Genomic DNA, 138,455 nt, shown 5'->3' with positions numbered 1-138,455 from the left:
GAAAGACTTAGCTCTGCTTCCTTGTTTATAGATGTATCCATTGGAACACACGTGTCTACCTGAATATAATACTGCCACCGCTGTAGCATTAAATGCACATGTTGTTTGTGTGTTCCAGTGGTGAGAGATTTGAGGATGTTTTTGCTGTTTTGCCCAAGAGTGAAATAGCAATGCTAGCTGTCTTCAGATATCAGATGGCTGGTCATTCAGAGAACGAATCCTCTGTTGCTTCAGAGGGCAGGAGTAGAAGTGGGGGGATGGCAGGGGAACAGAATTTTATTTCATGATAGAATGTATACATCATCAAATGCTATAAATAAATAAAAATACAAAAACATTGCAATAAGAACAGGAACATCAATAAAACACTCTGGAAACGCATGTCTGGAAAGAAAAGATTTCAGTCTGTAGTAAAAGTGAATCTTGCTAAGCATTACATGTGCCATCCTATGGATGGTCAAGCAGAAAGAAGTTCTACAACTTTTCCTGCTGCATTGCCCAGCAACATGGGACATTGTTGTCTTAATGGTAAAAGCCATCTCATGTTTAAACCCGGGTGTATTTTTTATCCTTGGGCTGATGCACTTGTCCCTTGTTCCTTTCCTTGTTCCTCTTCCACTTCCCATGCACAGCAGGTTAAACACTGACATCCTGTGGCTGCTGTTTGCCCTGCATGTTCAAGCTCCACACAGAAAGCAGGTTTTGCCAGGGTGGCATCCAGCAGACAGAAGAGGCTGGTGACTCCTATGTACGTTAACAGGCTCCTGATCCATTGCAGCTTTTATTCTGAGGTTTGCAGGAGAGATCTGTGGTGCTTCATGTGGTGAACCTATTTTGAGGGTGCAGTTCAGCACCACAGATAGCTTTATAGAACTCGGGACTGAAACTGCACCAGATAAGGAGCCTCAGTGACAGCGGAGTCACCGGCCTCCCATGCCTGCAGGAGAGAAACAGTTTGCATGGACTGCCACCTTCAACAGAGCGGAATGCCTCTGGCTACCAGTGGCTTGAAAGCGAGCAGTGAAGAAAGGCTTCTACACTGGTGAGTGCTCAGCTGGCCACTGTGGGAAGCAGGATAGTAGACCAAAGAGGAAGGCAATCGTTGGTCATCGCCTAGGGTGCCCGGACACTCAGACAGGCGGCAGCGGTACTGGCAAGGAACATCTTGCCGATGCAGTACTTACACACTGAGTAGACCAAGCTGAAGCTGTGAGTCATGTTGAATGGCAGTGTTTTCCCCAGTGTGTGAACCAGTCAGCACACTAACCTTTGCAGAGGCACAGCCAATGAGGGCACTGGAGCAGAGAGAGGCCCTGGGAACGCATTTTCTGGATGCCTGGGAACAAGCAACGGTAGGATTGGTGTGTGCGTGTGTGGTAAGCTTGCTCTTTGCCAGAGCCACTATGAGACGAGACCTGTGTGAGGACCTGGCAGGGCTCTCCTTTCTTCATTTCTTCCTTGTGAAGCTGGCAGGGGCAGCCCCGTGGGTGAAATAGCAAAGGCAGCTCCTCCCGTCAAGTATCTGTCGGCCTGCCACTCAGAGAAGGAAGTGGACCCATTCTCTGGTACTCCAGAGGGTATGAGTAGAACCCAGGGGTGGAAATGGCAAGGAAACAGATGCTTATTTATGCTATTTGTGATAAAATACATAAGAAAACAGAGTAGCTTTAACACATTGAAATAGACAAACAAAAATTGTCTACACCAATAAAACTGAGGCTGGAATTTGCTCATTAGTTGAGAAATGCTTGCCTGGCAAGAAGTCTTCAAGCAATGCTAAAATCAAAGCTCACTAAACATTAAGTGTACAGTCCTGTGCATCCTTACACAGAGAAAAGCCCTACAATTCCCAGTATTCCTCTGCCAGCATGAGGAATTCATGTCCCGAGGGGAAGAGCCATTTGCAGAAGAATAGATTTCTTGGGACATAGCAGGCCTTTTCTTGGAAGACTGTTACTAAATGACAGTGGTTGGGTGGCCATCTAGATGCTGGAGTTGCATTCTGCATTGTAGATCCTGCTCTGAGAAGAGGTTGGATTTAATCTGAGTGGGTTGAAAGTAGATCTGTATCTGCAGATATGTCTCTAATTGATTTTCGGTAAATCTGCCTGGAGTGTTGACTCCCAACTAGCAACAGAACAGAAATCAAATCATGAGGGATAGAGACAGATGGAATAATGCTGTCTAACTTTCTAGAGTTTCTTGAAAGGATTACTTAGAACCAGAACCTTGCGTGCAAAGGCTTTTGCACACTTGAAAGCAATAGTCCAGCCTTCTCCAGCATTGGGTTCCCACATGAAATTGGACTAGAACTCTCATTAAATCTCAACCATTTCTCTTGCTTGCTGTGGATGATATGATTGTCCAGAACAACTGGGGACCCCAGGTTGGAAAAGGCTGGACTGTGCAAGTTGCTGATGTCATCAATGTCCTTAGCAACCAGTTGTCCACCCAACATTCAGCAGAACCCCAAGGGTTGACCCCATTCACATGGTCATGAATTTTTAAATGCTACAGCAGGATGACCCAGTGGAAAGGTGTCTCACATGCCACTGTTCTACCATGTAAGCCTGGTACATGATAGCACAAACACACTCCTGTCAGGACAGCGATAATCTGGTGTCAGTAGTTTATGTGCTGGTAGCTTCCAGGGTGGAATACTGCAGTGTGGGGCTGCCCTTGAAGACTGGAATTTGCAGCCTGGGAAAAATGCAGACAGCCTAATAAATAGGGCTAGATGGTCCAAACATATAATCGCAATTCTGGCTGGCTTGCATTGGCTGTCTGTTGTTTTCAAGCCCAATTAAAAGTGGTTTTCACTTATGAAGCCTTACATATGCCGAGGCATGAGGGGATGGCATATAAAAGTTTTAAATAGATAGATAGATAGATAGATAGATAGATAGATAGATAGATAGATAGATAGCTTTGGATGCCAATAGCAGATGGCTGGCTTCCCCAAGCCTGAATCTGTCAGTCACTATGATCAACATATGAGCCCTTCCTCTGCCAATTTCCACTGCCAAGTCTTGGACGGTGGCAGCGAGGGAGGAGGTCTTCTTACTGGTTGTCCCCTGCTTATGGAAGTAACTCCTCACTGCCTGGCACCAACAGGGTCATCTTTATGGCATCAGATTAGAATGCCCCTGTATTCCCAGGGCACTGAATGGGGCATTCTTAGTTCTCTTTCTAAAATGGCCAGTGTCTTTATTGCAATTGATTTAAGCCATTTAGACTGTTTTTAAATCTGAATTATATGTGTTTTATTATCTGCATTTAAGTTTTGTTATGAATTTTTGTTAACCAGCCAGAGATGTTTAACCATATAGAGAGGAGGGAGTTCACTTGCTTCTATCAGGTCTTAGGAGTACATTGTGGAAACATGTAACATTTCCATGTTTCTTTCATGCTTGTTCTTTAATAAGCAAAATAGGCACTCCATGGCTGATCAAGTGAGCCTGCTCTTGTATTAAGATAATTATCCTCCCTCCCCCATCAAACTAGGCAGAAGGAAATGCAGCCAGGGCCTCCTTTGCAGCAGCATCACTGGTGGAACACGCGCCTCACCTGGCCTCCCTTCTGTATTTACTCAAGCTTCTAACATCCAGCAAATTTTATGCTGCCCCATTCAAAGGTAAGATTTTCTTTCTAGTTTATTGCTGGTCTGGAATCTTTAAGAAATGTCACATTTTCATGATTGTATATTATTAACTTTTTAAAAACTGCCTTTAATTTCTTCCTTTTAAAAAAATTATAAAGCAAGGCATTTTAAAAAATGAAAGAAACCAAATCTTTCCGCCTTTTTCTTGCACAGAGTTGAGCTACACTGGCTACACTTTTGCACTAAGCTTTGCAGCATTATAAGAAAATCAGGTTGCTCGTATACGAGACAGAAAGCATTGATTTGCAAACACTACCATTCATGTACAGCTTTCTAAATTTTCAAAAATCTTTGTAACTAGCATAAAGGGCAAAGACTCCCAATGCTACCTTTACTACTAGAGTTAGGCTATTGTAAACAGACAAAGCCTACAGACAGCAACACAGAAAGTGGAAATCATATCACATTCTTCACATTTCTGAGACTCCTCCAAGCTTTGGCTGAAATGGCTCGCTTTGCACCTACCCCCTTCCTCTAGTGGCGGGTTAGCTGGGGACAAAGCCATGTGGGAAGACTAGCACACCGCATTGCTGTTCAAGGTTGTGGCTTCCTTTATGGATTCAATCCATCTCGTATGTGGCCTTCGAATTTCTATTTCTTCATTATTAACAGTAAAGTTCCGAAATTCTGGACATGTTTATTTTCTTAATATTCAGCTGGAATCCTGCTTTTGAGCTTTCTTTCACTTTATCAGGAGTCATTTCTGCTTTCTACCAGTAGATGGTATCATCTGCATATCTTAAATTAGTGATGTTTCTTCTGCCAATTTTCACTCCTTCCTCTGATTCTAATCCAGTTTTCCTTATATGTTCTGCATACAGATTGAACAGATAGGGAGATAAAATACATCCATGTCTGACAGCTTTGCATATGGGAAACCATTCTGTTTCTTCATATTCTGTCCCAACTGTAGCTTCTTGCCAGATACAGATTACACCTTAGGACAATCCAGTGCTGAGGCACACACATTTCAGGATCCACACAGTCAAAGGTTCTGCCGTAGTCTATAAAGAATAGACTGATCTTTTTCTGAAGTTCTTTGGGGTGCTCCAGTAGCCAACACATATTTGAAATATTAATTTATATCCTTTCTTCTTTCAAAGAACTCAACAGTGGCTTACATAATTCTTCTGCTCTCAATCTTATCCCCACAACAACCACCCTGTTAAGTAGTTTGGGCTGAGGCCTGTGGCTGGCCCAGTCACCCAACTGGCTCCATGCTGAGCAAGGACGTGAACCCAGAGTGCCTGAGTCCCAGTTCTGGTTCTTAGCCATGATACCACGCTGGCCCTAATATGATCTCTAGCGCCAATTAGGGGCTGAAAATAAGCCACTGCAGCATGGTTTCTCTCCCTGATCATGTGAACTTGCCCAGTGTTGTAACTGTGCTTGGGTTTACCCTCTTCTTTTAATGTATTTTTATTCTTATTCTGTTCTTGCTTGTCATCTTAAGAAGCCTCAGGACTGGATAGCGGGTTCAACAAAGACACACACCCAACTGAAGGAAGGCCACAAATCTTGCCCTGCAGGGCTGGACTCACTCCTAGTACAGCTTGTTCAAGACCAGCCACTCTTTTAAAAAAATCACAATTTCTAAATGAAGTGGTCGACTTGGTTTAGCATTTAATAGCCATTTATTCACGAGACACATCCACTATGAATACTGTACCAACTTTAATTTCACTGTCATTGGAATCATGCACAACACTAATCAGAAATCAGTCAAATGGAATTCATAACACATTTTGTTCTATACCTTTATTCCCAAAGACACATTTACTGTCAGGTTAGAAAAGCAGAGAGGTTTGGAAAATATTTAAGTATAAACATTTAACAATATTTGTTTTTCATCTCCATGAACAAGAACAACAGCACCAGTCTCCCCTTTCTAACATTTTAACTTAATATAGCCAGCATAAAAATACTAAAGTTTAAAAAGGTTAACAGAGTCACATACAAATACATATCTTACTCACTGAAGGAGGCACATTAGCACTATTGCTAAATAAGTTGAAGACCGAGTGATTTCTGAATTTTAAACTGTTACTCTGTATTACAGAGCACTCTCCAGGTGAGAACCCGTTTTGCTCAGCAAGAGAATGGATCCAAAGAGAAAAGTCTTTAGTGCAAACTCAACTGAAATCAGTTACCCAACTTGTGTGTCACATCTTCCCCTCCCTACCTTTGTTATACTAGATATTTTACAATTCAACAAGGTTTATTTCTATCCCAACCAGCACATTAAGAGCGGTGCTATGAGCAGCACCAAAATAAACTGGCATTGGCTAATATTACTACCTTTATGAGATATTCCATGTTTCTTCTACATATACTCAGAGAGTACTACACAAATGTGACAGCCCTGCCCAGGGTGTTTACTTAGAGAAAAGACCAGAGAAAGACAAAAAAGCAGAACACGAGGTGGGGAAAAGTTGACGTGAACATAGAAAAGCAACCAAGGTGGGGTGAGAGTGAGCATCTGTGGTCAAGCACATGTGCATAGCCCCAGGCTCAATCCCCAGCATCACACCAACGAAAGCAAATCTTAATTAGCAGGGCCCATGATCCCAGGAAGCCACTATCCGAGCAGGTAATACCGGCAAGCGGGGCCAGAGGCTTTTTTATGTGGTAAATCCTTTGTTAAACCAAGTTATGAGGCTAGCTCAACCTCAGGGACACCAGTTGTGTGAAAAGGTGAGATCTTGCTTTACATTGTTAACTGGTGATAGTGGGGGAAGAGGTCACAGAAACAGGAGCAAAAGACAGGGGTTTGGCTGCAGAGGAGCTGTTGCAGAACAGGAGGGGGAAGACAGTCTGCTAGGAATGCTGGAGGACAGATAGCAGCCACAGCTGCTATGGGCAACTCTCTCAAGAGTTCACAGAAACACATTGGGAGGGATAGGAGACTCCCAGGAATGGAAGGAGCCTCAACAGGAAGCAAAATCACCAGGTTATCTTGCACATCACAGGTAAGAAACTAGAGGAAGGAATGAAGATCTCAGCTGTCAGCCTGGACCATCCATCCCACAAAGAAGAGAAGATAGTGAAGGGCAGGCCTGGAGCACAGAGAAAAGCTGTTACTCAACTTCCATTACTCGGCTGTTGCTCAGCCTTGCAGAACAGAAGTGGCTTACCATGTACATGAAAGTCAATGAACTGCATCACTGCTCTTACAGAGATGCGCAACCAACAGTATTACCTGCATATCTGTAAACACTTTATACAGAACACTGTCATTCTCTGAATTAAATCAAGAATAAAACTCTTTGTGAGGTGTGCTGGCCGCACTTTCACAGTAAAAAGAGAGTGATATTTAAAACAGTAATTACAAGTACATTTAACACGATCAGTAACATTTTTACATCCACCTGTTGCTCTTAATGACACAAACCTTTTCTATGAAAGACGACAAAAATGTCTCCCACTCACTACTTCATTAGGTACTATGGATAATGTCAGAAGAAAGCCCACTTTTCAGGAAGAGGCATTACAGACTGTACTTAAAACAACCAGAAGTGTTCTATTATTTTAAATATTTGTACTGAATTTTCCATTTTTAACTGTTTGTATGGTAGGTTAGTATCTTAACTGTTTGTAATAAGATAATGTTGGTGACTGGGTTGATAGAAAATATAAATAATCTCATCTATTAAGAGCAGCAATTATTTGGCCTGATAATACTTAGAAACAACCCTAATAAAATCAGCACCCAGATGCTATTTCACTCCCATCAATATTTTGTTTGCAGTCCAATTTGTATTGAAAACTATGCATAGAACTTTTGTTTGATTTTAAAGTGCTGACAGTAAGGCAAACCTTATTTACGTTTAGAAATTGTTTCCAGTATCTGACGGAACTTTAAGGACTCAATAGATGTTGCAAAAACCTATTTACACTTTCTTTTATTTCCCTTCTGTATAATTACTCTTCTTAGGGAGCCATCTTAGGGGCCCTAGGTGGCATCTGAGGATCCACATGATTGCTTGGAGTACACGCTCCCCCCATCCCCATGCCAACTTCAGGGATTGTGCTCTCGCTTTGGAAAATGGAGTCAGAGATCCAAAACTCCTCACCTCCCTCAAGCCTCAAAGTCTGGAGATGGGAAACTGGAAAGGCCAGGTTGAGCTACCATGAGCTCCCCTACAAAATACCTTTGCTAGACTGGCTAAAAGCCCAACCAACAAAAAATGCAGGGTTGCATGACTGAGAGCTGAAAACTGACTTCATCTCCCACCTTGGACATGACGATCGTAAGTCTGAAAGCTCACAAGCACTGATGGCACAGTAACTAGGTCTGAGTCCTCAACTATTTTATTGCACTGTCAAGTAAGGCATGCTTGCAACCCCCTCAAGTTATATCATCCGCGGAACCAAAGGAATGAGATGAATAAGATAGGCCAGAACTGCTCATTCAGTGCAGCTTCACGCCTCCCTCTAGCCCACTTTCACTTCTTTGTGCAGAGAATGACATTTAAGAAGTTAATTCCCCTGGTTTTTCTACTGAAACTTACACTTTTATGTATCACCATCAAACAGGCCCTATTCTTTTACTCAAAGAATGGGAAATTCCATCTGCATGAGCAGGAATTGCCCAGTACAAAGCTGCTGTATTCCCTGTGCAATAGCCATGTTTTTAAGTCATTTCAGTCTTTATGCGATGGCTTTGAATTAATGATGAAACTTTTATTCAACTAAAAACTCAGTAGAAATGAAGTGCATGGCTACGCTTCTCTGAAATCAGGATTCGGACTATAAGCAATTTTTATATTACACGCTAAGTGATTTGATATTGTTCAACATAATTTTAAGGAATATAAACAAGGTTCAGTCATAAACTAGCAATGTATGTACACTCAAGACTATTTACATTTAGCCTAGATACAAAACTTCGTATTTGTTAAACAATGACAAACTTTGCCATTGTTAAACAATGACAAACAATGACACAAATATTATTTGAAGTCAGGATCTGCCTCCTGTAATAGGAAGGAACTTCTACAGGAGAGACCACTCTGCTCGTGGAAGACCCCTCTGCCTGACTTTTGGGGATCCCTCTCAATCCGAACTTCAGCTCACACCTTTCAGCAGGGCCTTCTGACTGTCTATGTATCATTTTCAGCGGGTTGCCTGAGAATGAGAGACCACTAAAGTCTACTTCCATCAGCACAGTAACTCCATTGTAAATTTTGGATTTAACCCACCACATTTATGCAAATTAAAAGCACTGTATTTATACATTCCCAGTGACCAGATAGCTAATAATTTATTTCCAAAAATAAGTTGTACTCATAACAGATACATGTAATGTCCATACTTGCTAAAAATACATGTTAAAATTGGTATTTTCTCTGTATTACAGCCACTTTGCCAAGTGGCTGCAACACAGCTAAGAAAAAAGTTGGTGCTTTCAGGGCTTTTTAGTTTACTTTTAAGGTGTTGCAGTTTAAATATGTAACTGGACAAGAGAATTTAGGAAGCTAACTTGGAAACAAATCTTCCTGAGATATTGTGCTCTAGGGGCAGAATTCCCTGGGTGGCTTCTCCAAAAGGAGGTACTTCTGACTAGTCCCTGTATGTTTCACTCCAACGTATGTCAGGGTAATGCCTGGCAGATTCTTTCACCTCAGTTTGCTTAGGTGTACACCTGAAATGAAATGTTTCCCCCCAACACCCAACACACACACAGGGCAAACCTTGTCCTTCTGGTTATGCTGAAACTTGTGCTCAAATGACAAGTACTGTTTGCCATTTCAGATTTTAAATCTTGGGCCAAACAAGCATGGTTCAGAGAAATGCGTAACCAGCTCCAAGGGGAATGAAATTTGGCCAAACATAGGACAAATTGCCTCCATTGCGCCTCGGCTTGGAATGGCACTGGATACACAGAAGCCTTCTTGATCAGAGACTTCTGTCTCAGGATTGTGTCCTAAAATAACCACTTTTTACTAATCAACTGAAAGAAGCATTATATTAACAAGGTTAAGTTATTTCACGTTTACTCCCATTTCTCGGTTAAGAATAGGCAAGATCAGGCTGCTGACAACAGGCGGGCCTGGGGGTGTCTGCACCATAGCTTGCCTAGAAATGTAACTGGCAGCCAAAAGAAGGGCTGACGGTCCCCAGAACCAACATCAACAAGCCCCGCTCCTTACTCATTCTCTCTGTAGTGACCTTCAACTACATCTGAATTGAAGTAAACCACGGTAACAGTGATATCATCCCGATACATGCGTGCCAAATCATCTGGAAGAGTCAGCATTGCCATGAGCTTCTCCGGATCGATCTCTCCATTTTCATTACTGCCAACCGCATGTCGGATGAGGTGAGTTGCCACATTTCGGTCGTATGAATGGCCCTGCCTCACTTTTCTCCGAAGCAGCAAGTTCTGCATGCAACCCAGGTTGGCTGGTTTCTTAAAAGTGAACCCTGTTTTCCGGACATCAGCTTCCAGCAGATGGTCTGCAACAAGCCGGACTACTTCTTCATTGCTCAACATGTCCCACAGGCCATCAGAAGCGATAACTAAAAATTTATCCTGCTTTCTTATTTTGTGGTAGGTAACTTCCGGCTCTGCAGTTAGATAGGGCGGCGTATGGTAGTTTGGAGGTACGAACTCATAAATGTTTAAAGCCTCCGTGTTGCAACAGTTGCCCAGCACACTGTTCTGCAGTTCCCGGCTCCACTTGAAACTGACATCTCCAAAGGCTCTCGAGGGCATGAGGACTCCGAGCAACCTGTTGTTCACAATGAGGGTGCCCTCTTCCGTGTCTGGGTGCTCCTCTTTTAACCTTAAGGCCTCCATTTTGTTGAAAGCATTGTGATCTTGAGTAAGAGGGAGGGCTGACCACATCCCATCTTCATTCTGAACCCCTAAAATTGCTCTGCAGTCCCCCGTGTTTGCAACATGCAAATGAACACTGTCGATGTGAGCCACACATGCTGTTGTGCCTGAGAAAGCTACCTGAAGAGCTATGTTTCTGGTCAATTCATTTTCTGAGGGAGCCTGAACCTCCAGGGATATGTCCGAATCCAGTCTTTTAAATGCATGGATCAAAGCATCTTTTAGATCCAACCTGAGCTCTGTGTCCATGTTGAGCAAGTCCTGCCAATAAACCCGGAGCTGCTCCAAATACAGTGGTGCTACTTCTTGAAAGAATCTGTCATTGGGATGCTTGTGCCACTGTAGAATAGGCAGAACTGGTTTCATAGACTCCATGGCAGCCTCAATTTCTTCCAGCGTGTGCGGAGCCAGAAGAGAAACAGCAATGTAAAAAAACAGCCTCTCGCTGACTGACTGGGCACAGGCATAACCTGCGTGACCATCAAAGACCCCAAACATCATCCCTCGGGTTTGCAAACAGGTAGCTGCGCTTCTGCGGTCTTCAATTGGGGTGTTGGCAGCCAAGTGGTTACTCTCAAACTTCAGCACAGAGCTTGGGTTTTTCCCATCAAATTCGGGGACCGTATGGGACAAGTCATTTGCCCGTAAGATGTCATTGATCTGTGATGGTGTCAGATGGAAAGAGAAATCTTCTTCTTCTGTTGAGGTATGTCTGAAAGCTTTTCTCACAGCGAGAGCTTTGTTCATCTTGCAACTGCAGCTTGCCAGGAGGGAAGAAAAATGGCCTTTGGTAAACACATTCCTCCATGGTACTTTGTATTGACTTGAAATGCACCTGGAATATAAACATCCTTTTCCAGGCAGAGTGGAGATGGTGCTTCGCACAGAGATTGTAATCCAAGAGGACATCGTATTAAACTTCCTAAGAATTCTTCAGCTTTAAATCAGGATGTTTGAAAAACCTACAGGTAAGAATTAAGTGGCTGTTAGATTAGGTAATGTGCAAATGCATCCTGTAATCTCTACATGGATGGTACAGATGAATGTTTGACAATAGGTTATTCAAGAAACATAAGCAAGCACGGAGCAGGGGATTGGACCATCTGACCCCTCCCAACTCTACTATTCTATGCTTCTACAAATTGACTTTTGTTATTTAGAGTGCAAAGAGAACCTGCAATCATAATCTCAATACCACTCACATAGAAGGATTTGGTATCAGGTCTGTGGACTAGTAATGTGTTAAATAGATTTTTAAAATGCAAATGGAAGATGCAAACTGAAGATGGTACCGATTTCACTGGACACCTTTACGATAAAACACATTAAGGATGCAATCCCAGCATGCTGGGAATTGTAAGCCTCTTTCTGTTTAAATATGCAAAAAGACTGCACCTTTACTTAGAATTAGTCTGGTCATTTCAGTGGCTCTAGAGTCAAATGCCAAAGGACTTAACATTTGTTGTATGAGTGTATTTCTTCAGGAAAGGCTCCCTGCCAAAGAGATAGTTTGCATCATCCAGCCCTTTGCAGAGCTATCTCCCATCATAATTCTTCTAACTCGATCGCACTCTTCATGGTATGAAAGACCCGAATGAAGTTGAGCCAAGTTAAACAACCATGTGCCTACATAATCCCCAGACGTAAGAGATGTGCTTTGTAATACCTTCTGGAATAATTCTATAAAGGATCAGCAGTTGTTTAATCTGTACAACTACCATGAAATATTTACTTATTTAAATTAATTACTTTAAAATTAGCAAATTTAAAAACCACTCCATATTTCAGTATGGAGATTTTTGGAACAGTGTACAATAAAAAATAAACTAGTGAAAGAATAAAGCAGTGTTAAAAGCAGAATCAATAAAGTGGCACCTGGTTAGTTCAAGAAGGCCTCCCGAAATACCCGATTTCAGGAAACCTTGCAAGCAGCACAATGTGGTGCCTGCCTGACTTCCAAAGGGAAGGAGTTCCGAAGAAATGGAGCTGCTACACTGAAGCACCTTTTCCAGGTGGACTCCAGTTGAAGCACAGGTCCTTATGGAACCACCTCAGTGACTCTGCAGGTTGAGAAGAGAGGAGTCTCTCTCTCTCAGGTCTCTGATCCTCAAATGGTTGATATGTAAATCAACTGAGTAGGGTAATTTTATATGGCACCCTCTTCTTTGGCTATAACCTATACCATAAGTACAAGTCCCAGTGAAATCAGTAGGACTTGTTTCAGAGTAAATGTTTTTGGAATCATGCTCTTAGCGTAAGAGAGTATGCACATTTTGGAAACATTCCTGCCCAGATAAAAATTAGCCCAATAAAGGTTCATGCTTATTCTGTTCCTTATGTACAATTATGAAAAAAGCATTCCATTGATTAATTTTTAAGCCTCTGCTTACAAATCCCTCTCATAAGTGTATCTCAAGCTCTTTCAAATCAAAATCAGTGACTGTGCTTGCACTGGCATTTTTGAAGCTCTGATTTTTATTTATTTACTTACTTATTTTACAAAATGTGTTCTACTGGGATATTGGCTGGAGGACTGAAAAGGAAAGCATTGGAGGAAGGTAAGCCCAATATTTTGCTGGTGAAAAGTGAACTGTTTGCAGAAGAATAATGCAAAAGCTACACAAGCATATTGTGTTTTTTATCTGCATGGTGGCTTAACATGTCATGCAAATTTACCTCTTATCTCATTGCCCAAGGGTATTAAATCCACTGATGTTACATCTGGGTCAGGTGATAAAAGACAGGTGAGTTTCATGAGTAATGAAGTGGAGCTAGTATCTCCTATCTCTTTTCAAACCATTTAACTTTCACTGCTTGAGAAGTTAAACTTCTGCACACGGAAAAAAACTTATCTTTCACTAATATCAAATAGGTTTTCCTTTTAAGAAAGGAAAAGTTGTGAATTTTCCATTTTACAACAACAGCTACTGCTCTTGACATTCTTTGTATGGGTCTTCCATCTGCCTATTTTATTTTTTATAGAAAAGCCATCAAGTTTTTCCAGAGGCATCTGTTGTTCTTTTACCTTCCTCCCTTTTACTGCTTCCTTATCTCCCTCTATTACTCTTCCTTCTGCCCACCTACAATCAATTTTGTTTCCTTCTGTAGATAGAAACAAAAAGAACAAAGTAGCAGGAGATACGAAACAACCTGTCCTGTATTTACCTTGCTAGTCATTCAGGATTCCATGACCTTTCTCCGAATGAGCAATGTGGGTGTCCTTCTTGCAAACCTGTTAAAAACTAAAACAAGAGGGTTAATAAGAAGGTTGCTGACATGATACTTACAAATGCTGTCAGTAAAGAAGATCGCAGTACAAAAGGTTGCAAACTCAGTTACCCATGCCAATCAGTAGTTCAGAAAATGTGATTGTCTAAGTGACCCATGAACAAAGTTTCTTACAAATTCAAGGAAACCACCTAGATGTGCAGAAGAACATTGTTCTATTTATGAGAGAGAGAGACAGGGTGCTTTCAGATGGAGAGCCGCTAAGCACCGCTAATCAAAATGCCTATTCTGTTTTGCTTTATAGCCATTTTTTTCTAGTAAGAAAACAGAAAGCAGTGGTGAGAAAGACAAAAGGATTTTAAACTGGAGGGTGACATCATCTGGACCCCCTCCCCATAAACTTCTGTGTTTGGAGCAGGGTGACTACAGGACAATGCCTGACCTAGAAATGTGCGCGCATGCACACCGAGCAAGCTTGAACAACATTTTCTTCCTTCAGGAGGGCTGTCAGAAGGATTAACTATTAAAAACTTCGACAGGGAAAAGTGAGAAGAGGCAGCCACTGGCACCATAGTGACCAATTCTCCTACCCTTTAAGAAAGACAACAATGATTCCTGTTCCATCCCGAACAAGAAAAAAGGGACCTTCCCAAACAGCATTGTCAGGAGAAGGGGAAACTCCCTCCTCTCCCCCCCCCCCCCAGTAAAACTTTCCCCCTCTATAATGCTATAGTGCTCAGGTTCAGGGCCACTGATCCAGTATAGGGAGGATGGTGTGTATACACACACACACACACACACACACACACACACACAGCAATACTGTACCCCCACAATTAGGGGCCACTCTCCTACATTCCACTCCCCCCTCCCCACAACAATTACTTGAAGGGAGGTTAAGTCCACCCTAGAAATACCCAACAAATTATCTAACTACCACAATAGCTTAGTACTGCAAAAATAAACACCTTTTAATCTTTTGTATTAGAAGAGATGCATGCTAAATTAGTATTGCATTTCAACAGTATGCTACTGTGCCTATATCAACAGAAGCTGTGCATCATTGCATAACGGGTCAGTCAAGGTAATGTTGTTTTAGAACTTGATAAAAGCAACTCTCTCTTTGGCTGTAGTAGAGCTGTGGTAAGGGCTGTTTGCTTTTGCTTCAGGCTACAGAGTTACAAACAAGTTTGACAAAGTCAAAAAGCCAGCATAATCTCAGCAAAGAAAATAGGGGAGAGAAAGCATGAACTGATCAGATTACATAAGAAAATTTAACATTTACAGCACAGAATACACAGCTTTCCAGTCAAAATATACATATTCTTGAATATCCACCTATATACAGATCTGTGCAAATGTAACAAGGAAGTTAAGATTAAGGCCTACACACACAAAGAACATTTCTTAAATTCATAGACAAGAAAAACACCTACCTCTTTTAAATTTCTAAACACTGGAAGATCACTTAGATGCCTAGGCACCTGATACTGTTATCACTGCACCCCTCAGAATGGAATTGTGCCTTAAAAAATATCAATACCAACTATCAAAGAATGCAATTTGAGAATCCACAACTGGAAACAGTTTGGCATCAGGTTACCAAATTTCAAACTGGTTTCTTCAGCATTTCTTTTTACAGAAGCTGTGCACTGCTACACTTCATAGGTAATGAATATTAGGAAGTGAGAGAGTGTGTGTACAGTGAAACAGAACAGGCAGCTACCATAAATGAACCATAATATGTATTTCTAGGCCATGAAAAGGCCACCTGCTTACTTTTTAGACCATTAGCCTCTGTCTTTAAATATGGCTGGGGCTATTTCCCTTGCTCTTCTTAGTCAGCAGGTAATCTCTTTCTGCCGCACAGAGAAGCTCAGTCAAAAATCATCCCGTAATTGACAGAGCACAGCAGCTGAGATGGGAGGGGCAGCAGCTCAGCTCCTCCCTCAGCGCGCACAGCCATTGGCTCTGGCGAGGGGCGTAAGGTGGCCACACTGCTGGGTGTGGGCGGAGCTGCAGGCGCGCCCAAGGGCCATGCGGGGCTGTCTGGGGAGAATTCCGGGGAAGGCAGGAAGGAAGCCGAGCAAGGCATGGCGCGTGGCCGCAGCTCGATTAGTACAGTCGCCTCCCCCACCTGGCGCTATTCAGGTGTTTTGAACTACAACTCCCATCAGCCCTTGCTGTGGTGGCTGATGGGAGTTGTAGTCAGAAATCTCTGAGGGGTGCCTGGTTGGAGAAAGTTGCATTACAAGGCTTCGTTTGAACCAGGGGCTTAAAATGTGTAGAGCACACACACACCAACCATAGTTGGGGCAAGAGACTCGGCTCTTTTCAGAGAGGGCAGGCATCGAATTAGCTGCTTCCTGGGGAGTAAAGCTCCTACTTGTTCAACAACTGGCTGGCTGGTTGCCTTGCCGCTGAAATCTTATAACACAATCCTGGTTTTGTTTTTCCCCAGAATGAATCCCCACTGAGCTCAAGGGGTGCGAAGAGAGGCTTGGTCCCCCGTGGACGCGTTTAGGATTGCCCGCTATTCATGTCATTCATGCCATTTCTATAGAACCCAATAGCTGAAGCTTACAAAGATCAGAACTTAAAAAAACAAACGCTTATAACGGCATGCAGCAATTGACACCAAGTCTGGGTCCTCAGATGCTCTTGAGCCAAAACACCTATCATCCGTGATCACTGGCCATGCCGACAGGCTATGCTGGGGGCTGTGGTCCAGCAACATCTAGGGGATTCAAGGCTCGCAAAGGCTCGCCTAGACCAGACAGCTTCGACTGTAGGGCGGTATAGGAACGGGAATGAAAAGAATAACAATTCCTTAAGTAGAGATCCTAGGGAAGTTTGGACAGAGAGGAAGTCCTACAATTCCTGGCACGCCCCGCCCAGCCAGTGCTGGCTGGGGCACGCTGGAAATTACGGACTTGTCATTTTTCTGTCCAAGCCCACCTGGGATCGCGCCCTGCAGCCGGGAAGGGCCGCCTCACGCCCAAGCAAATGCCGTCCCTCGTGGTACAGGCACCTCCGCCGACCCGACCCGCCTCGCCTTTCCTCCCCGCGGCCCGGCCAGGCGCGCCCGACTCCTCCCTCCCTCTCCCGCTGCGCATGTGGCCGCCGCGCGTCCCCGTCTCCGGAGGAGCGAGCAGCGCCCGCTCGCGCGGCCCTTACCCGTCCAGCTCGAGCGAGGAGCCGGCGCCGGCCGCCGCCCCGTCACCCTGCCGCGCTGCCGCCTTCCGCCAGCCCCGCGCTCCGCTCGGAATCCGCCGGGGGCGGCGGCGACTCCGCCTGCTCGTACATGGCCGCTTCCCGCCTCCGCCCCCGGGGCTCGCCCGCCCGCCTGCCCGCGGCTCCGCCTCGGGCTGGCGCCGCCCGAGCCGCCACCTCCCGCTCTGGGAACGCGCCCGCCTCGCTGCTTGCTGCTGCAAGTGTGCCGAGTCCGGCCAGCCTGGGGGTTTCTATGGAGAGCAATATGGTTGTCCTCCTGCCGAAGGAAAGGGCGCCTTCCTGCTTGTCGCCTGAAATAAGGAGAGGACGAAGGCCAGGGAAGAGGAGCTTGTGGAGGTGCCTGCTTCACAGTCACTTGGGGGCAGTGCTGGATCCCGGATTCAGGCCCACTGGACCTTTGCACATGCTACTTTGTATTTTGTTTCATGCTCTGTGTGTGTCTTAGTTTAAAGGATCTTGTCACCGAAGCCCCCCCCCCCCCATTTGTAAAAAACGGTGCTGGTGAGGGCTCATAGAAGTTGCTGGGCAATCAGGTGCTGGGCCACAAGCTGCCCGCCAGTGCATTAAGACTTGAGAAAACCAGTGTGATGAGTTTTAAACCAAGGTAGGGCAGGAGAGGACCAAGTCTGAAATTCCCACTAAACCACTCTGCCTAACCTCTCTCACAGGGTTGTTGTGAAGATACAATGGCTGGGGGAGGAGTGGGGGAGGAGAGGACCAGGAAGACCCATGCATGCCACCTGGAGCTCCTTGGAGGAAGGGTGGATAAAAATGAAAAAAATAAAAGGCAACCATATTATGGCATCTGCCTTTATGAACTAACGTCTGCTTTGTTAGATGCATAATAAAATGTTATGCTCAGTTGGCAAGTCCAGTTGAACATATATCTAGAGGAATTGAAAGACAGATAACAGTGGAGTCAATTAGACATGAAGTGCAACAGGGCATTCTTTAAAAAAAAGAAAGAGGAAGAGAAGAGAAGGGTAATAGTTGGTGTGATGGAAAATCCCAGGCTGAGATTAGTCACCAATTGCTGTTGCAAAATCTTACTGGGGGTTTTCCATCACAAGCAATATGCTTTTTTCTTCTCCTTCCTCATATTTTTAAACTCTAATTTATATTCAGGGTATTATTACTTAACCGCTTACGTAAGAAAAATTCTGAGGAATCCAAAAGCTTGATTAGTACTTTCTGACGTTTTACCTGACCATAAAGTATTATGCTTCTTTTGCTTTTGGATTTTTTTCTCATGGAAAATTAGATGTTCACCTGAAACTTCTTAGTTTTTGTAAACCAGTACTATATTTTTGCCTTTCATATAGTCAAGGCTATGGTTTTCCCAGTTGCAATGTATGGCTATGAAAGCTGGACCATAAGGAAGGCTGAGCGCAAAAGGATTGAGGCCTTTGAATTGTGCTGGAGGAGACTCCTGCGAGTCCCTTGAACCGCAAGGCGATCAAACTGGTCAGTCCTAGAGGAGATCAACCCTGGCTGCTCTTTAGAAGGCCAGATACTGAAGATGAAACTCAAATACTTTGGCCACCTAATGAGAAGGAAGGACTCACTGGAGAAGAGCCTAAAGCTGGGAACAATTGAAGGCAAAAAAGAAGGAGGGGACAGCAGAGGATGAGGTGGCTAGATGGAGTCACTGAAGCAGTTGGTGTGAGCTTAAGTGGACTCCGGGGGATGGTGGAGGACAGGAAGGCTTGGAAGAATATTGTCCATGGGGTCGCAATTGGTCGGACATGACTTTGCAACTAACAACTGTATTTTACTTAGCCAAGGAAAATTGAGCTCAAATAATGTACTATAAATGATAACATTAAAAAATGAAAAAAACTCCTATGCACAGCTTAATGGAAAAGAACAATCTCCCATCCTAACCCATCAAATTGTAAGAATAAGATTGTCTAAGCACCATACATGAACACTTGTTCACAAAAAAATTGGCAAACCAATATGGACAAATTTAGTTTGAAAACAAGACATGTTGTCCTTTCAAAAGTCTGTAATATTTTGCCATCAAAATTTTAAAAAAACCTGTTTCCCCCCCCCCCCCCCCCCGCCCCGTTTTGGCTTCTGCAGCTCATCTACCAAATTTAGCATCATAGTGTGAGGGGTAAGAGAACTGTATGGACCTCATGGGCTACATGTTGCCTTCCCCTGCTGCAAAATAACACTTCTGGGAAAACCAGAAATTGATATTTTACCTTAGTGTCCCTCTACCTGCTTCATTCACAGTGTTGGACTTGGTGGACCAGTGTTTGAACTGAAACCACCTGAAGTCTACCCACCATCTTGTACTGATAGCTTGTGGGCTGATAATTGAATTGCTGATTGTGTGTTGTTAATATTTACAGTTATTATTATTAACAGTAGGTACCTTTAAAAAAAGAAATAAAAGAAACTAGAATTCCAACACTAATCTATTTCCCACATATTCTTGGTCCCCTGTAGGTATATTTGTCACATTGGAGCTACTTGAAAGCTGATAATGTGGTGGAAGTAGGTGGAGAGGTGTTTTTCAGAATCAGATTGTACACAGTCTGGTCATAACCACAGTACTACTATCCACAAAGAGGAACCAGGTAGGCCCAGGGTCCTAATCTGACCCCTAAAACAGTGCAGCTAACAGCAGCTACCATGCCTAACCTCTATTCCTGAACTAGAGCTGGTCTACAAGTTAGCTACTTAGCTAGTACCGAAGGTTAGCAGTTGCACTTAGCTAGTACTGATTATCATATATTGTGAGCAATTAGAAGCAAATATATGATTGAGTTAATAAGTAATTGCATTTTTGCATAAATAAGTATTTTATTGGTAAGGTCAATGACATGTTCAGCTCTTTCCTCAAGGACAAGAACTCTTCCTGTACAAACACATTTATGGTTTATTATCAAAGATAAGGTTTAATATTATCAATGTGAACACTATTTACATTTTATAATAACATCATATAACCACCTAAACGTAACTGGTAAAATAGCACTGATGCTGTATTATGGTCCTGTATGCTTTCTTAACCTTCTCCTTACATTTCAATACTCTTTCCAACCTGGAGCTCTCCAGATGTGTTGAACGACAACTCCTATCACTCCCAGTTAATTTGGCCAAAGGTGACTAGGAATGATGGGAGTTGCAGTCTAATACAGTTGGGGAACACCAGGTAGGGCAAGGTATCACTATAATAGGGAACTACCTCAACAGGATAATAGAGGCCCACTAGTGATTTTGAAAGAAGAAATGCCTGGAGAAGACCTCACCAGCTAACAGAAAAACCCTTTGCCGTATGTCTCAGAGGAATAACTATACTGGGGGTGGGGGGAATGAAACGGGGGGGGGGGGAGTGGGTGTGTTTGGAGTGGCCATGTCTGCTTTTGCTTTGGCCAGGGCCAGCCCTGACATGCAGTGTAATGAGGTAGCTGCCAAAGACAGCAGCCGTTCAGACAGGTATGGTGGGGCACTGGCTGTTGGAGGACAAAGTAATGTTTGTCATGAGAACCCCATGACACAACTGGAACACCATTGCCCTGCACCTCCTTCAGCTAGTCTGCTGCTTACAGGCATGGGGGAAGGTGTTGTCTCATCACTTGCTTTTTCGTAAATTCACCTACCAGTTTGGCTAGTTTCAGTATATGGACTGGAGTAAGTAATTCTTTGCCAGAAGCAGCAAAAAAGCTTGGGTTGGCTCTGGCTCTGGCCTTGCATACCAATGGGATCCCCCACCTCTCATCTGCCCAGGTGAGGCATGGAGAAATGTGCTTTATCAGGACAAAGTAACTTCTCCTCACACAAGGAAAAAAAATGCTCGAGAGAGGAAAACAAGTTAAATAGTAATATCCTTTGCATTCAGATTTTCACAAATGTGATCCACCCTATGTCATATTTAATATTTATCACCAAACTCTTAAAAATATTATCTGTTGTCTGAGGAGAAAATGTAAAATGAGACGCTTGCAATATATATATTCTACAGATGTACCTAGCATGTTCATATATTTATAATCAAGACCTCAAATGTGTACTTCATGCGCTTTGAGATTATCACACAAAGCCACAACACGGAGAGGTGGGGGACAGGACACCTGTCAGAATCTTAGAAACAACAGCCTTGACTGTCTTTTAAAAGTGCGTGGCTGAAACAAAAAACAGCAGGCAGAAAAGCAGCCAAGTATCACAGCACAGCCTCTTGCAGCAATCGAAGTTAACCACTTACTGACTGACCAATATAATCCAAGCAGACAATAGATGTATGAACAAGATGCACCATGTGAACATCGCCTGAAAAACAGACAGATCTAAATGTCATAAAGGTGGGGATTGTTTTTCTCACAAGTTGATCTCAGATACTGCTAAATATCAAGAAGAGCATGAGTAAACTTTTGTCTAAGGATTGCATGCTAGTAACAAAGATTATGACAGCTGCCTCATGGGTTCAGAAGCTGTACTGCTGATTCATGCACTGCTCAAAGAGAAATTTCAGAAATACCCTAACCAAAAGAGTTCTCTTGAAAAGGTCCATCTAGTGCCACGCCCTACTCCTCACAGTGACTAGCAAGATATGTGCAGAGTGCTCCCAGGAGGGCAACAGAATTCCCCACAGTTGCCCTCATCCTGCAACATCTGCTATTTGGAGAGATAATGTCTGACAGAAGAAGTGATGCTGCCAGATTTGATAAGTCATTAGCACATTGGTCAAAACCTGTCCATTTGTAATGCTCAGCTTTGTGGTGAGGCTCAACTGATGTATTATGATTTCCGTATTACACTTAGAATTGATTGCAAGCTTTGGAATATGTACAGTCTTACTATAAACAAGATCATGTCTGCACACGCACTGAGCTGGTAGAACCCTTGAATAATCTGGTGTATCCACAACTGCTTCACCTGTCATCACGCTGGTGCAGCTCTTGTTCATTGAGGAGGAGGAGGAAGACAATGACAACTTCACCGGTCCATCTTCCTACGGAAGCATCACGTGACATTACCACACAGGCAAGCCACGTGACAACAACCGATCACAAAGGGAGCGCATAGCATGGCATTGTATGACAGCACACTGCACTATGCAGTTCCAAACTGCAGAGCCTAATGTTGCATTTGTGCAGAAACTTGCATGCACAAAATGAGAATTTATATTACATGGACCCTGAAGTGGGGAGTCCATGCTCTGACCACAAAGAGCAGGGTGAGATTGTCCTGTGTCCTCTGTAGTCTTCCCTCTCACTCATTAGCTCAGGCCTTGGCTAGAATGCAGAGCAGGAAGACAAAGATCACCTCCACATTGGATGCAAACATCCACGTTTGGGGCTTTACAAGCATTAAGTGCACAACTCATGACACTGGCCCTGCACCCTTGTTATTCTTGATTGCACTGATTTCCCAGGCTCTCTTTGGGGAATTGCAGTGCTCATTTCTGAGCAAGTATGTTTGGAATTACAAGCAGGATGGTCTGGTGTTTCATTTACAAGGAAGGTGGTTGGTCAAGGCGAAGTTGCATATGCAGTAGAGCAATGTTCAGGTCATACTGCACTCCAGTCCAGTGTGACCTGAAATGCCCTCAGAAGCGAGAGAAAGGTGTAACTGAAAACTTTGCAAGCCCTGTATGATAAGGGACTTATCTTATGACCTTATCATTCAGCCATTGTTGCTTTTTCTGCTACATTCCATTCGCTCTCTCTTCAATGTCTGTGCCAGTTGCTTTGCTGTTCTTCGATATAAATCATGTCCTGCTCATTCATGCCAGGCATGTGTCTAGCAACATCTTGCAACTCTTGACCCTTTGTGGTCTGGAATCTGAAAGGATCCAAAATCCACTTTTTATTTAATCTCAGGTGTTACGCATATGCAGCTGTAGTTATAGCCATGTTGCCAACTGAAAACATTTTTGTCAATAAAAGCAAACTGAAGTTGAGATTGATGTTAAGCAGTAAATTGTAACATGGGAGTTAATGTCTATGGTTCCCACAGTCCAGGCTGGTATCCACCTAGAGATTAGCAAGTGATCAGGGCAGCAGAAACAAACTCTGTTTCATTCCTGCTGTTACAATGACACTGCAATTTACATTTAGTCTAAAATGCAAAACTGCAGATTCACAGAGTGGTTTTCCTCCATCTCTCTCTCTCTCTCTGGCTTGATTTATACATAAGGACAAGCAATGCTGAGCAGTTGCTAAGGTCCATCTTTTTGGCCTGAATATGTCTGACATATTATCAAGTGGTTTCCATGCTAGCATGGTTACTACTCTCCCTTTTTAGTTCTCCTACAGTCAGCATGTATCCTATCAGCTACTGTACCTGAAATTCAGTCCTACAAAAGATGGCTAGAGCCCCTCCTGCAGCGGCCACTCTTTCTAGGGGACTTTATGGTAGCTGCTTAGCAGGACCATGGAAATTACCACACCAGGTTTAGACAACTGGAGAAACCATTGTGAAGCATGAAACCATAGAACAGACCATTGTTTCTTATTATGGTTTCCAAAAATCAAATGTACCTTACTGAAATACGACAACACATCATCTCGTGCAAGAAACCCCCATGTCTTGTCATGTTGTGCAAACCTGGCTCTGTTTAGAGCAGGGCTGGAAAACAGTTTTGTTGCTATTATTTTAATGTATTGTGAATGTAGAGGTAGTTGTAAATCAAGAACTGGAGTATGGAAAGAAATGTTAATGGTGTGTTTCAGGATAAGACATGGCTACCCAAAGGGGTGTACCATAACACCATTATCTGGGTCTGAAATTTCCTATCTGCACCATTGTCCTCAGGGCATGGTATATCCAGGTAAGTTCTGATCACTTGTTTAGAGATGAAGGTGGATCAATAAAAGCATATGAAACTGTGCAATCCTGTGCGTGTTTACCTGGAAAGTAATCCCATGGAGTTCCAAAGGACCTACTCTCAACATATACATAAAATTGAAACCTTATCATTTATACATGGCCATGCAGAAGTAAGTTGAATGTGACTTATTCTCAGGTGTGAGTAGGATTATAGCCTAAGTTAAGCAAGGCCATTAGGTGGCATTTGCAGTCTGGTTATCCATTTATCGAAATCCCAAACTTGCTACTAGAATAGGGCCATGACTTATGGCAGTAACTGCCAGTGGTTTTCCACCATAAGGAAATGAGGTGGTGGGCCTGCAGAAACTTGACAGCTTAATGATACAGAAGATGTTACTACACACAGAAGGTTCAAGGTTCAGTTTACAGCAGATAAGGCTGGAAAAGACCCTTCCTCTTAGACACAGACGTGCACCTCTCTTCCTCTCCTTGCTGAGCAGGGGACAAAACATGAGTCATGTATTCCCATCATGCACATGGTAGCCATGTTATGGGTGGAGTCAGCTAGAGCTGGGGGTAAGACTAGATGGCCTGGGAGGTCCCTTCTGACTTGCTCTGTTTCTATCACTTATTGTCACAATCTGCAAGCTGCTGGAGCTCCTCCTGGTGGCCTGATAGAGAAGGCAGCCTGGCTCACCTTGCAAGTACATGCAGGATTATCACTGAACCTATAAGTGCATTCTGGATTAGTGTCAGTGCATTTGTGAAGACTAGCTGGGAGCTACAGGAGGCCTACAAAAGGCCTCTCAGTCCTGCTTGGCTTTGTCACAACAATGTGACTCTTCATGGTTCTTAATCCTACAATGCCTTCACTCATGTCTTGACTCTTGCCTGTCCCTGATTCCACTTTTTCCTCTAGTCCTGCCATGTCTTTGTTAATATTTGGCTCTCATCTGTTCCTGACTTTGCCTTGTCTTTGGTCTTGCCCTGCTTTTGGTGGTACCTGGCCATTCCCTTCACCTGAATCTGCTTTTTCCTGTGGTCCTACTATGTCCACCAAGTGTCTAACCCTTGGCTGAACAGGTCTTGGTTCTCCTCCTAACCCCATCAGCCCTGGCTGCAGTGTTGAGGACCCTTGCTGCTTACATCCCTGTGGAAACTTATTGACTGGGTTCAGCCATCTCGCACTCAAAAGTTGAGTTTGGGGTGTCAGTGAACTATGGGTTGTTGTGGGAATGTGGGTTATTGTGTTGGCTGAACCCAGTCAAGAAAACAAACCATGGTGAATAGTCCAAAGTTTAGAACTCAACAAGAAAACATGGGTACTTTCCATAGGTCATCCATGGTTAACAAGCCATGGCTTGTTGGTGCAGCTGGGTTCAAATAGTATTTTGAAGCATGGGTTAACCATGTAACCTTTGAGTATGGGTTATCATGTTATCTTTTTGGGCCATCCAAACTTCCAATGAAACGCATTAGCACAATGTTACTAGTTGTCAACTGTCCTTTAAGACAGTTTGCCTCAAGGCACCCGCACTAATAGCTCTACTTAAAAGGACTGCATAGTTGGAAGGCAGCCTCTTAGTAATCAGAGGCACTGAAAGTCATTCAGATGAACCCAAAACCCATAACTTTCACTGATGAGGTGGCAGGAGTGGGTCAGTCTTACAGAACAGGAGGAAAACTAGCAAGTGGAAATTATCATTAGACTGAACCTTTACGAGAGAGAGAGAGAGAGAGAGAGAGAGAGAGAGAGAGAGAGAGAGAGAGACTGACTGACTTGTATGAAGTCAAATTTATAGTACATTTAAACAATTGAGATGGGACTTGATAAAAGATTGGCTGAAATGAAAATGGTGTACCACAAAGGGCAATGCAGTTCAACCAAAAGCAACGAAATAGCCCTTGACTTTAATCAAGCAAAACGTTTTTCTTTTTATAGGCTTTGCTACAATAAGAACACTTCAGAGTACAACTATTCAAGGTCAATTATCTATCACTCAGTGTTCTGTTAATTTTAGTCAAAAATACTGCAAGACTTTTTCTTCTGGTTTGCCAAGTCCTCCTGCTTTCTTGTGGTATATAACAAGTGATTGATTACATAATAAAAGTGATTTCGGTTATCATGGGGCCAAAATGGCACCACCCACACACAAGAGGGTGGCAGCAGCAGGTCATGGGGAACCCAAGGTTTGCAGAAATGCAAAAAAAAAAAAAAAATGCTTTAGGGAACCACCCCTCCACCAGAAATACCACAGCTTAATGAGGACTGGGTATGCTTAGTGGTCAAGGAGGATTAGAGTGTTTTTGGAAACCCTGCTGAAGTCCCAAGCAGGAGGACTCTGTGGGTGGGAGAAATATGAAAGGGAAAGTGATCTCTGCACTTGTTATCCTGCCAATGTCTTGGAATTTTGCCCATCTAAGTCTTTGCCTTGGCCCATGAGGAGGGCAGGCTAAGGCACTGCTAGGATATATAATGCCGAAGAATTGAGGCCTTTGAATTGTGGTGCTGGAGAAGACTCCTGCGAGTCCCTTGGACCACAAGGCAATCAAACTGGTCAGTCCTAGGGGAGATCAACCCTGACTGCTCTTTAGAAGGCCAGATACTGAAGATGAAACTCAAATAGTTTGACCACCTAATGAGAAGGAAGGACTCCCTGGAGAAGAGCCTAATGCTGGGAACAATAGATGGCAAAAGAAGAAGGGGACGGCAGAGAATGAGGTGGCTAGATGGAGACACGGAAACAGTCGGTGTGAGTTTGAGTGGATTCTGGGGGATGGTGGAGGACAGGAAGGACTGGAGGAATGTTGTCTATGGGGTTGCGATGCGTCCGACACGACTTCGCAACTAACAACAACAACAGGTTATATCATAGCCTGATGCAGCCTCATGCCTCCCCTCCTTGGCCTCCTCCCCACTCACCAAGCACTTGCTGTGAGGCTGGGTCTTCTGTCCTTGCAACTGCAGCCAGCACAGAAAGAGTGTATTACTTTCCTACACCCATCTAAACAGTGGGTTGGTTTACTTGACAGAAAAAACCAAGCCACAGTGGTTTCTTTTGCAGGATGGTATGTGTGCCACCTGAACCTTGGCATGGTATTTCAGCATGGCACATTTGGTTTACGGGAAGCCATTATGGGAAACAACGGTCAGTTCTATGGGTTCCATACTTCACTATGGTTCATCCAGATCCAGCATCATTATTTCCATTGTCCTCCCTGGAAAAAGTGGCAGGTACAAGAGCTGCTCCAGCTGTTCAGCATGGGATTGAACTTCAGGCATGATGCTAGTGAGATGTGTGCCAACGGCAGGAGGACTGAACAAGGAGGGCAACAGCCACGCTAGCACAGCAACTGCTGGATTATCTGTCAGGCACATCCAGTCAAAACGCTGCACACCATGAAAACCATGCAGGGTTGCTTGCTGTGACCTGTGAACCCACCCAAGTTTTTGGAAGCCATTATGCCCTAATCATCTACATTTATCAATTCATTCATCTGTAGCCTTTTATCATAGAAGTCAGGACTAGGAGCAGGTCTCCAGTCCTTCAGTCTGTTTGTAATAGAGTAAGCAGAATGTTTAGGCTAAGCAGCTATTTGGAGACTAGAACACGTTGTGACACCAGCGTATCTACTGAAGGCACCTGTTGCTTTCGGAGTCCTTGCATTATGCCACTATGTTTTTGAACTATGCCCTACAGTCTTGGGAGTCATGCAAGTTTCTAGCCCCCAACAAATGAAAATTGGAACATTCATGTAAAGTCTTACTCTCACGCTAACCATGTTTCTTAGCCAAGGACAAGTTATACTCTCAGCATTTCTTCTGACAAAGCGGAGATGTAGTGCTTTCCAAGCAATGTGGCCACAGAATAAAGACTTTCTCTTGTCAACAGCAGTCTGGTGGGGACAGGTCTTTCAAGGGCACAAGAGTGGCCCTTTTTCTTCAGCAAGGATGCTGAAGTCATTTGTCACTCTGCTGGGCTTGCTAGTTCCTTCTGAGCATAGCTGCAATTCTCAGAGTAGCTGAGGGGAAATGAATTCTCCCAGCAACACTATGTTGCTTCTTGTTGCAGTGCAAATTACTGAGGATGGCTTGGTCTTGAATGGGCAATTACGACTCACGAGCTTTACAAAGAACATGGTACTACCAGAGGAGAAATCCTAGAACTGTTTCGTTGATCTGGATCAGCACAGCTGCCTGTCTTTTTGGACTCTCCCTAGGAGACCATCATGATGACTGTCTGCCTGTTCAAATATATTCTAGCCACTGCTTGTCAGTAGGGAGACACGATGTGGATGGATTTGCTTCTGCAAAGAAAAGAAAGAATGCCGAGATTCTGAGCATCTTTCTCAAAGAAGCCCAGATGAGCATGAGCAGTCTACAGGCTATTTTCTTTCCTCCATGCTTGCATGTCAGTTCCCCTCGGCTGTTCCCACTGTCTCTTGATCTGGCTTTTTAAAGCTGAAGAATGTTGATTATCTGTCAAAAGTTTTCTGTTTGCTGATATTGAAGCAGTTCGAATGTTTTGAAGTTTCTGTCACATTTTGCCATCACTGCCACCTCTTCTGCTCCTCATGCCTTGAACGATGCACGTACTACCCTGCCCTTCAGAGGCTGAGGGGGACGGAAGTTGTTCACCATCTGGACCCTTTCGTCTTCTTCTGTAGTAAACAGGAGAGTTCGGAATTTCTCCATCTGTAAATCCAAGTGGAATAGTATTAGTACTCAGAAAATTCGTTAGTGCCCCAGCTTGGGAACAAGGACACAGGAACACTTTTCACCATTTATTAATTCATTCCATCATTGTATTTATCAATCATCTCAATAAATGGGTAGCATGCAAACATCAATTTAAAAAACATTTAAAAGCCCTAAATCTGCATAAAATTCTTTAAAGCAGCCCTCACACTAACCAGCAATCATTTTAAAACAAGGAAGTTTTGTTTAAATCCCATCAAGCAGTGATCTCTTGAACTACTTTTGAATAATTTTGTGCTTTATTACCAGGAAGAACATTCCTGTACCCTTAGGCTCTGTCTACATGGCCACAGGATCATTTGGACCCCCAGCTTTGTGGTCGCCACCACTCCTCCCTGCTCCTTGCATCCAGGATGAGAAGACTTGTGCCAGATGCTTCCCTGGTGTCCTAGCAGTGACTGTGGCCAAGGGGGCTGGGGATGGGGTGGGGCAGGGCAGGAGAAGCCTGGCGTTCCCATGATATGATGTATCCTAAAGGCACCTTCACCTCACTCCCAAGTTGCACAGTTACATGCCAAAATCAGCTTTCTAGCTCTTTGCAGGGCAGAAGGATCGTGGAGGTGACCCTTGCTTCTGCTCTCTTGCTCTGCACAGGATGCCCTGAGTTGGGGGCTCATTGGATTATGTCCTTGGTCAAGGCAATGTTGCTTATTATCCTAGTCCCTGCCATGTGATAATGTATGCCACAGAGTCAAATAACCGCATTTAAATATGGCATAATTCTAGAGATCATGGCGTTTAGGAAGCCTGTGAGAAGACAAGACAAAACAGAGGGTGAACTATTTTTCAATCTTCCCTCAGACGTGCCTTTGATAGAATAAACCAGCATGTGAAGCTATGCTGGTTTATTTACATGCAAAGTGATGCATGTTAGGGCAATATATATATATATATATATATAGCCCTAACACACACACACACACACAGCACCCTGATATATATCAATCAGCCATGGTGGGTTAATTCATCCCTGCAACAACCCATGAGTAACTGGGGAACAACAGTGTTGGGTGGAGATGGCACATTATCCTGCTGTGGCTCAATGTCAAGCCCAGCTACAGGATCCTGGAAGAAAGCCTGGCTGGCTTGCGAGAGACCAGAGCTGAAGCGCTTCTGCAGAGTGGTGAGACTGGACTAGGGCATATTGTTATAGATTGTATTTGCCACTTTGTTATAAGTAATGAAACGTTTTGGGGTCAGGGATTGACAGTTTTCAAGAGCAGACTGCATAGCACCTCTTGCAAAAAAAAGCTGTCCACCCTTCAAGAATTTACCTGTTTATCAGATATTCTGATAGGGTCCTTGAGCACCATCCATGTCACACTCTCATGAAGGGGAGGGGTCGTCAAGGATCCAGGATACGTCCAATAATCCAGGCAGGGGGGCAGAAGGCGACTTGGACTGAAGTGCTTGAACTGGGTTTTGGTTCCCTAAGAAAAGCATTGGCACAAATTAGATTTTTTAAATTGTTGCTTTTGTGATTTAAAAGCAGAAACTAAAGTTATAAATTAAGTTGCACTACCAAAAAAAAAAGTTCTTACCCAGACCTAGAAAGCTGCCTTGATGCTATGAACAGCAAGTAGGTGAGATCATGTGCTGGATGGACTTTTTATTTTATTACATTTAGAGCCTGCCTTTCTTCTCCTTGCAAGGAAGTCAAGGTGGCTCTTTCCATTTTTGACTTACAACCATCACCCGGGGAGGTAGGTTAGACTGGGAGATCATGCGTGGCTCAGAGTTGCCTGGTGCGCTTCCTGTCTGAGTTTGGACTACAACCCAGACCTCCTGAATCCCAGCAAACATTCTAACCGTCCATGCTACATGGGCTCTCCATAAAAAGACTGAATAGACAAAATATATAGGCAAAATGTATGCTGTAATATTAAGTGATTTTAAGAGGAAAATAGACTAAATTCATTTCTTACTGGAACAGCCATCATAACTGCATCAAACTGGGTGTTTTTCTTCTTTTCCTTTGGTAGAGTCAGCTTTTGAAAATTATAGCCCTTCACTTGAGTCATGGATAATGAGAAATAACCCCAAACACACAAAAATGGCATTTCAATTTAAAGGTGTGAATTTTGCAGAAATGAGCACCATGTTAATATTGGCTCTACACAGGACGTTTATGTGGAAATACCTTCACTATGACAATCAATGTAAAGTAACATCTCCATAAAGGTCCTGCCTTACAAGTCTCCATTAGAATTCACCACCGTGGAAATGCCATTTCCCTCAGAAGTGCTAACAGTATACCAGGGCAACATAGCCAAGACACATTTTAATAGTTTCTCAGTAGAATTTGTTAATAGAAAAACACTAATCCTGCAACCGTTCGCTGAGACGTAATTCCTGTTGTGCAAGGTGTAGGAGTGCAGATGTGCAACACAATTCTGAACATATTTACTCAAGTAAGCACCATTTGCCAGTCTGTTTTGTAACATCACCCATAATGGTAAGCCAGGAATCCTGGCTTAATAAACTATGATCTGAACAAGCTGAATGCTTCACATTAACAGTAAAGAGACTATGAAAGGATCTTTTTGTGTGACTCCCGCCTGAGATGTATGGTTAAGGGTACCCAATAAGCCAGTATCAAAAGCCAATTTTAAATTGAGTTTTGTTCACTTGCAACCTTGGTTCAGATAGTGAACACCCTCAGAGCTATGAGAACTTGAATGGGTGCATGGCCCTACTTCCTCTGTAGACATAGTGGTTTAGGATATTTGAAACTATATATTCCATATTCCCTGACTAGTGGCCATGCTGGCTGGGGCTTATGGGAGTTGTTGCCCAAAACATTTGGAGGGCTCGAGGTTGCCTAATCTTGCCTCAGAGCTTTTTACAGGAAACATTTATTGTATATTTATCTTTCCTTACTCATGATTGTTTACAAGTGCTTAAGACATGATAACCCTCCAGGTTTGCTTCTGTTTTAAGACTTTCCTGGGTGTCTTAGAGCAGGGAAATTGAGTTTTATGACCAAAAGCAAAAGAACATGTATTTTCCTACTAGTGTGATTGTGTTCCTCTGCTATAGCACAGCACCATCTAATGGTTATATAGTGGAAAAGCAGGAAACAAAGTTTTAGTGAAGCTTGCATCTCAGTTCTGTGACAAAACTGGAAGTAGTTACAACCAGGGCTTTTTTGTCATGGAATGCACCGGAACGGTGTTCTGGCACCTTTTTTTCAATGGATTTTACGAAGTGATTTTGAATCATAGCAGATCAGCAGCAAACATCATTAACATAGTGCCTGCAGGCTGCTATTGTGTCTGCTATCTGATAGTGCGAGATATCGCTGCCTGGCTTGGGATTGGTGTGTGTGCTTACTGCTGGCGGGGACGTGAGTTCCGGCACTTTTTTTTTTTTTACAAAAAAGCACTGGTTACAACTTATTAAGAGCCTCCTGTAGAGAAGCTTTAGAGACACTGCAACAGACAGCACTGTTTGAAATGGGCATGCGGCTAGTCCTCGCCACCTGGTTCTGTGCAGAGCACTGTGCTGGAAAAGAAAGCAACAGAGCACAGAGCTTAGTGGCTGATGGGCCTGCTATGGGGGGGGGGGGTGGAGTCCCTGCCCAAGAATACCAACGTGTTTCCACAGGCAAAATGCAACCACATTCAAGTCAGATTGCATACGGTACCCAGTTCAACAAAATTCCCAACCAGCGGTATTTCCATCTTGCCTCAATTAAGTTTCAGCTTGTTCCAAAGAGCTCCAAAACAAAGGCTCATTGTTTTTATTTACCATGGATGAGAACATTATACACACGTAGCCTGTTTTGCATTTTTAAATTGATCATCCTTTATTAAGTTTTTAAAATACAAAAAACAAAAACAATTTATGATCACCTTAGCTACTCTGCAGTTTGAGTTAATACTTACTTTAAACTTGACCATATACAAGGCATCTGTCAATCTGTTCATATAAGCATGTTCTTCTCCAATCTAAAAGTTTGAAAGGATAGAGTTGTATAGGTATGTGTGGAACTTGTCAGGTACAAAGATAGTAAGCTTAACTTATGTTCCAGATTTGCTTCTATTATTGGTCAGATGCTAGGCATCTAATTCCCTCCAGCACCACTTCTTAAACATATTGGATTAAAAAGGGTGGAATTCTTTAAGGTCTCCTGGTCCTTCAGGCAACTCTGCCCTTTCTTCCATCCACCCCCATTCCTGGAACTGCCTCCCGGGACACCTGCACAATGCCTCTTCTCTTCATTCCTTCAGATCCCTTCTCACCCTCCTTCGTATTTATTAGATTTATATCCCACCTGTTTTCTTTTAAAGAACTCGAAGCAGCTTACATCATTCTCTTCCTCCTGCTCTTAATCTTATCCCTGCAACAACTGTCAGATAGGTTGGGCTGAGAGCCTGTGACTGGCCCAAAGTCACCAACGTGACTGAGTCCAAGTCCCAGTCCTGTACTCTGCTCTTAACTGCTACACCACACTGACTCTGTGGTAGAACCCTTTGGGCTGCATCCCTTTCTGCAAGGCAAGTGCTGAGAGTGAAATCCTATGCTGTATATGCCTACTCAGAAACTGCCTCGTTTGGTTCAGGAAGAATAATTTCCCTGCATGTATATATAGGATTGCAGCTTGCATATATGTAATTAGCTGAGCATGTGTCCTTCTCCCGTTGGACTCATTTCTCTCCCCCACCCCCAGTTTCCTCTTGTGTTGAATTTTGGATTGTAAGTTCTTTAGGACAGGAACTGGTCTTGTTATCCTGTAACACGAACCTTGAGCACTATCCATATAATAAATAAAACAGCAATGACTTCTGTGTTTCTCACCTCTAAGAAAACACCAACCACTGCTAAGCCATCTGGGGCTGCCATGGCCTCTCCAAATGACATATATTTCTTGGCATTCCAGTGAACTAAATGGAGCTGTGGAGGAGAATTATCCATCATTATTATATAAAGGTTAAGCAATGAGGTCGTATTCTCTCTTCAGCTGATTATGCTGAACAAGCAATTACAGAACTTAATGTATGGCTTTGCTCAGAAAAGCCCATGGGAAGAGCCCATCAGGTTCTTTTCTGCCCCACTGATTCACTTCTGTCATGCTAATTGTATTCTGCTCAGGCAATGACGATTTAGCATTTCCCTGGCAGTCCAGAATGAAAGGGAACACTCATTTCTAGAAGGAGGCCTGTTGGTGGAGCCCGGAAACAAGGACAGTATATCTCCCTTGCATAAGCAGTGGGCACTGCCTGAGCAATACTGCTTGTAGAGTGGAAGCAAACTGGCATAAGTTGACCCTGTTGGTTTCCGTGTGGAGTTTCTTTGTAAACAATGACAGGATGTCATAAAGGTATGGCTCACCTCACAAGGAAAAGATTTGCCATCAATGGTATGTTCTGACCCAGAATCTTGGCTTGCCCCCCCAATGGAAATGGAACTGCTTCAGCCTGTAAGAATCTTCCAGTGGCCCCCCACTGACAGCTGCAAACCAAAAAAATTAATTGGAAAGAAATGAGGTTTCAGTGAAACTAACAATTGTTATACACCTTCTCTCTTTCATCAGAAGGCACAGCCAAGCCCAGAAACATGCAGACAGGATAAAGATATTACAGTGAAATGTTCCAGGCCAGTGACACATGATCAGGCTTCCTTTCCATAAAACAGTAGCAAAAAAGATTTACGAGGTGTGTCCAGAAAGTAATGAGAAAAGTCCCTACGCTCGAGAAGGGCTCTGTGAAGGGAGAAGCTGCCCAAGGTCACTTGGGGTGGGTGCCAAGTATACATTAGAACACTGATCAGGTTCATTCCAGCCCTGTCAGAGTTGAGACCTGCTTTTTTGTGACACCCTGTTCAAGTTCCTCATATTAGGAAAAATGCATGTGAGTTTGGAACAGCGGTACGTGTGAAATTGGTTAAAAGTACATCAGAAACTTTGGAAATGATGAGGAAAGCTCATGGAGAAGCTGCACTATCACCTGCACAAGTGCCCCGATGGCACAAGTAGAGATCAGCTCAACTTGGATCCTTCATCACGACAACACACCAAGTCACACTGTTTTGGCTGTCAAAGTGTTTTTGGCTGAAAAACACATCACAGTGCTTTCCCTACAGCTCCAACTTGACTCCTTGCGACTTTTTCATCTTCCCAGAGATGAAGAATGGTTTGAAAGGACACCATTTTGGCAGTGTGGATAATGTCCAAAGAGCCACTATGCAGGCTCTGAATGCCATCCCACATGAATTCCAGGGATGCTTTGAAGAATGGAAAAATTACTGGGAGTGTTGTGTACACTCACAAGGTGCATACTTTGAAGGAGAGAATGTTCAATTGTAAATTTTTTCAATAAAAGAACGTTAAAATATTACTTTCTGAACACACCTCGTATATTTCAAATATGGAAAGCTAAACACCACCTCTCATTCCATGAAAATCTTACTCTTTTATTGCACTGGAAAATATGTCCTACATCCATCAACTTTACATACTTTCTTATCTCACTTTTGCCTTGTACTGTGATTCTTGGGCAAATGGCATTACTTCAAGTCTCACCAGCTGGCCTTCTGGGAAATGACTCTTTTGAGCCCGCCATGGCAGTTACCTTATAAATGAGCAAGCCCCCATGACAGTCATTTTGTGAGAGCACGCACAACACTCACAATTCCAGATGTGTCCACCAGCCCAAACAGTTCAGAGGCCTCTGTATTCCAGACTTGGTAACATCCAAGCGCTTGATGCACCAACTGCATACTAAGCCCGCCATGCTGGGACTTGCAACATCCCATGCACTGTGGAAGCAGAGGTCCATTCAAGGGCAGAGGTTCCCTTTTGCACAGAGATCCAGGGCCGCATCCAGCAGGGCAGCCTGCTGACTTCTTTTAAATTCAATTAAGTAATATACACGAACTGCTACAGAGAAGGGTCCGTGTCAGATCATTAAACTGAAAAAACAGATTAATCATGCTACTGTTTGGAAGCACCATTCCTACATTTTGGTAAGAACAGATTTGCTGAAGTTCCTTCAAGGGCATTAACTACAGCTAGAAACTATGTATTCACTGAATTGCATCTTGCACTTACAGCTCTCACAAGGTAAGTTTTAAGTTCTCTAATGGCTGCAACTTAATACTGTGCTTGATAACGCTGCAGCAGCAGCATCTTAAGTGGCCTCGTGACTGTTCTTCACCTGTCACTGGAGACCTGATTGCCCTGTAACAATAGTATTTTAGATGTCTTTCGGTCTTATACTCCTCCAGAGAAAACCCAGGAATTGTAGGGACAAGTGGAACATTCAGACCATGTCCATTTTCAACTAACAACCCAGGAAAACCTCATTCCCTGGTTGTTGTTTTTTGATGTCAGAACTTGAGCTATGGGCAATCTTTGGGTTCCTGATTTTCCCCTTGGAAGACATCAAGCACAGAAACAAGAAAACTGCTGTTCTAAGACACGCAGTGTCTCTGCCACGCACCACGTACCTGTTTTGTCATCAACATCCTTAAAGTCTACCATGACTGAGTGCCCGTTGTTGGAGATGTCAAGGGATGAACACGACTCATATAAAATGCTAAGGGGCTTCAGACAGGGGTCATAAATTGCTTTTGTGGGGATGATGTCAACAGGGGACTGATAACTTCCTTGGGCAATAGGGTAGGATTTGTACCACTCAGAAGGTCCTTTGGGGAGAAAAAGAGAAATGTTACTCATGTCTTTCGAGCCAGAGATTATAGTGCCTCTTCCCTGCCTCCCCAGTACTGCCTTCCTTATAAGAGGGACAGCCAAAGCTTGCTGCAACAAGGATTATCTGGGGAACAAAATGGACTCATCAGACTTGCAGATAATTACTGTGAAGAAGTTAGCAACTATGGCAAGCTAGAAGTGGAAGATGGCAGGTGGCATCTCTAAGTGAAAAGGCTTGGATAGCATGCAATGGGAAATGCCTGTGCAGTGACCTTGGAGGCTTCTTTAAGGACGGGGAATCATGATGATAGGACAAGATGAATGCTGCATACTTTTCTGGATCATTTTTACATCTGCTTATTTAGGAGACAGTCCAATAGATTGCACCACTAATGTTCATGAATCTTTGGGTTTGGAGGTTTATGAACATCCTTTGCAGTGTAAAGGAAGTCAGTTCCACCTTGCTGGTCCTCCCACTCTGTGGTGCTTCACAGGGGAAAGGGAGAAGACTGGAGTACCACCAGGATACCTCCTGTCCTGGCAGGCCTGGTCTCCTTTGCTCCCCACTCTCTGGAACACCTGCTTTACTGCCTCTCCAAAGTCATTTGTCCCAGCCTCTGAGAAGCAGCCAGCATGACACTTCCTGTGAGCTCCAAGCTCAATTTTCAATCTCACGTTTGGGATCTGAGGAATCCTGTGGCTGCCTAGATGTCATCAAGGGATCACAGAATCACGTTCCCCATGGGCTAATGATAAAATAGTGAAGAGTGATCATATCCAGTGTTGTTGAAATGAGCTTCTAAGAATAAAATATACACTTGAATAATAATAATAATAATAATAATAATAATAATAATAATAATAATACCAGAGTACTTGGTGGAGGACAGGAAGGCCTGGAGGAATGTTATCCATGGGGTGGGTTGCGATGGGTCGGACACGACTTCATGACTAACAACAACAACTTGTCAAAGTAAAAATGATAGAACAAACATCAGACTGGATCTGGGTTTTTTGTTTTTGCCTCATCTTTCCCTTTTGCCTCCTACTTCCAAGGTCCACACATCTCTGCCTGAGACCCTAGACAACAAATGATACTGGAAAACAATCATCTCTGGTTGAATGCCACTTCAACTCCCTCTCTCAGTACTTCTGACATTATCTCACTGGGGTTTTTTTATATACATAGCCCTTACTACATGCTCATCACCTCCCTCGTCATGGTTGTTTACACATTTTAGATTACATCATGACCCTCCAGTGTCATTTCTGTGTCTAAACAGTACTTTTGGTGAGTTATTTTTAGAGCAAGGAGAATGTAGTAGTATTCATACAACTGAAAGAAAACACTCTTTCTGCTTGTGTAAGTGGGATTCTGCTACACCACAGGTCTTGAAGCAGACTTCATGCTGTGGTCAGACCTCGCTTCTGCAACAAAACAGAAAGCAGATACAGCAGATTAGCAGCCTCCGGTAGAAAAATTCTTGATGCGTATGAGTGGGGCATCTTTCATTGTGTTGTGCCTCTGGCAGCAAAGCCTTTTGGCTCAAGTTTGCTGCCTGATGCATGTACATCAGCTTGTATAATAGTAGGGCTGTCCCTGGTGGGCACATTTGGAAGATAACATTATGGGTGCACTCAGAAAATTGTGCACATATCTGACATTCTAGACATCACCGGTTGCAAAACAGTCATTTCTAGAAGGCGGATTGGTGATATAAAAGGAAAAATGCTTTTCCCAAGTGCTTTACCCATGGGGCAAATGTGATAAATAAGAACCCAATTACAGCTCAGAGGCAGGGGCTGAGCAACAAAACACAGTGTTTTTGAACTCAGAGGGCACATCTTGCAGGTTGTGCATTGGCAAGTGTGTGCAAGTAGGAGATTGCCGTATTTAGATCTAGCACATTGATCATTCTGACTATAATTGTACTCCTTTGACTAAGATCAGGTCTTAAAGAAGAGGTTTTCATCCAGAGGTGGGCCAAGGTACCATAAAGATCTAGGGCTTAGGTCCACAGGACAAAAAAGGGGGGAGGGAGGGAAGAGAGAAAGAGTCTCTAAATTCTTTCTGTGTTTGCATCTCTTTAAAGGACCCTGTCTCCTGAGGCATGTATGGACAGGTAGGGCATTTGATTTCAGAAAAATAAAATCTTAGGCAGAAAGCGCCCCCCCCCCCCAAGAAGGATGGATCAACCTGGCATCCTGCACTGAGTAGGGGAGTGGACCTGGTGGCCCTCTGGCCCCTTCCAACATCTGACATGATTGTATGAGATTCAGCTTGAGAGAACAGGAGAACGTGAGTGAATTCAGGAGGACCATCTGGCACAGAGCCTTCTTCTATCCACTTATTTGGTCTATTCAGCAAGCGCCCATGGCCAACAGGCAGATGCCTCCCAGAGATCCAGCACTCTAAAGGAAAGATGATGGGCTACAGCCCTCGTGTGCCACTTGCTAACATTATCTCTGTCTTTCTCAGCGCAGGTACTTTTAACTAGAGATCCTCTGAACTGAACATGGGATCTTGCCTGTGTTCGGTGATCAGATTTATTTAGCTCAGTGCTGGGGTCTCCAAAGTGGCACCAGTATGTCTACAATATATCTTTCTGGGTGCCTGTAATTTCCCATTAAATTACCCAAAGTGTTTTTAATATTTTTTTAAAAGATTGGTAACCTGCAAAGTGATGGGATGTCCTCTGGCACCTTTTTAATAGGTTTTTTTTTTTTTTTTAATTTTGTTTCTTTAGTTTTGGAGCCCAGACCCCACCTCTGCTTCATGTTTGGGTTTTGGGCTAATTTCTCTTCTTTTAGTCTTGCCAGTTTCCATACCAGAAATTGGGTGTTTTGTGATCAGCCATGCCCACCATGACAGCCATTTTGCGAGAGTGCCTGTGACAAATGCTAAATATACTTGCCAACCCAAAAACCTCAGGGACACTGGCAGCTCTGACTGGTAAGCGCTCCCCAAGGTCTCTCCTGGGCTTCCCAGCTAGGAGCCATTTCCTGGCAGAAGGAAGGCTTGGACCAGGCACCTTTCGCGCAAACAAATCTAGCAAGCTCTGCTGCTGACCTGCGACTGTGCCAGTTTTTGCGATCTTTGAACAGACTCCTTTCGTGCTACTTGATCACAAGAGTGTTCATGTAGCCTGCAAAAATAGGAAAGAAAAGGTGAACTCTCTTTCCCTGCCATATATCTTTTCAGACCATCTATTCCTCTGTTTGCCTGCTTCTGATGGGGCAGTACAAGCTGGAGCTTGCATGTCCTCTGTGGGGCATGGTTTACAGCCCCATTTGGCATTGCATGCTAATTGACACTAATGAAAACATTTTATGGATTCTTATATTTGGAAAGACCAAAGAAACAGATAGAAGGAGGCACAGGACAGGAACAGAATTCAGTGGAACTATGCACCAGAGGTTTTCCCACTTTTATAATGATGATCATGATGATAATGACTTTGTAAGGGGATGCTGGAAATAAAAGTTAAAATGTGAACAGGTCATGCTTTTGACTGAGCACACAGAAAGACAGAGAAGTTGGTTTCTCCTGCAAGCAATATTTAAGAGATTCTTTGTTAACTATTTAAGTGCCTGTTGCACTCTGCTGGAAACAGTGGCATGCTATCAGCGGCTGCACAGACTGCACACAAGTATATAGAGCAGAAGAGAGGAGGAAGGGGAAAGGATGCAAATACTTTACCTGCTTTCTGCCCATAGCCCCAGCTGTGGCCTGTCATGATGTAGACTGCTTCCTTCTCTGCTGCCAGCTCTTTTAATGCAAGTGCTGCAGCTTACCTGCCTTTATACTAGCTCACCTGTGGGACAGTATTGGTCTCTTAAAGAGGCAGCAGCAATTTTTGCTCCTAAGCCAATTTTGCCATGCAAACTGGAAAAGCTTGAAAGAGTATCCCAGGAAAGTCAACAACCTATTACACTGTGTTTTGCTTTTGCAAAACTCCTTGTGTAGTTTAGTTGTGCAACTTCCACTACGTCTTCACGACAGTCCATAAGGACCACTGGGACATTGACAAGAACAATATGGAAGATGAATTGATCTGGTACATCTGATTGCTGTGTCTTAAATTTTAAGGAATCCATTTGAATATATGCTGGAGTCCCTGCAAAATGCAGCAGTCAGATTAATAACTGGGACCTGTAGGTTTGAATATATGAGACCAGTTCTGGCCAGCTTGCAACTGGCTAGCTGTATGCTTCCAAGCCCAATGCAAGGTGCTGGTCTTAACTTATAAAGTCTTGCATGGATTGGGGCCACAGTACTTGACAGAATACCTCCCCCAACCACTATGCTCAATATCAGGAGCCTTCTACTGTGCCAACTTTGAGGGAGGTTTGGAAGGCAGCAACCAGAAAGAGGGTTTGCTTTGTGGTTGTCCCCCACCTATGGAAGCCCCCCCCCCCCCCCGCCCCGTGCAGCCTGCCTTGTGTCAACTTTGCCATCTTTTCAGCACCAGGTAAAGAGAGCCCTTTATGCTGAGGCTTTTAAAGTTATACTTGTAGATCCAAGTGCTTGAAGGGATCATGCGCCCAGGGTGTTTTTATACAGGGCTACTCTTTACTATATTTTGTTTTCGCTGTTTCTAATGTTTTGCTTTAGAAGGTTTGTATGTTGATAAGGATTTATGTTATTTTATTGTATTGTTTTTATTAACTGTTGTAAACTGGCCAGAATGCTTTGGTTATCGGGCAGTATAGAAATAAATATATAAATAACGGCAAAAAGAAGGGAGGTCTTAACCTGAAGAAAGGGCTTGGGAGCAGAGTTACCTTTTCCAAAAAACATATATTGATAGACACATATGGGTTGGTTATCCGAAAATCCTTTAGTGACCCTGCAAAACTCATAGGTGATTAAAGAGGGGTGAAAGTATGGAGCCTCCCGCTTTCCATACCTGTTCATAAACATAGTGGAAATTCTAATTAATTTTGCTGATTTTTATGTATGGAATGGCTGATGCATTGATTAGCACAGGATATAAGGATGCTTGTTTGGAATCTGTCATAACAAAGATACTTTTTTGTTTTTATAGTAAGGCTAAGGCATGGTTCCAAAACATTTGTATGAAGTACAGAGGCCTCAAAAGTGGACTTCTGGTCTTGTTCATGGCCTAATTATTGGGTTCCAACTCATGGCCCAAACATGGAAGTCCAAGAGCTAACACAGGGGTCAGCACTACCATTAGGAAGAGTGAGGAACTTGCCTCGGATGGCAAATACTAGATGAAATGGCACTAGAAGACCTTCATCAGCTGTTCCTCTGGAGTATGTCCCTTGCAACAAGGATAGGATTAGCTGCATATGTGATTTCTCATGGTTAAATGCAGCAAACGTCAGGGTGGCGGAACCTTGTAGAAACCCTTAGGATACACTGTACCGTGCAGCCAATATTTATTTCTGGCTTCAGCCCAGTTCTTTGGGTTTGGATCTCCATACTGTCTTCCCTGTGGAAAAAACAAGCATGCAGATTGGCTGTGTGGGTTATATTTGCCCTTTTTAGCACGCAGTCTTATGGGGATGCTGGTAAGCCCCCAGTCTTGGAGAATTATAGGCATTGCATGCAGGGCAGGAAGAGAATGAAGATGAAGCTTGTCTTTGCCCTGTCCCACAAAGCAGCCAGCCAGCTGATTTTGCTTGCAACTGTGGTACTTTGGAAGTGGGAGAAGGAGGTTGAGGCATCCTGATGCTGTCCAGGGGTCACAGGATCACTGTGTTATTGATGTGAAAAAAATGGCTCTTTAAAGCCAATTCTGGCTTTCTGCACAAAGCTGGAGAAAGGTTGTACGATTCTCATGTCCTGCTCATGGTCTTTATCGTGACCTTCCAGGTTTGCATCTGTTTTTAAACAGCATGTTCAGTCATTCTTTTGAGAGCAGGAAAGATAAGAATTCTGAAATTCCTCAGGCAGATATTCCTGGTGACAATTAAAACAACAACTACTACTACTACAATGGAGAATCAGGAAAGATTTTACATCAGAAGAATTAAGGTATCTTTTGGATGGTGTTAAGAAAATGGAACATCATTGGAATCCAATTTTATGGGCCTATCCATTTCTGAAGAGACTGACAAATGTAGATCTTGCCAAGAAATACGTCAATTACGGTATTGTTATTTCAGATTTATTTTGTAGTAGTCTACTATATGTTCAAGCTTGGATAAAATAAATAAATAAATATTGGACTTGCTGTGAATATTCTTTAGTGGGTGTGGTTAGGGGTTATGAAAATGATTATGCTTGCCCCCATTCAGTGGTAAGATATTCTCATAGTTTCACAATATAATACAACTGAGGACAAAAAAATCCACACATTTTTAATCCAAGAAACCACGAACATCTATTACATTAAATTATAAAAGTATAGGAATAGTAAGACTAAAGAACATATAAAGGAGATGAGACTGAAGGTCATTTCCAGGACTCAAATTATTTTGAATTGTTGATTCAGAGCATCAGAGACGTTTTCTGTTGTGTAGGCTGCAGTTGCACAACCTTTCAGTATGTCTGAATAACCTCCATTCATTGAAGATAATGAACATTTATAATAAGCCCAATGCTCCTTTCTCCTTTGGTAGTGGAAGAAGGAGGAAGTAAAACAACCCAATATACTCATTAAGTGTGGAGGAACCTTGCGATGAGAAGTTTTTTGGGAAATGGCTATTGTCATCTGATAGAGGCATTGCAGCTAAAAGGATCTTCCTATCTCAGAATTATTCTGGAAGTGCCTTCAATCCTTGGTAGCCAGCTTTGGTTTTTATCCTCTAAGGAAGAGTGTTTAGAAAGGTGGGAAAAGCTTGCTTTTTTTTGCTTTGGAGCCTCACTTCTCCTTGAACAGTTAATTTAAATAAGTAAAGTTTTAATTCCTTCTGTGTTTGTTATCTCTTATTGAAGAGTGGCATATCATAAAATAACTTGTTCTGAGTAGGTTAATGAGAAATACTATTCATCCTGCCACATCTGTAGTATACAGATACTTAGGTGATGACCTATAAGGCCCTAAACAGCTTGGGTCCTGGTTACCCGAAGGAGTGCTTACGTCCATATATACCCGTCCGCCCCCTGAGGTCTGTGGGAGAGGCCCTTCTCTGGGAACCCTCCGTGAAGGAAATTAGGAGGGTGAGTACTCGGAGGAGGGCTTTCTCTGCGGTGGCGCCCAATCTATGGAATGCGCTCCCCAGAGAGGTCCGCCTGGCGCCGTCGTTATTTGTTTTTCGGCGCCAGGCGAAGACCTTTTTATTCAAATGTCATTTTAACTGTTAATAGTATTTATTTTATTCTTTGGCCAGGGCGACTTAATTTATACTGTTAATTTATATTATTTTAACAAAGTTTATTTATGTCTGTGAGCCGCCCTGAGGCTTCGGCGAATGGGGCGGCATAGAAGTTTACTAAATAAATAAATAAATAAATAAATAAAATAATAAATACATGGAAACAACCATGGAGTGTAATGCATCGGGAACATTTTCTTGTGTGCAAGTCCTGTTCATTTAAATGTGGGCAAACATCCCATTGGATCATGTCCCCTATGAATCTATCCATTTGCTTCAAAAATTCTCCCCCCCCCCCTTTTGCACTCTGCTTCCCTAGCACTTCAGTACTCTTGCAGATCTTCCATTCATTTCATGGGGTATGAGCAAAAGAACACCCATTGCTCTCTGCAAACAGTCTACACTCAAGAATTCATGCCACTCACATTTCTGAAATAGTATCTTGTCCTTGTACAGTGGCTTGCCTTAGGTTACACTGGAATTACTGATACTCTGCACCTAGCTACAATATTTGTTCACACTATGCACTAAAGTAAGGTGTAAGTAACCAATCAATTTCTTTATTGTGAGGATATATCACACAGAAACATCATCTCCAAAAATGGATGCAGTGGATTCAGAGACTAGTAATATTTCTTCTTTAAAAATTTATAAACTTATAACTTTCATCATCAGTTCTCATCTGACAACTTATTATGTACATTTGTAGTCTGCCTTTGTTCTTCCATGGAACTCAAAAAGGCAGAGGTGAGATGCCCACTGAGGTATTGTCAGAATCCAGACCTGCTTAATTTTGGCAAGGTAGTCAGATCATGTACTCTCAGAGCACAAGTAAAATCATGAAGTAGTGACTATTTGCAGACAATTTAAGTGAAAATAAAAAACCCTACAAACAACCCACCACTATCTGCAAAAAGATATATCATGGAGATCATAACTTGCAAAATGTTGTTCCATAAATGGAATATCAAATATTTAACAGTTTCTAAACGTCCCAGAATGGGGAATGGTGTTCTGGCATGGGAAATATAAAGCCTGAGAAAAACATGACATGAGATAAGAAGGCTGGGAAAGGAGGAATACTTCCACATGATAAATCATCTCTTTATTATAAGGCATTAAGCCCCATCCTGTGCAGCCTGACCGTGGAATAAAACCCTGTTAAATTCTGTGGGAATTGGGTCTGCATAAACATACACAGGACCCAGGTACAAATCATCTAAACGTTTATTCTGTCTTCCACACACGCTGGCTGGGTTTACTCGTCATGACAAGCAATGCTGCATGGTTACCACATTCCGTGTTTTTTTAATCTCCTCTCTTCAATAGCCATAACTGAGAGCTAAGCTGGGCTCACTGGGGCTGTCAGGGAGTCTCCACTGTGCAAACAGTCCCACACCCTGAAGCGCAGCAGCACGGACAGGGAGCTAGCGAGGCCTCTCTGCCTCCTGTTCCAGAGGGGACCCCTGGAGTGTGTGGGGAGCCCGATCCACGTTCAGACAAAAGGGGCCAGGCTCAGGATGGCTGCCTGGCAAGCGGGAGTGAGAAATGGGCCACTGCGTGCCGCCCCCCCCCCCCCGCATGCACGATGCTTCGCCACCCCCTCTAGTGCACCCATGACCCCCCATGTATAAGACCAGCTGAGTGCTGCAATGATTTTCACCCCCCACACACACACACTTCTGGGGCAAAGGGCTTCACTCTGGCACACTTGGGGGGCAGTAGGGAATCAGCTGAGCAGCACTGCTTCTCTCCCAGCGCTGGCCAGCTGATTGTCTGCTCCCGAAGCGGTTGGCCTGTCTTTTGCTCTTTGCAGACTGTGCAGATACATTTGTCTGATTCTGCAGAGGAGGAGAGGCCTTTGAAGTTTCAAGGTTACCTAGCAAAGTTTCTCAGGCAGAGCATGAGAAATGGCCTGCTTTGGAGGGAGTGGAAGGGGTTTTGGGAGGGGAAGGGAGCAGATGCTAATCCCAATCAGGAGGCAACAGGAAAAATGAGTTCCTCAGTTGTGCTGTAGTCTGCTAAATTTCAATAAGGATTGTCTTGTGTTTGATAACCAGAAAGAAGGAAGGGACCATCTCATGCTAGCTCCTGCCCAAAGATCTTTAGGGCAGGATGCGGGCAGAGCAAGGACACCTCTGACAGCTGTCAGTGGTGCTCTCTGGCTAGCTGCTTGGCAAGAGTGGCAACAGGCTGTCATGTGGCTCTCTGGATCTGTCCTTCATTGTGAGTTGTTTTCCATATTTGGACATCGCAACAAGACATTGTAGAACAGACTGTTGTTTCTGCTCATGGTTTCTAAGGAATCAAACATATCACACTAAACAGGGTTCAGATGACATGACCGACCAACAGTAGGAAGTAACCTCTGTGACTTGTCATGATATGTGAACCCAGCCAGGTTCAGACAACATGCTGACTCACACTCGGGACCTGAGGGTAGGTTGAGTGTGGATTGTTGTTGAACTATGGTTTGTAGTTGAAAAATGACAGCCCATTGTTGCCTGGGCCTGGTTGTGCTACTGTATTTCATTTCTAAACCACACCATAGCCCAAGCTGTCTGAGTGGTTTACAAAAGTACAATATGTTCACCATGAACAACCTAGGAACCCATGGTTTATTACGGGGTTGTGAACTATGACTTGTTCACTATAGTTTGCGTTCTTGTCTGGATACAGACAACACAACCACCCTGGTTCTACAACAGCCCACGTGCAGCATTTGAGTGCAGATTATTGTCTTGTCTGACCTTGATCTTGAACGATGCTAAAAGCGGTTATTCTTGAACAAAGTAATTTCAGAGAGAGATACCAACTGAAGTAGAATGGGAAAAGAATTTCAACTTCATTTCCTAGGGCTCAAATTCCTAGGGTTCAGATATGGTCACGTTTTGATGGCAGAGGATGAGGTGGCTGGATGGAGTCACTGAAGCAGTCGGTGTGAGCTTAGGTGGACTCTGGGGGATGGTGGAAGATAGGAGAGCCTGGAGGAATGTGGTCCATGGGGTCGCGATGGGTCGGACACGACTTTGCAACTAGCATAGCATAGCATAGCATAGCATAGCATAACATACTGTATTTTTCTGTCTATAAGATGCTCCCATGTATAGGACGCCCCCCACTTTTCCTATCTCCGGCGAGCAAGCTGCTGCCACCCCCCGGCAATGCTTCGCCGCCCCCTGCGTGCCGCCCCCCATGCGTGCTCGCTCACTGCCCCCAGCGCACCTCCCCCCACCCCCGCATGCGCCACGCTTTGCCGCCCCCCTCCAGTGCGCCTGTGGCCTCCCATGTATAAGACACACCTCCACTTTTAAGTAAATGTTTTTAAGAAAAAGTAGCATCTTATACACGGAGAAATACAGTATATATGAATGACAACCATTAAGATAATTAGCAGTGTGTACTTTATTACATTTCAATTCTCCTTGAAAACACTGTTTATATCTCCCCTCCAGGTATATACAGGTCACCTGATTTGAACCGACACGGTTGTTTGGTGAAGTGGATATTCCATATGAGGCATTTATTTTGCATCCATGGAAGTTCGCTGGCACTCTTGGTGATGCTGTTCTTCTCAATGGACTCTCCTGTATTTTCCAAAGATTTTTGCAGGGGTATTTTTAGAGTGAGGATAATCAAAATTCAAGCTGGACTGAATTTTTATCACAATCCGCTATACGGCCACTACCCCACAGCACCATCATGTGCTTGGTCAACAGAATACTGAAAAAAGCAGAGAAATACGGGCATGCCTAAAAGTGAGTTAAAAAAGGCACCTTCTGTATTCACTGGTCAAGATACTCTATGGCCGTCCTGGGAGACGGGGACTAGCTTTGCTCAACTAAGGATCAGGCACTGGAGGCGGCAGGCATCTGCACCACCTCCCTCTCTTCCCAGTTCCGTCCTCCAGCCGGCATTCCAGGGGACAGCATTCCATGGTGAAGCACCGAACAGAGCCGGATGACAACTGTCCAAGGGGGGCACTTTGGACAGCTGTTATCCACTCTGGTGCTCTTGGCAATGCTCTCTCAAGCAGCATGTGGCAGGATGCCTGGAATGAGGGTGGGGGCAGGAAATAAGCTGCTACCCTGCCTGCCTGCTGCCTCCCTCCCTCCCTCCCTCCCTCCCTCCCAGGCAGCTCACCTGAGCCTGAATACTGGGAGGGAGGACAACCTCAAGTTGTTTCCAAGCCCACCACAAGGTAGCTCTTGCCTCCCCCTCTGCTGATCAGCCATAATGCTCAGCTGAGCAGTCCCTGCAGGTGCAGTCAGGCAGAATCACACCCCACTCTTGACTTGGGAGAGCTTTGCAAGTTGGGCTGAGGAGAGCGGGCAGGAAGCTTTGCTTTGCTTCCCTGCCTCTTCTTTCTCCAGCAAGTTTTACAGGTGAGGTGCAAGATGGACAGACTAGCAACCCTGTTTTACCACTCTCAGCAAATGACATTTATTTATTGGCTTGACTATGGTTTAGGGTGTTTTCTAGGCTTGGATGACACTCCGTGTCACATTCCAACCCGAAAAATAAGGCATGGGAAGCTGGGGGGGGGGGGGGGACGGGCGGTGTCCCATGGCACCTTATTCCTCCTCCCATGGCTTTGGCTGTCATGCAAAGCCAGTCACTGAAGGGAAAGGTGCATCATGTAAACAGGGGCTAAATATTTCTTATAAAGTGCAGGGAAAATAAAGGAAGACCTTTCTCTCCACGAAGCGGAAGCTGCTTTAACATCCGCATGCAGAGAAGCCAAGTGCCCTTGGAAACATGCCAGAAGAAATAAGGATGCGACCCTGCACATGCCTAGATCACAGCAACAAAAATGAGTCCTACAACTCCCAGCATTCCCCAGCAAACCACGCTGTGCGGTAGATGGTGAGACTTGCAGAAGAGAAAGTCTAAACTCACTCAGCACCGCACCGCACCGCACCGCAAAGTTGTCACGTCCCTAAGGAGCTGCAGGCTCCGTGCCGTGTTCGCGTTTTCCCCGGGGCTCCTGTTCTCCCGCGGCTCGCCGGGCGCAGATGCATCTTCTCGCCGCTGCCGCATCCCTGCAGCGCGGCAACTGGCCCTTTTGCATGCGCCGGCCGCGCTGCGCCAACGAGCGCTCGTAGGAAGCGCGACGCCGGCGCCTGCCGAGCCCGGGCCGGCGGGATCCGGGGGAGCGCCCGCCGCGGCGGCACGTGGTTGGGCAGGGAGCCGCGCCGGGCTGGCGTCACCTCGGCGCGGAGGCGGCGCGTCCCGGGTTCCCTGAGCCGAGGGCCTGGGCCCAGCGAGAGGCGCCCGTAGCATCATGGCGGCGGCGGCGGCGCCGCACCTCCCGCCGGGCGCAGTCAGCCTGAAGGAGCAGCGCTACGACCGGCAGCTCAGGTCGGCCTGGAGGGCGCGCTGCGGCCGCGTCGCCCGGCGCCCCGCGCTACGGGGGGGCCGGGGGCGGCGGGGGGCGGCGGGGAGGCTGCTCCGGGCCCCGAGGCGGGCGGCGCCCTTCCTTGGACCGGAGCCTAGTGGCGCCCCTCGGCTAGGGCAACTGGGGCCAGTCCAGGATTCCTCTCTTCTCGCTACGAACTAGGCCTCCCTGGGTACAGCTGAGAAACCCGAGTCGAAATCCGAACAAGCCACCCCGTTGGTCAAGCTGCTTTGCAAGGGAGTGTGGTCTGTTGCCGACAGGGCTTTATTAGCGCTGGGGAGACGGGGGCTCCGCGTTAAAATACGGTTCTCCTTTGGTGACGCATACGCTCGCCCTCGCTCCCGCTCTCAGGCTTGATGTCGAGACACAGTGGGAAGGGGGAGAGCACCCACAGTCTCTTGAATGTCCACGGATTTCTTTAATAGATTTGTATACTGCTTACCAGAAGCTGTGGTAATTCTCTTTATCAAATATTATTATCAATGCTTCAAAAGCAAGCAAACTGACCACTAATAGCATATCCACTTCATTCATTTTATAGTTTGAAAAAATAATTATAAAATGCATACATTTTGAAAATTTCAAAGATTAAGAAGATTTAAAAGAAATGTGTAGGTTATCCAAGTGCCTTTGAAGATGGTATGGGCACTTCAGCTAATTCAAAATAGAACAGCATGGTTATCAGAAAGGACCAGTTCTGGAGGACATATCATGTTGGTCCTCCTCCAACTGCACTGGCTGCCTGTTACTTCCCCGGGCCCAATTCAAAGTGCTTATGAGAACATAGAAAGCCTTAAATGGCTTGGGACTGGGATATCCAGAGGAATGCCTGTTGAATTTTGGGTTGTGTCATGTGAATTTAGCTGTGCTATCGAAGTGTAACAGTTCACAACTTGACAACAAACCATAGTTTGTTAGTCCCATTGATTTCACACAACCCTGGGTACAGAAACAACTAACTTTCAATCCCTACGCTGGTGAAGGACTGACCCGAGATTTCCCTGGATGTGCCCATAGCTGGTGGAAGGAGGTGGTTCTGTGACCCTGAAAGACAAGACTGTGCTAACACCTCTTTATATTCCTGTAAAATGTGAGGAAAAGGGAAGTTATTTTTTCCTTAGTACTTTGCCTATTCTATGCACAGGAATTTTTTTTCTGCAGAATAAAGCTTTTTCCACCTCACTGCCCTGGACTGCCTGCTTGAATGGCTATTTCGCATGCCAGGACTGAATGTCATGTTTGTGGATAACACTGTCTTGTCATGTTTGGTGAACGTAGCCAATGAGTGGTAAAGGGTTGTGGTAGGAATTGCGGCTTTGACTTCTCAGTCAAGTCAGTACTTTAATCATTAAACCACACTTGCTCTTCGGTACCATTTAGTCCATTTCCTTTTTCAGGGGTGATTACTTCTGCTCATTTATTTCTTTTCTGTTCTAAGGCCTTCAGCTAGAAATGTTTGCATATTTATCAAATGAAGTGGTCATAATTTGAATCATAGATTAGTAAAGCATCAACTTCACCTATACTCCCTGCCTAGAGCTGAATTTGGAATATGTTATTCATGTCATCATTTTTGTGTTGCAGACTGTGGGGTGATCATGGACAAGAAGCTTTGGAATCTGCTCATGTTTGCATGATAAATGCAACTGCCACAGGAACAGAGATACTCAAAAACTTAGTTCTGCCAGGTATAAATAAAGACAAAGCTTTAACTTGAGTTTAAGAACTGTTCTTTGGTATAAGCTTCATATTGGTTTTTTTCTTCAAGGTGTTGGATCATTTACAATCGTAGATGGGAATGAAGTGACTGGTGAAGATGTTGGAAATAGGTAATGTGCATTCTACAAAACTTTGGTTTATTTTCATCAACATGAAAACTGAATTACGAAACCATATAGAAACACAAATTAGCTGCATTATTACAAATATAAAATGCATAGAATCAGAAAACAACCATAGATTTAATTCTGAGTAAAAGCACTGAAATTAGTTTTTTCCCAAATCTTACAGTGCAATCTAGTACATGTTCTATGGAGTTCAGTGGATTGCAGCCTTAAAATACTTGTCTACTGCTGTAGAGAAATTTGCAACAGACAGTATGACATCAACCTTCCTGCTCCTTAAGAAAGTTCTTGTACATTATACATCACAGTTGTGAATGAGCCAACATTCTGGTGCTAAGTCTAAAATCTGCTGGGTTTGCACGTACATAAGGGTGCGAATGTGCTCATCCACATCCCCACTCGATTTTAGTCCTCTGTGTGTAGGTAAATGCCTGCCAATGTTTCATGTTCAGCTCCAAATTATGGTTTATAACCATGATGAAAAGTGGGTTTGTAAACTGAATAGGTGTTAACCATGGTTTGGGAAAATATAAGTGCAGATATGATGCTGCTTAACTCTGAAAAACAAGTGTTCATGGGAACTGCACACAAAAGGGGAGGAGCTCACATGCCTGTAGGGTGTTCCCTGAGCTATAGTTAGAAGGTTGGACAATTTTATATCTCTATCAGGTTTATTTCAAAATTACTCGTAAGAGAGATTGCAAATATTCAGTGGCACTCTCTAGAACAGTGGTTTTCAGCCTTTTTACTGTTGGGGACTGGCAAAAATAGGATTTTTTTGGCGGGGCGGGGGGGGGACTGCTGAGGCAGAAATAAGCGTTATATACATAATATAGTATTTTGTGTATTAGTTTTAAAATATAATACCAAAAATGATACTTCTCTAAAATAACCAGTAACTGACCTGTAAAAATGCTAATAAAAGAATAAAATATTGAAATTAAATGTAATCAAATACAACTTAAATTTTTAGAGAGCAATATGTAGATAAGGCTAGTGCAAAATCTGCTGTTCCTTTTTTCAAGAATACTTGATCAAAAATTTACAATAGCAAAATACAAAATCCATATAAATGCAGTACTATACTCATAGCAAATATAAATGCAATAGTAACAGCAGAGCAATACAAAATCAAAGTTGCTTAGTACAGTAATATTCATGACGTTAAATAATGAAATAAAACAAACCCCACCCACTCAAACCCCCATACAGATCAGCACGGATTGGCCAAGAAAACACAGTTGACACAACCCTGCCTTAACATTTCCTTACCAAGAGAAAACATAGCAGAAAAGGCCTGGTCTTCAGGGCCCACCCAGAGGGTGGACCAGCAGCGCGGCTCCCAGCTGGCTCCCATGAAGCTGTCTCTCCAACCAAAATCCAGCCCGCGCTCCGGCTCTCTGAATCACCCTGCCCCTTCCGTGGAGCTGTGCAGGCTCTTTCCCACCTCCTCCTCCAATCAGCTCAGTTCCCCTAGTGATGCAGCAGCGCTGAGTGAGCAGGAAGAGCAGGCTGAGTGCAAATTGCTGCTCTTATATTTAGCCACCCTTCTGCAGCTCCTCTCCACTCTGCCCCCCCCCCCCCCGGGGCTTCTTCATCAGGGCTTTTATGGGGACCAGCAGGAAATCTGCAGACCAGCAGTTGAAAACCACTGCTCTAGAACACCACCACCCTACAACCAAGTAGAAAATTGTTATTTATTTTATATTGTTATTTATTTTATATTGTTACTATTGTATTTTTCTTCTTGTTGTGAGCCGCCCCGAGGCTTCGGCGAATGGGGCGGCATATAAATGTTTTAATAAATAAATAAATAAATAAATAGTGGGAAGCCTGTATTTTTGGCTACGCAAAGAACTACATCTGTGACTTTGTTGAAGAAGGAATAGCATATTCCAGCTCTTTTGTCAATATGGTTTGAATTGATACTTGGTACTTGTCACATGCTGGCGTCAGTTAATTCACCACACGTATAACTTGCAGCTCAGCCCACATTAGCCATGTCAGTGTTAAACTCACTCTTGGCACCTTGTTAATGGCATAAATGTTTAGTGTGGGTGGACCTGGGAGATGTATATGTCTGAAATTATTAGGTAACTACCTCAGGTTGAGCTTAATGATGCACAGACCTACATAACCTCTTTGAAACACATCAGTTGTACGAATGACATACAGGATCCTCCTGATTGCAGAGGAAATGCAGAGGGTGACAGCCAGATATTATTTTTGTGCTCTTTGTATGTGGTCTTAGTGATCACTAGTAAGGCTTTGTTTAAAATGCTTTATGAGAATCGTAAAGTATTGATATCAAACACATCTTTGTTATCTAGAAAACATTATTGGAGAGGGAAAACAAGATGAAATTTTGTGGGGGGTATATTTCATACAGAAAAGCAGCCTTCCACAATCTGGTCCCTTTCCAGATGCTTTAGTGTTCCCATTGGCCCCTGCTACTACCATTATCAGGAATGCTGAGAATTGCCTAAAACACCTGGTGGTTACCACCTTGGACAAAGCTGGAGAATAGTAACACCTTTGATTTCCAGAAATGTTTCATCACAGTAAAACTCTAAAAGAATGTTTTTCTGCTTTTTAGTTTCTTCCTGCAAAGAAGCAATATTGGCCAGGTAAGAAAAAAAATAAATGTGTTTTGCTAAAAAGTAACTATTTATCAAAATGCGCAGAAAGGCATTCTGAGTGAAAGAAACATACAACCCGGTTCTGTACACGTTTACTTAGAAGAAAGTCTCACTGTAATCAGTGGAGTTTACTTTCAAGTAAACGTGCCACAACAATCTAGGACTTATCATTGTTATTATTTTTGAACAGAATCGAGCCCAGTGTGCTACAGAACTGTTACAAGAATTGAATAATGATGTCTCGGGAAATTTCGTGGAAGAGGTTTGTCCCAAGCACTTTTTATGCAGCAGTGATAGCATATTACAAAGGTATAGAAGACTAGATTGCATGGCTGTATTATCTGTACTATCTACAGGGGACTGCAGGTGGCGCAGTGGTTTAAACTGCTGTGCTGCTGGGCTGGTTGATCGAAAGGTCGCCAGTTCGAATGTGCACAACGGGGTGAGTTCCCGTTGCTCCGTCCCAGCTCCTGCTAACCTTGCAGTTCGAAAGCATGCAAATGCAAGTAGATAAAAAGGTACCACTTTGGTGGGCCCATAACAGTGTTCTGTGCACTTTGGTGTTTAGTCATGCTGGCCACATGACCACGGAGACTGTCTGCGGATAAATGCTGGCTCCCTCGGCTAGGAAACGGAGATGAGCACCGCCCCCTAGAGTCAGGCATGACTGGACTTAACGTCAAGGGGAAACCTTTACCTTCACCTTTTACTATCTACAGACATATGATTACAGAAGTGCTAGTTTGCAAAAAAATTAGCATTTCTAGCATTTCTTAGGAATTCTAGCATTGCTTCCCCCAATACGTATTATCCAGTGTAACTGCACCGTAATTCAGGATAAGGCTGTGTCAGAAGGCATCATCATCCTTTCTTTGGGCAGCAAGTCCTCTTCATGTTTTCTGTACTGATATTACAGAGCAGCAGATGTACTCTAAACGTAGGATAGCTTCTGAAATTCATACTGCTTTACGAAGATACAAGCGCCAGGATTTTATGTGGCAGCAAATGCTGACCGATAAGCATGACATGACGATTTCAGTTTAGGGTAGCATGAATGATACAAGTTCTGGGCCTGCACATCATGCCAAATAACCCAAGAATGGGGAGTTCCTGCATTGTTTTAGAAACCAGGTGAAAAGTGAAAATGGTGAATGGGCAGTGCAGTTGCTTCACTGTGTTCCTGGCACCTCCTTCATTGTCATTTTCTGCCAGCTGGGTCAATAGCTAGGCTGGTACAGTATACTCTGTGTTGAAGAGGCTTCTCCTTCACCTTGCAGGTGCAGTATGCCTGTGGAGATAAGGAATATATAGTTTCAGGGTTGTTTTGCCTGTTTTGGTGGCTTTTAGGGAAAAGAAAGTTTTAATTTTGATTACGTGTACATGTATGTACATATAAAAATATATTTGCAATTCAGGAAAGGTGCACCTAGTCAGATAAGTGAAAACACTGGTTTTGCTTCCTTTTGCCTTTTATTACATTATCCAGTATACATGTGTATCTTTTATGTTTTGTTAAGAATCCAGATAAACTTCTAGACAATGATCCTTCATTTTTCTGTCGGTTTAATGTAGTGATTGCAACTCAACTCCCAGAGAGGTAAGTAGAGAGACATACATTTTGTTTTGAAGATGGAAATACAGATTAATGGAAAATCAAGTGTTTCATTCTTGTTTTTCCATTTTAAATCTCAGAACAAAGAGTTTTCCTTATCCTAGACCACGATTCCATTTATGGAGATCATGCTTCACTCCAGCTCTTACCCTTTCAGTGAAACCAAAAAGAATGTACCACCAGCTTTGGAATCGATAGATACAGGCTATATTAGGTGTTCCAGGAACTTGAGTTACCAGGTCACTCCCCTTCCCCCTCCAGGTGACGCATGTCTGGCAAGAAAGTGGTAGGGATTGCTGGAGAAAGTTGAAGGCATGGAAGAGACCTTTTAGCAGCTGCTTCTCCATCCCCAGTACTTTATATCAGAGGAAACACAGCCTGGGGTTGCAGCCCTGCATCTGTTACTATAAGCTTAAAAGTGGGCTTGTTGGAAGCCTTGTTTCTCTGTATGTACCATCTCCCATTTTAACCTGTATTAATTGTTGACATACCATTTCCCCATAAAGGAATACTCTGTGAGAAATGTGGTTTGTATTTGGATCACAGAATAATATGAGTCACATGAGTGTGGTGACATACTGTTATCTATTTTATTTTTATTTTGAGATCCTTTCCCATTATTTAAGATACTTTGGAGCTTCCTAGAGTGTGTCTTTGTGTGTGTGGGAGGGCTTACCTAGGCTCTTTGTTGATGATCATCTACAATCAGGCAAGGAACTTCTCTTAACTTAAACAAGGACTTGTCTTTCAGAACTTGTTTTTCTCTTGTGCTCTGTGTTTTAGACCTTAGTTGAATGAAGCTTTAACTATCCTTTTATAGACTTTTCTCTGATTTTTGGGTTGGTTCCATTGCTTATTTGTTGCCTTTAATGGAAAGGCAGGGTACAAATATAACAGATAAGGAGTATCTTGAGGTTCTGCTTAAAATCTTTGTAATGGTTATATAAGTTAATAAAATTGTATTCAAAAGAAATATATGTGATGTACTACTATTAGTTGGGGGAGGGGGTGGGAATCTATTTTGCCATTTGAATTACTAATTGTGTGTAGCAGTCCTAAGCATATTTACCAAAAAGTAAATCCCATTGGCTTCAGTGGAATTGCACACTAAAAATAGTTAGGACTGTAAACATCAGAACTAATGAGTTGTGGATCTACAAGTGGAAAGCATTGTTCTAAATCTTGCACTGCAGCATTAAATGCAGAAAGGGAAACTCAGCGCAAACATATTCTTTTACTTGCACAATACCTCTGCTGCTATGATCACTCCTTATGTAACTATATATTCCAGCATTTGTGAAATAGCGTAATAGCTATATTCCTTCCACTCGTTCTTTTGATCTCACCTCTTACTTTATGTTTTTCAGTACACTGCTACGGCTAGCTGAAGTTCTTTGGAATTACAGCATCCCACTGTTAGTTTGTAGGACTTACGGATTAATAGGATACATGAGAATCATTATTAAAGAACACCCAGGTAAAAGATTTTTAAAGTTCACCTTTACCTATTGCTGTTCCCCTCATAAAAAGTTAGTGTTATGAGACATTTTTACATGTTTGTTTATGACTGTATATACCAGAAACATATGTCAAGAAGTGGCTATGACCTGCTGAGAACCAAATAACAGTCAGGAATTAACATGATAGGTTATGAAGTAAGATACATAATCCAGTTCCAAGCAGTAAATCTGACAGAGTGTCTCTAACTATGCACCATTTTCCAGTGTTTTTAATGCATGCTACCAGTTCAGGATGATGCTAAATTGTCATACAAGTTTGTAAAACTTACATATTGAGATACAATCAGTTATTTAGTGTTTGTTTCAACCTAAAATATTGTTTAATTTTTCAATAGTTGTAGAATCTCATCCTGATAATGCGTTGGATGATCTGAGACTAGACAATCCTTTTCCAGAACTGAGAGAGCATGTTCAGTCTTACGATTTGGAACATATGGAAAAAAAGGTTGGTTTGAGTGTACTCTCCTGCTTAGCAGTATGCATTCAAGCTTTAGAAACAATTTATAAATTGATTCTAGAAGGACTGGATTGCAGGCTATAGCCATTGCCTTAAAAAGACTTTTAAAAATGGTGGAGGGGATTGACATGGAGATGATTTAGGTGGGTTTATGTGTAGCCTGTTTTTATTCTGTTGAAGGTTTTAATAAGTTAGAAATTCATTATGAAATGTGAGGCCCGTTTTATTCTAGGAAAAATGTACTAAGCATGCTTTTTGAACAAAATCCTTTGTCGCAGGCTTGCCTTCTCCACACATTTCCTCCTTAATCTCATTGCAAAGCCATGGTATTCAGCCCAACAAGGATCCATCGATTCCAAAATAAAAATTGTTAGGGTGCTCTTGAATGTTGCACTTTTGCAGCTTCAGATACAGAGTCAAACTGATTTTTCAGCACTAACTGTGGGGATTTGCAAAGTTATGTGAACTCTTAGAAGTAGGTTCTTCAGATTAATCACGTGAAATAATTCTGCTGTAAATACCTTATGGCAACTGTTACTGAAGGCAATTCTGTTCACCTGCTTATTTTTGTTGAACTCTGAATTTCTGTGGTGAATTGATTTTGTACAGCAATACCCCTTCCCAACTTTTTTTTTTTTTTTGGCTATACTTGCTTTAATTTTGCATTTACAGGAACACAGCCACATTCCTTGGATTGTGATTGTATCCAAATATCTAGAAAAATGGTATAATGAGGTATGTAGATACCATGGTAGTAGTCTAACATACATGATCTGTCCTTTGTACTGCAGAAGTATAGCAATTATTCCACTCTCCAAAGAATATGTATTACTATGGTTCAGGACCAAGTTTGTAATCTTGCTTAAATCCTGTTGAATTTAATGTAAAAATTAGCCAAACTTTGTGTAGGATAGCTGCTAAAAAACAAATGGTCTAATACTATACAGAAACTCCTGTGGTACACACACTCTGTGTGTACCTCCCAGCTTTCTGTATCATGTAAGTTACTTAGGCTCTGGGTATGCTGTGTATTGGGGTGGAGCAATAAGCACAGCCAGACTTTACTGAGGATTCTTCTGTGTGTGCGCACTTTGTGCTTTTGTATTAAATATACTTTCTTAAAGGTGCATTCTATGCAATCCTAGGCTTAAAGGCCTTTATTTCCCTGCATGTCTCAGCCAGCTATGCTGCTTGTTTAGCTTGATACTGGTAATTGCTGTGTTGTCAAAAAGTACTATTGTAAGCTCCTTTGTAATCCACTTTGATTGCTCTGTTTAAAGCAACTGTAGTAAAACTAAAAACTGACATGGATGTCATCTTTGTTATGTGTAAAGCAGGTGCAAGAAAATCAGTGGAACAAGTTGATGATGATTTCAGTTCACTTGGTTTCATTAGGTCTTTTCTGGGCATTGCTATGTCTAGAAAAGACCTGGAAGTGATTGACCAAATTCAGTGTTTGGTATGTCCTGGAATATAGATGCACACTCAGTACTCCCTTAGTTTTGCTGGGGTTTTCTCTCTATAAAACATTGAATGTTTTGCTTTTCTATAATTGAAATATATATATTCCATTTAGAACAGTGGTCAGATTCCTAAGAGCTACAAAGAAAAGCAAGCTTTCCGAGAGATGATTCGGCAAGGTAATGTCAAGTGAAAGCTTCTGACAGTATACTAAATGCAACTGTTATGTGTATATTTTTTGCCGATGTTATTTTTTTATCTTGAGTACTATTCTATATTAAGAATGCACATAAAAGTTAATGCGTGTAAGATTAGTTTAATGTGTTCTATTATTAAATTAGTATGCCAGAAACTCAATGTGTATGTAAACTTACGCATTAACATGAATTTTGTGAAACTGAAGAAGCATAAAGAACATCTGTGTTTAAGTCTTACTCTTTACGGTGATAATTTATTCACAATTAGGAATCTTAAAAAATGAAAATGGAGGGCTAGAAGATGAAGAAAACTTTGAAGAAGCTATTAAAAATGTAAACACAGCTGTGATTGCTACTAAGGTAAGATAAGATCCCTCTCAAAATATTTGATCTGCATAAACACTCCTTCATTGGAAAAGTTGATGAAATGCATATACTCTTTTTTTCTGAATAGATACCAGGTTGTATTGAAGACATTTTCAATGATGATCGTTGTATCAATCTTTCACAGCAGGTAATAAATATAGCTTAAGCTGATGTCCAGTATTCTGCTTCTCTAAATAGAAGATATCAGTGTCTTTTTTTGTTTACTTTTAGACGCCTTCCTTTTGGATTTTGGCTCGAGCCGTTAAGGAATTTGTGGCAAAAGAGGGTCAAGGAAATTTACCTGTCCGGGGCACAATTCCAGATATGATTGCAGATTCTGGAAAATTTATTAAATTGCAAAATATGTAAGTATTATTTATTTTCATCTTTATATCATGCCCATATTGAATTATACTTCCATGAGAAATATCTATGTTGTAAGCCGCCCCGAGGCTTCAGCGAATGGGGCGGCATAAAAATGTTTTAATAAATAAATAAATAAATAAATATAAATGTTTTCTGCAGTTTCAAGACAGCTGCCTCTTAACTGTCACTTTGCAATGACTATTTCTGTAAACTGGTTCCAAAGTTGTAGATTCCAGTATCACTGAAAGTATAGGAAACAGTTTTTAAAAGTTAGGGTATAAGTCCTAGTCAAAGCAGGAAACAGATATCTCCCCTCTCCCTAGTTATACTTGCTTGTTCGGGAAAATTTGAGCAGACTGAAACAAAAATGCTTCTTGCATTATCCAATAGTGTGTGTAAAACTAAAGCTTTGATACTGTTACTCATCATAACATTAATTCTCTACTTCATATTGGAATAACCAAGAGCTAATATGCTTAGTTAGCTGCACATTTCAGTATTCTTTCATGTAGCAGGATTTGTTCTGGGGTTTGTCTGAATGACACCAGAACAATGATCTAGTTGAACCTGCAGGATCAGGCATGAGTGGGAGAACCATTGGAGATGGGATGTGCAGCTGTCTTGAACAGGGGAGCAGAATTTCAGGCTGACAGGCCAAATCTGGACAACTTGAAGTCTTCAGGCCTCTATTTATTTGGGGTTTACTGGCTTTTGTGAAGTTTGTTCTCCATTCCAAAAGATTGAAATGCCTCTGTACAACTTAATTGCTGACAGTAAGAGCTTTAAACTAAATGTGCTGATTTTTTTGTCACATCTACCACTGGAATAGGCCTTCTCTGAAATGGAATTCAGCTCTCTGGAACACCCTTGGTTTAGAAGCATGTTTAAAATTCATAAAAGTTGTGCATGTCTGATTTTTCTTTCACTAGCATTCTCTCTTTCAGGAATATAAGAAAGCCAATTGTTTCTTTTAATCCAATTGGATCACAGTGCAAACTAAGCACCATATACATGTAGAGCATTTACAGTGTAATAATGCTCAGAAATTCCATTTTTCCATGGCACATACTCCAAACTAGTGTGTCTAGGTTGGCAGGCTTAGAAAATTACATTCGGGCTGTTCATTCCACTAACTACTTAGCCAGAAAGTTATTTGTTCCTTTATTTATGTTCATGTTGCTAATAATAAATATCCAAACAGATTATAGTTTCTTTAATTTTCAGTGGCTTGGATTCAAACTTAAGCTTAGTGGAATTTCAATTACAAAGGGACAAGTCTGGATCCAGCCCAATTACAATTTCTGTCATTTCTGTTTTGTACAGGGATCTCTTTGTGTATATAAGAAGTATGTATGAAGTAATAATAACCATGTAAATAGACATTTAAATATAAAGAGAATCCAGGAGGAAGCCAGTGGTTTTAATGTCTTTCATTCCATTTATAACTGCTAATTTATGAGTGTAAACATCCATGGAAAATAAACCTACATACTCTAAGAAACAGTCTTAATTAATGCTTACTTTTTAGCATTTTTCCTTTCTAAGATATCGTGATAAAGCCAAGAAAGATGCTGAAGCTGTGGCTAACTATGCTGCTAAGCTGCTACAGTCGATAGGCAAGGTGAGCTTAATGAAAATGTAGTTTTGAATCTCTGTTGTTCCTTGACATGGAAGGAGATGGAAACAAATAATTTGTATTAAAGGTTAAACCCAAAGAGCCCCTTACATGTGCTTTTAAATTTGTATTTGATCAACAGGCCTGTTGACATTGAAAATGTTTTTTTCAGACTTGGAAGATAGAAATAAAGGTCTTGTTAGGGGCATCAAGTAAGACAAGGGTGGGGGGAAATGTTTCAATTTAGGAAAAAAAAGTGTCCTAAAAGACACTACTGTTTGTGTGGCTTTCCCAGTATCTACATTAATATAATTGTATCTAGTGTAGGCAAATGAATTAACTTTTCATGTAGACAGAGGGATAATGAGGAATTAGATTTAGGAAGGGACAAGTGGGAACTTAATATAGGGAAGGAAACGTCATCTCTTTAGCTGGCAAGAGTGAATGCCTACATGCTGCTTTCTTCCTCTGGTGGCACATGTACCATGCGTGACTTTTGGGCTTTTTGAAGGGCTGGAGGTTTCTGCTGCAGCTACCTACCATCAACAACCGTTCCCTCTATCCCAGGGGTCTCAAATTCAACTTACCTGGGGGCCGCTGGAAGTAGAGTCTGGGTGAGGCTGGGCTGCATCAAGTATTCCACCACCGTGGTGGTGGTGGGCCGCTCATCCCGCGGCTGGCCCGGGCGCCGCCGGCGCTTTGAATGCCGCAGGGCCCCTCCCCTGTGCCCCGCCTGGCCCGGCAATTGGCCCGTGGGCCACAAGTTTGAGACCCCTGCTCTATCCCCATGTTACATGTGGACTTAGGTAACCAACATCCCAGTACTGCTGGAATATATTTGACCTCCACTTCCTGGTAGAGGGTTAAATTGGCATTTAATTTTTTAATTTAACAATGATTTAAAAGCAGAATATTAGAGGAAAAGAATGTTAACTGGAAAAAACACCTTTTATTTTTTAGGCACCAGAATCCATTTCTCAGAGAGACTTAAAACTACTCTGTAAGTATATTTTTATTATTTTACATTGCAATTTTTATTACTATGAGATCATAAAGGGCAGTGTCTTTCACTGCTGGTCCACGAACTGGTACTGGCCCCCCAGCATTTCCTGGCAATCCATGAAAGAGCCGCTGCCCTCCGCATGCGCAACAGCGGCATCTCGCTCTCCAGGACCAGCACAGTGCTCTCGCTGCTCAATCCCCACCTCTGCCGAGGAGGCTGGGGAAGGGAGAGGCAGCTCAATAGGAGCTCAGCCAGGAGCTGTGCCGTGCCTGGTCTGCCCTCTTGGTGGAGACCCAAAGATGGGTCTTTTTCCTTTCTCTGCTGTGTTTTCTGCCAGGAAGGAAATGCTGAGGTGGGACTGTGCTGAGTGTGTTTTCTCAGCCAGTCTGTGCTGGTGTGTATGGGGTTTGACTGGGTGGGGTTCGTTCTATTTCATTGTTTAACATGATGAATATTACTATATTAAGTAACTTTGTTTGATTTTGTATCGCTCTGCTATTGATATTGTATTTGAATGACCATAGTAATGAATTTATATTGATTTTGTACTTTTTTATCTTTCCCTTTTCCCCTGCCTGCTCACCTTTCTGTTTAGGCAGTAACTCAGCTTTTCTTCGAGTGGTGCGCTGCAGATCTCTTTCTGATGAGCATGGGTTGAGCACGGCAAACAAAGAAGAGATAAGTAAGAAGATCATAACATTTTCTGTAGAAGTCTTTGTGTTTTTATGTGTGTGTTAGCAAGGCAAAAGACCTATTCAAACCCGGAAGAAAGTGAGATATAATAGAATAGTACAGTTGGGTGAGAAGGCCATTGGGTCCAGCCCCTGCTAGTGCAGGACACTAAGTTACACCATCCTATTCAAATTACTGTCCTGATGCTTTATGAATGTGTCTGGTGCAGGAGAGCCCACAGCTTCCCCAGGTAATAGGTTCTACTGTCATACTGCTCTGACTGTGAAGAAATTCTTCTTTGTGTCTAGTCTAAATCTGGTTTCTTGAAATTTAAGTCCATTATTCCATGTCTTGCTCTCTGGAATGAATGAGAAAAGATTTTGTTCTTCCTCTTTGTGACAGCCTTTGAGATACTTGTATAGTGCTATCATATCTTCCCTGAGCCTTCTCTTCTTGAGGCTGAATGTGCAAAAAGTTAAGTTTGACATTACAAAGTACTTTGACTGTACAAAAATCTCACATAGAAAAAAACTTGGGGTAATTATTCAGTTGATGTGAAAATAGTATTTTAATTTTTTAAAGCGGAGTAGTTACATGTCTTCATTGCCTAACCATACAGTGTGAGCTCTCCCTTAAGTCTCTGTTGAAACAGCACGTAAGTTAGTCATGGATTCTCCTGCCCAATCTCTCTGTTGTCCACTCCTTCCCCTTACCTGTTTCACCCAACTGGAAACCCATTGTTTCCGCAGGATCTTTCTGTGAGTCTTTGCATCCTATCACAGTCAAAGAACAATTATTAGTTGTTTTTATTTTCAGCATTTATACTGCCTTTCAGGTATACACCTTCTCAAGATTGTTGGAAAGTACGAGTAATCTGAGTGCAGAAAGTACTGTGGGTTGGTGTTGATCTCCTGTATTAATCTTATGCTTAATCAAAACCTATGAAAATATATGCAATTCATAATAGTTGGGAAAGTAATCAGAAAACATGACTCTGGAAGGAATAGATGGGAAGAGCTGTGGCTGCTTTATTCTTTAGTTCAACAGGAAAGGTAAAGGGCAGCAGCTGGACTAAAAGGTGGCTGTTCAGAAGAGAAAGAGGTGGATTTGATGTAGGTATCTGAACTAATTTTCATGTTTATCCATATACAGAATATTCAAAAAGTCATAGTGGATGTCTGCTATAGGTTGGGCCACAGTAAAAATGTATTAAGAATAGGTGATCGTCAGTTTTATTTTTTAATTAATGGAACCCTCTCCTCCAATTCTTGTTACGCAACTAAAGTTTTTGTTGTTTTTTCCTTAAAGTTTCACATATGGATAATCCAGATAGTGAGATGGTGCTCTATTTAATGTTACGAGCTGTGGATAGATTCTTTAAACACCATGGTAGATACCCAGGTAAACTTATTTTTAACATTGCCCAGTTGCGACACAGTAGTATAAATAAAAGCTTAATAGTATTCAGTGTTCAATTCAAGGTTCCTGAACAATTAACTGTATATCACACTGATGCTTCTGCATTTATTATCAAACTTCTATATATTTGGAAAATTAAATTGCAAAGGTTTACTAAAGGTGCCATCCTGTGGCCTCCTGAGAATGTCTGGTGAGCCCTAAGATTACTGGGTGCCTCAACTCTGAGGTCATGTGACCTGGAAGGTGGTACTGCTGCTCCTGCTCTGCCTGCCCCCCACACAATCGGCATGGAAATAACAGTGCCAGCTGCTTCTCTGAGACCCAACTGGGTCTCAAGGGACAAAGGGGCGGGGAGGAGAGGAATCTGGGGCTAATGTCTAGATAAACTATGCAGAGCAAGGTGCAGCAGCAGAGAGAACTGCCTCCTTGCCCCGCTTCCTGCCCCGGATAATGCAGAAACCTCTGAATTTGGAGGCTTGCATGCAGCTGATGCAGGGGTCATTGGGTGCTCAGCTGTTAGAATTGGGAGGCAGAACTTCCGTGTTCTCTTTCTGCACAAAATTATATCTTGTTTCCAGTGAAATGTTAGTACTACATATAATATTTAAACATTATTTTCAGGGGTTTATAACTACCAAGTGGAGGATGATATAGGAAAACTGAAATCATGCCTCAATAGTTTTCTTCAAGAATATGGATTACCAGTAACAGTGAAGGATGATTATGTCCATGAATTGTAAGTGTAGTAATAATATGTATGCATGTATAAAAGCTTTCTTAATCTTATGCAAGATCTTATATAAAATAATGCTGCTGTTTTTCCTGTTGTAGTTGCCGTTATGGAGCTGCTGAGCCACATACTATTGCTGCATTTTTGGGAGGTAAGAGTAGTATTATCCTCACATGCCCAAGCTGAACTATAAAATTTACAGCATGTGAAAAGATTATTGCTACATGAAAAGCCTTTTCTCATCTCTCTGGGTAGTGGGAAATCCAAAAGATCACCAGTGCAAATTACAGTCAGGCTCATACAGGAGAAAATGACCTTTCAGATTACCTGGCCCCCCAAAGTTTAGGCCTTTGTAGTCTGTCAAATTCAGTATTACTGGCAGCAGCTCCCCAAGGTCTCTTAGGAGGTTTTCTAGCGCTCAGTAGCCATTTAGCCCTACTAGAGACCTTTGCACTCAACCAGTGAACTAAGCCACCTATGGGAATTCTCAGTCCAACAGCATAAGATGGTCAGAGTTGAAGGAAAGATGAAACTAACAGACTTATTTTTAGGTTTGCATTAATTAGCTGTTTAATGTTGGTTATCAAGTTCTATTTTTTTTTCTTTGTTACTTTCTCCTATTTTACAGGAGCTGCAGCTCAGGAGATTGTGAAAATAATTACAAAACAATTTGTAATTTTTAATAACACCTACATCTACAATGGCATGTCACAGACCTCAACAACATACAAGCTATAGGCTAAGCACCAGCTTATTGTTTGAATTTATAATTGCCTTTTGTTTGCATTTTGTTCTGTAAAGTATTGTTGGCGGAATATTTGCTTTTCTTTATAATTTTTCATCATTCAAATGTAATGAGTTTATTTTACATGTTAATAAAAAGCACTACAACATTGAAGATAATGTAGTTTAAAAATGAGTATACTACCACCACCATTTCTTTTTATTTCTTTAGGTTGTAAGTGCTTTTTTTCTGTACTGTTGGGGGCAGGATTTAGTCTTTAAATAAATATTTATTCCAAGAAATTTACAGCAAGTGATATGTTTTGCTTTCTGAATAAACTCTTGTTACTTGATTTTGAAAGAAAAAAGTGTTCTTGCCGCATACATGCACAGGGTTGGATCCAGAGTGTTTTTTCATAGAAAAATCAAGATCCATTGGAGGCTTCTGGCTAGAGAAAGCAAATAAGCAGCCATTTTTAACTTCTTCCCCCTCCCAGCTGTAGCTTCTACTCTGATGCTGCTCTGAAGGGTCTGTTGCTCTGACTTTGCCATAGCATAAACAGAACTTGGGGGCAAGTTTGCGTCCATAATAATACATGATATACCTTGTACTATTAGTTCTTAAACAATGAACAAGTTTTAAAGCATTTTGGAATAGAATGGGGATAAGTACAGTAGGACCGCCATATCTATGGCCTCAGTTACTGTGGTTTCACTTAACCAAGGTTGACCATCAGCTGTCACATTTGTGAGGATTAGGGGTACAGGACCTCCACAAAAGTAGAGAAACTGCAAATATCTCTAGGGCAGGGGTGGGCAATTAATTTTCCTATGGGGCCACATGAGAAACTTTGACAGTTGTTAAGGGCTGGACCAATACACTTACAGCTCTGCTCAATATATATCTCTATAAAAACAGTAAATGAAACATTACAATGGTACAATGAAAATACGGTGCACAGAACAACACTATTTAATGAATATTCACAAGAACATTAACATTACATGAAAGGCAATAAATTCAATTTAGCAGATCCTTCAAAATTAAAGCACTGCATTTGTATTGCTTGCATCTATATTATGACGATATATATTTGCATTGACTTTTAATTTGCCAGTGACCTCATGCGGGCCAGTCAGGGTCAGCCATTGGGCCGGATGTGGCCTGTGGGCTGTACAATGCCCACGTCTGCTCTAGGGGAAAACTGAATATCTCTAGGGAACTATGCACTATTTGGGGACAGCATTTTCTTTGTCTTGGTACCAGCCAGCCTCTCTTGTGTTTTGCGTCTCGGTGGGTGTGAAGACTCTAGAGATACTTGCATCTTTTCTTTAGAGAGATCCACAATTTTCTGCTAGAGATATTTGCAGTTTTTCCACTTTTGTGGGGGTCCTGTGCACCTGACCCCCACAAATGCAGTGTTCCCTACTATCTGTGGTTTCAAGCATCCATTGGGGGGCTTGGAGCTGATCCCATGGGGATATGGGGCTCCTGCTGTATTTCATAATACATTAAAACCTTGGATTGCGAGCATAATTCATTCTGGAAACATGCTTGTAATCCAAAGCACTTGTATATCAAAGCGAATTTCCCCATAAGGTTCAATGTAAATAAGGTTAATCCATTCTGTAAATTTTTTTTAATCACAAAAATTTGAAGCAGGCATGCTGGTGGGGAGGAGATGATGCTGTACTCACACCCGCAGCGAGAGAGAGAAGAACCGGCGCTCAGTTGTGACGTGACGCAGGCAAAGCGCGTGTAATACTCATACTGCAAGACATCGCTCGTTTATCAAGTTAAAATTTAGGGGAAAAAATTTGCTTGTCTTGCAAGACATCACAGACCAAGTTACTTGCAATCCAAGGTTTTACTGTACCTGGTAAATTGCTTCAGCTTAGATGTAACAGTGCAAGAAAATGTATTTCTAGATCTTAAAATTACACTTGTATGGACCATTTAAGAATTACTTCTCCTTTATTAGAATTGTTCACAAACAGAAAAACTGCCGTTCTAACACTGCTGATAAAAGTAATTAAATGTTTGGGAGACTAGTAGAAAGACTTGTACTCAATGTTTTCCCTATACAAGATGTTACCATTTGTAGCAGGAGACTTGGCTCCAGAGCTGGAATAAACACAGTACTTAACATGTAAATCTTATGTGTCTAAGATTTTTGTGAACTGTCTTGTAAGGGATCCATGAGATCAAATGGCAGGTTAGGATTGATATACATTTGATATACATTTCTGGTCTTGATATAAATTCCTTGGTCTTGATATACATTTCTATACCTTGGTCTTGATATACATTTCTGATTCCCTGTGCTTGAACTCTGTAACATTGCTGAGGCCCCAATCCAAAGCTGTGCCTCTCCTGTTGTACAGAAATTCAAAATTTTTTTGCGTGTGAATGCAACAGTAGTGAAACAGAAACCGTTCAGCTGAGAAGACAGTGGCTGGCATGCCACTTCCTGCTTAACGGCCCACTGCTAAGGTAGGTGTGAATGTGGCCTGCCTTCTCTAGCCAAGAGTGTGCAGGAGAATCAATGTACGGATGGGGACAGGCCGGCATGACAGTGACTGAGTTTGCTCTTAAAGCTATGAAACTTTGGATCGAATGGCTGGGGCTGATCTGGAAGGAAGGAAGGAGCAGGCTGCCCGTATTGCTGGGTGCACCCTTCAATCAAGAGCTTTTGGTTTTCTGACTCTTGCTGGTGGTTTGCATTCTCCTGCGGTTAGGGCAGTCGGGATTAGAGTCCCTGACACTCTTAAAAAGCAGCAAGACTGTTGCTTTTCTGTGGCAGAAGCTACCCCTCTGAAAATGTCCGTCATAAGGTGCCACAAGATTCATCCTTGTTTTGGCTAACACAACAGTCCTCTGGAAAAGTTTAAGTAATGTCAGACTCTGCAGCAAACGGGCCAAACAGATTTGAAAAAGCAGTATTTATTAATACAGCATGCAAAGCAAAACTGTTTATACACATGTGTAATAGGCTGAATTCCAGGGGACAGCCCCAATCAATAGAACAATGCTTTTATGGTTTACATTATTCTAGAGATATTTTTCATGCGTTATTGGTTATTCAACATATATTTTAGCATACCATCCCTGTATTCATACTTTATTTCTAGATTGCTCTTGAAAGAATCGAGCTTGAAGCCTCATCTTTAGCCTATTTGAATTCCTAGTTACTTATTACATTGTATTACAATACCCAATAATATATGTGTTGTTAGGATCTAGCTCAGTTCTGATTCTGCATGTTCCTACCCCGTCTATTTTGATGTGTCAGCTTTTTTGCTAAGGATGAGAAGCTAGGAAAGGAGCATTTATTAATTTCCTCTCACAATAATTCGAATCTGAGCCTCATCCTAAGGATTCACCAATAATGTGTGTGTTAGAAGTTTATTTCCCTTCACTCTAGGGATCCAGCACTTGAAGAAAGAATTCGCAAACTCAGCCCCGGGTAGGCCATGCCCTGGCAGTGGTAGATTCCTTACAGAAAGCAAGAGTTTGAAAAGCAGCCGAGTTCTGTATGGACAATAACCCCATATTATTGGGGTTATTGGTTCCAAAGGGCCCAAGCACTCTCGTAGGCCTCTTCAGACGGGGGTGGGGAGTAGGGCTACTCCGGCCTAGACATGCACAGGGCTGAGCCCTCAGTCGAGCGCCATCGCGCCCGCCCATGCCGCTGACGGGCACCGAGCACACGGCAGCGCGGCCGGTGCTCGCCCATCCCCCCTGCTCCGCGCGCACGGCGGTTGGGCGGGAAAGCGCGGGCCGCGCTCCGAGAGCGAAACCAGGTCACGTGCCCGTCGCTCTCGACCGAGAGAGCCTCTGTGCCGGTCCGCCCGGAGTGAGGTTACGTTACCCAGAGGAGGAGGAGGAGGAGGCGGCGTCCCTCACGGCAGTCCCCCGAACCTGGTATACGGTTCTAGAGTACTGCTTGCCCCGCGGCCTCCTGTCAAAAGGCCACACAAAACAGTAGAGCCCACGTTGCTCCCGATGATTGAGGCAGCAGAAGGTACCTTCCATTTCATTCCTGTAGTGCTACGATTTAAGTGAGTTTAAAATGCAAAACTGTACATGCTCAGTGTTCGGGTCTCCCCCTCACCCTCCACCCCGATGCAGGGTTAGCAAAGCCGTTGTTGTAATTCTAACAATCCAGAATGTTGTCGCTTCTACGCAGAAGTAGAAGCATTTGTTTATTGATACTCCACTTTTCCCCCTTGTGGAACTACAAGCGGTTCCCAACTGGTCTATTACTTCAGTTGTGAAACATCCCAGTAATACTGTTCTCCGCTGTGACACCCTCCTCACTTCCCGAAAGTAGAGCCTTTACTGCACAGATACGTCTCACTGGTCCAAAAAGCTGCCCCTCTCCACCCGCGCTGCTATTAGATTCCCTGCATCAGAAAATACTACAATGCAAAAGTGGAATCCCTTTCCACTTTTTTCCCATCTCTTCCACCACTCTATTGTTATAAAAAGATGGCTACAGGCACTGCAGATGTATTCATCCTAGGTGATCTTAATCATGCACCGCTATTGAAGAAATCAGCAAAAAGAAGGATACACTTTTATACACTGAACATGCTTTCTTTAAATTTCTTTTTACCCTCCCTTCCCAAAGGGTGATAATCGGAATAGTGCTTGTGCTCTCTCCCCTCCTCTTCTTGTTACAATTAAGAGTAAGATAAGGAATGCAATCAAAATGCAAAATGTGAATAATCAGAAAAGACAATGTGGTAAGTTTGCCAAAATTATTTTACATCTCTACTTTTCTATATCTTAGCAGTCTGTTATGCTAATCTTCAAATATGATTTGAAGGTGTGCTCTTTTGAATATATTACTTGGAACATTATGTTTGGTAATCATAACTGGTTTTTTTTTCTGAGGGAACCTTTGTAGAATATAGGTGGTTTACTGGACAGGGAATTTTCTGCATGTGGATTTTTCCTTTAAGATAATATATGCCAAGAGAAATATAATTCCCACTAATTGTCAACTCCAAAATCTTTTGCAAATATTTGGCAAGCACATTTTAAAACAGGATTTTCATATGAATGGATGACTTCAGTGGAACTGTCAAAGGCAGTGAAGTTGTGGCCATCATTTCTCAGTTTTTGTAAATACAAAATATTTTGTAAAATAATTCTGAAATCTGTTTGTTTTGTCTTTGATAGAGATGAAAACTGATTTGAATTTACTACTTGAATGCCTTAAATATCAAATGGACCGCCCCTCTTCTCAAAAGGAAGCCTTAGTTGCTATTTATTCAGTTTGTCAACAAAACAGTAAGATGTTGAGTTTTGTATTTTACTCATTTTGCTTTGTGTTTTGTTCCCCTGGCTCAGTGAATTGTAAATAATATATCCTGTTAAAAGGAAAACTTTGTTTATTGTTTCTGTTTTTTTACAGGTTTTGCAAGTGATTATTTTCAAGAAATAGGTGGTCTGATGTTTGTATATAACCTTGCAAAGTCAAGTGTGAACAGTATGGTCAAGGAAGGTGCTTTATTTACATTAGGAGGTTTGGCTGAGAATAATGGTAATACACAGTTTTACCCCAGGCCTAACATATCATCATGTTCTTTGTCATCGTGTTTTGATTGTTTTTGTCCATATCTGCAGGTTACATTGTTTTAAAATACATTCAACAATTTCCAAACACTACTTTAAATCTGTCACATGAGGATTTCTCCCTGCTGTGCGAATTTTCATATATTATCTGAATTATTATCTCTGACTTTTAACAACCTTCACTTACTATAGGGAGCAATCCTTTGCATGTTTTGACAGTTAAAAATCCTACATTTTTCTGTCTAATATGCATAAGATTGCATCCTTACAGGTGGTGACTTTAGAAGGAAAACAAAAGGAAAAAAATTCTCAATAAGTGCAAGGAAAAAAGTTTTTTTGGAAAGTCATGCTAGAATTTCCATTATAATCAAAATAATTCAGTAGGGAACTTGGTACTTGGAGTAAAAGATCTTTTTAAACTATTGGAATTACAAGTCTCAGAACAGGGCATGTTTAATAATTGTAGTTTTAATGTTGCATTTCAAAATTTTATATTATGTAAGCTGTCCTGCGTACTTCCGTGGAAGGACAGGATATAAATGCTTGTAATAAATGAAATACATAAATAAATAAATACCCATTAAACTATTAGGATGAAAGAATCTTCAGCATTGGTTGATTTAACAATAAATACGTTTTGTCATTTTATGCACATGATTTTTGATATGATGCTACATATATTTTTAATAAAAATGGATCAAAAGATTTCTCCCTTCCTAATACTTGTTAGAATAAAACAACATTTCTTGGTTTATAATTGATTTATCAGTTTAAACCAATAATAGTGGTTTATCAACCTAAAACAATTTTGTATGTTTAGTTTAATGTATATTGATCCACTATGGTATTAGCTTGAATACATTCAGCAAAGGCCAAATCTGGAACTAGGATCTATGCAAAAGAATGAATGGACACAAATCTGATATTAAAAATGGCAACATTAAGGAATTAAAAAGGAAAAAAATCTCAGATTGCCAGGGTTACTATTACTGTTCAGTCCTATGTACGTCTACACAGAAGCAAGTCCAGTGAAGTTCAGTACTGCTTATTCCCAGTTAAGTATATATAGGGATTGCAGCATTAGTTTTTGTTTTATATCATTAATGGAGTAAACTAGACACGTATTATCTAGTATTGTATTGTATAAAGTATTGTAGAATTTATCATTGTTTCATCATATTTACTGATTTAAGTTTGTTAATGAAGGGTTGTGAATTTTATATTGATGTGTTATACATCTATCAAAGGAATATTGATTTTGTTTTTGTTTTGTTTTGCTTTGTTTCAGTGTTCTGCCAACAAATGTTATGCACTTGTGGACTATTTGAAGACCTCCATATATTTTTAACTGATACGGATTCCAGCGTGAATTTGAAAAGAATGTCTGTTTATATCTTACTAGTTCTGGTTTCAAATAACAGTAAGATTTTTCTTTCTTCCGCATATAAAAGAAATTATAATTATAATTGAGCACACAAGCAATTTTTCTTCCAACTTTATTTTGAACCACAGAAAATTCATTAAGACAGAGTTGCTACAGAATGTCTTCTCATTGTTGGCCTTAGGAACAATTTCAGGAAGCACCCTAAATCACAACAGGTGGTTTCCAGATACATGTAAATAGAATTAGCTGAAGTAGTCTGAAGATTTCACTGAATTATTGTTGCTTAATATTTTAAGTCCAGTGTTTCTTTTATTTTTAAATGTTCATTATATACCAATATGTGGTCATTTTATAGAGAGTGGACAGATATATGTGAGAGAATATGGTTGCCTTGATGTTCTGCTGCAGTTATTCAGGTAAATACGCAAAGTTGTAACTAACAAAGTTACAACGTTTTATAAAGTTAAATTGCTATTCCCCTTCCCAATAGAACAATTATTTCCCCTCCCCAACAGAACAATTCCTTCTACATCCAAGGTAGACCTTTTGGATCAAAATGATAATCAGTATCATCTGTGGTCTTCAGTTTGCAGTGCTCTCTGTGCATGTGTCAATAATCCACAGAATGGTAAGATTATTGACTTTAAGTATTTGCTTTATCGGTTTTAAGCATGTGTTTCATTATTTGTTTTCTTGCAAATAAGAGGTAAAAACACCATTATTTTTCAATATACTTTTGAATGATTATTTTGTTGTCTACAGAGGATAATCAGAAAACATGCAGTTTGGTTTTTCCACATGCAAAAGTCTTGCTACAAAGTTGTATAAAACCTGAGATAGTTCGCCCAATATGTTCATTCATTGGACTCACTGTTGCAAATAATTGTAAGTAATTAACATTGTATAAATATATTCGTTTTTATGGGACAAAACGTCATTCAACTGTAGTGAAAAGCTTTATGGGATGTCTGTTGCTCTTTCTAATGTATTTGACCATATGTATCTTCTGCACTGAAGAGTGAAGGAGAGGCGCAGTGGGTTGTGTCTTTGTGAAATGGAAGCAGCAAAACTTGTAGAATTCCAAGTGTCTAATGCTGGGAACAATAGATGGCAAAAGAAGAAGGGGATGGCAGAGGATGAGGTGGCTAGATGGAGTCACTGAAGCAGTCGGTGTGAGTTTAGGTGGACTCCAGGGGATGGTGGAGGACAGGAAGGCCTGGAGGAGTGTTGTCCATGGGGTCACGATGGATCGGACACGACTTGGCGACTAACAACAACAACAAGTGTCCTGTTGGGCTTATGCTGGCAGGGTGGAAAAGCCATGGTTGATTTTTGCTTGTCCATCCTCCTGCTGCTTTGTTTTCCTCTAGTCACATCTTGAGCCTATCAAGAGGTGCACTTTGGGGCTGGGTCTTAAGAGACCATACAATTCTCTGTAATCTGATCTCTCCAGTCCACATCCACTGAAATCCTCACTTACATACTTCTCTGAAGTCTTCTAAGCCTGTGTTTGTGATCTTGGAAAGTAGGCACCATGCTTTTTTTTCCCTTAGTGGCTGAAAATCAAATTTTGTAGTCCCTTTCTTAGAGTTGTAGCACTTCTAAGGGGACACTGAAAATTCCTATAGTCCTATATATCCTGTATAAAAATCCTATAGTCTCACCAATGACCATAAGATGGCTATCTTATACTGTGGTACAATTGCCTTCACATTCTAGAAATTGCAGTGGATCTAGGTATTTCTGTAAAGAGAGGGTAGATGTTTTCTATGCCAGACTGAGTTGGCATCTCCCTTTTCTGGGTATCATCATACATTTATTATTACAGTGAAGATGGGACACATGCTTTCATTTGCAAGGTAAAACAGGTGGAATGGTGCTGCCTTCTTAAATAGTGAACAGCTGCTACCACCTATGTTATCATAACCTTAGTCTGAACACCAGGGAATTCAGGTTTATGGTATTTTTGAGGAATAAAAACAGACCTGAGTTATGGTTGCAGAATTATTCACCTTCTTACCTGTGACTTTTCCACATTTTGTTGTGTTACAACCTGGATTTAATTGGCAATGTGACTGCTTGATGTAAACAAGATAGTTAGCATGGTAGAAATGCAAGATATTTTTATTGTGGCAGAAAAGTTAAGTCAACAAAAACAAACTAGCACTGAGTAGCTCTTCACTTTGACATGCCTGAATGAGCTTTGGTGCAACCCATTGCCTCAAGAAGTCATGTACTGTGAGTAGTCGAATGGAGTCCAACTGTGTACAGTTCTAGTCCCATGTGATGTCAAATTAATTACTTATTTATTACACTTGTGTAAAAGCCACCCATTAGCATAATGCTCTCTGGATGGCCATGATAATGAAATGTTGATAATAACATTAATAAAATAATGCAATTAAAATACTATAATAAATAGACAAAATAAAACTATATATATATATATAATATTATATATTATACATAATAACTATAATTATAACTATAATTTTAACTATATATATATATATATATATATAGTTAAAATTAATTAAATGAAAACTATTGCTGCCATATAAATAGTTTAAGTAGAGCCATGGGTGCATTGAAAAAGAAAAGATTTCATCGGGCACCTGAACTTCCCAATTGGACTACTGTAACATGCTCTACATGTGGCTCCCCTTGAAGAAGGTCCAGATACTTCAGTTGGTCCAGTTAGATATGCACACATAACACGGGTCGTTTACCATCTACACTGGCTAAAAATAGAAGTCTGGGCCCAATTTAAGGTGTTGGTAATCATGGCTAGCTTCATTTTAATAACTACAGAAGGGGGGGTTTGTTTTTGTTTTTGTTTTTTTTTGCTGCAAAAGATTTCCCCCCAAAAATCAATTGACTAAGCCCGGAGATATTTGGCTTAAAGCAAAGGAGTATGGGTGGCATTCTTACGATTTTTCTTTGTTTCTTCAAGCAAGTATACAGCATTTTTTTTATTCCATTGGTGGATTGGCTGTTTTGGATGAGCTTCTTGTTAAATTGATAGACAATTCATCTGGAAATTTTTCAAGCACAAAACTTGCAGTTGTGGTGACAAAAACCTTGGATGCCTGTATTGCTGATAACTGTGAGTGGACAGAGTCAAATACCTTTTAATAACTTGATAGCTACAATTTGTGTTCTGCAAGCATATCTTCCTGTCTAACTATCATCTATTTTTCTAGGCACAAGTCAGGCTTATACATCCCTACAGAATGAGATGTTCTTAGACTAATATTTAGTCATATTGCCAGGATCTGCCCTTGTTTATTAACTTTTTATTATACTGTAAACTGCATTAAAATAATTTAAGATAGATTAAGATTCTGCAAAGAATATGAGAGGCAGCACATTTTAATCTGTTCAGTTGTGTTTCTGTTCCACACACACTTCATATTTCCTATGCTTAGAGCCTGAAGTTAGGTGAATATGTGAGATGGTTAGAAGAAAAGATGTAGCAGGTACCCTAAAAAGAACTATTTTATATTATATTGTATTTCATGCTTAATGAACATTTTTCTATTCTATACCAATAGCTGCAATTGCAGTTAGCTTGTCCAAATATAATATTGTACCAAATCTACTGAGACTGCTTTCCTGTAACATTTTGGATACAGAAGAACAGTTTAGCATTATACTTACGCTTGGACATTGTACAGAAGGATGTGGTAGGATTCTTTTTCTGTCATTTTAAAATTAAACATATTAAATGCTTTAGGTATAGATTGCATAGGAATACCAATGCACTATTATTCTATCTGATAATTAGCCATGAATTACCAAAACTGATGTTGCTGAAGTCATCTGTGATTGATTTTAACAGCCATGCTTTGACTTTCACTCAAATGAGATAGTGAAACATAAAGCAAAGTAAATGTGCTCTTGTTAGATGCCCAGTAAAACATGTGTATCGCCTCTTCCCTATTAAAACTTTGTGTAGTTCTATATTACTTTTAAGCAGTGCTTTTTTTTGTAAGAAAAAAGGTGCCAGAACTCACATCATGTTAATCTTTTATTTAAAACATTATATATTCAGTTCTTAACATTAATTTATTGTATTTAAGGCAAATGTTCATAGTGAATTCCAGAGTTTTGTCCAATTCTCGTCCGACAGATCTTCTTGACTTCTCTCCCTGCTGTTCATATCTATGTGTTCTGTTGTTGTGTCTGTTAATATTCTGGCCTTTTTATTAGCAGGACTGGTGGTTGAGAAGTAATTAGTAATTTTTTTCATTTTTAAATTTGGGGTCACACTTTTACAGTAAAAATTTAAAAAAGATTTTCAATTCACCGTTTTTTTAAAATAAAGAAATTATTTACCTTTCGCACGTAGTCAATCATGGTACACACACAACACGTCAGTTGTGTAACGAACCATAATGGTTGCTGCCCTCAGTAAGCACTCAGTGCACGACCACACGACCAATCACAAGCCGAGCAGCGCCATCACAACCAGTGCGAACGAAGTATGCATGCATCGGACTTGACACACAAGCAGCCCACATGCACTGTGTTAATGATTTTGCCACCAACTTGCTATGCTCGACAGGGCGATTCAAATCCACATGGACCAAACATCAAATTTTCAAGTTACTTTTAAAACTTGGGAAATCCATTGAAAAAAGGTGCCGGAACTCTGTTCCAGTGCGTTCTAGACCAAAAAAAAAAAAAAAAAAGCACTGCTTTTAAGTATACACTATTTAGGCTGTAATCTATTTTATCTGAGAATAAGTCCTGCTAAATTAATTGGGTCTTCCTTATGACTCATCATTTAACTATAAATATGAATTGCAGTTGGGCATTGATTTGCTCAGATTGTAGAACCATACTGATACATTGGTGAAACAGATGACATGTGAGACGTGTGAGTTTTATCTTGGTTCCAGTAGCACATTTTTGTCTGTTGCACATCTGTTTGAAGACTCACTTGTATATGCACAGTTCTTGGAGTGAATTATTAACTGCCTACTGGGGATTATGTTGCCTCCCTATTTCATGGTTGGCCCTGCTATTAGATAGAGTGAGGGGTCATCTCGGCCAGCTGATTGTCATGGAAAGGCAAACATTGGTTAATGATTTAATTTATCATTGTTACTGATTTATTGTCAAGGAGGGAGAAAGGCATTCAGTAGGATTTTTAACCACAGATATGAAAATAACTTGCACTGCTATTTCATTGCAAATCTATTGCTTTTACTTCCAAAGACCTTGTGAAATAGTATTAATGAACCCTACAGTTTGGACAAATATATTTTATTGGGATTAATGCTTCTTTTTAGAGGAAAATCAGTATACTCTGGTTAAGGACAAGGGCCTTCCAATTATGATCCAAGCACTAACAGAATCACAGGATGAAGAACTTCACAAGGCTGTTACCTTTGTGCTGCAAAACTGTAAACAGATTATCAGTAAGATTATGATTACATTATCAGTAAGATTATCATTACATTGACTTCTGCTTTTAATGCTTTATAAGGCAGACTTGTATTTAGGCTCTTGTTTAATCACTGTCATAAGCTAGAGTTCTTCCCTTCACAGATTCAAAGCCAGAAACCTTTCCTGCAAAATGTTCTTATTGACCAAAGCATTTTCCAGATGCACAAACACCAATAATGAATCTCTGAGGATACACAGAGCAGTTTGTTGAGTCCATTCTAGTATTCATTTCTAGGAACTCCCCTTATGAGCATGACTGGCCCTGATCCCTTTTGGAAAGGGCTTTCTGAAAATGGGTATATGTCCTCCCTGCATAAAAATGGACATAATTCCTCCCTGCATCCTCTAATTGGATACCCTCTTCTGCTGATGATGCCTTATGGGATCAAGAGCTGTGCCCCCTGCATCTGTGTCTGAGAAACTTCCCTGCTGCAAGGGCCCTCGCACCGACTACATCTTGATTATTCCCAGGGACTGCCTACCTATCTTGGGAGACTGGTTTTGAGATAAGCATTTCTGCTTCTCTCATCGCAGTGTCTGGGATGGCCCTTGTTCTCAGGTCCCCTCCTGCACCTCTCATTCTTCTGTTTCTGAGTCTTCTGGAGACCAGCCAGCAGCCCTTGAGAAGGTGCAGCCAAAGCAGCCATTTTCCTCACTCCCAACAGTCACATGGTGACTGAGGTTTGGGTTTAGGTGATTAGTCTGGGAAACCTATGTAAATTAGAAGTGGGCTGGCAGTCTGTAAATTTTATCCCAATTATCATGATGTCATAATAAAGGAAATCAAGTAAAATATAACTACATTTATTTAAGAATAGTTGCCTTTTCACTAACCTAGGTCAGTCATAACATTTGGAGGTACTTGGGAAATTTTAAGAAACTTAGTATTATTATTATAACATTTCTATGCCGCCCCTTGCCGAAACCTCGGGGCGGCTTACAACATGATAAAATACATTGAAATACAATAGTACATAATAAATTACCATTAAATATAAAAATACAAAAAATACATTGATTTACAAATATAACATTAAAATTATCAGTATAAAATAAAAATATAGGAGGAGAAAGAGAAGGAAGAAGAAGTTGCCCTGGCCAGATCATATGTTTTAACAATTGAAATGATGTTTAAATAAAAAGGTCTTTACCTGCCGCCGAAAAACCAGTCACGACGGTGCCAGGCGGACCTCTTTGGGGAGTGAATTCCATAGGTTGGGCGCCACCGCAGAGAAAGCCCTCCTCCGGGTTCTTACTCTCCTAATTTCTTTCATGGAGGGTTCCCGGAGAAGGGACTCTCCCGCAGATCTCAAAGGGTGGTCGGGCATATACGGACGTAAGCGCTCGTTCAGGTAGCCAGGACCCAAGCCGTTTAGGGCTTTATAGGTCATAATCAACACCTTGAATTGGGCCCGGGCTTCAATGGGAAGCCAATGAAGCTGACGGAGGACTGGAGTCATGTGAGCATAACGCCCCATCCCCGTCAGCAACCTGGCAGCTCTATTTTGCACCAATTGAAGTGTTCGGACTGTCTTCAGGGGAAGCCCCACGTAAAGCGCGTTACAGAAGTCTAGGCGGGAAGTCACCAGCGCGTGTGTCACCGTCGCCAGGCAGTCGTACTCCAGGTAGGGGCGCAGCTGATTAATCAGCCGAAGCAGAAGGAAGGTGTTCCTCGCTACCGCTGTCACCTGAGCTTCCAAAGAAAGCTCCGGGTCGAGGAGTATTCCTAAGCTGCAGACCTTATCCCTAAGAGGGATTGTTGCACCATTCAGGACCAGGTCAAATCCACCCTCTCCGAAACCCGATCCGCCAACCAACAGGACCTCCGTCTTGTCTGGGTTGAGTTTCAGTTTATTGGCCCTCATCCATTCCCTTACCTCGGCCAAGCACCGGTTCAGCACAGCCACTGCCTCACCTGGATTAGTGGAGAACGAGAGGTAAAGCTGGGTATCATCAGCGTATTGATGATTCCGCAGCCCACACCTCCTGATGACCTCTCCCAGCGGTTTCATATAGATGTTAAATAGCAGAGGGGATAGAATGGAGCCCTGTGGTACCCCATGGCATAGCTGCCATGACGTAGAGACATGGAACTGGTGTATAACAATTTCACTGGAAGCAGTATTTCACTTAATTCTGCTATTGACAGCCTAAAGAGCAAAACCAAATGCAATTTTTGGTGCAGAATTTACAGAAGAGTAGAAAAGAACATAAGAGCCATGTTAGATTAGAACAGTAGTCCATGTAGTCCAGCATTCTGTTCACACAGTGCCCACTTAGCTTCCTACAAGATCCCACAAACAGGATATGAGTGCAAAAGTGCCATTCTTACCAAATTCCCCAGCAACTGCTATACACAGGCATATTGCCTCTGATACCAGAGGCAGCACACATAGCCATAAGGACTAATAGCCATTGATAGCTTTCTCTTCCATGAATTTGTCCAATCCTACAGCATCGTCCTCTTTAGCATACTACTAATATTACTTGCATAATGTCCCTGAAATTCAACCACACACTGTTTAAGAATTTATTTGCTGGAAAGAAAGAAACAAACAAAAAACATTTAGGGCAAAAAAGTGATTTACATTTGAAGTGTTCTTTGTCGTGGCCTCTGTGCATCACACATATGGGTGTTGCGCCTGCGCAGTGCCTTTGGCCGGAAGATTGCCAGCTAACAGTTTTTGGCGGGAAGCATCGCTCCCCCTCCCCCCGTGGTCTATAAAGAGCGGAGCATCCGCCATTTTGTTCAGTCTTTGCGACCGCCATTCGCTGTGCCTCGTGCCGCTTTCGACTTTCGCTCTGACTGTTACTCGTTAGCCTTTTCTTCTCGATTGTTCCAGTTCTATAGTCCCGTTTTTTTCTCCTTATTCCTGTTAGTTAACTATCTCTGCTTCATATAGTTCCTGTACTTTTTTCTCTATCATTCTACCTTCTTTCGATCTATCTAAAAAAAACAAAAACAAAAATATATACTTATCCTCTGCACTCTCTCTCTCTTCTTCCTTTTTCTGCAATGGCACAGCGAGCGGCTTTCTGCAAATGCGCGGAGTGCAGGTCAAAAATGTCACCAACTGACCCGCATGACCTATGCCTCCTCTGGGCGAGGGGCATAGTACCGATAAATGTGCCCACTGCCTGGCCTTCTCCAAGCAGGCCAGGAAGAATTGTGAAAACCGCCTCTGGAGGCTCCTTTGGGATCGGGCTCTCATGCAGTCCAACCCGTTGCTTTCTGCTCCAAAGCCTGGCTCTGCTTCAGTAGCCCCACCTTCACGCCCTTCGGACGAAGGTGTGTCTGCTACGGTGGCTTCCTCTGCTTCCCCCAAAAAGAAGCATGAGAAGCGGAAGCATGCCGAACCCGATAAGTCAGCAGGCCATAAGAAGGCCAGGAAGGAGAAAGTCACCAAGCCTTCCAAAAAACCGAGGGACTCGGAGCGTCCTCGTCACCAGGATTCGGATTTGATGACACCCTCGGTACTGGCGGTGCTCACGGTACCGACTCCACCCGACCTGGTTCTTCAGGAGGCTATGCGGGTTACCCCTCAAGGGTCCCCGCGCCGCGTGGCTGACCTCCCATCTGCGGCCCTTCCAACTCTGCAGAGGGGCTCGATTTCTGATGGGGAAATTCAGGACTCTCCCCCTAGGGCTAGGTCGCCTACACCCATGCCCACGGCCACTGTGAAGGTGGATGTAGGGATGTCCCCGCCTGGGAGCCGGAGGAGCCGCTCCGTGGAGCAACGTTCGGAGGGATGGCGTCGCCTCTACTATCATACCAGGTGTGATCCACTCTGCGTAGGATATTACCCCGCTCCTTGGCGTTGGTCCTCTCCACCATCTTGCGACCGACCACATCCCTCGGACCCGAGACATGTATCTCCACGATCCCCTTGGGATGGAAGCAGCCGCTCTTTTTCTCCAGCGGAGACTTTGTCATCGGCTCCACCATACTACAGTGCCGATTCTGATGATTTGGAGGTCAACTCAACCTCCCCAGACATCGCCGTGACATCCCAGGGTCCTGTGTCACTGGACGAATCTCATGTCTCCTTCGCGGAGCTGATGTCCAGACTTGTCCAGTCCCTCGACATCAATGCCGTCCAGCGTCCAGGACCGACAACGGACAAGTTCTACGACGTCGTCCGCGGAGAGCAGTTGACATTGATCGTCCTGCTGCTCATAACCACCCTTCAGCAAGCGATGACGCAGCCCTGGGACTTGCCCTCCCACCCTCAGCCTACGTCCAGGAGGTACGAATCTATGTACCGGGTTCGGGAGGAGGACATCCCCTTCCTCCTCCGCCACCCCAAGCCGAACTTGGTCGTAGTGGAGTCCTCCCAAGGCAGAGAGGCAAGAGGGCACACGGCACCACGAGACAAGGAGGGTCGAAAGATCGACTCCCTGGCTAGGCGAGTCTACGCTGCTTCAGGCCTGGGGCTGCGGATCTCAAATTACGAGGCGACGTTGACGAGGTACCAGTACTTCATCATGCAGCGCCTCCACAACGTTTCCTCAACTCTCCCGGACCACCAGGGTGACCTGGCTAAGGTCCTTATCAAGGAAGCAATGCAGGTCGTTGTTCAGCGGTTTTCCACAGCCAGGCACCACGTGGACACAGACTCGAGGGCCTTGGTCGGTGCCGTTTCACTCCGGAGACACACCTGGCTTAGAAACTGCAACTTTCCGGAGGAAACCAAGCACCGTATAGAGGAAATGCCCCTTGATGGGTCCGGGCTTTTCCATTCCCGCACCGACCACAAACTAAAAAAGCTGCACGAATCCCGGATGGCAGCACGCAGGATGGAGATACAGACCCAGACCAGATGTAAGTGGTCATGGAATCGCTCATCTTACAGGCAGTCTTACCAGCCAAGACAACAGCCCCAGCACTGTCAGCAGCAACAACAGCAGCGCCGCCGTCCGCAGCCCCAACAACGCTACCAACAAGGCCGCCACCGTTTCAATGACAGGAGGCAGTGTTGACAGGACTGGTGAACCATTCCTCAAATTCCTTCTATACCCACCCCCCTCTCATCTGGGGATCGGCTCCGAAGCCGACTCCCCATTTGGGAGTCCATCACATCTGATCGGTGGGTATTGTCCATCGTTCAGCACGGCTATCAGATAGAATTCGACATCGTTCCTCCATCGAGTCCGATCCGGTTTACATCATGTTTGCCGGTATTGCTTGACAAAATACATCAACTTCTTCGTAAAGGAACGATTCGTCAAGTATTCCCATCTGACGGACTTCATGGATTCTATTCCAGATACTTTACAGTCCCGAAGCGGGATGGGTTTACATCCAATTTTGGACTTGTGTAACCTGAATCAATTTATTGTACCAAAAAAGTTTTGGATGACCACCCTTCAAAACATCTTGCCGTTGCTAAGGAAGGAGGATTGGTTTGCCTCACTGGACTTGAAGGACGCCTATTTCCACATTTCAATCCATCCAAGTTATAGGCGTTTCCTTCGTTTTGCTGTTGCACCCCATCTCTATGAGTTTACAGTTTTGTCGTTTGGACTGGCCACGGCTCTGAGGGTATTTACCAAATGTATGGCCCCTGTCTGTGCTTTCCTATGCCTCCAAGGCATACAGATTTACCCATACCTTGACGACTGGCTGTTAGTGTCCCAGTCTAGGGAGGGACTCCTTGCGTCTATCCGTACAACCTGTGCCTTATTGGATGACCTAGGCCTACTCATTAATACCGAGAAATCTTCTCTTCTTCCGACGCAGACGCTTACCTTCATTGGAGCCCGCTTGGATTCGACGTTGGAGAAAGCCTTCCTTCACTGGGACAGACAACAGACTCTTGCTCGCCACATCCATCGAATGCGATGAGATGGGATGGTCCCGGTGAAGTCCATCCAGAGGATCCTGGGCCATATGGCTTCCTCGGTTGCTGTAGTTCCGCACGCCAGGCTTCTGCTCCGTCCGCTACAACTTCTCTTCAACAAGGTGTACCATCCTCAGAGAGACCCACTGTCGAAGTTGATTCGAATCCCATCTTCCGTACTCCATTCTCTACTTTGGTGGTCAGTACCAGCCAATCTGACTGTTGGAGTGCCCTTCAGAGCATGGCCTCCTTCGATAACCCTCGGTACTGACGTATCTCTCCTGCGATGGGGAGCGATATGCTCCGGCCTATATACCCAAGGCATGTGGAATCGTCGAGAATCCACGAATCATATCAACTTCCTTGAGCTATTGGCAGTACTCAAAGCCCTGCGCTCTTTCGAGGACATTCTTCAACATCGGGTCGTTCAGATAACCTCGGACAATGTAGCTACCGTCTTCTATCTGAACAAGCAGGGGGGAACGAAGTCACCGACTCTGGCCAGACTTTCCATGAAATTTGGGACTGGTGCATTCCGAGAGACATCACGCTGATGGCTGTTCACCTCGCTGATGCGGACAATGTGCAGGCAGATCTTCTCAGCAGGCACATGTTCACCTCTCACGAATGGGAGCTAGATCCTCGCACACGCAACCATCTTTTCCAGCACTGGGGGTTTCCTGTCGTGGACTTATTCGCCACCCAACAGAACAGGGTGTGCAATGCTTACTGCTCGAGAGCGGGAATCGGACACACATCCTTAGGGGACGCTTTCATGATCCCATGGAACAACATGTTCTTTTATGCCTTCCCCCCGATCCCTCTTATGATGCGGGTCATAGCGAAAATAGTGCACGACCAAGCATCGGGGATACTAGTTGCCCCTTGGTGGCCACGCCAAGCTTGGTTTGCAACACTACTAGACATCTTTCACAGGGAATATCTTCATCTACCATTGCTTCCTTACCTTATAATTCAGCAGGACGGTGTGCTTCGCCACCCGGATTTGCTCTCATTGAATCTAACAGTGTGGTGAATCCGATGACTACCATTGTCCCCCCGGTACCGACGACAACTTCAGCTGAATTGAATCCAGTTGTCGAATCCAATCACTCTGGCGCTTCCTCTTCCTCTTCCTTTGTTCATTCTGTACCATTGGATTCAAAATATGACCCATCGAATTCGACAGCTTTTCACCTTGATATCCAACATATCATCAATTGTGCCTTAAAGCCGTCCACAAGGAAATCATACGCGGCTAAATGGAAACGGTTTTCCACTTTTGCCGAGTCTCGTTTGTTCTCTCCATTCATGTCATCTGTACATCACATCCTTCAGTTCCTATTGGAACTGCACTATTCTGGATTAAAGCCGTTGTCTGTTAAAGTATATACGGCAGCAATAGCCCACTATCGTGGCTTAGTTGACGGATCACCCCTCTTTTCTCAACCTATCGTCAAGAGATTTCTTAAGGGACTATATAATCTTAACCCATCAATCAGGCCAGTAATGCCTACCTGGAGTCTTTCTGTCGTTCTACAAGCCCTTACGAAAGCCCCCTTTGAACCATTGGCAACAGTGGATCTGCGCCTGGTTTCATGGAAGACAGCTTTTTTCGTGGCGGTCACTTCAGCCTGAAGGGCCAGTGAACTTTGCGCTCTCCGCATAGACCTTCCTTATTTGAACTTTCACAGGGAGAAGGTCGTTTTACGCCTCGACCCGTCTTTCCTGCCTAAAGTGGCTACACCTTTTCATATGGGGTAAGATACTGTGTTACCTGCCTTTTTCCCGTCACCGTCGACTCCACTAGAGAGATCTTTGCATTCACTTGGTGTTCGGCGTTGCTTAGCCCGTTGCTTAGCCTTTTACAGATCGAGGACTGAGTCTATTCAATGTTCAAATAAACTGTTCATTAAGTATTCCACTAGAGATCAGGGCGATCCAGTCACGTCACAGAGACTTTCCAAATGGATAGTCCACACTATCATCTTACCAGCTAGCTAAGATCGATTTGCCTTCAGTCCCTCGAGGCCATTCCACTAGGGCCGTTGCAACCTTGTCCACCTTTGCATCCGGGGTCTCACTTGATGATGTATGCCGAGCTGCCACTTGGGCGAACCCTTGCACCTTCACCAGACATTACCGTCTCGATGTTCGGGATTGACGGGATTGCTCCTTTGGCAGAGCCATTCTTTCGTCTGTTCTTCACTGAGGACACCTTCCCTCCTCCTTTATGGTAAGCTTGTTAATCTACCCATATGTGTGATGCACAGAGGCCACAACGAAGAAAAGCAGGTTGCTTACCTGTAACTGATGTTCTTCGAGTGGCTATCTGTGCAGTCACACAACCCACCTGCCGGCCCCGCTTGGTGTCGGTGAGTGGATACATCTATCGGTACCGAAGGTTCCCTTTTTTCATGGTACCGACCCTCTATTTCCCTATCTCAAATTACAAATTTTTCCACGAGGGGGTGCATGTTCGGTCGCAAAGACTGAACAAAATGGCGGACGCTCCGCTCTTTATAGGCCATGGGGGGAGGGGGAGCGGAGCTTCCCGCCAAAAACCGTTAGCTGGCAATCTTCCGGCCAAAGGCACTGTGCAGGCACAGCACCCATATGTGTGACTGCACAGATGGCCACTCGAAGAACATCAGTTACAGGTAAGCGACCTGCTTTTTTTGGTAACATATGGGTATAACAATGCATATGAGTTTTTTCAAAGAAAACTGATCTATGGGAAACAGGCCTAAGTTCTCTAGAGATAAATTCCTCCTCCCCCATCTGTGGGTTGCCACAAAAATGTCCTGGGAAGGTGTTTTGTTTTTTTTAATGAAAAGAATATCTATGAGAAACAGGTTCATTCTCTGGAGATATGCCCCCTGTCTTCCCATTGGTGTGTTTAAACAGTTGTGTTGATTAGCAATGCAGTTTCGTTTCAGTGGTGGTTGGTACATTCACTAGGAGCAGATTTTTTATTCTGGCTAGAAAAATATCCCACTACACCAAAAATTAGAGGAGATCAATCCTGACTGCCCTTTAGAAGGCCATATACTGAAGATGAAACTCAAATACTTTGGCCACCTAATGAGAAGGAAGGACTCCCTGGAGAAGAGTCTAATGCTGGGAACAATAGATGGCAAAAGAAGAAGGGGACGGCAGAGAATGGGGTGGCTAGATGGAGCCACTGAAGCAGTTGGTGTCAGCTTAAGTGGACTCCGGGGGATGGTGAAGGACAGGAAGGCCTGGAGGAATGTTTTCCATGGGGTCGCAATGGGTTGGACATGACTTCGCAACTAGCAACAACAACAACACCAAAAATGTTAGTTTTCTATAATAATAATAATGGATTACCTAAGGTTATACTTTCCCAGTTTCTAATTTTTCCAATAATCATTAATTGATTTGAAAATTTGTATTGTTTCAGATGGAAGAGAAAAATATTAGTTTATAAGGGGAACAGATATTGGGTTGATTATTCTGTATGTACAAGTGAATAGCAAACATATACTGAAAGGAACAAAGATTTCCCCTGTGAAAGTTTTTTTCTGGTTGAGTATTGTGAAACCTTCAACATCATAAACACATTTATTTGTGGAGCATTTTACCATGCAAGAATGTATTGGAAAATGATGTTGGGTAGTGAGATAATCCACAAATAACATTGTGTACTATGTCTTATAACTGTTGCATGAGGGACTTAATAGTGATATGTTAAACTTTCAGCTAAACAATAAAATCCATTAAAAGAGACAATAATTTTGGTAAGATGACTCAATTTAAAGTGTTAAAGAAAAAATTACTAATAAACAAATCCTTTATTTTGGATGTTTAGATAGTTTTACATGTCAATAAAGAATTAGATTCTTTTTTAATGGTATTCTACTGACCTACTAGTCCTCCTTTGTCCAGTGGTGAAAATGCACAAGACCCTTATTCTCACATATGTTTTCACAGATCACACTGTCAGTGAATAATGAATCTATATGGTTAGGAAGAAAAATAGGAGCATTTAGAAAGCTACCATTGCCCTCAAATGCTAAGTTAGACATAATCAAAATCTTTTCTTCCTCCAGTAATTCATTTGGTCATTTTTTGTTTCCAGCTTTCCCAGAAATCTCATGAGGAAAGATCATGCTTGGGACTATATATGAGCAGAAAGATTAATAAATACAGTGGTATTTTGGCTCATGAACCTAATCTGTTCTACAACTCTGGTCGCAACTCAAATTGGTTGCGAGCCAAGTCAAATTTCCCCATAAGGTTCAATGTAAATAAGGTTAATCTATTCTGTAAATACTTTTTAAATCACAAAAATTTGAAACAAAGTAACAAAGAACAACAAAATACAGTACAGTAGAGCACACTAACCTAGGTGGGGGGGTTATTGTTTGGAGGGAGAGTCCAAACCATAATTGTGCGCTTGCGCTCGTGCAGGGAATACAGGCGCGATCGCCCTCGTGCTTGTGCGGCGAAGATGGGCGCGATTGCCCTCATGCTCCTGCGGGGAAGATGGGCGTGATCGTGTTCGTGCGGCAACATGGCCACGATCGTGGTTGTCACCCAATGCAGAGTTCACGAACTGAGGCAGAATTTTTCTGAAATTTTTGTTCGCAACCTGATTTGGTCGTGAACTGAGGCGTTCGTGAGCCAAGGTACCACTGTACAATAAAACAAAACATATCTTACATTGTGCCACACTTAAGGGTTTTACATGCAGGATGATATGTGTTTCTGGTTTTATAATTCATTTTTTATTCTGTCTTTTTCTGTAAAGCTGAAAAGTCATTGAAACTAAATGAAAAGTCATTAAAACTGAATGATGGAGGACAGTTGGAGGTGGATCAGTGGAGCAAAGAGATAATCCTTGAAGACTACTGGAACAAAGCAAAAGAAATTTTATACAGAATAACAGACCTTGAAAATGATCATCATGAGGTTATTTTCTGTTTTCAAAAGTAATGGGCAGTATATTGTAGGTTAATTAGTTAAGCAGTTTAAGGATCAGGCTGACTGAATGTTGCATATTCACAGCATGCGATCTGGCAAATTTGTTGCTATATGCAAACAGGCTCATTTTTTCTGTGTACAGTAATAATATACTATATGTAACTGATTTTATACTGTGCTTTTGTATATTGCTTAGAAATATTTTTACTATAAATGTTTCCCAAGTATCATTAGATAAATAGTATTTTCTTTGTATTCTGGTATTTCTGTACCAGATTACTGGTACTTCTGTATTGCTGTCTGCAATACAGTTGTTTGCTGCATTTTTTGTTTAAAAATCCCAATATATTCCCTTTCTCATGTTAGTCAGTACTTCCTTGCCTGACTCCCTTTTAGTTGCCATATTTCTACAATTCACTGGTTTTTGGCTACTTGAAGAAGGTTACTAGACCCATAACAATTCCAGTGTGACAGATTATTGGACCAAGCTGGAAGCAAACAGTTTGCACATCTTGTCCCATTTAATTCACATGATCAAGTTAACCCTAACATATCTGTATTGACATTTCTGTAAAAATTGATATGATTTTTGTTATGCCCTTTTGTATTTCTTTTTTTTTCTTTTTAAAACACAGGGGCAAGTGAGAAGACAAATACTAGATGAGGATATTTCCCAGGAGGAGATTCTACAGACTACGTCAAACCATCCTCAAGCATGCACAAGCAAGCAAACCAGCAATAATGGCATGACATATAGAAAAATGAAACAGCTACTACCAAATTCTATGTCCGATAAGTTGATCATTTCTGAATTTGTAAATGGTTTCTCCAAGAATAAACAATTAAATCCTGCCAAGAATCTAACAGATGCTTCAGACAGTCAACGTGAACACAGCTTTTTTCATTCAGCTGATAAAACGAGAACAGACCACATAAATCAAGTCCATATTAGAAATAAAAGCTCTATTTGTGGTTCTAGTAAATCTGATGTTCAAACCAGGTACTATATCTATGATTCCACAAACAAAGTAATATTGCTACTTTTTAATCATATGTATAAATCAGATTTTCAGGATAGGTTTCAGTAGTATTGTGCTGGATCTAGTCTTACTAGTGTTTAGAGGAGACCAACTGAAACCTATGGGGTTTAAGTTACTAATGACTAAATTAGGTCTCACTGATTTATAAATGCATCTTCTCAAAGCTTGGCTAAGTGTGGATTCAGCGCTCAAATTAGTAAGCAATGTTTTTACTGGATAGACATATATTTAATAATTATCTTGTCAAAGTCAAGGAAGCTGTGCATATTCCAAGATATAAATGCAAAGAAGTGGAGATTATAAAATGTATGCTTCAAAGCTAACACAAATAAGTGTAATTATTAAAATTTTAATAATTTTAATAATATAAGTAATTTTGGAAAGTTTTAGATTGAGGACATGGCTGACACAATTACTGCTGATGTTAACTGCAGGAAACTTAAAATCATGGAAACTATCTTTGTCTCTTTATATAGCACTGTACACCTGCTAGGGAGCTTTTGCTCAGTAAGAATTCTCAGATATGTTTGTACAGGAGCTTATAGATATAGGAATATTCTGCACTTCACATGTCTGCTGGGAGATACAACCACTATAACAGCAGTGGTTTGCTACATGAAGTACAGAATTGGTCTGAGAGACCATTCCAGTGCTTCTGAAGTATTTATCAATGTTTGTTTTGAGCTGAATTTGTGGAAACATAGTATTAATGGAATGTTAAGAGCAGAATCTGTTATTTGCTGACTGAAATATACATAAACATAGTTTCTTATTGTTGCCAGCCTTATAAGGTACAAACAGTTAATACTTAGTTGGGTATTTATGTAAAAACACAAAATATCTGATAAAGTAGCCTAACTTTATGGTCTAGTTATCAGTACTTGCACTGATATGAATGTATTCTGGTATGCTTTATCTGTTGTAATTCTGGATGATGTGTGTTTGCTTATTTGTCACTTTCATCATGCTAAGACCTAGAAACCTAAAATTCAGCAGGCACAGTAAGGGGACCCTAGGTTTGTGTACTTCAGAGTTATAACACAATATTTTAATGTATATGTGTGGTTGAAGGCTGCAGTAAAATCTTCAGCCACTAGGACAGATTTCTTTAACCAGCACATAACTCTGTAGTCTATATAGTTAGAAGCCAAGGGAGATTAGTGGGGTGAGGACCACAGTTCCCTGCCCTGTTATGGAGTAGCTCCTCCTCAAGGAAATGGAGTGGACAGAATACTTCTTTAAAGGGGCTGCAATGGTGTATCTGTTGTCCATGGGGTCATGATGGGTTGGACATGACTTCGCAACTAACAACAACAACAATGGTGTATCTTGTAGGGGCCATACCTAGGGACAACAGTAGGTGTAGCGTAACTCAGTTGGGGTAGATATAATTTGCTTGAAAATGTTACTGTATCAAAGTAAAGGTTGTTTAGTAGAGAAAGGTTCTATGCCTGCTCTGTCAGCTATAGTCCAGCCTCTCTGCACTCAGGAGAACGGAGTGGGAAGGCCTCTTCCTGTAGTGGTTACGGGGTGTACTATGGCATGTGTTGTGCCTGTAAGTCCCAGTGAGCATTGTTTCACTTTAGACAATTGTTCACTTTAGACACCTTTATTCACTCAAAGGTTGAGTATGGTTTCTTGAAACGGGTTTTTGTTGAGTTGCGAACTGTGGTTTGTTCACTGTGGTTTATTATCTTGGCTAGGTTCAGACCACACAATAACCCATGTATCAACTGAGTTATCGTGTGGTCTGAACCCATTCAGTGTAACCAACTTTGAGAGCTACATCCGTTGGCTTCCCATGTTCAAGTTATTCCCACCTGTATGAATAGTTAATAAAATATAAATCATCTAGATACATTTAAGGCAGAAAATAAAAGTATTTGTTCAAACTACTAGTAGAAACTTAATATATTCCTAAATGCAGGACACTAACAAAAAATTCTGTTCTCTGTGTCCAAGGGGGCTAAAGCCTTGCCCTTTTCTCCAACAGCAGTTTCTAATGCCCTGTGGTAAACTAAACAACTTTTGAAAGTGAAGAAAGTTTAAAAAGCAGTTTACAAATAGGATAGGTACTCCTTTAAAAAAAGGTTGAATAATCACACTGGATATGTGGAAAGGAAACTTGCTGCCTAAACAAATCTTTTGAAATTATAATTTACCTTGCATTTATCAAATTTCTTAATGGCTTCTTGGCACTCTCACAAATAGGAACTCTGTAAGACCCCTGAGAATACTTCTGAAAGGATGGTAAGAAAATTGTATTAAATAAACTACTCAAGACAAAAAAATATTCCTAAGTTTCTATGTGAACATAAAATATGCCTTTTCTTTTGCTAGCATTTTTCATTAGAATGCATACTATATTGGATGTAAGCCATGAATAAACAAGATTAAGAGATACATTTTATTTGGGTTTTTAAGTATTTTTTTTCACCCTTTCAGTGAATTCTTGTTTAAGCAACCAGATTTTGTGATTAAAAGCACAATTCGTGAGCTACAAGATGCAGGTTAATATTGTTTAAGTTCAGATATAACTTAATTGATGAATTATTAGCCATAATATGCTTAATTTAAATGGAAGGCAAATAGGCACTTACCTGTATAGTATAATATATTCAATGTGTCCTAAATGTGCTTATATATCCAATTTAACTGTGTGAATTATTTGCATTTGTGAAACATAGTATTGATACATCTTATATATGACAGGAAATTTGTTTCAAATGTAATTGTCAGATAAGACTTTCTAATGTTAAATTTATATAGTACATAAGCCTGTTGTATCTGAAATTTAAGACTAGATGAGCCATAAGAATTACTACAGGCTCTATATACTTAAGAATATTCACAATATTAAAGTATATAAAATTCATCTGAATTTATAATAATATATTTTACATTAATCGAAGTATTCTCTTTCACAGAGTTCCTGTGTTCAAGCATAAAAAGCAAGGAGATGCCTCATACTTTGAGTACTTCTACAGAGCCTAAACTATCAGAGTTAAGATGCTCAGGTGACTTTTTTTGTTTATGTAGCGTGACAATTCTATTCAAAAGTAAGTGCAAAGTAAATGTGAATAGGATTGTAACATGAATTATAACATCTCTATTGAGACTAATCAATATTTATTATTTTTGTATCTTCAAAAAACTTTTTCTAATATACTAATTAGGATTCAGACCTGGCTATGGGAATGAAACTGCCTTGGTTGCCCTGTATGATGACCTGTGCAGGAAGAGGGACAGGGGAAGTACATCCCTCTTGGTTCTCCTGGACCTTTCAGTGGCTTTCAATACTGTGCTGTTTAACATCTACATAAAACCACTGGGAGAGGTCATCCGGGGGTTTGGGCTGAGGAGTCATCAATATGCTGATAACACCCAGCTCTACCTCTCTTTTACATCTGATCCAAGTGAGGCAGTGGATGTCCTTAACTGGTGTCTAGTTGGAGTGATGGGCTGGATGAGGGCCAATAAACTGAGACTTAATCCAGAGAAGACAGAGGCCCTGTTAGTAGGTGTTTCAGCCCTCCAGCTAAGTGATTCTTGCCCTGTTCTGGATGGGGTTGCACTCCCTCTAAGGGACAGGTTGTGTACTCTGGGAGTGCTCCTTGATCCAGAGTTATTCTTGGAGTTCCAGGTGTTTTCTGTGGCAAGGAGCGCTTTCCTTCACCTTCAGCTGATCCATCAACTACGCCCTTACTTGGATGAGCAGAACCTTGCAACAGTGACCCATTCTCTGGTCACCTCACAATTGGGCTACTTTAATGTGCTCTGCGTAGGGCTGCCTTTGAAGATGGTCTGGATACTTCAGTTGGGTCAGAACAGAGCAGCCAGGTTGATAGCAGGGACTGGCAGATAGACACACATAATGCTGGTCCAATACCATCTGCACTGGCTTCCAATTGAAGTCTGGGCCCACTTGAAGGTGCTAATGGTGACATACAAAGCCCTAAATGGCTTAGGACCTGGATATTTGAAGGAGTGCCTTCTTCCATATACACTTGCCCAGCTTCTAAGATCTGAAGTGGAGGTCCTTCTTCGGGAGCCCTTTTTGAAGGCGATCAGAAGAGTGGCTACTAGAGAAGGGCCTTCTCTGTGGTGGTGCCCTGGCTATGGAATGGGCTCTCCAGAGAAGTGTGCCTGGTGCTGATGCTTTTTTCATTTCAGCACCAGGCCAAAACTTTTTTATTTTCACAGTATTTTAAAAGTTAATACTGTTTTAATATTGATTTGATATTATTGTGATGCTGATTCTTATTTACTTATGTTATCACCGCCCTGAGACACTGTAGAGGGCAGGATACAAAAAAATTAAATATAAATAAATAAAATAATTAATGCAATATTTTAAACTGCATCTTAAAGCTACTGATTGTGTTTTCAAAAATGTGGCTGGGAAATCATATAATTTTCTCATAATTCTGCATTGCTGGCCAGTGAGGAGATGTTCACCATGTTCAATATTAGGTTTATAGGAGACTTCATAATAGGCATTTGCTGGGTTTACAGAGCTTAATCATGGAATGATCAGAACATTCCTATTTGTCTCAGTGTGAAATAATAAATCTAATTTATTACACAGTTAAACTTACATTTATATATTAAATAAATATATTACACAAATAAATGCTACTTTTCATACATTTTAACATGGTGTTTCTATAATATTCTTTCTCTTTTTAGGTTGTAAAACAATAGGACTTTCTTTAAACAGCCGAAATATTAGCAAGATTTTGCAGTCTTGTCAGTATCTATGTGACCAACACAGAGTTATTCTAGAAAGTGAAATGAAATATAAAAGGAAGCTAAAAAGCTCAAACATCTCTAACAGGAATACTCTTCCAGATTATAATGGTAATCATGATAGCTTTTTAGAAAACTAAGTTTTTCCTTGTAGAAGCTAAGTTTCTACTGGGTTTGAACCATGAGGGCAGAGGGAAATAGTTAAAAAAAGAGCTCAGGGTATGTTTGCAGTGGAGAATCAACAGTAGAAATAATAGTTAGGCCTGCCCACCAATTTTGTCCTAGCTTTCTGATAATTAACACTACGATACGAAAAACATGAGAGGTTGGAAAGTCTGTGTTACCCTCATAACTTCTAGTTCTGTTCTCAGTTCAGTAGTTTTTAGTAATTTTAATGAAGTAAATATTGCATTGTTTCAAACAGCATATCGTCAGTCAAAATGGAATGGATACCCAAAGCAACACCACCTTAAAGTTCAGGAACTGAGTGACAATCTTATTCATTCATTTGAAGATGAGGTACAGCCATCTAAAACTTTGCATTTTAATATCTGGGTATGGATTTTAATATGTAAGAGAACACTTTCTACAAAGAACTCTAGCCCCTACATGGAGATTTGTGGCACATTGATAAATAACATTTATAAGTGGTGTAAGATTGGCTAGCCATAGCCATATCAAGTAACATCTTTATAAAAAGGCAACTTATAATGTAGGTTTGGACTATAATTATTGTAGTTCATATGCTTGTTCTTAAAAAGGTTATGATGACTGGGATTGTCTAGCTTTGGAAAGAAGTGAGAATGAGGAGACATGATAGAGATGCACAAACTATGACATAGTGTGGAGAAAGTGAACATGGGGAAGTTTTTCTCTTATTTTTTATCAAACTAGAACCTGGGATTATCCAATGAAGTTGAATGGTGGGAGATGCACACAGGATATAATATATCTCTGATAAATTGGGACAAATTGTTTATTTTACTTGAATTTAGTAAAACTAGATAACTTTTAGTGATTTCTCAGTTCAGCATTTTCTAAAAAAACCCTCATTAGAATTTCTTCAGAACAGAGGCAAGAGGTACTAGGAAATTTTAATCCTTTTTTTGTAATTTAAATTGCTCTTACTGAAGCTGTTGTTTGCCCCACTGCAAAAAATACATCTGTTGTGGCTGGTACTGAACATGGCACCTTAAACATGCAAAGCATGAACTCATGAGCTATGGGCCTTTCCCAAAGGTAGGAATGAAATTCTCAGTTTTTATTATTACTGCAGAATTCTGAAATTCATCAGTCAGATATTCCTGTGACAGTTTTAAAAAAACGACGGAGAATCAGGAAAGATTTTACATCAGAAGAAATAAGGTATCTTTTGGATGGTGTTAAGAAAATGGGCCATCACTGGAATTCAATTTTATGGGCTTATCCATTTCAGAAGGGGCGAACAAATGTAGATCTTGCCAAGAAATACAGCAAATTACAGGTATTGTTATTTCAGATTTATTTTGTAGTAGTCTACTATATGTTCAAGCTAGAAAGAAAGAAAGAAAGAAAGAAAGAAAGAAAGAAAGAAAGAGGACTTACTGTGAATATTCTTTAGTGGGTGTGGTTAGGGGTTATGAAAATGATTATGCTTGTCCCCATTTGGTGGGAAGATATTCTCATAGTTTCAGGATATAATGCAACTGAGGGCAAAAAAATCCACACATTTTTGATCCAGGAAACCATGAATATCTATTACATTAAATTATAAAAGTATAGGAATAGTAAGACTAAAGAACATATAAAGGAGATGAGACTGAAGGTCATTTCCAGGACTCAAATTATTTTGAATTGTTTCTTCAGAGCATCAGAGACACTTTCTGTTCCATATGCAGCAGTAGCACAACCTTTAAGTGGGTCTGAATAATCTCTGTCCATTGAAGATGAACATTTATGGTATATTGAGGGAGAAGAGAAGATCCCATATGCATAGCAAGGAAAAATGAAAGCTGTTTTCTGATAACTTTGAGTTGAAGCAGAAAACTTTTCCTTGCACTCCTCTGGTACCCTAGAGAGAAGGTACAGTGCAGTGCAGCATTTCAGCAGTTGGAACTCATGCAATTTAGGTTACAAGTTCTACATTTCAGTTGATGGTACTGTTTTGCCAGAGAATATTCAGTTATTATGGCTTGAAAAGTTGATGGTTCCAGGCCATCACATGTCTTCTTGACCCTTGTCCTTTGTGGCTGAGCATAATAGGCAGTGGGAAACTGACTGGCTGAGTTTCACAGGTAATTAATGCCTCATTGTGAGAAAGGGCAATGCCAGCTACTTGAAAGATGTGTTTGCCAGGCCACTTTAAAAAAGCACACCATAATATTACGGTGATCTGTCAATTACATACCCTTAATTCTATCCATCTTTTACATCAGATTCAGTTATTGTGCTGAACTGGTATATAGAATCAGTGATGTGGGTACATACACTGAATAATAACAAGATGGGAGGTGCAATAGGTGGTTTATCAGATCACAACAACTGCACTCTTCCTAAATTATCAAGTTCACTGTCTAGGGATGCTCCTAGATCCAGCTTTGTCACTTGGAGGCTTAAGAGCTTGTGCCTGTGTGGCACAAGAGCACGTTTCAACAGCTGAGACTTAAAGAAGAGGTAGTCTTTCCTGGACTGAGATATCAGGGTATGGACTACCATGGCCAGTTTGATTTTAGGACTGACTACTGAAATGTCTCCTTCATGGATCACTGCCTTGTCATGACGAAGGGAAGAGCAGAGGGCTAGTACTAGTAGCGCCAGAAAGAATGAAGCGACTGGGTCAAAGCCAAAAGGACACGCAGTTGCTGCTGTATCTGGTGGTGAAAGGAGAGTCCGATGCTGCAAGAGAATACAGTGGTCATAGCAAACACTTTTTTCCAACAACCCAAGAGACGACTCTACACATGGACATCACCAGACGGTCAACACAGAAATCAGATTGATTATGTGCTCTGCAGCCAAAGATGGAGAAGCTCTATACAGTCAGTAAAAACTAGACCAGGAGCTGACTGTGGCTCAGATCATGAGCTTCTGGTTGCAAAATTTAGGCTTAAGTTGAAGAAAGTAGGGAAAAGCACTAGGCCACTCAGGTATGATCTAAATCATATCCCTGATGAATATACAGTAGAGGTGACAAATAGATTTAAGGAATTAGATCTGATAGACAGAGTGCCTGAAGAACTATGGGCGGAGGTTCGCAACATTGTACAAGAGGCAGCAACTAAAGCCATCCCAAAGAAAAAGAAATGCAAGAAAGCAAAATGGCTGTCTGAGGAAGCTTTACAAATAGCTGAGGAAGGAAGGGAAGCGAAAGGCAAGGGAGAAAGAGAAAGATACAAACAATTGAATGCAGAATTCCAGAGAATAACTAGAAGAGATAAGAATGCCTTCTTAAATGAACAGTGCAAAGAAATAGAAGAAAACAATAGGGAGGACCAGAGATCTCTTCAAGAAAATTGGAGATATGAAGGGAATGTTTCATGCAAAGATGGGCATGATAAAGGACCAAAATGGCAGGGACCTAACAGAGGTAGAGATTAAGAAGAGATGGCAAGATTACACAGAAGAACTATACAAGAAAGAGCTTAACGTCCCTGATAACCACGATGGGGTGGTCACTGACCTTGAGCCAGACATCCTGGAATGTGAAGTCAAATGGGCCTTAGGAAGTCTGAGCAACAACAAAGCTAGTGGAGGCTACAGTATTCCAGCTGAGCTATTCAAAATCCTAAAAGACGATGCAGTAAAAGTGCTACACTCAATATGCCAGCAAATTTGGAAAACTCAAGAGTGGCCACAGGATTGGAAAAGGTCAGTTTACATTCCGATCCCAAAGAAGGGCAGTGCCAAAGAATGTTCAAACTACTGCATCATTGCACTCATTTCACATGCTAGCAAAGTTATGCTCAAAATCCTACAAGCTAGGCTCCAGCAGTATGTGGACCAAGAACTACCAGAAATACAGGCAGAATTTCAAAGAGGGAGAGGAACTAGAGATCAAATTACCAACATACGCTGGATCATGGAGAAAGCTAGGGAGTTCCAGAAAAACATCTACTTCTGCTTCATTGACTATGCTAAAGCCTTTGATTGTGTGGATCACAACAAATTGTGGCAAGTTCTTAAAGAGATGGGAGTACCAGACTATCTTATTTGTCTCTTGAGAAACCTGTATGCGGATCAAGAAGCAACAGTGAGAACTGGGCACGGAACCACTGATTGGTTCAAAATTGAGAAAGGAGTTCGGCAAGGCTGTATACTGTTGCCCTGCCTATTTAACTTATATGCAGAGCACATCATGAGAAAGGCGGAGCTAAATGAATCAGCAGTTGGAATTAAGATTGCTGGGAGAAATAACAACAACCTAAGATATGCAGATGATACCACTCTCATGGCAGAAAGTGAAGAGGAACTAAACAGCCTCTTGATGCGGGTGAAGGAGGAGAGCGCAAAAGTTAGCTTGAAACTCAACATTAAGAAAATGAAGATCATGGCATCGGGTCCTCTCACTTCCTGGCAAATAGATGGGGAAGAAATGGAGGTAGTGACAGATTTTATCTTCCTGGGCTCCAAGATCACCGCAGATGGTGACTGCAGCCAAGAAATTAAAAGACGCTTGCTCCTGGGGAGGAAAGCTATGGCAAATCTAGAGCATACTAAAAAGCAGAGACATCACCCTGCCAACAAATGTGCATATAGTCAAGGCTATGGTTTTCCCAGTTGCAGTGTATGGCTGTGAAAGCTGGACCATAAGGAAGGCTGAGTGCAAAAGGATTGAGGCCTTTGAACTGTGGTGCTGGAGGAGACTCCTGCGAGTCCCTTGGACCGCAATGCGATCAAACCGGTCAGTCCTAGAGGAGATCAACCCTGACAGCTCTTTAGAAGGCCAGATCCTGAAGATGAAACTCAAATACTTTGGCCACCTAATGAGAAGGAAGGACTCCCTGGAGAAGAGTCTAATGCTGGGAACAATAGATGGCAAAAGAAGAAGGGGACGGCAGAGGATGAGGTGGCTAGATGGAGTCACTGAGGCAGTTGGTGTGAGCTTAAGTGGACTCCAGGAGATGGTGGAGGACAGGATGGCCTGGAGGAGTGTTGTCCATGGGGTCGCGATGGGTCGGACATGACTTCGCGACTAACAACACCACCAACAACTGAAATGTAGTTGAAGACTGCCAAGAAACTGGTAAGTTTAGAATACGACCACTAGGCTACTAATCAGGACTGAACTCTAGGATTATATCCTACCAGTGCTTAAGGAACTGCACTTACTTCTGTTCCATCTTCGAATGCAGTTCCAGTCCATAAGCATTTGAGAGCAGGCCATCCTAATGGTTTGATCATGACTCCTGCAAGCCTAAACCTAGCAGGAGGTGATTTGATAGTGACAAGGAAACTTTAAAATAATTCTCCAGATCAAAATAGCTATCTATCTACTTCAATCAGCACACCAAGTCAAGGACATGACTGCTGTCATGTCTTGGGCTGATGACATTTTGGGAAAGTGTTTGAAACACCCTAGTTTGAGGGGCTTTGGCAGAAATGTTGATGTCCCTGAGAATAATAAGCCTGGCAGTCTCCAAGTTAGAAAACATCTGTGTTAGCAAAAGTGAGGTACTTCTTAGGAAGGGTGGTGACTACACCAGCATGCTCCCTAATCTGTTTCTACTGCCCAACACAAGATTCATAACCCTCAAATCTCAGGCTTGACTGGATAAGGATCCTGGAAAACATATGAAACCTGTAGGCTACAGTACCCTTAGCACTTGACCTTCAAACCTGTGTGGATGCTGCACCAGAACTCTGATGAATGCAGTTGAAAGATCCAGTCTGCCCAGTGTGTTCTTTGGTAAATTTGCCAGGTCTGTCCCCTCATCCATGATCAAAACACAGATAATGTATAGCACTGAACAATAGGACCTGAAAGCTTGAAGGTAAGCTGATAGGCAAACTTACGTTACTATGGCTAGAAGAAGGGTTAGAACAGTGGGAAACAAATCAGGAGTGTTGGACCCTGTGTTCCTACCTCTGCAGTTGTACTTGAAACCATAGCTTGATAGAATATTTCAGTGTGCTAGTGCACAGAAATTTGTCTTGATTTTGCACTTTCTGTCTTACAGAAGAAAGAACAAAAAGTATGACATCAATGAAACTGGATGAAAATCAATGAAATTTTGTTCAAAATGTATAGTGCCAGTATTATCTAAACAGAATACTTTTCTTCTGAAGATTTTATGTGCCATAAGTTCCTTCAATCAGCAACATTTCGAGTGGTATTTTCACAGTGCTATTACAAATTTTAATAACAGTAGTAGTATACTTTTCTTTAAGAAAGTTAACAAGATGGTATTTGCTTTAACTTCCGTTGTTTTGACTTTCTTTTGGATGAAACCATTGGAAAAATAAAAATATTATGCAAGAGGATGAACAAATGTTCCTGCTCAAATGTATTGTATTTTAAATATGCAGTATGTGCTGTATATTCATCCAACAAAGCATGTAAGTTATAACTGTTTTCTCAAATTCTTTTAGCTTCATTTTTCAAGGGTTCATTCTTCAGGTGAACATAAATTTGTGTACTTCTAGACTATGTAATATATGTTTTTCATATTAGAGATAACCTTAATGCAGGGGGAAATGTGTGGTGTAATTATTTTGTCACATCTTTCACCAGAGTATATGTGTAGTCAGTGTGTTTGTCAATGGTTAAATGAATTTTAGTGCTGCACCTCATACATGATATATATGCACTTTTTTTTCCTTTTCCTTGCAAAGGGATTTTCTCTTGGAAAAAACTATTTTTGAGTCCTTTCACAATAGATTAAGGCTGTTGGGTCTGAAGAAGTTTTGCTGTATTACTGAAACATACCTACTATCTATTCTCAGGAGGATTGATCATGTATCATGTATCACCTCTATTAATAATCTATAATTAGGACCCATTCAAGCAGCACTTTTATTCCATAATTGCAATTTCCGTGCTTACTTCCAGTTATAGATGCACGATTCTTGCTAGATCTGGCATCTCCACGATAGCATTTGAAAAGCCCCTGAGCATAATGAAGGTGACAGTCCTTTTCTGCTATTGCTGCTCCGCCACTGGTATTCACTGGCACAATCAGGGCTCTACAACACAACATTGCAACACTTCTACTTTATTACAGCCAAATCACACACACATCCAGGAGAGTATCATGTACCAGATGTCATGAGTTAACAGCAGGGGGTTGGACTCAATGGCCTTCATTGCCCCTTCCAACTTTTCTGTGATTCATAAGTTGAAGACAACTTGACAGAACAAATCAAAAGGGGGAATCTGAAAACCATGATGCTTATAATGTGATAACTTTGAAGCATCAGATTCTTTGAAGAATTCGAGTTTCTATCTGGTGGTATTGTTAAAAGACACTCCTCTAAAAGACGTAGTTTTCCCATTATATCCTATGAAATCTCTTATTTACGACAATACTGCCTCCTGTATCCTACTCTGATAAGAGTGAATGCTAAACTCGCAACTATGTATAAAATCTCATGCGATTTTGCCCCCAAAACTGCCCGCGATCCCTTGGGCGTAGCCAAGAGACTGCAATACTTCTCATCAACAATAGGAGTCCCTGCGTCTCAAAGAAACACTGGGCGGCGGCCCCTAAAATCTTGAACTCATCGTCCAGAATAGGATGCTGCCACCTTAGATGTCTGCAGCGCTGCCTGAGTAAAACAACCCACTTAGCCTCTTGCCGTACCGAAACTTCGCCTTGTGACAGCGTCTTGGACACTGACATGCCTGTGAGGGAAGGCGCAAAATGCAAGTAAGCGCGCGGCGCGGGGCCGCGGCGGCCGAGAGCGCGACGGCGCCCAGGCGGAGCCCGGGGCGCGCGAGGTCCTTGCGCGGGCGCGCGGCCAGACGGAGTCCTCGCGGCGGGGCCTGGGCGGATGAGGTCACTCTTTGTGGTGGCTGCCGTTGGCAAGATGGCGCCGGTGCTGGCGGAGAAGAAGCTGTTGGGGCCGGACGGGCCTGCGGCGGGCGACTTCCCCAGCGAGGAGGAGGAAGGACAGAGCCTCTGGTGAGGAACCGGGTTAGGCTGGGCTCGGCGCAGGCAGTGGCTCCCGGCTGCCGCTGGCGGCCTTAGTTGGGAGGTGGGTGGGTGCTGCATCTTCTTGATGGGGATTCGATTATACTGTGGCAGCTATTGTCAGGGATGAGCTCGCTCTGTGGGGTACAAACTCTTTGACACCTCCGCTTACAGCACTTAATGTGTGATTCCTATATAACCTTTCGACAGGAGAACGGGCCTGTCATTCGCTGGTTTTGGGAGGGGAGCCTTCTGCATTTGAGCCACAGGAGAAGACTGGGGCGGTTGAAGGAATTGGTTCTCTCTTCCTGTTGCTTTCTCCGTTTGCAAATTTGTTTTAATGCTCTGTGGACACGGAGCTGCATTTAGGGTTCGGAGCATCTATATCAAGAAGGAGCATTTCTTTGCTTTTCATTGAAGCGTTAGGGAGCAAAAGCCTCCCCCAAACGAGGCCCAGCAACAGGACGAAGTGCATCCTCTTGCTTCTGCAAAGCATTCTCTTTTTTCAAAATGAGGTACTGGCAATCCTAATCTTATTTTACCCGGTAACCACAGTTATTAGGAAAAGAAAGGAGACAAAATGACAGACACTGCATTTCTAGGCAGTTAGCTGGAGAAGTAGTGTTGTCAGCATGAATGCACCAGAAACCTGATCCCTGCTTGCTATCATTTGTCTCTGCAGCTTATTTGTGTATAAGTTGGGCTGACTGCTCAAGTGTTCAGATAATAGTTGTTCAGAGAAGTGGATAAAGGCATATTCACTTTTATCGTAGTTCTGGTTTTTTCTGCTTCTGCAGTACTATCTGGATATAGTTACAACATCTCCTCTAGCAAGACTTCTGTCTTTAAAATGAGTAGAACATTGTTATTCATGGGCAGATCATGGTGTGACCCTAGGGTAATATAGCTGACTAAACTTTGAAGTGTCTTACTACTGGCATCCCAATTTTACTTCAAGAGATCTAGTATGATACTTGCTTTTTAATAAAATTTTAAACCTCTTTGTTGATTTTTCTAAAAGAAAAGCAGGATACAGATGTTAAATCCAACTATTACGGAAGAGAAACAAAAACTTTTGTGAATAGTTTTCAGAAGTTTTACCATCACTGAGAAGTAGCTTAGTAAGATGAGCATATCCATAAAAATGTTCTGAGTTCATTTTTCAGATACTGCAGCAATTTTTGTATCCAATCTCTTCCTTTATGGGTTCCTACAGAATTGATTTGTAGGATTGACCATTCTGAAGTACAGAAATTTCTGCTCATCTCTGGTAGTCACTTAGTCTATATTCCAGTGGTATTCTCATCATAAAGCCTTTAGGGGAATTGATTATAACTCTTCTTGTGAATTATACTGTGATGATGAGGCTATTTACAATATTGGAGATGTGCCGTGACCATTGGAGCTTTATCTTTTTTAGTGATACCTCTTGCACCGGGGAAGGGTTGAAAGCAGTACCTGATATCTCTGTGTGAGGTGCTGTCAACTCCTTTCACTGTCTTCGGAGAGGAAGCATATAGCTTATCAATACAAGTGAAGAGCAAAAACTGAAAGGGTGCTTATGCCACCACCATTCTCTTACACCCCACAAATTCCGTTACTCAAGAGGGTCCTACTATTTGTGCGAAAGTGATGTAACATTTTGAAATGAGCAGAGCAAGAGCTTGTATAGAGGAGCTCTCTGATCTGCCTCCTTCTAGGAATGAGCATATCCACAGAATTCTTGGCTTTTCCTAAGAAGTACTAAATCTCCCTTACAGAAACAGTGGGTCCCGCTTGTGGAATGTAGTCAGTGGGATCCAGCACCAGCAGTAATCAGCAGGAGTGTAGATGCCAGTTGGATTCAGCCTATATGATTAAGCCTCTTCAGTAATTTACATGGAATCTAAGTAGCTTGTGTGTATTGCTACCTTTTCCTAGACTTGTGTTTATGTTCTTTAGCTAAAGAAATTGTAGATGTTTTGCATAAGAATTTGGTGAAGCATGGTGATATAGCTTAAAATGGCTATGTAGCTCTGTTTCTGTCATTGAGAAGGAGATGTGGAATTTGAACAAAATTGATCAGTGGAATTTAAGAGTGGGTAAAAAATGAGTTAATATACACCTTACTAATGAAATTTACATGGTTAGGGATTTCAGCATTTCTTACCCATGAGTGTCTCTGTTTGCATTCTAGTGGAGGCTGATTTGCTGACGCATTGCTAGAAATAAAGCACATTGAGAATATAACTTTCAGATGATATTGCATAGTCCTACTTTTCTTGAAGATATGGTTAAACTCTACAAAAGCAGAGCGTTTACTTACATTTATGTATATGATATGAACCCTGAAAGTATATTGTGTATCTCTTCTGGTTTCTAATTATTCACTTCAGCTATGAAGCAAAATGCCCATCAGGGCAGAGCAGCAGACCAAGGATGCAATTCTAAGCCTGTCTAGACAGAAAAAAGCCTCCCTGCTGGCTGAGGCTTGCTGGAATTGATGCATAGGATTGTGTCCTAATGGGCTTAAACATATGCCGCTACCATTTGAACTAAGCAATGCAAAACAATAATGTTAGACAGTCAGCAGTGAACACATCAGTTCTCAGAGGAACAGAATTTCATGAAAGATTAGGTTTCCAAAAATGACCTTGTCACTAAATGCCATTGCTGTGCTTCATAAGCAAGGAAAGTCTTTCAAAACATACCCACCCAATGTGTCTGAACTTGGTATTTCTAGATTCAGCGCTGGTAGTTTTTCTAAACCAGCCTTCCCAAATTTGGGGCACTCCAGATAGGTTGGACTACAGCTGTTGAGAGCACATCATGAGAAAGGTGGGGCTAGATGAATCACCAGTTGGAATTAAGATTGCTGGGAGAAATAACAACCTTAGATATGCAGATGATACTACTCTAATGGCAGAAAATGAAGAGGAACTAAACAGCCTCTTGATGCAGGTGAAGGAGGAGAGCGCAAAAGTTGGCTTGAAACTCAACATTAAGAAAACGAAGATCATGGCATCGGGTCCTCTCACTTCCTGGCAAATAGATGGGGAAGAAATGGAGGTAGTGACAGATTTTATCTTCCTGGGCTCCAAGATCACCGCAGATGGGGACTGCAGCCAAGAAATTAAAAGACGCTTGCTCCTGGGGAGGAAAGCTATGGCAAATCTAGACAGCATACTAAAAAGTAGAGCCATCACCCTGCTGACAAAAGTGCGTATAGTCAAGGCTACGGTTTTCCCAGTTGCAGTGTATTGCTGTGAAAGCTGGACTATAAGGAAAGCTGAGCGCTGAAGAATTGAGGCCTTTGAATTGTGGTGCTGGCGGAGACTCCTGTGAGTCCCTTGGACTGCAAGATGATCAAACTGGTCAGTCCGAGAGGAGATCAACCCTGACAGCTCTTTAGAAGGCCAGATTCTGAAGATGAAACTCAAATACTTTGGCCACCTAATGAGAAGGAAGGACTCCCTGGAGAAGAGTCTAATGCTGGGAACAATAGATAGCAAAAGAAGAAGGGGACGGCAGAGGATGAGGTGGCTAGATGGAGTCACTGAGGCAGTTGGTGTGAGCTTAGGTAGACTCCAGGAGATGGTGGAGGACAGGATGGCTTGGAGGAGTGTTGTCCATGTGGTCGCGATGGGTCGGACACGACTTCACGACTAACAACAACAACAGCTATTGTTGGTTATGATGGGTGTTGTTGCCTAACACATTTGGAGTGCACTTAGCTGAATACATCTGTCTTAAACATAGGAACTAATTTTAAATCCATCCAACTTAAATTACTGATTTTAATAAAAGTTTTCTAGAGTGTATATTTCCTGAAGAAGCATGACTAATAATTGATTGGTGTAACTATAGACATGTATTTATTAGTTTGAAACTAAATAAAGCTTTTAGGCCACCTAGGAACATAATCCAGAACTTCTGGTTTCCTGCCCATGATCTTTCACACTGTGGAACAATAACTGCTTAGAGATGGGTGTGGGTTCTAAACTGTGAAATCAGTGTCAGGGACACCAAGTAAGATGGCTTACTTGGAGTCCAAGAGCTTTTTAATCAAAACTAGTAATTATTGGGCAGAACAGAATTTAGAAGTAAATATCCGTGATCAGTAGAGTCATAGCCTCTCAGTTTAAGAGCTGAACACAATATGGAGCTCAGGTAGATACAGGGCATAAAATATTTCACCTAGATGGAGTCAGTGGATGCTCCTGGTGAGTCTTCTGAGTTCTAGCACTTGAAATGACTTTCCAGTCCCAAGGTCCAATAAAAGGCCTTCATAATTAATATAGTTTACACTACCGTCAGTTACATATATAATGCTGGGTTTCAAAAATCAAGTAGTCACTCTCTGGCCTGTTTACATAAAAAGCAAGCTTTAACTCAAGTTGATCAAAGTTAATAGTTTCAACTGGATATTATGAATGTGTTAATACATTTGCTTTAAAGGTGGTTGTCATGTAAGACAGATTTTTATGTTATCCTATATGTTGTGAAATTGTTGTGAACTGCCCAGAGAGTTTTGACTATTGAGTGGTATAAAAATATAAGAAACAGTAAGTTATAAAAGAGTTACTTAAAATAATTGAAATGGAATAGATAAAATACTACTTCTTACTCAATTTATAGATGTACTCCTGCATAGAAAGGCACTCTGTCTAGAAAAGGGATGTCTTGAAAAAAAAATGAAAAATTGTTGTCTCCCATCCCATATTTTTTCTTGGCTTTTCACAGCCCTACCTCTTTCAGTTGCCTTGCTTACATGCTGTTATTTGCTAGTAAAAATAACAAAAGATTTTGTTTTATGTAGGTTCTCAATATTGAGTGAGGTGTCTACTCGATCCAGATCTAAATTACCTGCAGGCAAAAATATACTTGTCTTTGGTAAGTATTCTTGAGTCATAGTGGGAAGCTGTCAGTTTGAGAGCTAACTTTTTTATGAAAACAAAAGGCAAATGTATGAAAAATACAGAGCCATTTAATTTGGTAGAAAGTCTGTTTGAAGTCTCTTCCTATATTATTACCTGGGCTTAAGTTGATCTTGGTATCTTTTCCTCTGACAGGGTATCCTGAATTTAATATGTTGACATAAGGCTTTTGGTGCTATTGGCTGAATGAGAGACAAAACATTAAAATTACAAATGTGACCTTTTCTGAAGTTAAATTAAAAAAAACTTAGTAAATGTTTTGATAATGTAAACTAAGTGTGTATAAAGAGAGATTTAGAAAACCTGACTGCTGTATAATGGGGCTGCTGCTTTATTTTGCTGCCCTATAAAATGATAGAGTAAATATGGCATTTCCAGCCACAGTGGATCAGTTAAATTCTTAGCTGAAAGGCACAACTGGTGTTTCCTATAAAGGTGGGCTTCCTGATGTTTCTTTTCTGCCCTGCAAACTTATTGGCAGGTGATGATGGTTCAGGCAAAACAACACTAATGACTAAAATACAAGGAACAGAGCATGGCAAGAAAGGAAGAGGTCTGGAATACTTGTACCTGAACATCCATGATGAAGACCGAGATGGTAAAGTATTTCCTGTATCTGCAGGAATAGATTTGTCCATTTTCACAGAACAGCTGGTTATGAATGCCATTTTACAGACTTGTCTTGTGCATGTTTGCATGGAAGTAAGTTTCAGTGTTCAGTGAAGCTTAGTACTATACAAGTTTATATAGTTTATAAGTCTATGGATTTGCAACTGTAATTGCATCCATTTGATTTAATACATTGAAATGCAAATGGGATTCATAAAGGGAATGTATAAAATGTCTTGGGTGGGTTTTCCATGCTCTAGCTGCGTGGTTCTCCTGGAAATTATATGCATTGTTCTGTCATTTTGGTTTTTGCTAGTGTTTGTTTACTATTAGTCAATTCATTCTTTCCTCATTAGTTTCTTCTGTATAATCTTGGCTTTCTTTTTCTGAGATTCCTATTCTGTTTCTGCACTCTTCCTGCTTTTGTGCCTTTCATAGAATCATAAAATACGACAATATCGGGTCTAACCTCCTGCTCAGTGCAGAACCCCAGGTTAAACCATCTCTCTCAGATGGCTTTCCAGTTGCATCCTGAATGCCTCTAGTGTAGGAGAGCCCACACTCTTCCTAGGTAATTGGTTCCATTGTTGGCTCTAATAGGGAGGAAATATTTCCTGCCGTTAAGTCAGAATCTGTCTTTCTGTAACTTGAGCCCATTATTCTGTGTCCTGCATCTTGGGATGACTGATCCTGTCCTTCCACTCTGAGATAGCCTTTCAAGTACTTGTAGGGTGCTATCCTATCTTCCCTCAGTCTTCTCTTCTGAAGACTAAACATGCCCAGTCCATTCAATCTCTTCTCATGGGGACTGTTTCCAGTCTCTGGATCATCCTTGTTGTCCTTCTTCGAACACTTTATAGCTTGTCTGCATCTTTCTTAAACTGTGGTGCCCACAACTGGACACAGTACCCAAAATGAGGGCTAACCAGTACTCATCTGAATTGTACTTCACGGGATTTGGAAGTGATACTACTATTAATGCAGCCTAAAATAGCTTTTTCCCTTTTTGGAGCCACATCACATTGTTGACTCATATTCAGCTTGTGACCTACAACAATTCCAAAATGCTTCTCATTTCTTGCGGTATTGTTGAGCCAAGTATTCGCCATCTTGTAACGATGCATTTGGTTCCTTTTCCATAGGTGCAGAACTTAGCATTTGTTCCTATTGAATTTCATTCTGTTGTTTTCAGCCCAGTGCTCCAACCTATCAAGATTACCTTGAATCTTCTTTCTCTCTTCCAGGGTATTAGCTATCCCACCCAGTTTTGTATTATCTTCAACTCTAATAAGTGTTCCCTGCGCTTTTTCATCTAAATCATTAATTAAAATGTTGAAGTGCTCTAGGCCCAGAACTGAACACTGTGGTACCCCACTTGTACTTCTCCCCAGTTTGAGAATGTGCCATTGATGAGCACTTGTTGAGTCCAATTTTGTAGCCAACCATGGATCCACCTAATCGTTGTTCCATCTAGCCCACTCTGAGCTAGCTTGCTAATCGGGAGATCATGGGACACTTGGTCAAAAGGTCTGCTAAAGCCACTTGATAATCTGCTCCAGAATTTCCCCAAGGATTAATGTCAAATTGGTCTGTAGTTCCCAGGATCTTCTGTTTTTCCTTTCTTGAAGATAGGACAACATTAGCCCTTATCCAGTCACCTGGCACTTCTGCCCTCCACGATTTCTCAAAGATAACAGACAGTGGTTCTAAGCGTTTTTCCGTTAGTTCCTTTATAACTCTAGGATGGTCCTAGAGATATGAACACATTCAAAACAATTAGATGATCCTTGACCATTTGCCTGTCAATCCTGAGCTGCCATCCTGCTCCTTCAGCTTGTACTTCTCCTTCATCAGGAATGTCATAGATCTTCTTTTGGGAGAAGACTGAGCCAAAGAGGGATTGAGTGCTTCTGCCTCTTCTTTGTCATCTGATATCATTTTGCCATTCACAATGAGTAGTTGAATCCCCATTTCTTTCGTCTGTCTTTTACTTTGGGCATATTTGAAGAAGCTTTTTTGTTGCTTTTACCATCCCTTGCTCAGTTCATTCTAACTTTAGCCTGCTTGACACCATACCTACAGTTCCATGTTTCCTGCCTGTATTTTTCCTTTGGGGCCTGGCTTTCCTTCCGCTTCCAATACATGTCCTTTTTTGTTCCCATAGTATCTCTAAGGTTTTTTGTAAAGCCATCTCTAGGTTCATATTCATATTTTCTTCATTACTAACTCATATCTTTCCAGTTTCTATCTGGAAGGACTTCCACTATTAATACTAAATGGACTAAATGGAGTCACCTGTCCAAAGACTTAGGTCTTGCTCTCAGTTGTGTCCTAACCTCCACCTATCAAATCAGACTGAGATGTTTCTTACAATTATACAAATACATAAGCCCTATGACAACACACATATAAATCATTCAGCAATAACCTTAACAGTTCTCTGTGCATCCATATGGTCTTGTAGCTCTTCAGGATTTTTTTTAAATCCCTGGTGATAGTAATTAATGTGGAATGTAATAAGTTATCCACCTGCCATCTCTTGATACCACTTTATTCTGCCAAGTGGACTTTCCTTCCTCTTTGACTTTTCCCTTTTCTATTTCCTCAGTTCCCATATTCTATCCATTGCGAAATCATCAGTTCTTCCCGTATAAAAATATAGTATTTTATTTTTGTCCCCTAGTAAATTAGGACCCACACCCTGGTTATCTCTCCTATAGATTACTGAAGTTCCTTCTCTTTATATTTCTGTTGTGCTACCATGGTCTGCAAATGTCACACGCTCTGCTGCTAAAATTAATTAATCTCTGATTTTGCTCTGGTCACGTGACACCCCCTTCTTGAAATCCTTGTACTGGTTTCCTGTGTACTCTTAGATTATAGAAGAGTAATGTTGGAAGGGGCCAATACATCAGCTCAAACCCCCTGCACAGTGCTGGACTCCCAAGTTAAAGGATTCCTAACAGATGGCGGTCCAACTGTATCCTCAGTGCCTCGAGTTTGGGAGAGCTTGTGAACCCTCTAGAACCTTCCATAATTCCTTCAAAACTCTCCATGGCCATTTATTTCCCCACATACCTTTGCTCTAATATCATAGTACATCCCTACCTGTCATCTTTGTTCATCCAACTCCGCTACTCTAGGCCATCCTAAGGCCTCCTGTTCCCTGATGACTTTTCCCTTTCTTCCTTGCTGTCCTTTATCCCTGGAACTGCATCTCTGAACCTACTTTTTCTAGGAAGCCTTTGGAATAGCCCCTAGTTCTTAACCTAGGGCCCTCCAGATATGTTGCACTGCAATTCCCATCACCCTCATCCTGGCAGAGAATTATGGGATTTGCAGTCCAGTACACCAGGAGGGCACCAAGTTTGAGAACAGCACCCTACTTTCTCAAAAATTAAGTATATATAACAGTAATATTAAAATAATTTCCCCTATTATCACTGCCTTATTTTCTTTCTTTGTTTGCCTTCTGAATGGCAATGTGAAGGGAGATTGTAATCCCACTTTGAGTAGGGAACTGTTCTCTCATTCATTGTAAAATGCTAAGTACATAGACGGTGCTATATACATTAAAAATAACATTGCATCTGGTAAATGATGTCTCAATGAGAAGATGTCTTCCTCTTTTCAGATCAGACTCGCTGTAATGTCTGGATTCTTGATGGGGACTTATACCACAAAGGTCTTCTGAAGTTTGCTGTTTCAGCAGAATCATTGCAGGAGACTGTTGTAATCTTTGTGGCAGATATGTCTAGGCCATGGACTATTATGGAATGCTTACAAAAATGGGCAAGTGTCTTGCGTGAGCATATTGATAAACTGAAAATTCCCCCTGAAGACATGAGAGACATGGAACAGCGATGTAAGTAAAGCAAGACTGTTTTCTATCTTTGCACAGCTTTTGAAAGGACTTCTCACATATAGCACATTTATTTTTCTATATATATATATTTATTAAACCTCTCACTAGCTAAATTTCTCTAGGCATTTTATCATGATGATACCAACAAAACCAACCATATAAAACTAATAAGTATATCAACACAGCGTAAAATATAGTAGCACATTGCAGGAACTAGGATAATAAAGCACTAAGCTACTAATGTGTTTAAATATATAACTACTTATACTGAGTCAGACTATTGGTCTGTCTAACCCAGCATTGTATCCTCATGACTCCTGGTTACTTGCCGTGGCTTCACAGACTTGTTGCATGACTGAAAACAGTATCGCTAGTTATGTGGGCAGTGTGGTTGCAGACATGTATTCTGTGCTTGTTCATAGAACAAATGGAGAAGAATTTAGTATCCTCAGACATTTAAACCACATCTCTATTCTTTATACTTGGAAGTATGCAGATTTTGGAATAGCATAGGTGACAGTTCAGATTAACAGAGCTAGTGTGCTGTAATGGTTAGGTTATGGCATAGCATAGCATAGCAGTTTATTATGGTCAGTGACCAGATTGTCCATTAAAAAACAATTTACAAAGGAAAACCATAGGCTAAAATATTCCAGCTATTAAAAGGCTAAATAACAGTAGACAAATGATATCAAATTGATTAAAATTGCCTGTTACAATTTCTAATTAAAATTTTAAAACCAATTGCATACAATATCTTTGTGGATCTTGGAGGCAGCTGCGAAAAACCTAGAACAACTGTGAGCTGGGCATTGGTGCCTATAAGAAGCTTCCTGGCAACCTCAGGATCAGATCTGCCTGGTCACCTTCTAAACAGATGGAAAATATACTTGGCCCATATTCCTTGATAAAACCAACAGTAAAAAAATAACATGTTCAGTTGTTTCAAGCTCTGTAGCACCACACGGGCAAACCCCTCCACCATTGACATCTTAAAGTATTTCCCCTACAAGACTGCAGAGGGGAGTACTTGCCATCTTAGGTTAGGGTATTGAACTAGGACTTGATTGATCTGGATTCTCATCCCTCTCAGCCGTGAAGCTCACTGGGTGACTTGGAACCAGTCTCTGACTCTTGGCCTAGCCTACCTCATAGGGTTGTTGTCAGGATAAAATGGAAAGAAGGAAGATTACATAAATAGCTTCTCAGCCTTTTGGCTAAGATCAAGTGTGGTGATTATATAAATCACTGTGAGCCCTTTGCAGGAAAAGTAGTGTTGCTTGTTTTTTAATCGCAAAGTCATGCCCGACCCATCATGACCCCATGGACAACATTCCTTCAGGCTCTCCTGTCCTCCACCACACCTCGGAGTCCACCCAAGCTCACCCTCACTGCCCCAGTGACTCCATCTAGCCACCTCATCCTCTGCCGTCCCCTTCTCCTTTTGCTGTCAGTCGTTCCCAGCATCAGAGTAAAAAGTGGGGTAGAGGTAAATAAATAAATAGTAATGAGTTTGGGAACAATGACAAAATGAGAAATATCTAAAGAAATGGGTCTGTTGCTATAGCCATGTGACTATAAGATGGTATACAAACGTGTTAAATAAATAACGTGCAGAGAGCTTTAACTCTTGGGTGGTATAAATATCTCTGTGGCATTAAAAGTAGGCCCAATTTTCTCATACCTGTACTCTTTTGTAATTTGTAAAAAATCTGTTTTTACAGACTTGTTATTTCTTCCACGGGGGACTTTGGCAAGTAGAGCTGTGTATGCACCACTGAATATCTTCAGACTGGGCAGCCTCAGTTGTATTCTGTAAACAGGTTGACTTGACTGAGCTTATCCTGTAGATATCTTGGTTTGTATCTGTTAGAGCCCTCCCTCCCTCCCTCCCTATACTGCCCAGCAGCCAAAGCTCTCTTGGCAGGTTGCAGCCACATATTTAAAACAATATAAAATATACCAATTAAAACATCATTAAAAAGTTGTCAATACGAAGTTGCCAAAATTTCAAAACAGAAAACAAAAATTATATGTTAAAAAGACCCAGTTAGACCCTATCTAACAACTAGCAGGCCCCAGTAACTACTTAAATGCTCTGCAGTAGATGGTGGTCTTTATGTGATGCCAAAAAGATAATCAAGTCGGTACCAGATGGGTCTCAATGGGACCACTACTGAAAACGCTTGTCTCCTTGTTGCCACTATCTGAGCCTCCCTTGGAGGTGGGGATCAGTGAAAGGCTCCAGAACTTGATCGTAGTGTCCAGTTAGGTAGAGGCTGGAAGAGGTGTTTCATCAAAAATCATGGTCCTAAGCGTGTAGGGCTTTATAGGTCAAAACCAGCACCTTGAATTGGGCTTGGAAGCATATAGGCAGCCAGTGCAAGTAAGCCAGAATTAGTGTTATCCAATCAGACTGCCTGTTCCCTGTTACTGATGTGGCTGCCTCATTTAGCACAAGCTGCAGCTTCCAATCAGTCTTCAAGGGCGGCCCCATGTAGAGTACATTGCAGTAGTCTATCTTAGAGATTACCTGAGCATGGATCACTGAGAGCAGGCTGTCTCTGTCCAGATAGGAACATAGCTTAGCTACCAGCCAAAGGTGGTAGAAGGCACTCTGAAGCCACCTGAGCCTCAGGTGACAACGATGGCCTAAGCACCCTCAAGACTGCTTTGTCTTTAGAAGTTAGTTTCATCCTTTGAAAACCAAAAGTATATTTCCCAAGTGTGATCTTATAGAGACATTCCCTTACAATAAATTAATTGTATTGTAAAAGGTATTTTGCTGTACTAAATTTACTTGTGCAGTTATTTGACAAAACCCAAAAATCTAATAACATTAAAAAGTTGCACGCGTGCACTTCTGCATGTGAGATGTGCGGGTAGTGGTCCCAGCCCATATTTCCACCTCATGTTTACTGAGTACAACTCTAACCCCAATGGGAAAGACTGGGCAGTGACACTTGCAGTGCAGTGGCAAGTGACACTTCTCTGTTGGTGTTCCTCTCTCTTCTTTCTAGGTAGATTGTGCAGTTCTGTTGTTTTGTTTACTATTTCAGAGACTGAAGAATCCTAACACATTGAAACAAATCACATCTCTATTCTGCATACTTAGAAGCATGCAGATTTTTTTATAACATAGGATAGGGTTCAGATTAACAGAACTAATGTGGCATAATGGTTAATGCCCTAGCTGAGCAGAGCAGAGGAAACTGCCCCAGCTGGTCTAGGACATCTAAGGTATTTATTTATCTATTAGATTTCTATCTCTTCTTTGTATTTATTTTTTATTTTTAAAAGAACTCAGAGCAGTTTATATCATTCCCTTCTTGCTCTCAGACCTATCCCTGCAACAGCAACACTGTGAGGTAGGTTGGGCTGAGAGTCTGGCTGACCCAAAGTCATGCAGCTGGGTCTGTGGCTGAGCAGAGACTAGAGTTCCAGTCCTATGCTCCTAACCAGTGCAGCATACCAGATGCTAGCAGGAATTTGGCAATGGGGTAGGAGTGGAAGAGGGGACAAAGGCAGGGGCAAAGGTGAGGAGCCTGGAGTAGCCCAGCAACAGTCTCTTCCAAGAAACTGAGAGCTGCAACTGAAAGGGAATGCCTGATTACGATCAGCCCTGTGAGTGGGGAGTTTCACTCTGGTTCCTGATACCCAGCTGGGCAGGTCAGAGGAAGATGCCCCGGCTGACCTAGGGACTCTTGGACACAAGAACACATCTTGCCAGCCGAATCTGATTTTATGTTCTGATTGAGTAACCTCCCTGATAGATGCTTGGAATGTTGTGGACATAATCTGCCTTGACTTTAGCGAAGCTTTTGATCAAGTGTCCCATGACACTTTTGACAAGTGTCCCATAATCTCCTGATTAGCAAGCTATCTCAAAGTGGGCTAGATGGAACAACGATCAAGTGGATCCATGATTGGCTATAGAATTGGATTCAGCAAGTGCACATCAGTGGCACCTTCTCAAACTGGGGAGAGGTACAAGTGGGGCTCAATTTACAGGAAGCCAGATTCTGGCAGGATACCTGAAAAAAATTCCTGGCTGTTAGAGCAGTATGATAATAGAACCAATTACCTAGGGCAGTTGTGGGGTCTCCCACACTTGAGGAATTCAGGGAAGATGTAGGAGGTGAACCAAAGTTTGCAGAACACTCATAGTGTGAAATAGAAAATAGCCACTTTCCTGTGCAGTGATGATTTATTTTGCTGAATCCCAGAAACAAGTGTAACTTAAATATGATCAATGTAAGAGCAACACATGTATTGCAGTATTAGCTATGCAGTGTTAAAGGGTATAACATCTGCCTGTTCTTCTATGGTATACTCTTGGACTTAGTATTGTAATTGCAGAACATTTTCACCATTCCTGAAAATGTATTAACTCCACAGTACTGCAAAATAGATGTTTTTCCAGTTGTCTTGTTTGAAATATTTGGACATTTCCTTTTTTGCTAAGTGCAATCTGGGAGGCATCTCCTGGCATTTCACACATCTCTGGTTTCAGCCTTGTACTCTGCTCATTTTTAAATGGCTGGAGAAAAAAACCAAAGATATCCAAATGCTTTTCAAAGCTTTGTCATGTGGCTTTATCAAACGAAGAGCTAGTCTCAAATTCAGTGGATTAAAGGATCCCTTTCTTCTACCATGAAGTATGTTTGTGTTTGGGATTACATCATTCTGCATCTTATGAAATAGGCATGAGTCTATGGCTATTGTGATAAAAAAATAAATGCATACTCTTGGAATTCAATAAAATGCAAGGCCATTCTTATGTTTCCCTGCAATGTTTTATGCAGCAATTGTAGTGCTCATACCTCTGCTGAAATATAAGCTGCCAAGTAAACTGTTGAAAAATGCAAGAGGCAGAGCATGGCCAGTGCTGCTCTTTCTTCTCATAGAGGGATTTGTTGAAACTGCCAGAGCAACAGCCTAGGGTAGCATGAGGAAAACAATAACCCTAAGGAAAGGCCTTGGGCCTTTCAGGCTGCAATTGTCAACAGGAGACTTTTTCCAGTAGTATCTCTTCACATGTGCAAAGGAGCAAATTTTCATCCAGTGACTGTATTTTTCTTTAGCCACTGTCTGAGAGAGGACATTGCAGAGTTGAGAATTGAGCATGTTTGGAGGGGAAGATATATAGACCGGTACTATGCAGACCATCTCAAAACCCTTCCTTTTGGAAAAGACCTTCTTTGGCAGTAGTGTTGGTAGAAAGCAGCTGACAAAGCAGTAAAAAATAGTAGAAAGCAGCCAATGAATCAGAAGCCAGGTCATATGCCAGTGGGGAGGGGAGTACAGAGGTCATAGAATTTCTGGTATCATTTTCATCAAATGTAGGAAATGCTACCGTACGTGCATGTATCCATGTGCTCTAAAATGAAGCATCCAGTATAGGTTTCCTGTCTTGAGTACATGTCCAGAGCTGTGAGATGTGTGGTGCCTTATCGTTCCCTGTAGTATATAGCAGACACGGTATTCCTCTAGAGCTGTATTTTCTTGGGTAGTTGCTTATGGCAGCTGAAAACAAATGACCCAGACCTGTGCAGCCTGCAGGATTAGGTTGACTTTAAAATCCGCATAAATAGATTGCAGTGGCTGAAGTCTGCCAGTACTGTCTGACTTTTTGTGGGGAAGGGGGAAGAGTAATTAGTGCAGGCACAGTAAGCTTGCCTGCACCCTAACCCTAAGCGAGTGCTGCTGTTTTATGTTGCATCTAGTACTTTGGGTTGCTCTGGGTTATGGTAAACTGCCAGTTTTCTGACCAGGAGCAAGCTAATATCCTTGCTGCTTAGTGTGTTTAAAGAAAACACTAATCTAATGATATAAGAGTGGCAATGCCAGGGAGATATTTTAGTGAGGGAGCAACTAAGTTGCAGGCGCGCTCTAGATGTGTGAAACGTGCCACGCCTAGAAATATCGTTTATAAAAATTTGATCCAGTGGCAGTCAGGGTAGGGTCCTTCGGATTCTGTTTTGTACTTGAAGTCCAATATATTGCTGCAGGCCTATGCAGGATATGGCTTTCTTGGCTCAGGCTCTGTCCCTTCTTTAGCATGCATATCTGATAGCACTGGGCAGTGGATGCACACTGCACAGAAAGGCCTGTCCCTTGTAGTACACCCTGTGAGGCTTCTGGTCACATTTCCTGGTTTTCCACAACAGGAGATGGTAAGCATTGCTTGTTTAAGTGTGCCCAGGCCTCGGCCTTGTTGATGACTTCAGCTGTTCTCTGCTGAGCTTGGCTTCACTGTGGATCATGGAAGGGGAGAGAGAGAGAGCAGCAGCAACACGAGGAATCCCAGATGGCTGGCTTCCTTCTGCTTGTGCAGCCTGTGTGAAGAGTCACTGTTGATCTGCTACATAGGGGTGTTGTGTGTTTAGTTTCCTGTTAGGGGAAGAGTTGAAGCATGGCAGACAAGAATGCACTCTTTATGAAAAGGGTCCTAGGTTCCATTTACAGCCACAGAAACTCTTTTCTGTAACCCTGGAGAGCTACTGCCAGTCAGTATCAACAGTACTGGGCTGGATCAACCAGTGGCCTGACTCTGTATAAGGTTGCTTTCTATGTTGCTATCAAGTTATTCATGAAACTCTAAAATACTGTAAGACTGAAGTTTCAAGCCAACAAATAAAGATGTACAAATAATTGTTGCATATTCAATCAAACCCCTTAAAGAATACTTTTTTAAAAAGCTGTGGGTAGATGTGACTGCACATTTTAAAAAGCCAAATACACCTTGAACATAAACTGGGATAGCTAGTTAAGTGTGCAAACTTATCTTTAAAAATTTTGCCTGAATGTTTATTCAAACTTATTTTCAATAGCTGATTTTAAGTTATAGTTCTGTATCTGTACTCCTGTTGTCCCTTTTTCATAACTCAAAAGCACTGAATTAGTTTAAAAATATTTTTTCCATAGTTGTGAAAGCTTTTCAAGAATATGTAGAACCCGAAGAAGGTTATCAGGGATCACCACAGAGAAGAGGTCCATCAGGGCAAGATGATGAAAATGTTATCCTACCACTTGGTGATAATGTACTGACTCACAACCTTGGGATCCCTGTGATAGTAGTATGTACAAAGGTGAGCTTGACCAGCAACACTAGGCAGACATTTGGTGTTTTAGTACAGATTAATTGAACCAGAAGGCAAAATTCCAAGTTCACTTGGAGCTTCATGCAAATAGAATAGGACCTATTTTACTGGTAAAGAGCTGTTCAAATAGTTTAAAATTCATATTTCTGGGAAGCTGTTTTACTAGTCTGTAAAATATTTCCAAGTCAAATTCAGAGGACAGTAGATTTCAGTTTTTAATTTTACATACAAGACACATAGGCCAAAAACATTTAAGCATGACAGATTGGAGTTAACCTTAAATTGCCTTTGTGTTTGCTTCAAAGCTGAAGTATCTTGGAGGAAGAGATGTCTGTAAACTCAGATGCATATTTTTGCACTGTTTTGAGAGATGATGCTTAGCCTGTCCAACCCTGTTGATATGTGAAGGAGTATTTTAAGGGCCTTAAACAAAGTTTGCTTTGAACATTTGTTTATGCAACAGATTTGGTGCATATTTTGTACTTTAAGCTTTCAAAATTAATAACTTATCTTTGTATTTCTTTTTCAGTGTGATGCAATGAGCATATTAGAAAAGGAGCATGACTACAGAGAAGAGCACTTTGATTTCATTCAGTTGCACATTCGTAGATTCTGCCTACAGTGTATCCTTTTCTTACTTAAGTTTGAGGAATGGAATGAAAACAGAAGCATATTTAGGAACGCTATTTCATGAACTCAATACATTATCATCTTATCCCAATTATCTAATCTGTTTCATTACCCATTGTTGGGTTATTTAGAGAACATTTCCGTGTTCCAAGTGTATTTCATCTAATGTACCACATACGTAAGCTTAAACAACGTCCCTTTGTCCTATTAGTGGAGGCATTTTCTTTTTCTAATATTGGTCTATGAAAATTCCAGCAGCCCTTAAATAAATGATAAATCAACTAGATCTTGATTTATTATATGTTTAACTAACAGTGTGTCTGTTGATTCAGAAGTACATCCATGTTTAGGTCAGTGTGCTGTCCGCATGCACAGTGAACTCAGTGCAACTTATTTTCAAAAGGCATTGTGCTGTAAGTACATTTAGTGAATCATTGCAGTAATTAGCACGTTATGTGAACACTAATATGAAACTAATATGCTTATAATATATAGTTGTCTTAGTGAATACTGTGGGTCACATAGGACTTGCTGTCATGTTTAAACTTTGCATGTTCACCACCTTTAATTTTGACTTTCAGGTGTTAGGTAACTATGTCCTAGTTAAAGTGCCTCCCCTCTCATGTTTTTTCATTGGACACTGAAATGTCTTGTTCATTTCATTTTAAACAGTTATATGTTAAATACATTCTACTACAATTCTTGGATTCATGTATTTTCTGGAAATCCTGCTGTTTTAGGAAAACGTGACTACTGGCTTGTTACTCATGTTGAGCAGATCAATTTCAGTTTATCTTAATACCATAAAACTACTCAGTGCTTTCCTTAATCAAATGAATAGATGGAGCAGCCTTGATTTATACATCAGTTAAGGAAGAAAAAAATCTTGATTTGTTGTATAAGTACATTGTACATAAAACATATGGCTTTCACTTTACCACACCTGCCTTAGTGGTAGAAAAGGATGCAGTTTTCATGTAAGTAGAAGAACCAGGCAGGAGACCCTGTTTCCTTGTATATTTGCATAAGGAAAGTCAGTCACTTTAAGTGGAAAATAAGATTTTGCTTGGGGTGGATGGAAGGGTAGGAGCCACTGCTGTATATGATGCATAAATAAACTTGCAGAATGTAAACCTAACCCACTTACATGGAAGTCAGTCTCCAGTGACTTAATGGAAGTACTCGGGAAATGCCTGGCTTAATCATAGTGTTGTTAGACCTCAAATGAAGTTCTTGCTACTTCTGCAAATAGTTGAATGCTTCACCTCATTGCTGATACCATGACTTCTAAGAGTTGTTACACTGGTGTTTCTCCAGCACTGACTTTCTGTGTGCCGTAGCTTTGTCGTCCAAGGATAATCATGCTGCCTGAGTGGGACCAGGTTTCATTCACGTCACCTCAGATGGCACCTTCAAATAGTTGGCATATATAGAGGCTGGTGCCAGTATGTGCTGATCATAATTGATGGTTGAGGGAAGGGACAATAATTTTGTGGCAGGTTTCAGTTCCTTATATTACCTTTGCAGAAGTGAGCTACCTTTGCATGTTACATTAAGATACATTATTTAAGCTAGCCCAGTTGTTATCAAACATTTCATTATATAGGCAGGATTGGCTACTGTATCCTTCTTCAACCTAATGACCTCCAGATATTTTAGACTACAACTCCCAGCATTTCTAAACATTGTTCATGCTGGCTGTGGCAGTTAGGAATTGAAGTCCAAACATCTGGAGGGTACCAAGTTGGGATGGGAACTGCAGTTTTCTGCTGAGTGGATGCTTGGCAATGTTCTGGGGTTTGCTGCTGCATATATGAGTACCTGTAAGGCCATTCAGCAGTTTGGTTGTTGGTTCTCTCTACTTTCCTGCATTTCACAGTCAGCCAAAATAGCATTAAGCCTCCTTAGGCAGGTGGGTTGCTTTCTGTTTTTTCTTCTAATGTGGCAAAAAAGGCAAATGTGGTGGATATACCTGAGAAAGGATGTATTCATGCAAATTGTATTTCTCTAGACCTGCTGGTTGGGACAACGAGAAGAAAATTGCAATTCTACATGAAAACTTGACAACAGTAAAGCCAGAAGATTCATATGAAGACTTCATTGTCAAGCCACCTGTAAGAAAGGTACAACAGCTTTGAAGTATATGTTACTTTATGCTGCTTAGTGGGCTATTATACTGAACTCTGTATCCTGAAGCAGGGTAAGTATGATAAGCTATTATTCTTATCAGTGGATTCAGATAGCATAACTCACACTCAAGTGTTGAGTGCAGGTTGTCATTGAACCATGGGCTTTTGCTGAGTGTTGAGTTATTATGCTGTCTGAAACCACCCATATTGACAAACCATGGTTTCTTAACCACAAACAACCCATGAGGAGACCCCATGGTCAAATTGTGAAATATGAGTTGCTTGGTTAAAAAAGCATGGCTTGTTATTGCAGAGGGTTTCAGACAACAGGAAGCCAAGTTTCAACCCCAGTCTATGGTTCAACATCAGTTCTCACTTGCTGGTTTTTCCTCGCCTTACTGCCTTTCTCTTCCCTTGCTGCTTTTCCTTGGACATCACTGCCACTGATGTCCAAGTGGCACAGTAAAATTCCTGGCACTAACCCCATAGTCTCTCCTTTCCATGCTCTCTCTGCTCCGCTTTTGTATGGCTTTTATACTTACTTTTATTTTCAAAGGATTGTGAAAAGTGATCTCCGGTTTAACAGCTAATGTCTACCCCTTCAAAGTGACCAAGTGGCACATTAGAGGAGCTGTCACCTGCTTATCACACTGTCAGTCCTCATTGTTCCTGTAAAAGGAGTGTTCACACTCTTCCCCCTTCCTGAGCATCTAGAATCATGGGTTATCATGTCCCCAAAAACCTGAAGATTTTGCCACAAAGAGAGTGATCTAGTGGCCCTGCCTGCTTCTTGTGAGCAAAGATCACTTACATTTTGGTTTCTCTTAACAACTCATCTTTTGAGGAGGAACCAAGGTAGAAAATAAGGTTCTTGGCAGCCTCTTTGGGTTGTCCCTAGCCAATGGGGTGGATGGGGTCTGTTTGAAGAGGCAGTTGGAGGGGGTTTAGATTAGTAAGGGTACTGAAGGGGCCATGGGATTGGGTGTTTGATGGCCCAGAAGCCATGCCTGTGTCAAACTAGCAGGGTATCTGTTATAATGTTGATTGCCATTTTCTGTGCATAAGAAAGCTTTGTATTCTTTTATTCCCCCTCAGTTAGTTCATGACAAAGAGCTTGCAGCAGAAGATGAACAAGTGTTTCTTATGAAGCAGCAGGTAGGTGAAATGGAGCCTGTTTGTATTTATACTGGAATATTTCTGTGAAAATTAGAATATTTTAAAGATCCTACATCTCTTGTAAATGATCAGAAGTCAGTGTGCAGTTGGCAGGATGCCTACAGCAGATGCATGGACTGGAATGCAGTGCGCCAGATAGGAGATACCTTCCTCTTATGTTTTTACCCATGACTGAACAGATAATTTCTGATAATGAATACAGAATATATACATGTGTGTGTGTGTGCGCGTGTGTGCATATATTAAAAAGGCAACAGGAAGAATGGACTGAGAAGAATGCAGTGAGGGAGACCTGCAGTGCCTGTGCAATGTTTGTTTTCTTGCCTGAGGTCAGCATGACCTACATGTGCAACAAGCGCAGGCTAGTGGCCCTCTTACAAGAAAAGGTGAGAGCAGTGCGTGTCCACCCTCAGGCCAACACATTAAGATGAAGAAAGAGTTTTTAGAGAGAGCAATGGAACTGCAGCAGCTGGGAGTAGGACAGGAGCTAGAAGTGCAGCAGCAAGCTGAGGCAGAGGAGGAGGATCCTGAGGGCAGGGAAGATGGGAGGAAACTCCTTGGGAAAGGGTGACGAGTGCAGAAGAACTCAATGGCACTGCACCAGTGGAAGCAGGGGAGCCATGGCACTGCTTTCAGTTACTTGAGGATGAGACTGGAGGGCAGCCTGCAGTGGAAGAAATGCAAAGTCATTCCATGCAATACTGAACAAGAGGCTAAAGGACAACCAAGTAGTGATGATACCAAGGCTTGCAGGAACAAGAAGAGATGGCATGGGAACACACATATGTCAGCAAGACCCATGGACTCAACAGGTATGATGTCTTCCCAGAGGGCAGATTAGTGATATCAGTGAAAGATTGCCAAGGATCATACAACCCACTGACAGATATCCCTTCCTTCTTATATATGACACTGCCAAGTTGAGCTTTGAAGAATTCACTTCAGAATGTGAAGCTTTAGAGAGGAAAGTCAAGAATTTTGGGGCCTCGATAGTTTTCTCTTCAAAAACCTCCACAGTCTTTGAAAAGGATTCGGCAGGGAAAGAAAGATATCTCAAACAAATGCCTAGCTATGAAGGTCATGCCAACGTGAAAGATTTGGAATCTGGGACTAGAGGCTGTGCTTCCTGGAAGAGGGGCTGCTGGCAAGGGATGGGTTGCACATCACACGATTGGGTGGAATGTGTTTGGCCACAGCATGAAGAGGGCTTTATCGGGGTTTATCAGGAGGGCTTTAAACTGAATCTTACAGGGGAGGGAGAAGCACACCGGGCCTTAACAGGCAAAGGCTGACAAAGACTCACAACAGAGAAAACAGCTCTAACAGTGCCTGATTGTGGTCTTCCAAAAAATGTAGGAAGAAACTGGAGTATAAAGCATGTGGTCTTCAGTGTCTAAATACTAATGCTCCGAGTATGGGGAACAAGCAGCATGACCTTGAACTCTTAATACAGGAGGGTGAATATGACCTGATTGATATAACTGAACCTTGGTGGGATGTCTTCTATTACAGGAATTCAACAATTGGAGGATTTAGCTTTTTTCAGAAGAACAGAAAGGGAGGCAGAGTCACACTACATGTTAAAGATAGATATCTGTGCCCAGAAATACTGGAGGATGAGTTTAGTAGTCCCATTGAGAGCATCTGGATTAATCTAAATGGAGCAAGGAATAAAAGGAACATAGTATTGGAGATTATTACCAACCAGCCAGTCAAGGAGAAGATGAGGACTTTTGAAAGGCAAATTGCCAATGTTTCAAGGAGGCATGATGTTGGCATTACTTGGGACTGCCAGACTAATCTGATTTCATTTTTTAAATTTGGTAACCTCCTTTGGACCTTCTCAAACTGGGGAGAGATAACCAACTGAGTATGGCTGGGTTCAGTCTTGGGCTCATGGCTCTTCAACGTTTCTATTAACAATTTGGATAAGGGGGTACATGGAATGATTATCAGATTTTCAGATGACACAAAACTGGGTAGGACAACTAATAGTCCAGAAGGTGAGCTTGATAGGTTGCACTGCTGGGCTGAAAACAACTGAATGAAATTCAGTAGGGACAAATGCCAAGTCCCACACCTAGGAAAAAGAAACCAGATGAATTGTTACATGATGGGGAATATTTGGCTCAACATGCAAGTGAGAAGGATCTTGGAATTGTTGTAGATCACAAGCTGAATATAAGGCAACAATGTTATGTGGAAGAACAAGAGGCAAATTCTATTTTAGGCTGCATTAAGAAAAGTATCACTTCCAAATCACATGACATTCTCCTTTACTCAGCACTCATTAGGCCTCATCTGAAGTACTCAAGCTATCATTTAAGAAAGATGCAGACAATCTGGAAAGGGTTCAGAGAAGGGCAACAAGGATGACCTGGGGATTGGAAACAAAGCCTTGCAAGGTTACATGGAAAGAACTGGGCATGCTTAGCTCAAAAATTGAAGAGTGAGGGGAGATATGATAGCACTCTCCAAGTACTTGAAAGGCCATCTCAGAGTGGAAGGACAGGATCAGTCATCTCAAGATGCAGGACACAGAATAATGGCATCGAATTACTGAAAACCAGATAATGGCTAGATGTCAGGAAACATTTCCTGACTGTTGGAGCTTTATGAGAATGGAACCAATGACCTAGGGAGGGTGTTGGCTTTCCCATGCTAGAGGCATTCAAGATGCAACTTGGAGGGCCATCTGAGAGGCATGGTTTAACTTGGAGTTCAGCATTGAGAAAGCAGTTGGATCATCTGGCCCCTTCTAAATCTACTATTCTCTGGTTCTCTGATTCACACTGTTATGATGGCCCCCAAAGAAGCTTGGAATTGGAATTCTAGGAAGAAGTGGCAAGAGAACTCCTTGCCTTATTGTGCTGAAATTCCCTTGTTCCTGGAAATAAGCTTTTACTTAGGACTAGCATTGTAGATCAGGGATAGTGATAATCATTTGAATCTGTGGCTTGAAACCAGTAAGTATAATTCAGTGTTCTCTGCTGATTGCATATGCTTCTTTGTCATGGTCTCTGCATCACGCATATAAGGGTGCTGCAGCTGCACAGGGCCTGTTGCTGGAAAGATTTCGTAGCTTTAACGGTTTTTGCTGATTCCATATACGTCTCAGATCAGGTACAGGTAACTTTAACTGTGGTGCCCTCTAGTGATAAATTCGTCAGAGTCAAATGGGGTAAGGTTAAGTCTGCTCAAGAGGACAATTTATTATAAATATGTATATTTCTGAACATTTTTCCTAGTATATTGACACTCTGTTTGTTCTTTTTGTAGTCTTACCTTGCCAAGCAGCCAGCCACACCTACAAGAGCTTCTGTAAGTATTCATTTGTTGGAAAGCAATTTGCAGTTTAAAATTCAAGTTTATCCTGTGGACTAAATGACTACTGAATGTTTTTACAGTGGTTGCTTAGAATCTCCCTGAAGCAGGATATTTGGACCATAAAACGTGTCTTCTAAAGCATGGCTAGGAGCTGACATTTGACTCTTCTGGTTCAGTGTGTGAATAGCGTTCCCAAATTGATGTGGGAGTTGGCTAGAAGGGTGCACAAGAGACTGAATAAAGCAGAGAGGAAAAAGAAGAGAGGAAAGTTTGAACACTTAAAGAGGAAAAGTCAGTAAAGAAAGAAAATACACTGGAGGAGAAAGAATTCATTTGAAGAATGCACAATGACACAAAACTCATTGGGTGGAAACACTAAACTGAAACTTATGCCATTTTTCCATTTATTTCACCACACTCTGTAGTTCTTTTTTATTTTAGAGAAGCTGTTTGCACTTCGTGAAATCTCAGAGCAACCAAATACTGATTTATGCATTTGTAGTTAAACTTTGGCTTATTTGCTCTTGGCTGCAAATGTCATTCTTATATTATCTAGGAGTCTCCTGCACGAGGGCCTTCTGGATCTCCAAGACCCCAGGGCAGGGCAGGCCCTGCTAATGTTCCCAGTGCTTCACCAATAGCATCCGTTAAGAAACCCGATCCAACTATTAAAAGTATGTATTGCAACTTAATCTATTTTATATGCAATATATTCTGTTCCTGGAACTGTGAGTGTTTTAGATGAAAGTCACAAGGTACAGATGTGGTTCATAGCATTGAATATTCATGTAGAATTTTTGGCAGGCAGCTGTTGCAGCTGAGAAATGCTAAGAGTCAATCAATGATTAAGATAATGAATTAATACTTATTTCCATAAAAGAAATTGCTACACAGTTAATTAGTTGTGGCTCATTTAATTATTAAGCATAGTACAAACAAGTAAGTTTGGAACTTCCAAATTTGATTGAATCTGATTTAATATTGATTTTTAAAACATATTTCTAGGCCATGTTTGTTCTGTAAAGGAAGTCACAGCTCTGAGTTTGCAGAGTTGAGCTGGGCTGTCAAGGACAGGGTATTCTGGAGGACATTCACTCATACGGTTGCCATAAGTCAAGAGACAAAAACATCTTTAAGGATGGAGCCCTTAATTACAGAAATACTTTCACAACAAATTCAGACCCAACAAGGAAGTCCCTCCTCAAATGTTTTATGGAGGAATGAATGCCAGCTACATTGCCAGAAGAAGGGACCACTAAACTGGGAAAACTGAATAAATTTAAGGTCATAAATTTTAATTTGAGAAAATATTTTACATATAATTCCTCTTTGGACACCAAGAAGGGATCAGTATGGCTTAGAGATTACATTGTTTCTTATACCTTTATTGTTTCATTTTATTTTAAAAAATAAGGGATTCTTTTAAAATATCTTTTAAAATATCAGAAGATTGTTTATCTTTCACAATCCTACGTATTTAAACTTGATTCCTTCCAATTAATGCAGATAATGCTGCAAGCGAGGGCGTGCTGGCCAGCTTCTTTAACAGTCTCTTGAGTAAAAAGACCGGCTCTCCTGGGAGTCCTGGTGCAGGAGGAGTTCAGACCACAGCTAAAAAATCAGGTATTACCAAAAAAGCTAATATGGGGTGGGGAGATTGTTCATACTAATTTACTGGGCTGACCTACATGTAATGCATCCCATGGGTTGAACTTTTAAACATAACTTTTCTGAAGGCATCTTCCCAATTACATAGGGGAAGGAATGGGCCTGACAGTTTTCTTAGGCTTGTTTAGGCCTGTCATTGTAGTGCTAAACCTGGTTTAGCATTGCATGTGATCCAGGCGTTCCTGCCTATACCATAATGAGGCCATTCGATGTTTTGGTTTGGCAGCAGAAAAGTCTTTCAGCAGATAGTTCTGTGTCTTGTGGAAAACTCAGCTAGCTCAGTCTTTATAATTCCACTGTTTATTGTGATGCTAAAATACTGGTCTTCACAAATATGACAGAGACAGAATGTTTAGAACTGGCTACTATTTGCATACATACACTAAAACAGTAATTGCTTTTTAGGACAAAAAACTGTTTTGACGAATGTTCAAGAAGAACTGGATAGAATGACTCGCAAGCCAGACTCTATGGTAATGGCCAACTCCTCTCCAACAGAAAATGAAGCTTGATAATGCTTGAACCTGCATATGTAAATGACCAAATAACTATGTATATTGATCTGATAAGACCAGGAGCTCTCTGCTATGGCAGATGCTATAAGTTTTCTTGGGGCAGGGGGAAATGAAATTTAACCTTCATTGGCTTGTCCCAGTTATCAAGTGCACATTCAGGAAGTTTTGCATATAAAATTCCTCTGTTTTAAGATAACCATTTAGAGTTTAAATAGGGCAATTCTCTTATCTGAGTGGCAAACAAGGTGCAACTGTGGTTCTTAGGGAAGAGCACAGAGAAGTGGGATGCAGAATTCCTGTTGAAAAGCTGCGAGTAGCTGCTGGCACTAAGGAAGAATGAAATCCCTTTTTTCAAGTTTACTGGAGTTAGCCATTCAAACCATACTTGTACTTGGAAAGAATCTGGTGTAGCAGAGTTTTGTTTGGATGAAGAGTGTATAAAATGCTGCATTTTAAAAGGGGGAAATGCAAGATCTGTTAAATAGAAGTGAAAAGCATGTCGGACAGACTGGAGAAAAGCAGTGTTGAATAGATAATCACGGTTTAAAAAGAAAAGCCTTTACAATTGGGGACGCTCAAAGCTTAAAACACTGAGCATCATGGGATTTTTTTCTATAAATTGCATTTTTAGTTCTAATAATAAGATACTTAAAATGTGTTGGTGCCCTTTTTTGTCATAACTGACACAGGGAGAAACTTGCTTAGACCAAGTGCCTGGCACAGTGAGAGATGTGTCTTTTAGAAGGTGCTTGAACCTCTTGTGCACTGTAGTACAAACAGTCTCTGTTTGTTTGACTTTATTTTAAAACTTGGTAACTTTTTATAGTCATGTTTAATCTTGAATTCTTTTTTTCTGATATCTTCTGCCTTGTTTTGTTTTCCTTTCTTTCTAAACACCAACTGTGTGGCCTCTTAAGAGAAATGGGTCACATCATCACTTTCCTATAATGAAATGTGTTGCAGCATAGAAACCAATTGTTTTTCGCTCGTTTTTCGACCTGAGAGTTAACTGAATCCTGCCTTAAGGTTGGAAAACCCTGTGATAATTTTCTGGTAGGTTTAAAAGAATCTTGTTCCAATTTGTAGTAAAGTAGAGAGTTGGTAGGTTTACCTTGATAAACCTAGAACTCAGTGACTTCATTACACTTGTGTATAATCCCCTCAGTGTAGCCTTTTACAATCTTACGGTTGTCCCTCATTACTACTCACGTTAGTACCCATTATCACATTAAATGATACTTCTATGAAAGACTCCCACAGTTACTGAAAAGGCACTTTTGAGTTTTTGTATGATCTACCTGACAGAGAAACACTACCTTACGTTATAGTACCAAACATGTGTGTGATCCATACACAGAAGGGAAAATACCACCTATGAATTATGCAGAGTTTACTTTTTAATGACAAATTTGTGTTATGCTAAATCTTGTTTCTGAATAGAACACCCCTAATATTTATAATATATATATATATATAGTTAAATATACAAAATGAATTGACCACTAACACAATACTGGATGTAATTGCAAACCCTGTGTTATATGAAGAGGCATCTCTTTGTTTTTGTAAGTCTGTCTAACACTATCTAGTAAAGCTAAGAGTATTTACTTGCATTAACATAAAAGCATGTTAACTCATGCCAGTTATGTCTTTTTCTTTTTACATTTTTATACATTTTTAAGTCTCAGTTTCATCCACAGTTGCCTAGATCTTAAACTGAGAAGCAGTGACCAGTGAATCTGGTGTGTTGTTTTGCTGCCTATAACAGTCTGGCATATGATTTGCCAGATGCTCATTAATGAAGAATGTAGCCTTGTATGACCCCAACAGATGTGACTTGCATCTGTTCCTTTGGTATGCAACTTCACTATACTGTTAGGGAGCTACAATGTTTGTGCCATGTAATAATACAAAGCAGGTTGGCACTTTGGGATGGTAGAGCTCACAATGGGTTCTAGTAGAGAGAATTTCACCATCTTGCCAAATTTGCTGAATGCAAATGGCATAGAGTCAGCCTTCTGATGAGTTGGCTAGTCTAGACTTGTTTTTGGTTACACTTTTTCAGTTGTAGGGAATTACATCTTTGAAGCAAAATGAATAAATAGGATGAGCAAATGTTTCATGAGAGTATGTGGTTCTAATGTATGCCTCAGTACACAACTGCCTCTTTTTATTAATGTTTTTCTCATTCATGTGGACAATTCACTTTGTGTACCTATAATGTGTACAAGTGGCTAGTGAAGTATTTTTTCATTTTCATAAAATGAGTGTTAGATCTGCTTCAAATGAGCAAAAGCCAACAAAATACATTTCCAAGTTGTGCAAAGGAGCACTTGAATCCAAGCAGAATTTGACTCCCACCCACCGGCCCCCACACTTCCCTTTTGCAAGTGAATACTCCTAGTTTCTCAAAGGAAGGAAGCTGTAAGTAATGCAGTGTTTGTTGGTTGCCATAGTCTAGCAACTTTGGAAAGCTGCACGGTTGTCTTTTCTGGTGTTCTCAAGCATTGGAACCAAAGGCCAAACTGTAAACAGCCTTTATGTTTAAAAATACAATTAACTTTATTTTCAGGATACACTTTTATGGTAGACTGTTAAAATTATTACATGGCTATATTTATATACAGAATAGTGATTGCATCTACTGTTCATGTTTAAACTAAAGTAATAACCTATTGAACTTGAAGAGAAGGCAAATATAAAGGATTAAGGATTGGCCCTCCATCAAAATGCTATGGTTATGCTGCTTGATTTTTTTTAAGTTTGCACTTTTTATTGGCATTTTAAAACTTGTTTAAACTGAACAGAACTTGTTGTATTTTATTTAATTTAACTACATTGAAAGTGACTGAACTTAACCATATCCATGCTGTAAATGAAAATTCACTCTTCAATATTACTAAGTTTATTGATGTTTTTAACTTCTAATGAGGACTGCAGATGTATCCAAACACAACCCTTAGTCCAGTTGTATGGCTTTAACCAGGTGCAGTCATGTGGAATCTTGCTTTCTAGTGCTGGCAAAAATGAGGACCTGTCTAATTAATGGCTTCAATAAATACCAACCAAGACTGCTTACCCGTGTTGAGTCACTTTTTACAAGGTGGAGCAAATCAAGCACTGCAGTTTGAAACAAAGGATATTCTGATTTCAACATACAATAACTTAGGTAGTAACATTTTGTTTGTTTTACCATGCACAATGACTGCCATACTGGGTTGGACTAATGGCTGAGCCATCTTGATAATCTGCTAACAGTAAGGATGAGCAGTCTATTTCTACTTTGGGTTAACGTCATATGTATTCTATCCTAAGCTTGTTCTATGCCACAGTCTGTGATTTTTTAGGGTGTGAAAATCACATTTTGATTAGTTTTCCTTAAAGATAATACACACTTTTGACTACATTTTTGAGCTGAGCTGCATTGTATGATTTGGAGAAATGGACAGGACAAAGAACAAGATTGTTCTGATTCATGTATTTATCTGGGTAATGCAGATTAGGTCAGTTTGCTAAAACATGTGGACTGAATGGAATTTTCCAGCCTCTCCAGCTAACAGTTGTCAATGCATAAGGGGAATACAAGGTGTAAGAATCCTGAAGAATCAGACTGAAGATCTTTCTAGTGCAGAATCCAATTTCTGACTTTGACAGTCCAGATTCTTCTCACACCCAAGGCATTAACGCAGCAGGCATTTCCTGCTATAGGTCCCTAGATCCTATTATTCAGAAGTTTGCTGCCTCTTAAAATGGAATTTCCATTTAACTATCATGACTGACTGCTGTGAATCCCTCCAGTCTGTCATTTAAAGATATATAACCTCTGAATATAAGGGTATATAACCTTAAGGAATTAAAGGTATATAACCTCTGATAGGTATGTAACCTCTGAATTTTTGACTAGCTACCAATAAATTAATTTCACTAATGAAATTCTTTGTTAAATAAACATATTTATGCTAGAGTCTGTCACAGCTTCTCACTGCTGTAGATATGTGGCATTATGTATTTCTTTCCAACCTACCTGTGAGTTTCAGTGGATGAGCCTGAGGTTTGTGGTTTGAGTATTTTTTCTTTAACTGAACTCTGTGCTGCAAATGTAGATCCACCATAGATATATATAATGCCATTGTGCTAATTTGTCTGCAGTTTTGATCCTTAATTTCTGAAGTTATTTTGAATTCATACTGTCATTGAAGTAGATTGGTGAGTTTACAGAATGATGCAGATCTTTATTTGTATCCAAGATGGGTCTTTGAGAAGTACCTGATACCACGTCACAAGCAGTTACTCCATTCAGGTTCTGTCATTCTTCGTGATCTCTGCTTCGCACATACAGGCTCTGTGCTTGCATGGGGCCTGTTGTCAGACCGATAGGGACTCTCTGGCTACCCATTTTGAATGGAGTCCCACCCTGCCTTTCCTGAGGGGTATATAAAGGCAGGGCTCCTGCCATTTTCTCCCATTTGTTTTCATCTCCACCTTGGGTGCCTCAGATTCACTCCTCCCTTGTTGTCCCCACAATCTAAAGATCTCGTTTACCTCACAAAATGCGACTTTCTCTCACTTTTCAACCTTTTAAAACTTAACTAATCTTATAATTAAAAAGCCTCCACCATCTATCAATCTTACCTCATCCTCATACAGTTGCCTTACTCCCGTGCCCTTCAATTTTTCTTGGCATTCATGGCTGCATTTCAAAAGTGTGCCTGCTGTGGCACCAAGATGGCGTCAACTGATCGGCACTTGCTTTGTCTTCTCTTCCCAGGAGAAGATCACAGGGAAGTTTCTTGCCTACATTGACAGACTTTTACTATGCAGGCAAGGAAGAACTGTGCAGGTTGCCTACACCATGAAATGTGGACTAGAGCCTTAAAGGCAGCTGATACAGTTGCGCCAGGCCCATGGACTTCATGGCCGAATGCTCGCCCCCCTTCAGCAGTTGCTGGGGCTCCACCAGCTGAACAGTTAAAATCCACTGTGAAGTCCACTGAAAAGAGGCCCCAAAAGAGGCCCAAACATCGCCTCAAAATGACAACCAACAGTGGCTCAAAAATGGCAGAAAAAAAGTCCTCAGGGAAGCCTAAGAAGGCTCACTGCCATACCCCCGCACCAGGCCAATCTCCATTCTGCTCTGGGGTGTGTCTGGTGGAACCTGTACTGGTTACATCACCAGTTCTGCTGCCTCCACCAAGGGCACTGGCCTCTGGATCGATGATCCAGCCAGAGTACACTGAACACTTGTTCTTGGGGTGTGAGCCATGAGACTTGCCTCCAACAACTCCTATGTGAGAGCTTCTCCCTGGACTGACAAATGAGCTGATTGCACCAGCCCTTTCCGGGGGCTCAATGGAACACCCATGCCCCTTGAGAGAGAGAAACCCACTGGATGTCACCCCCAGTTCCATACAGGCAGCACATCTGGGAACCAAGGTCAAGGGAGATGCCTTACCAATACTGGAATCTCTCCTCATTCCCGCAAGGAGATCCATGACCCACCACGCCACCCATCCCAGCACACGCACACGTCCCGCTACCAGTGTGTCAAACCACCACTGCATGCATCTTCACGATCCAGTCGTTCCAGCTCCTCATTTGTTCTGGCAGACTCTGCCTCTGACCAACCACTATATGAGGAACAGATGCCCACATCACTTGAGGATGTGATAACAATGCAAGGACAAGGATACCCTTCCAAGGACTTGGGAAGATTCTCTGAGCAAGTTCTCTGGATGGCGATGTCACTTGGGTTGGAATTGCAGCAGCTAGCTGAACCACCAGTTGACCTTATATACCACATTGTCCAAATGGAGGATGCCGTGCCAGTAGCCATTCCATTCATACCGACCCTTCTCAATACTATGAAGAATTCATGGAAGGCACCAACTCAACAAAGGCCAGCTTCACAATGTTTAGTCTATACTGAGTCCAGGAGGGGGGCATCTCTTTCCTTCTGCATCACCCTTGTCACAACTTGGTGATTGTGGAGTCAGCCAAAAGACATTCTCAGAAAGAACATGTGGACCATGAAGGACTCTGGCAGCACTCAATGGCAAGAAGAATATATATTGCAATGGGGCTTAGGCTTTGTATTTTGAATTACAAAGCAACACTGGCACGCCACCAAGTGTTTCTGTGGGAAATGGGTGCCCTAGCACCATTTCTCCCAGAACAGCACTGAGAACTTGCTAGAGGCTTCTGTTTGGAAGCCCCTAGTCTCTCAAAATAACAGATCAACACCATGCAGCACCACCTAGACTGCCATTGCAAGAGCACTGGTTGGTGGCATCATGATTCGCTAACATGTGTAGCGCAGAGCATCGACTTTCCCACAACTCTTCATGGGCACAGATCAAAGAGGTGCCTTTCAACCCCGAGGGTGGCCTCTTCAACACCTGAACCAGCAAAAAGTTGGACAGTGTACAAAAAGCAAGGACAATGGTGAAGCAGATGGGCATTGCACCCTTCGCTCTGACAGCATGTAAGTAGCCATGGGGCCCATTCTACTAACATGGCAGGAATCAGCCATAGTATTTGGCTTGCCCAAGATGACTGCCCACTCAGCAATGTCAGGATGCTCCATCTTGCAATCTTGCAAAAAACAGCTGGATGTCGAGAGCTGATGCCACTGACTACCAACCTGAACCAGTCCCTCACCATCAAAATTTATATGGTTTGAAGGCCATTTAACAAAATTTCTGCCCCAAAGGGTACAGATGGGTACTCTCCATTATTGAATTTGGGTACTGCATTGAATTCATATCCCTGAGAACTATATGGACTACTTTCCCATCAACCAGCATAGAAATGGATGTAGCTATGCTTTGCGCAAAGAGAGTGATTTGATCTGCCCCATCTGACCACAGAGTTCCTGAAAGGAGTATAAAACCACCAACCTGATCAATGGTGCCAATGATGGAGCTTTTTCAGTAGTTTTGCCAGGCTTAAAAAAAGCCACCTTTCAAACCTTTAGCTTCCATCGATACCTGCCTTGTCTCCTGGAAGGTGGCATTCCTTGTGGCCATTACTGCTGGGCTAGTGAACTGCTCTCCAAACTGAACCTCTGTTCCTCGTCTTTCATAAGGATGAGGCAGTGCTCCAACCAGATGACTCTTTCCTTCCAAAGGTAGTTTCTAGCTTCCTCTTGAATCAGAATATAGAAATATAGAAACAGAAGGGGCCTCCTGAGCCATCTAGCCTGACCCCCAGCTCCAGCTGGCTCCCCTCATGACATGCCTACCATGTACATATCCAGCCTATCCTTAAACACTCACTGCTGGGGTTTCAACCACCACCCGTGGAAGCCCATTCCATACCCTAGGGGTCCTAACCATCAGGAAGTACTTCCTGGCATCCACCCTAAATCTTGGTTCCCTGAGCTTTGCTGGATGGAACGTGCCCTGCCATCCACTGCAGGGGAAAAAGGGTCATGACCCACCTTTGTGTGGCACCCCCTCATGTACCTGTATGTCGCTAAGAGGTGCCCTCTGAGTCTCTTCCCCTCAAGGCTAAAAATACCCAGCATCTACCAGCTTTCTTCCTGACACCATCTGGACCTATACAAACAGCACTACACTCATTGGATGTTCAACAAACACTAGCCTTTTATCGCTCTCACACGGAACTGATCTGTAAAACAAACAAACAAAAATGGTTTCATACGCAGAAAAAACCAAAGGTAACCCATTAGCACCACAAAGACTAGCTTACTGAATCATAGAGATCATCAAGCTAGACTACTAGATAGCTGGACTGGAACTCCCAGAACCACCTAAAGCGCACTCAACCAGAGTGGTGGCAACATCTATAGCGCTACATGCTGGTGTTCCACTGGAAGACTCATGCGGAGCAGCAACATGGTTTACTTTTTCGTAATAACTTATCCTCTTTCTAATCTTATTGTCCATGCTATAACAGTGTGGAATAGGCCAGCAACGGCTGTCCCTTCTCTGGTTCTGAGGCCCAAGCGACAGTCTTACAGAAACTGGTGGGAGCCCTGCCGGTAAATACCACTTGGGGAAGGGGGACTGGACTGCCGCCAAAATGCCTAGCTAGGGGATCTCACCTTATTTATTCAACAACAGGGCTGTGCTTGTGCAGGGCCCATATGTGTGAATGCACAGATGACCACTTGAAGATCATTGGTTACAGGTAAGCAATCTTTGCCCTCTTTACATTTCTCTTGGTTGCTGCTGTGCAAGAAATTGGTTTCACCTTGTTCCACAGAACTAAGGAACAATCGACATTTTCAAAAAGTATAATTTGTTCAGCCATTCATACCATTTGTAGTTGTAAAAAGATGATAAGCATTACTAAACAGCTTATTTGAAAATATGCCAGAGTTTGGGGAGGGGATAGGAGCAAATCTGTTTAGTTTGAAGAGGACATGAATTTAAACAAACATTCTAGCCCAGATAATGAGTTGTATGCATTGACTGTGTAAACGCCTATTGCTGAACTGTCATTTCAATATCATATTGGGGTAGTATTAGTTGTTTCATAGGAATTCTTTAGGGTACAGGCCTATCGGGGTGCCTGTAACCCTCGGAACTTGGACGATTATGGGCATTCTGTGCAGGCTGGGAGCTGCACAAAGGTGCAAGTGTGTGCTGCAAAACACTTCGATGGCTGATTTCAGCCTTTTAAATGTGGCACTTTGGAGTGGGAGGGAAAGGGGCTGAGACACTACCAAGATGCCTTATATGTCAGTGGCTCCTGTCTCTTTTCTCTCCTGCCCTATCCTGGAACACCTCCAAAAGTTCTTCTCTGAGGTCACTGTTAACAACCTTGGGAAAGTAGCCAGAGCTGTTCTTTTTTGTGTTGGCTATGAGGAGGGGAGCAGGATCTGACCATGCATCCCCACCAATGAGGTTGGAGTAGTTTTCCAACCTCCACAAAATCCTAATGGCCATAGGATGGTTCTCTGAGGTCATTTTGGATACCTCAGAGAACAGTGTGTGTCCACAAAACACACAGATATGAGTTTTATTTGTCTAGGTATTTTTTAACCCTGCTTCTTTGCTCGAATAAGTCACTTGTTCTTGTTGTGAAGTTGCGTCCGACCCATCGCAACCCCATGGACAACATTCCTCTAGTCCTTCCGGTCCTCCACCATCCCCCGGAGTCCACTTAAGCTCATGCCGACTGCTTCAGTGACTCCAGCTAGACACCTCATCCTCTGCTGTCCCCTTCTTCTTTTGCCATCAGTTGTTCTTCGTTGTGGCCTCTGTGCATCACACATATGGGTGCTGCGCCTGCACAGTGCCTAGGCTGGAAGATTAGAAAGCTAACCGTATTTGGCAGGAAAACCCCGCTCCCCTCCCCCTCAGTGGTATAAATAGGGCGGAGTGTCCGCCATTTTACTCAGTCTTTGCCACTGCCGTTCACTGTGCCTTGTGCCTATTCGTCTCTCGCTTAGATCCTTGTGTTCACTGTTCGTTTTACACGTTTTCATGTATCTTGTCTCTATCTTCTTATACTCCCAAGTTTTTTCTCTTAACCCGTTCTTCTTCGAACGTTTCGTTCCTATAAAAAAAAAAACCCAAGAATATTATCTTACCCTCTGCACTGTCTTCTCCTTTCTATTTCGCGATGGAGCAGCAAGTGGAATTCTGCAAATGCATTGAATGCGGTTCCAAAATGTCGCCTGCAGATCCGCACGACCTATGCCTCCTCTGGCTTGGCGAGGGGCATAGAACAGACAAATGTGGCCACTGCTTGGCATTTACCAAGCAAGTTAGGAAGAACAGGGAGAATCGTCTCTGCAAACTCCTATGGGACCAGGTCTTGATGCAATCGGACCAGTTGGTCTTAAGGCCTGGCTCCTCTTTGGCCGCACCCTCTCAGCGCTCTGCCTCTACCACTGGCATGCCCTCGAAGCGCCCTGCTCCGGCTTCTGCCGCTCCTCCACAGCGTCCTTCGGATGAAGGCGCCACCTCTATGGAG

The 138,455-nt window shown here is 41.9% G+C and overlaps 5 protein-coding genes across 14 annotated transcripts; 3 read left to right on the top strand and 2 right to left on the bottom strand.

Annotated features, from left to right (window-relative positions):
- Window positions 1–5,276: 5,276 nt before the first annotated feature.
- PDP2 (pyruvate dehyrogenase phosphatase catalytic subunit 2) lies at window positions 5,277–17,001 on the bottom strand. 3 transcript variants are annotated; one of them, XM_044419796.1, is made up of 3 exons: window positions 16,908–17,001; window positions 13,668–13,744; window positions 5,277–11,464 (listed from the first exon to the last, which is right to left on the bottom strand). In XM_044419796.1, exon 3 carries the CDS (start codon window positions 11,409–11,411, stop codon window positions 9,810–9,812), a length of 1,602 nt encoding a protein of 533 aa, XP_044275731.1. In that variant the 5' UTR covers window positions 11,412–11,464; window positions 13,668–13,744; window positions 16,908–17,001; the 3' UTR covers window positions 5,277–9,809. The 3 variants fall into 3 exon arrangements, with proteins under 3 accessions (XP_044275731.1, XP_044275733.1, XP_044275732.1); XM_044419798.1 differs by lacking the exon at window positions 16,908–17,001 and adding an exon at window positions 15,510–15,638; XM_044419797.1 differs by lacking the exon at window positions 16,908–17,001 and adding an exon at window positions 15,167–15,479.
- Window positions 17,002–27,652: 10,651 nt separating this feature from the next.
- On the bottom strand, window positions 27,653–39,894 carry CA7 (carbonic anhydrase 7). The gene is given in 8 exon segments (XM_044419852.1): window positions 27,653–28,443; window positions 29,781–29,936; window positions 32,394–32,456; window positions 33,307–33,402; window positions 33,841–33,891; window positions 33,893–33,960; window positions 35,956–36,153; window positions 39,858–39,894. Coding segments are annotated over 8 exon segments (792 nt in total). The 3' UTR covers window positions 27,653–28,320.
- Window positions 39,895–48,711: 8,817 nt separating this feature from the next.
- On the top strand, window positions 48,712–65,773 carry NAE1 (NEDD8 activating enzyme E1 subunit 1). Its single transcript, XM_044419794.1, has 20 exons — window positions 48,712–48,805; window positions 50,427–50,530; window positions 50,611–50,671; window positions 53,283–53,313; window positions 53,516–53,587; window positions 54,843–54,922; window positions 56,305–56,414; window positions 56,793–56,902; window positions 57,587–57,649; window positions 58,491–58,554; window positions 58,841–58,932; window positions 59,027–59,086; window positions 59,170–59,303; window positions 60,850–60,925; window positions 61,880–61,919; window positions 62,518–62,604; window positions 63,903–63,995; window positions 64,635–64,749; window positions 64,845–64,894; window positions 65,372–65,773. Exons 1-20 carry the CDS (start codon window positions 48,729–48,731, stop codon window positions 65,479–65,481), a joined length of 1,629 nt encoding a protein of 542 aa, XP_044275729.1. The 5' UTR covers window positions 48,712–48,728; the 3' UTR covers window positions 65,482–65,773.
- A 2,138-nt stretch (window positions 65,774–67,911) lies between these two features.
- Window positions 67,912–101,009, top strand: TERB1 (telomere repeat binding bouquet formation protein 1). Of its 8 annotated transcripts, XM_044419793.1 has the most exons (18): window positions 70,310–70,338; window positions 70,655–70,765; window positions 70,890–71,018; window positions 72,339–72,470; window positions 72,790–72,850; window positions 72,950–73,062; window positions 73,197–73,319; window positions 75,388–75,540; window positions 75,989–76,120; window positions 77,732–77,860; window positions 88,503–88,663; window positions 89,311–89,675; window positions 92,161–92,225; window positions 92,643–92,732; window positions 94,405–94,575; window positions 94,889–94,983; window positions 95,741–95,947; window positions 100,620–101,009. In XM_044419793.1, the coding sequence occupies exons 1-18, from the start codon at window positions 70,332–70,334 to the stop codon at window positions 100,638–100,640; spliced, it is 2,265 nt and encodes a 754-aa protein (XP_044275728.1). In that variant the 5' UTR covers window positions 70,310–70,331; the 3' UTR covers window positions 100,641–101,009. The 8 variants fall into 8 exon arrangements, with proteins under 8 accessions (XP_044275722.1, XP_044275724.1, XP_044275723.1 ...); XM_044419787.1 differs by lacking the exons at window positions 70,310–70,338; window positions 75,989–76,120; window positions 77,732–77,860 and adding exons at window positions 67,912–67,960; window positions 70,101–70,215; XM_044419788.1 differs by lacking the exons at window positions 70,310–70,338; window positions 75,989–76,120; window positions 77,732–77,860 and adding exons at window positions 69,364–69,491; window positions 70,101–70,215.
- A 1,414-nt stretch (window positions 101,010–102,423) lies between these two features.
- Window positions 102,424–131,586, top strand: DYNC1LI2 (dynein cytoplasmic 1 light intermediate chain 2). Its single transcript, XM_044419784.1, has 13 exons — window positions 102,424–102,563; window positions 107,371–107,444; window positions 107,970–108,086; window positions 111,732–111,962; window positions 118,890–119,053; window positions 119,595–119,688; window positions 120,537–120,672; window positions 121,707–121,818; window positions 122,920–122,979; window positions 126,280–126,321; window positions 126,884–127,001; window positions 127,834–127,950; window positions 128,401–131,586. Exons 1-13 carry the CDS (start codon window positions 102,433–102,435, stop codon window positions 128,505–128,507), a joined length of 1,503 nt encoding a protein of 500 aa, XP_044275719.1. The 5' UTR covers window positions 102,424–102,432; the 3' UTR covers window positions 128,508–131,586.
- Window positions 131,587–138,455: the final 6,869 nt, after the last annotated feature.

This window comes from Varanus komodoensis, unplaced genomic scaffold (genome assembly GCF_004798865.1).
Source record: "Varanus komodoensis strain SLA01 unplaced genomic scaffold, ASM479886v1 scaffold109, whole genome shotgun sequence".
Classification (NCBI taxonomy): Eukaryota; Metazoa; Chordata; class Lepidosauria; order Squamata; family Varanidae; genus Varanus; species Varanus komodoensis.
The sequence above is the reverse complement of the archived record's forward strand: the minus strand, read 5'-3'. Positions and strand labels throughout refer to the sequence as shown.

What these genes read in the sequence shown, in the direction of transcription:
- NAE1 (XM_044419794.1), top strand. Translation starts at nt 48,729, where the DNA reads ATGGCGGCGGCGGCGGCGCCGCACCTCCCGCCGGGCGCAGTCAGCCTG. An exon ending in GGTGAAGATGTTGGAAATAG is followed by an intron (nt 50,672 to 53,282) that starts GTAATGTGCATT and finishes TCTGCTTTTTAG; the next exon opens with TTTCTTCCTGCAAAGAAGCA. An exon ending in GGCAAACAAAGAAGAGATAA is followed by an intron (nt 62,605 to 63,902) that starts GTAAGAAGATCA and finishes TTTTCCTTAAAG; the next exon opens with TTTCACATATGGATAATCCA.
- PDP2 (XM_044419796.1), bottom strand. Translation starts at nt 11,411, where the DNA reads ATGTCCTCTTGGATTACAATCTCTGTGCGAAGCACCATCTCCACTCTG.
- DYNC1LI2 (XM_044419784.1), top strand. Translation starts at nt 102,433, where the DNA reads ATGAGGTCACTCTTTGTGGTGGCTGCCGTTGGCAAGATGGCGCCGGTG. An exon ending in GAGGAAGGACAGAGCCTCTG is followed by an intron (nt 102,564 to 107,370) that starts GTGAGGAACCGG and finishes TGTTTTATGTAG; the next exon opens with GTTCTCAATATTGAGTGAGG. An exon ending in TCAAGCCACCTGTAAGAAAG is followed by an intron (nt 121,819 to 122,919) that starts GTACAACAGCTT and finishes ATTCCCCCTCAG; the next exon opens with TTAGTTCATGACAAAGAGCT.
- TERB1 (XM_044419793.1), top strand. An exon ending in AGTTCTGGTTTCAAATAACA is followed by an intron (nt 72,471 to 72,789) that starts GTAAGATTTTTC and finishes GTCATTTTATAG; the next exon opens with AGAGTGGACAGATATATGTG. An exon ending in TTCATTCATTTGAAGATGAG is followed by an intron (nt 94,984 to 95,740) that starts GTACAGCCATCT and finishes TTATTACTGCAG; the next exon opens with AATTCTGAAATTCATCAGTC.